The sequence below is a fragment of the Pinus tabuliformis genome, chromosome 2_1 (genome assembly GCF_031772625.1).
Source record: "Pinus tabuliformis cultivar Carrire ecotype Pingquan chromosome 2_1, CPIR1, whole genome shotgun sequence".
In the NCBI taxonomy this organism is placed as follows: domain Eukaryota; kingdom Viridiplantae; phylum Streptophyta; class Pinopsida; order Pinales; family Pinaceae; genus Pinus; species Pinus tabuliformis.
This window is the reverse complement of record NC_142299.1, coordinates 952,348,987-952,493,165: the sequence shown is the minus strand read 5'-3', so window position 1 is coordinate 952,493,165 and position 144,179 is coordinate 952,348,987. Positions and strand designations below refer to the sequence as shown.

Below are 144,179 nucleotides of genomic sequence, written 5' to 3'. Positions count from 1 at the left end.
AAATAATATCATCTTTATACAAACATCTTTGAGAAAAATGGAAGTATCATACGTTTCGCTATGGTTGAGTGCAAACAATGATTTATTAATACCACAGAACCTGAAAATTTATGGGTATTATGATAATGTACCTCTCATTATTTATCAGGATAGGTACAGGAAAAAACAAAATAATCGAATTCAGAAATGGTCCGCAAAACTTCCTCAGTTGATCCGTTGTTAAGTCCATCAGAAGCCCATTGTTTTATTCCGACCTTTACAGAGCTGAACACATAGGTGATCCTTCTAAGGAACGAATTTTGAATTTATCGCGTGATCTTTGACTTCTGAACTAAAAGGGGTTTTACCATATCATCTGGGAACACAGTTTCATGACAAACCTCGATTTTTCAAATAGTTTCCTCGTTTTCATCACAAGAGATTGCCTGCAAAAGAAGTGTCGCATTCAGATTAACGACTTTTTTTAAGGCAGCGGCTAACCAGCTTGCCATAGGGCATTAAATGTCCGGGGAGATGCAGGTTGGATACGCGAATTCGGAAACTGGGCACTAAATAAGAAATGTGAATTCACGTGTTAGCGGGTTATCCAGCGCATCTCCCCAAGCATTTAATGCCCTATGACAAGCTCGTTAGCCGCTGCTTTTTTTTAATAAACCATATTTCCTGAAAATTCCAACCCCGAAAGGCCAAGTTGTGAGTAAATTCTAGAGCCAACTCTTTCCATCAGGTGCTGCTTCAATCCACAATGATGAGAGATTGGGATAAGTCTCTAATTTGAATGAGATTGAAAATGGATGTACGTGCACCTACTCCTTTTGAAGCAAAGTGTAAGTCTATGGTTTTGGAATGTTCAACGAATGTAATCAAAGGCACTGACGATAACATTAAGAAACAGCATCCAGTAGCCGAAACAGCATCCAGTAGCCGGTACCAGATCGGTATAGTGAATCACATTTAAAAAAAAAAAAAAATTTAAGATAGTTTTATATTTAATTTTTTTTTTTTTTTATGGTTTGATTGATGGTCAGCATTAAAAAGATTATTTTGTAGTGTATTTGTTATATATTTTGGATTGTTTTTAATATATTTTTTATCGGAATTTATTGAAACTTTAATAGAGATTTATTAGAATTACAAGTTTGAATTGTAAATCATTTTCAATTAAAGTACTTAAATTTTTTAGGGCGCCAAATTTATATATACAATAAAAAACACATTTTAAATAACAAAAATTCTGAATTTAACTATTATATATCTATATATATGTGAGAGATAAATTTCAAAAAAACCCCAAAACATCACATATAATAGTTAATTGAGCAGATAGACTCATTTTACAGCCCAGTAAAATAGGTAACCTTGTTCTTCATCAAAATTCATATTTTACTTATACAAAAATTTACACATTAAAAAAAATTTCTTTTTAGGCTCATGTTAAATTCATATTTAAAATAAATCTGTACGAGTAATTAAAAGAATCCGGCCAAAAAAGTTCCTATTCCATCCAAAGGTCTTCCGAATAACACTCTCTGTTGTGGGCCAAAATAAAGACATTGTGGATGTACGGAAAATATCTTACGTTGCATTAGAGAGGGGTCCGGCTGGGCCCGGTAGAGCGCTACACCTTTTCCAACGATTGCGAATTTGACTGATTTGTCTGCATTTGGTAATGAGAAAATGGCCAGTGTGTATGTTTTCAAGGAAAATGGATAAAATAGCAGCAACCTTTAAAGAGTTCGAATAGCATCAAGACATTAATGTATTGGGCATTGTTGTTATTGTATTCTGATGAACGTTTAACATTTTCGAACAAGTTAGGAATCATTAATCAAACATTAAATTTCTTCGTGTATTATGGTTTTGTTGACGATCTGTCGTTATGTATATCATGACTTAATAATCGTTTTATTTAATTTTGATTTTCGAGGAAATATTTGTTGTTTAAGTTTTGGGTACTTTGATTTTAGTATAGTTTTGGAGAAAAACATCTTCCAAAAACATTTCTTTTAGCTAGTGGAAAGGTTGAACACTATTCATAATTACAATAATAGAGATTATAAAGTTAATAGGTTTGACCATTTCTATTATAAATTAAATTATATAATTATATAATTTTAAGCAAACATAATAAATATTGAAAAGTTAATAGGTTTGACCATTTCTATTATAAATTAAATTATATAATTATATAATTTTAAACAAACATAATAAATATTGAAGAAGCGTACTTCTATTAACAAATGGAAAGAGAAAAAAAAAAAAAAAGGCTTTTATACGACATTGAGAAGTGGCTAATAAGTTAGTTCTATTTCTCATGAAGGGTTTAGTTGATCTTTTATTCGTTCGTTCTTTTTTTTCTTTAACGTGGTGTAAATGTGGCTCTCATGGTAGTGGCTTTCAAGATTAAATCGTCTAGCCATTTTTCTCATAAGTTTCCACTCTCGTTTGAATGTGATCCATGGTTTTTTTTTTTTTATATGGTGGGGATTTAGTATCAACAATGGTATAGGTTCATATACTAGAGACCTGTTGATTTTGGTAACAAAAGATTGAGTTGGATAGAGCGAACTCATTCTTTTTTGTGATTTTTAGTCTGCTAATATTGTGAATTGATGTTTTTCTTGAACCTCTATTTGCACAATGGTGGATAGTTTTTCTCAAAATAAAAATAGTTTTTTGTTGTGTATTTCTTTTTTTTGGCTTGTGTAACTATATTTTGCACAATTTACATGGGCTCTTTAAAGGAAATTCACACAATTCCACAAAAGCATAGGCTCCACCGTTGTTTGCAATTTTTTTATGGATATATTAATATCAATGTTCATTCCTTATGATGACTTTAGTAATCACGTATATGGTTGTGAACTATTTTTAAATTATCACAACTTCCCTTTGGACGTGTGAGGTTAGCAGCAATTTTATAGCTAAAATACATCATCGTTTTGTCATGGGAATTGATAATTTTTGAACTATTAGTATACATATAGAGAGAGGGGCAAAAGGATCTTAAGGATAGCCCAAGGAAAAAGATAAGAACCTACTTGCACAACAATAATTTCTTCACCAAATATCAATGCCTTTTATACAAATGAGGCGGGCATATCCCATGCTCATGATATTTCCAAAATAGGACTTACAATAGAAGGAAAAATGTGAAAGGACCGCCAATCTACAAATTGTCTCAAAATATGTTTTATGTTTTGATGTCACTAAAAATCCAATCATCTTGATATTTGTATCATCAATCAAGGGTGCTATAGGAAAAAATTTCTTTGAAATGAACAATCCCAAAAATATGTTGCAAGCATAATTGAAAGAGTGTTTAAATAAATAAAAAATGATGGCCTAATAAATCTCATGGGTCTTCCACTAAAACTATGACTACAACTATTTCTAGCTATGACTTAATTTGATCTGAAGCTTATGCTAAAGGCGAATATGCAGTAAGTCAATGGAAGCAAGGAGCAATGTTGACTCTCTATATCCCATTCGAGTTATCATTGTTATGGAAATGATAACCAATATATCACCATATTCTTAGAATGGGTGAGCCAATGTGTACAGGAATGAAGGCATGAATTTCAAGAATAAGAGGTGTTCTTTGAAATCAATAATAACCTAATTAAACAACAACTGTTTTGAGATATGACTATCTTTTCTTTTTTTCTCATCGAGATGGGGTGCATGAGTGGCAGTGATCCAAATTTATGAAGGGAATGAAATGATATACAAATTTATAATCAAAACACAGAGATACAATGAAATTTGACTTATATTAATAAATGGAAAATGTTGAAACTATATAAATGCATATTGAAATGAAACTAGATCGAATGGTGGTCATTTATCTCTGAGAAGAGATGTGACACCTACGTGTCTTCATTGAATTGTCTTAAAATGAGGGTTGGAGGCATTTTTATCATAAAGAAGTAATGAGAAACCATAAAAATCCAAAAACCTAACCCTAGGAGATGAAGCACCAAAGGCTTGTGGGCCCTGATTGAGTAAGTTGGAACGTCAAATTCTCGGGGTCATAACCTTGGTATACAATCTTTGTTTGCTATGCATGATAGAATATTGGAATGGTCTATCCAAGATGTTCAATTTCTTACTTTCGACAAAAGACTATGACCACAATCGACCTGTTTCCCCAAAACCATTCAGAACCTCAAGATGGATCTCGAAGTTCAGTAACTAAAATCTATTAAAAGAAAATGGCCAAAATAGAAAAAAATTTGTGAGTCAATGGAATAGGTGGGTGGCCATCGATATCCACTTGGATCAGAACTCCCCCCTTTAGGAAGCAATGGTATCCATTACATTGAGTTCCTCCATGAGATTATGAAACCTCTATTTAACTTGGCCCTTAGTAAGCCACTTTCCTTGGTGCAGTTGGCCTACTTTGACAACCTAATACAGCTAGATCCTTTGTTAATGAGTGTTATTAATATGTGTGTATAGGATTTGATCAATTGCAGCATGTTCAATGAAATATAGTTTGATTTCTATCAGTGTTAGTTTCTCTATGATTTCTGATGTGTCCAACAATGACGGAAACTATAGTTGAAGGTGTTCCATAATGAACATTGGGTGCAGGCCAAGGAAAGGGGGGATACTTAACTCAAAAGCATTGTCACCCATACCCTTGGTGATGGTGTAAGGTCCATAGTGAACCAAATGAAGCTTCTGATGGGTCCTTGCAAGGAATTTCTTCTAGAAATGCAACCAAACCTTGTCTCCCACTTGAAACTTGTGTGGCACCTCATGTTAATCATGGTGTTGCTTATACATAGTATTTGATTTTTGCAAGATATCATGGAATAATCGGCAGATGTTTTGAATTTGGTCAATAGACTTGGTAGCTTTTTCAGATTCATATTGAACATGTGTATATTCTTCCTATGTAGTTACCAGGGGAAGTGTGACATCTATGAGACCCAATGGTTGAAATCGTAGTCCCACTTAAAAGGAATTATGGTCATTTGACCTATGGAGATCCTTGTTGTAGTTGTGTTGAATATAGGGAATACTCTCATCCCATGTGCATGGATTCTTGGAGTTTCACATGTGGAAAATGTGCCTGAACATCTTGTTGATGACCTCTATTAGGCATCCATTTGGGGGTGGAAGGAAGTTGATTTGGTGAGCTTAGTGTCTAATAATCACTACAAGCTTCACTATAATGCACCGAGGAAACTAATATCCTGATTTGATATGATGTTAAGTGGGTTCCGAAAATGTACCCACACCCATTCAATGAAGAGCTTGGTAGTGGCTTCTATTTTGATACCCTTCTTACACATAGTCATAATGGTCATGTTAGAAAATCTATCAACAATTACAAACACATAGTCATTACCATGCTTAGTACAAACAAGGCAATGGATTCCCAAGGTTGTTTAGGGAAAGGTATAAGGTTCTTTAATTATTTCTTCTTAATGGTTGGTTTGGAAATCGAGCAGGCAGTCAAGACCTAATATACTTAACAACATCATGTACAATTTAAGATAATAAATATAATTATATAATAAGTATTGTCACTCGCTTATCCGTACTAAAGTTCCCTACTAACGAGTTGTATTATTCCTCTTATATCATTTTGGCACGCTTGCTTGAAGGAATACAAGGGTGTCACAGATAGAACAACAGTGCAACCTAGAGGTGGAAGTCTATAATTTTTTGCCATCCATTAAAATGTTGAATGTGGAAATGAATTCCTAATCATTATTGTATAAATGTGGTCACCCATAGGTATCACACCCACAAGAGTTGAGAACTATGGTTAGTTCCACAATCGGGGGCCGACTAAGGAAATTTATGACATGATTGGTGCTACCCTTCTTTTATTTCATGTTCAAAATGAATTTTTGTGGGTATGACAATCATTTTTTATGGTGATTACTCTATAACTTCCCTTGGTTCTGCATAAATTGAAGAGGTCTATGGTAAATGTAGATGATCATTTACTGCCTCATAATATAATGTTTCCATTTCTAGTAGGCTTGCATAATGGAATACATCTAATAAAAGGTGGGGTCTCTTTGTATACTGTCATAGAGCATTTCACTGTGATAGAACATGAAATGTTTGTGCTTAATGAGGACTGCACAAATAACATTGTCAATGGCCTATCTTACTATCAAATGGATTTTTTAGGTATGGTAGGGTGAGGATTAGTACAGAGTAAAGGTTTTGGTTTAGGTCATCAAAAGACTTATGTTGCGACTCATTCCAAAAAAAAAAAACCCTTGGTCACTTAGCTTAAGGGTCAACAAATTTAAGAGAGCTTTAACAAGAATCTCTGTTAGAATTTATCAAGGCCGAAAATGCCACGACTCTCTGTTAGAATTGTCACATTCGACGGATTTTGAATGACTTGGATCTTGGATGAATGTACATGCATATCTTGCTGATCAATAATGTAGCCTAGGTATTGAACCTTATCCACGGTAAAGGAGAATTTTTCCATTTAGCACCTTGTACTTCTGTAGAGTGTGAACGAAATTGAATATGTCGTACATTTTCTTCCCAAATATTTTTGAAGATGAGGATATCATCCAAATATACAACCGCAAAAGAGTTTACCAAAGTTCGCAAGATATCATCCATCAACCTCATGAATTTTTTTGGGGCATTTTTCAAACTAAGTGGCTTGACCAACCATTTAAAAGGACCCTCCTTAGACTTGAAAGTAGTCTTCCGCACATTAGTTAGTTCTATTGGGAATTGGTGGTAGTCAAACTTCAAATAAAAATTACTCAAGCACTTCGCCCCCTTGAGTTGTTCAAGAAGGCAGTCAATATATGGAAATTGGTATGAATTCTCAATTTTGATTGTTTTCATAGCCTGATAATCAATCCATATTCACCATGTCCCATCTTTATTCTTCACGAGTACAACTTGGTTTCCACAAGGTGAGGAGCTCGATTAGAAGTGCCCTTTTTGGAGCATCCCTTAGATTTTTTCTTGATTTCCTCATTTTCCATAAGATATTTTTGGTACATTAGCCCATTAGGTAGAGCTACGACGGGGGTCAAATTGATTGAATGCTTGACCTAATAGTGCAAAGGTAACCTAGTGGGTGAGGAGAATATTTCCTTGTACTCTTCCATGATCTTATCCATTTTCGTTTGTTGCATGGAGGAGCCATCTATAGAGGCCATGGATGTGGCAAAAATCTTCTCCTTACTTTGAGAGTGAATCAGGAAGACAAATTTTCCAATCTAGAAGATGACCTTGCTGCATTTCTCAGTATAGATCAAAGAAATGATATTAGGCATGGCTACCTTTGGAATCTTATATAATTTTCTACTCAAACTAATAATAACACTACAGGGTCTAGAATCGTATACAATATGAATACTCACAAGTATGGTTGGACTAACAAAACATCATAAACTTAAAGGAGAGAAAGATCACACAATACCTCATCCTTGAAAGGATTGAAGTTGTATGGTAGGTAGCACTATTGGCTGATGTGAATATTTCACCCTTGTGGAGCCACTCAATGGTTTATGGTTATAGATTTTGTGTTGTTGGTAGGCCCAAGTTATTAATAACCTCTACTAATATTAGGCTATTTTGACTCCCGCTATTGAAAATTAAACACATTGGAGAACCCTTCACCAACTTTTATGAGTGAAAGATGTGTTCACCTTCCTTTGAATCTTCAAGCTCACTTTGTTGAACCATGGTGGTAGTAACGATGACACTAGGTTCCACATCAATGATATGTCTCACATTGCCTAGGTATGGTTCAAAGTCAATACCTACATTTGACTCTGAGGTTTTTAGGTTAAAAATCAATCATGTCTTTGTATGAGATTCATTGGTGTTATGAGAGGATCTCTTGCGGAACTCGCACCACTTTCCCATGTCTTTCTTCATCTTCACATTATTATTCTTTATTTTTTGCTTAGGCGGGTTGTCTTGGGGAGATACACCTTGTCTTTCTCCTTTGTTCTGTGATTTGGGGATGCCCTTGCACCACTTCTAATATGAAGGATTCACAGATCTAATGTATTGCCTCTTATATTTAAATTCTTTCTTTATCTTTGACAACATATTGGTATATCACGTCAAATGAGGAGATGTCTAGGAACTCCATTTCTATCTATATGCATTTGTGTAGATATCCATGATACTTGATCACCGATTTTCACTCAGAGTCTTTGATACCTAGCTAAGTGCACAAGGTACAAAAGATAGTTGTGAACTCTGACACTACTTGGTCCCTTTCCTTTTGTAATGTAGTCCATCTCATGTACTAGTCTTCATATCTTCAAAGAGGGTAGTATTTTTCCTTAATATCATCCCTATAAGAGTCCTATGTGGGTGCAACTAAAAAAATGTGGATTCCTCCATGGCCCTATGCTCACATTAAGCTTCCCACCAATCCTTGACATGAGACTAGCTCTAAGGAGTGCAAAGATAATATTTTCTCTTTCAGAAAATTATGCATTCAAATCTACCTTTCCTTCATATATAGGAATATAAAAATTAACTTTTACCTTAAAAGGGTTGGTGCCTCTAAAGTAGCCATTTGGATGAAGATCTGTCAAATATTGGAATTCGCCAAAGGATCTAGGAAAAATTATCTAACATCTCATTCATTTGTCACTCAAGGAATTATTTAAGAAACAGTTTAATTAGAACTCCTTCTCCCTCATATTTCTTTTATGTCACCATGGGAGACCATCGACGTCAACAAGGATGGTTCTGCAAGGGATCAGTATATTCAAGTCCCATATTCTTATAGCCAAACCTCATTAGGGACATGCACAAAAAAGGAGATAAAAATCATAGTGCTCTGATACCATTGATCTGAATTTATGAAGGGATTGGAATGATATAGAGAGTTATAATAAAAAACAGAGATATACTGAAACTTAAATTCTATTAATAAATCGAAAAATGTTGAAACTATATAAATACATAATGAAAAGAAACTAGCTCAAATGGTGGTAGCATATCTCTATGAAGAGATGTGACAACTAAGTGTCTTTGTCAAAATATCTTAAAATGTGGTTCAATATAATTTTTATCATAAAGAAGCAATGAGAAACCCTAAACATCCAAAAACCTATCTATGGGAGATGAAGCACGAAAGATTTGTGGGCCTCGATGGGGTAAGATGGAACATCAACTTTCTGTGGTTGTAACTTTTGCATATGATCTCCATTTGGTGCACATGGTAGCCCATTTAAAAGGTATATCCAATATGAACAATTTCTTTTACCACCAAAGTCAACAATTTCCATTGGCATGTTTCCCCAAAAAATGTTGACAACTCCATACGTTTAGGATCTAAAAAATGTAAAAAAACTACCAAAATAGAAAATTGTGTTGTGAGCGAGTGGAATAGGTGAGTGGCCACTTATATCCACTTAGATTATGAATAAATGATGAAAAATGTATTAAATGGAACTTCCCTTAATCAAAGAAACAATTATGGCTTACATATGTGGAAATCAAGAAACCAACTTCATAGGAGATGATTTATATTGTCATAAGAACAAAAGGATGTAGTCACTATAGATGGTATAGGTAATACTGACATTATTGTAAAATATAAAAAGATAATATGGGATGCTTATGATCAGTAAAAACCGTGTAGGCGTGGGTCACTCATTGTAGAGTTCCAAACCAAGGGTGATTGGGATTGCCACCAAGTAAAAGAATGGAAATAAAAAGGGAGATGGTAAATCATGCTTCAAGAATGATGGATTTGTGTTTTTATCAAATAACCAAAGAATAATTGGGTTAAGTGTACAAACACGGAGATGTTCCCCCTGTTATCAAAATGGCTGATTCTTGAGATTAGGGTAATGATAGAAAAAAATTGGGAAGGTTCCTTCACCAACCTTTTAATTTCCTTTATAATTATTAGGATAGGTAATAAAATGGCCTTGTTGTTCTCAAATCTGGCCCTCCTCAAAAAAATGGACCTCCACAAGACTTTTCCTATTTCTCCTAGCCTTATTCAACTTCATAGAATCGTATTTCACTCCTTATGACTTGCTCCTAGTCATACAAAAAAAACAGTAAAATAGATTAAAATGAAATTTAAAGAATGGGGAATGAGGTTAATGAATAATTTACACCATTTAAGGAATGCCACAATCCATATATGTGCATATGTATTATTTTATTATGGTTTTAGTTGTATTAATCTCACATGAATGAAAAAAACAATAATTAAATGTTAACATCACTAGCTAATACATATCACTAAATATGATTAACATTTGTATTCCTAACTAGGAACTCCACAAAAAAATAAAAAAATTGTCAACAAAAAGGAAAAAAGTAAAACATATTTGCAAAAAGTAAATACAACTACAATGTGAGAGTTTATTATCAAGTGTGATTAAAATTATTAATTTAACAAATATTTCATTTAAACCGAATAAAACATTATTACATGGGCAACCTCACTCTTCAGAATGCATGTAAAATCATGTTATGATAATTGAAAACTAAATTTTAAAATATTTAAAAAAATATAAAAAATAAACACAGGTTGAATCCTATTTCTATGAAGAATGAAATATCTGACTCATATTAAAAACCTTTCCTGGAAAATGTGGAGCCTTTCTCCACCAAAAAATTAAAATGTGCTATTATTTTCCCTAAATTTTATTCTCATTTACAACGAATTTATTAAATTATAATGCATTTCCTCCCATGTTTTCACAATAAATGTATTTATTGCTTTTGGCGAGGATTCATTTTTCTTTGTAGAATATTTATTCATCCACATAAGTACATTTGCTCCAGGCTCGTTTATATTATGATCAACTATGGAAAGGATTTAAGGTTTTAGGTGTTTTTGTTTTAACATTTACGAGAGGAAAAAATTATTTGGAAAAAAAACAGTATTAGAATATTATTTCATTTCATCCCATGAAAACCATTTTTATGAACCTCACACGACTCTTATAAGTTTAATGCTTTTGCATAACACAGAGTAAAAAATTTAAAATCACCTATTAAAAAGAGCGTGTAGAAAATATATAAAGACATTTATTCAAAAATTATAGCATTATATTGAATTCATTCACAAATACGCTAAACATATTTAAACGGAGTCGTATATTGAGGTGGAGGAATTGTCTTGACGACCAAAAGTGGCTGGAATTCAGGTAAAAGAAGTAATTTTTTTGTAAAGGCGATATTTGAATCATGTTTTGATGGTGGAAATAGATTCAGCACCATCAAAAACAATTCAAACACCTAAAATTTTGAAATTTAACAATTATAATTTACATCTATAAATATTCTTATAAAATTTTCTCTAAATATAATTGAAATTTCCATAACTTCGGAACAACTCATCCTACCGTTAGACTACCGCTGTCTAAACTGAGCCTAAAAAGGATAAACATTAAGATATCAAACCATATGAAAATAAAATATTATAAGGCCCCAACTCACCTGACATGACACGTGTGCTGGTCGTCGTGTTGGAGGAGGAGGTTTATACACCCTCTAACACTCCACCCGATATCAAACCATAACCGTTCATTAAGAATAATATCAACGGTTTGGATGCATCAAGTCAACAAAGGCTCGTTAAACCGCCTCTAATTTTCCATGTGGTATGACATCACAACTGTCGGTTAAAAGTAACTCCCATATCTAGATTTCATCAAACCTACAACTTAGCTAGAAAATTCAGAGCCTTTATGTTCAACGATTAATATAAATATAATTCATTTAAATTCCATTCAACTTCAGAAAGGTTATAAAATTGTGTAGAACATTTTGGGTTGGTAATTTAAGATATGTTCACCTATGCGAATTCTCCTATGTGATATTTTCATATAGTTTGAAAGTATTTACTTTGGTTTACTGCATAGGTTGAATGCATTCCATAATTTAAAATTTCTATTGAAATTTGGATTTAATAAGGTTTATTACAGAGATGAAATCTAAATCAAATTTAAAATTTCTATTGAAATTTGGATTTAATAAGGTCTATTACAGAGATGAAATCTAAATCAATTCGTGAGAAAAGAAGGTAGGTAAATTTCAGTTTTTGAGAGTGTTTAGAAGAAAAGTTATAACAAAAATGTTAGCTTGACTTATTTGAGGCATGATTTTAGGAGCATTCAGAAGGCTCGACTCTCTTTACTTATATATCCTAAAATATTGCACTCCAATATCTGAAATTTCTACTACATAATCAGTGGTTTGTCCCATGAATGTGGACAATTTTTCTACTTTTGAAAGCCTACAGAAGATGAGTTATTGCAAAAATTCCAACATGACCTGTTTGAAGGTGCATTCAGGAAGGTCATCTTCCGTAGATCATAATTCCTAAAGTATTGTGAACAAATATCTAAAATTTTGACCACATTATCAATGGGATTTACCTTCAATATGGACAATTTTTCAACTTATAATATGCCACAAAAGATAGTAATAACAGATATGAAAGAAAGGTATAAAATTTAAACCTTTATTCTTCATTTCACTTATGATAGATCCCATTCAGTCCAAGTGTTTGAACCATGCTCTGATACCACTCTGTAACACCTTCCAAGGTAAATGTGCATATAAAAAACACAATAGGAACAAAAATACAATAAACATATCATCCATCGAAATCCATATATACATCAAGACATTTGCACATGAAAATCAAGGGAATGAATTTTTTCATTAATAAATGTAATGAACCAATCAGAGATGAGACTACCACGTTCCACTCGACCATAGAATAGATGAGCCAAATCTCTCTTCATCCATTCACCCACGTGCCATATTCCAAGCATGAATGTGGGATCTCACAGAACACATCAATCAAAACTCATCTAAGGCTTCGAGAGGCCACCCACCTCAACCCATTAAACAATGATTCCACCTTATGGTTGGACATCACCAAAAACCATCATCAGATTGGTCTCCATCCAAGCCTTCTAGGGCTTCCAAAGCGTTTTTCGAACTAAGGGTTCCAGAACTAGTAACTCAACCCATAACTTATATAGGACTTCCAGAGCATTTGTCCAACCAAGGCTTCCAGAACTAGTAACTCCACCCACAACTTATACAGGGCTTCCAGAGCTTTTTTCCAACCAAGGTTTCAAGGACTAGTAACTCAACCCGCCAAGGGCTTCCAGAGCATTTTTCCAACCAGGGCTTCCAGTGCTAATAACTCAACCCAAGCTGTTAGAGGGCTTTCAGAGAGTTTGTTTAAACAAGGCTTCCAGAACTAATAACTCAACCCAAGTTGTTACAGGGCTTCTAGAGCATTTGTTCAACTAAGGCTTCCAGGACTAATAACTCAACCCAAGCTAAAGAAACATGAGAACTAACCAAAATAAATAAATGAAAGTAAACCCACAATCACCATGGCTATCTAGGAGATGGCAAGGCTAGGCAATCCACTGTCAATCCGGCCATCCTCCATGCCAATTAAAAATCATAACCAAGAAACCACATGCATGTGCCATGCATGCCAAAACTAGTGAAGAAATCATACATCCAACTCGGTTCCTGCAAGTAATCTAATGTAGTTACTGACATTGATGACCTCTTGTGCTTTCTTGCTCTTCCTTTGCCTTCTTGATCCAAGAATCCAAGTATGGCACACCCTCCAAGAGTGCTCCAAGAAAACTCTAAGTATCCAAGAGTATGAGAGAGAGAGAGAGAAAAATGAGAGAGCTCCAAAACTGAACTAACAAAAGGTTCACTCTGAAAGGAAGAAGCTTGCCAATTGATCCTTAGAAGGATTTTTATGAATGAGACCTCAATTTTCTTCATTTTCCATTATTTTCCTTCAATTTCCTCCTCACATGCAACATGTGACATTTCACCTTCTTTTTCTCCTAATTTCCATTATTTTCCTTCATTTTCCTCCTCACATGCAACTTGTGACCTTTCACCTCCTTTTTCTCCTAATTTCCATTATTTTCGTAAATAAATATGCCAAAATACCTTTTTGCCTCTTTAATTCCTTAGTCATTGCCTTTGCTAATTTCCTTAACCATAAACAACCAAATGAACACCCACTAGGATGTCTTGCCCGCCATTCATCTTGGAATACGTGTCCCATCATCTGTGGTATTTATATATTTTTACATGGAATTTCACAAGGGCTGTTATAACTACTGCTCCCCCTGAACCTGTGCTACCTGATCATATTCAACAACTCATTCATCAAAGAATCTTCATCAACCATAGAAATATTAATGAGAAAAAAATAACTCAATACCATATCCTCATATTGTACCCATCATCATTAGACCAAGAGAAATCAAATCATAGTTGTCAGAAGCATGTCATAGGTTGATTTTGAGTCCGTCCCACTATTTTTCTATTAGAGAAAAACATTAGCGATTTTATGTAAGGAAACGTGTGTATATACGCAACTATACTTCATGAAACTCACGTATATCTAGTAACCTTCTAAATTTTCACCTGTAGACTAAGTAAACTTATTTAGCAACAAAGTGAGACAAAGACATCTCCCAGTTTTTGTCTGAGATATTCAAATTATTCTCTAGGAAGGGGTTTAGTAAATATATCAACAACTTGTTCTTTGGAGGGAACATACTCCAATTTAACCTTTTTCTCAAGCACTTGTTCTCGTAGAAACTGATACTTAATAGGAGTATGCCTAGTCATGGAGTGCATAACAAGATTTTTCAGAATACTAATAGCACTTGTTTTATCACATAGGATGGAGATGGGTGGAAAACATTTGATTTGTATATCCTGTAACGTTTGCATCATCTAGAGAAGTTGTGTGCAACAATATGCAAAAGCTACACATTCTTCTTTTGTTGTAGGTAAGTCAATGAAACTTTGTTTCTTATTGAACCAAAATACCAATCGGGGCCCCATGTAAAATGCACCTCCGCTAATGGTTTTCCAGTCATCAACATTTCCAGCCCAATCTACATCTGTGTATGCATGAAGGATAAGATATGCATCTTTAGGATACCATAGACCAAAATCTTGGGTTCCTTAAAGATATTTTAATATTCTCTTAACTACCTGAAGATGTGATTCCTTTGGGTTGGCTTGGAAATGTCCAACAATCCCAACTACATGCATGATGTCTGGTCTAGTACCTGTTAGATAAAGTAGACTTCTAATCATAGACCTATACACTGATTGGTTTACTGCAAGAGAATCATTATTAGAACTGATGCTACATCCTGGTATCATGGGAGTACATACAGGCTTGCATTCTTCCATCCCATACTTCTTAAAAATTTGATTGAGATATTTTGTTTGTGGGAGAAAGATGCCATCTTTTACTTGTTGTACTTGTAGACCAAGAAAATAGGTTAGTTCCCCAAGTAAAGACATTTCAAATTCTTGCTGCATAACAGAAGCAAAGTTTTTACTCATAGATTCTTCATTACTACCAAAAATGATATCGTCAACATAAACCACAATAATTAGCATTTTATCACCCTTAATTTTTGTGTAAAAGTTGTTTTTTGTGGATACTTTTGTGAAACCTTGTTATTGAAGATATTTGTCAATACGATAATACCATGCCTGTGGAGCTTGTTTTAGGCAATATAAATCCTTTTTGATTTTGCATACAAGGTTTTCATCATTCCCCAAAATGAATCCTTCTGGTTTTTCAATATATACTTCTTCTTCTAGATTTGCATTAAGGAAGGTAGATTTTAGATCGATTTGATAAACTTTGAAATTTCAAAAACTTGAAAATGCAACAAACATTCTTATCACTTCAGGTCTGGCTACTAGTGAAAATGTTGCTTTAAATTATATACCTTCTTGTTGAGCATAACCTTTACAAACAAGTCTATCTCTGTTCCTAATGACTTGTCCATTTTCATTCAACTTATTTTTGAATATCCATTTTCTCCCTATAACATTTTTATCATGATGCCTTGGAACCAATTCCCAAGTATCATTCTTTTCAATTTGATCAAGCTCTTCATTCATGACCTTAACCCAACATTCATCTTTACTAGCTTGATTTAAATTTTGTGGTTCAATGGTGGATAATAAACCTAGATAACTAGAAGATCCTACAAGAGTTCTTCTTCTTTGTACCCCAGATTCCTTTTCTCCCAGAATTTTAGCTTCTTGATGATTCTTTTGAACATACTTGGATGGATCATTTTCTTTGTCTGATGTATCTTCTTTTGTTGTTTCAATTTCTTCTTCTATATAATTGCGACTTGATGTGGGAAATAATTCATCGTCATCATCCTCTTTTGCGGATGTCACCTATTTGGGCCCTGTGTGTGTTTCGTTAATCACAACATCAATGCATTCAACAATTTTCTGAAGTCTCTTATTGTAACATTTGTATCCTTTACTTATAGATGAGTAACCAAGAAGTATTCCTTCATCTTCTCTAGCTTCAAATTTACCAAGTTTTTCATCATTACTTTTTATGAAACATTTGCTTCCAAAAACTCTAAAATGATTTACAGTGGGAGGCTTACCATACCAAATTTCATATGGAGTTCTATCACTATTCACATGAAAATGAGCCTTGTTGAGAATATTTATTGTAGTATGTGCAACTTCACCCCAAAAGGTGTTTGGAGTTCCAGACTCATCAAGCATGGCACAAGCCATTTGTTGAACATTTCTATTCGTTCTTTCTGCCACAATATTTTGTTGAGGAGTTTTAGGTACAGAAAATTGTCTTTTATGCCATGGTGTTCATGGAAATAAAAGAATTCATTTGATACATACTCTACTCCTTGATCAGATCTGAGAGATTTGATTTTTAGATCTACTTCATTTTCAACTAATTCCTTTAAGACTTTAAATTTATGAAATGCTTCATCTTTGTGTTTCAAAAGATCAATCCAGCACATTCTAGAAAAGTAATCAATGAATAATATATAGTATTGTTCTCCATGAGGTGACTTTTTCTTTACTGGTCCACACAAATTAATATGTACAAATTCAAGAGGCTTAATTGTTGATCCTTCTTTGGCATTGAGTTGAACTCTAGTTTTTTTAGCAAATTGGCATGACTTACATATGGAACTTTCTGGTATGGTGATGTAGGGTAGATCATGAATAGCTTTGAGCCTACTTGATTTGCTTAGTTGAGAGAATCTTAGAAGCTTAGATGTCCCAACCTTCTGTGCCATAACTAGTTCTCTTCTGCCTTGCCTAGGTAACATTTTTCTTGGCCACCTTTCAATATATATTATGGTCTTTCTTGTATCAAGTTCATGAACCACACATTCTTGTGATCGAAATAACAACTCATTTCCTTGATCACACATTTGGCTAACACTCAACAAGTTATGCTTTAATCCATCAACATACATAACATTAATAGCTTTAAAATTTTCTTTTAGAAAAATAGAACCTTTACCCTTAATGACAACTGGAGAGTCATTTCGAAAAGTGACATTCTTTTCTTTCTCTAAAGCATTGTATGAAATAAGTTTATCTTTATCACCTATCATGTGTTTTGAGCATTCGCTATCAATGTACCATTGAATTTATTGTCCTTCTGCAAATAATGTTATGCCACAACTTTCAGACTCTACCTCCTTCATTTTCCATACCTTGGAATTTGTTGATAGTTGCTCCTTTTGAGATGTTGGTTGTAATTTGCTCCTACATTCAGATTCTTCATGACCAAATTTATTTCAAACTGAGCATTCAATTTCATCTCTAAGAGGTGAGAGGATATTATAGAAGTTTTTATTAACTGATGTCTCATTCCTTTTTTTCTTTCTTCTCTAGTCATGATAGTTTTGTATGCAACAGATTGAACAACCTTATGAGCAAAATTATGACATGAGAAACATTGTCCATTAAAGAAGAAAAATATTGTGACCATAAACTATTTTGGTGTTGTTTACCTTTTTACTGGAGCTTCTGTTTTTGTTCATCCTTGGATTGGAGTGAACATGATTTGCCTATGGAATTCCTTTATTATTTTGTTGAGGACTGGGTTTTTCTGCATTACTGAAGCTTTGCTCACTGATTTTTGTTGTATTACAAAATATTTTCTAGTTGGTTTTTGCTGCATTTAGATAACTTCTAGTGGTGGCTGAAGACTTTTCTGGTTGAGATGTTTCTCCAGTGTATCCAAGACCTATCTTCATAAGAGGAGAGTGTTGACCTTGATAATTTCATCTAAGGTTTCAAATCCTTTAGCAAATCTAAGATTCAAAGTTTTTATTTTCTCAAGTTCGTTACTTAGAATTACTGCTTCACATTCTAACTTCTCATTATGCTTTTCTTCTTCTATGAGTTGATGCTTTAAAGTATCTATGTCTACTTTGTTTTCTTCCAAGAAAATTTTAAGTTGACTAATTTACTCAAAGAAATCTTTTTCTTCTAATGCATCCACAAATTTATCATTAGACTCATTATCATTTTTCTCAAAGGTCATGAGTAATTTAAGATCTTGATCAGATTCACCTTCTTCACTATTTGACAATCCATTACTATCTTCATGAGTATAATAACTTTTTCTACTGTGAAATCATATCCTATTAATTTTTTAGAATCCTTCCCCTTGTCATGGTTGTCTTTATGAGGACATTTAGCAGCATAATGACAAACTCTACCATAATTAAAACATTTGAAGGGAAGCTTACCTCTTAACCTTTTGGTGCCTAGTTGAAGTTTCTTTACGAAGTTCACCTCATCTTCTTCTGATATGTATCCTGATTACTTACGTTCCTCCTTTTCTTTTCCCTTTGCAGATGCTTTAAATGTGGCTTCTCTAACTTCTAAGGGACCTCCTTTCCTTGTTTCAAAAGTAGTCAGCATCCCATGAAGTTGAACAATCGTAAGGGTCTGAAGATCCTACTTCTCTTCAATGGTAGACACTTTTGATTCAAATTTAGGAGTTAGAGATCTTAATATTTTCTCTACTAAAGTAGTGTCGTTTATTTCTTCACCAAGATTTTTCATGTGATTTACAATCTCATATATATGAATAAAGAAACTAGCAATAATTTCATCATTATGCATTCTAAGAGTTTGAAATGGAATTAGGAGAGTTTGGAGTTTAGCACATTTTACCTTGGTATCGCCTTCATAACTTTGAATGATTATGTCCCATATTTCTTTTGTTGTGTTTAGCTACATAACTTTGGCAAATTTTGATTATGTCAGACTTCCCAATACATCATTGACAACTTTGGCATCGGTTTCATACGTCTTCTTTTCTGTTGCATCTATTGGAATTACAGCTCGTTATCAGTAACCTCCTTCGACAATTGCCCAAACATCTATGCCAAGAGACTGAAGATAGGATCTGGTTCTTTTTTTCCAATATATAAAATTATTTTCGTTGAAAAGTGGTGGTATGATAGATGTCGATCCTTCTTGATTGCTCATCTTGTGGGATCTTCCTTCAAGCGATTAAGCTTCGTTCGAAGGACCTCTCTCTAACACCAATTGTTGGGAGAAAAAATGCGAGGAGGGTGAATTAGTATTTTTCAAAAAGTCACAATAATAATTTTTCTTTTCTGAAATGTATACACGACTTTACTGAACCAAAATAAAATATATACACGCCCGTTGTAACAGAGACTAGCATATTCCAAATAAACTTTGTAAAACATCTAATTCTTTATATTTTAAACTTTGAACCAGGGTCTAAGAGATTTATCAGACATTTGATAATTAGTAAACAAGTGCGGTAATAATAGAATAAAGTATCACACATAAAAGACACATGAACACCGGGATTTAAGGTAGAAACCCAATGTGGGAGAAAACCACCGTTGATGTCATCTCAATCTTCAAAACTTATTAATATAAAAAATTGCTTACATTCTTGTACTGGTGCATATTCATACTAGTACGAAGTCACCCACCTGCTGAAGGGTACAACCTTCACTCGTTCTCCAGTTTCTACTAGAAGGGAGCTCCAACCCCGTAATCTGATCACCAACTACTACTAGCAGGAAGCTTCAACTTCCTCACTAAAGGCTCGAATCCTCAGAAACATCCATCGACCAAGTTTCATCAAATTTTCAGACAAGATCGAATATCAACACTTATGCTCAATCATCACTGTAAAACAATCATTAATCTCTTACACAACTAATCATTGAAACCCAAACAACTGATACATAATCAAAACTTAACCAATCAACTGGAGCAGTTAGATCATTGTGATCAGTACACAGAACTGAACTTAGAATGCTACATCAACACAGAGAAGTAACTGTAACCCTGATCATTCATTTTCAAAAATGTATACGCTACTTCACTTAAGGCAACCCGTGAGCATATGCGCTTTTTGGGAGAGAAACCCACGTATAGATCTTAATATGCTGAAAACTAAAAATTTGGCCACTGCAGTTTTTGAAAAGAACACTGAATCACACTCAGATCTACTACAACACTCTAAACCAATCACAGAACTGTATCTGAACTTTAATCACAATCAGAATGTAATCTTAACCTTCATCAATCAATTAATACCCAAATTCAACTTCATCATTCAATTAGATCTACTTCACACATTATCACTCAACCCAAATCAATATGAGGACATCATTGATAGACAACAGAGAAACAACAACACTGATCAGGTTGATTAGTCATTTATGAACATAAACTCCTTACTTTATAAATGCGAATTTACAGAAGTAAAATCGCGTGTATACACACTTTTCCCAAGACCAACCAGCATATAGATCTCTAAATTTTGGCCTAAATTTGCACAGCTCTTAAGAGCTTCAAAAAGACTCATATCATAATAATCAAAGATAAAAACATGTGTCAATACTTAGATCCAATTAATCCTTGAATAGATCATACAATGAATAGTCATTTTAGGTCTCATGATCTTGATCCATCATTGTATTCATCGATGCATAATTATTTTAGATCAACGTAATAATTATGGCCCTTACAATGCAAATATACTTCAAATTAAAGTATTCATCAAATACTCTTTCTCTTGAACACTTAGCCCTTTGATATTCACTTCTTTATATAGTTTATCCCTCATCCAATACCATGGGTCAAAACAAAATTAGTACCAGTGGTAATCTTTGATAGGATCAATATTCATTGTCGTGCTCATTATTATGTGCCAATACAATGGTAAGGACCCCTGGTATTTAGATTACCATGGTAGAGAAACCATATGCTACTTGTCTTCACTGAACTCATGTGCATACGCGGCTTGAATTAACAGATCCCGCATATAGTTCTTGAACTTCCAACTTTATCATTCTTTTGAACTGATTCCTCTAAATTGTCATGCATTCTGTCACATCTATATTCATTCTGGTATTCTATTGTATTCATTATGTCACCTCTGAACTGACCTGTGAATTCTATTATAAGTGAGTTTCCATCAAGGAAAACACATGTATCATAATTCCAACACCAGAGTCCCAGTAGAAGATTTATTATACACAAAGTTAGCACAAGGAATTGAGAAAATACTTTCACATTTGGTCAAAAATTTCTCTATCAATTAATATGTTCTTGTATTCATGTGTGTCAAGTATTTAGCTCTGAATACAATTGCAAATATACAAGCAAAAGTTATCATATTGTTTTTCTAACAAAGTAGGTCTTTGAAAAACATATGTTATTTCTTCAGCTCGATTAGTGTTCATGAAAATTGTACTTCGAGCAACTGAAAACAAATACAAACACAATGTGCATTTCTTGTCCACTTAACATTTTTTTGTATATTTCGCGATATATTTCCAAGTTTGTCAATAGCTTCAACTTTGTTTTCTCAATAAAGCATACGATTGTTTGCTGAATTTGTTTAAATGCAATTGTAATGGGGCATTCCATTTTTGTCATATAAGACCTATAATATGTTACTACATGATAGAGGTCTAAAATATATTGAGCATATGTGTTTCCTCACTACATTGTGTTCTTGCATTCAATTGCCTCAGGTGTTTTTCTCTGAATATGATTGTAACTAGATATAAATGTAAACACAATCAGACAAGGAATACAGTGTTTCATTAACTGTTACTGAAATTTAAAAAAAAATTGTAGTGTAATATACCATATAGACTTGTGATATCAATAACAAAGCTGAGAGTCCAGAAAAGAATTGCCAATGTGCACACAGTAAACTGTTTTCATAGTTTATTAGATAGAGGCAAATCCAATTTTCTATATTTTTTTGTTCTGTAATTATTTGGTATGAAACTTATAATCTAAATATTCACTAAATAATTTGCATTCTTGTTGTCATTTTTACAACAATTTTATTTTCCCTTTGTGTGTCACAAACACAATAAAAACAAAAGCCTTAAAGAATGTTTTTTTTTTAATACTTAAGTCACAGGTCACATTAAGGAAAAATTTGTAAAAAAAATACAAGCTCTTGAATACCAACCTTCCGACCACATGACTATGAACTTGAACTGACCATATTTTTTTTATAAATAATTAGGCTGACCTACCGACCTCGACATTTCGGGACTTTTGGTCGACCTACCGACCTCGTCATTGCCGGACTGTCAAACTACAAAACCTAGTGAGTTTGTTGGCTTTATGATACAGGTGGTGTCCTTGATGGCAACTAATTCATAGATCAGCTCAGATTTGATAAAAGGAAACTCACATTGTAACAAGTCAATTCAGAGGTAATAGGGCATTGGTACATAAGAACAGGAAGTTGGAACCAAGGTCTACTGATCAGAATCAAGAAGTTGAAGGAAAAGGATGTTGTAAAGTAGTTTAATCTGTATACGCAGGTTCACCTTGACAAAGCAGCGTATTCACGTGGGTTAACAGCACAAAAAGAGTGTATACATATGCACGCACTTTCACAAGAGGAAAAGTGAATATGGGTTGGAAAATGAAGGAAATTCAAGATTAAATAATACCAAGGTTCAATACCATGGTATTAGCCCACAATATTGAGTGGAGTAATGACTATTTGATTTCGTCCAAGAATACCATAGGTTCTAAGTGGTTTTTTGGTTCGAGGTATTCAGAAAGGCCAAAAAATATATAAGAAGGAGAAGATCAAAGGGCCAAGTGTGCAAGTGAAAGGGTTTCTTAGAAATACTTCTATCTGAAGTATATTTTATGTTGCAGGGGCTATGATTATGATATGATTTGAAATATTTTGTGCACCTTGAATTCAATGTTGGATCAGGATCATGAGACCTGAAATGACTTATCATTGAATGATCTGGTATTGGTTGGACTAGATCTTATTGCTTACACATGTTTTATTCTTCAAATGTCATGATCTGGGTATGTCTAAAGTATAGAATAGCAACAAACTTGTAAGTTAATATTTTCAGATCTCTACGTTGGTTTGCCTTGGTAAAGGCACGTATACACGCAAGTTCGACTCTTCCAAGTAGCATATACAAAAGAAAGGCCTATTATTTAGAAATGATTGATCTATCTAATTAGCGTTGCTGCTTTACTACTGTCTGTCAATGGTGTCTTCTTAGATATGAAAGTAGAACTCAATGCATAAGGATTGAGTCTGATTGATTGATTGTTTAAGTGAGAAGGGTGATCTTTACTACTGACTGTCTAGATCTCTGTAATTTGATAGTAGAGGTTCATAATATTACTGGTTGGTATAGTTTTGATTCAAAAATTTTATGTTTTAGTAGTTTTGAAGGTATACGCAGGTTTGGTTAAAGGAAGTAGTGTATATAGGCAGGTTGGGTTCAGTAAAGTAGCATATACATTCTGATGTATGATTTTTGAGGTTGCAGCTAGTTCTGAATGATGAGGTAGGTTTCTGGGTTCAGCACAATGTTCTGGTGACAGTGATCTGACTGTTCAAATTAATTTATTATTGGTTGATGCAGTTTGAGTTTCAAAGTTCGAATGGGTCTAGTGTGAAAATTTGATGAAACGAGGCCTTCATATTGTGTTGTTGTGTACCGGGAGCATCCAGTCTAAAAATTAATGAACCGTGGTCCCTGGAGGGAGAGAGAAGGTCGTAGCCTTCTGTAGATCGTTGCCTACATACTAATAAACGCATTGGCTAGTACAAGAGCTAGGGGGTTGTAGCTTCCTTCTAGTAGAAGTTGGAGAACGAGAGAAGGTTGTAGCCTTCTGCAGGTGGGTGCCTGCGTACTGATATGAGTCTACACCAGTACAAGATTTTAAACATATTTTCTTTATATTAAAAGAAGACAAAAATGACAGTAGTAGGTGGCTTTTCTCCCGCATTAGGTTTCCACCTTAAATCTTGGCGTTCATGTGTGTTGTTTATTTGTGATGGTTTATTATGTTATTACTACATATAGTTACTGTATAATAATATATTGATGCACTGATCAAAGATCAACACATGATAAATTGACTAAATCATTAGTTCTCTGGGTATATGCTGGTTTCTTTAATCACAGTAGCGTACATTCGCAACTTCACTTCATTGAAGTAGCATATATAAATCTGATTGGGAATTGATAAATTATTGAATTGTAAATACTAATTCACTCCCCTTCTCATTATTATTTCCAATAGAGTTCACACGACTATGGTATACTCCAGGTTAGGATAGAATAAACGAATCATAAAACAAAAGTAACACTCGACTGTGTGGCTTCCCGAATGTACGTTCAACTTACAAAAAAAAACGTGGCAATCAAAATAATGATCTTGTACTTTTTGTTGTTTTGGAGTCAGTTACTGAAACTCTAGTTTCATTTATTTGTCTATTTTGCAATTTCTTCTTTTGTTCATCACAAAATGCATAAAAAGAAAGAGCATTATATATATATATATATATATATATATATATATATATATCTATATATATATATATATATATATATATATATATATATATATATATATATATATTAACTTATGTTGCAACTCAAATCCAAAAACATTTTGTAAAAAGAAATACGACCTTCTGACTACCCGACCTTTCAACCACCTGACTACCAACAGGGAGTAGATACGAAATGTTTTATAAATAATCAGCCCGACCTACGACTTCAACATTGCCTACTGTCAAACTACTGACCTACCGAATTCAACAATGCCAGATTATGAAACTACCAAAATATTGAAACCACTCAGTTATCAAACAACTCGACCTTCCATCCACCCGACTTAGAACACTGAGTGACTACGAGTTTTATAAATAATCAAAACGAACTCCTGACCTCAGTTATAACACTCATCCATTGTATGTAACACTCTACTAACCTAAGCTAAGAGAATCTAGGTCCAAGGTGTAACAATGAAAGTAAATACTTTATTTTTAAATAAATAAAGATAATGTAAAATGCTTGGAAAACGAGACACCAAGAAATGAGGTTCTTGCCAAACAAAATCCTATTGGTAAAAGGGAATGGATAATTATTTCATGATAAGACTTCTAGATCTATTTCTAGATAAGATTAATGGATTTGGAGATAAATATCCATTAAGCTACATAGCTGGAAAAAGTGTTAAGTTAAGAAAAATGTAAAAGCCTTGTGAGAGAGAAAGGAAAGATTTTATTAGCAAAATGCTCGCAGGAGAGAAATTAGAGCTTTTCTTGGACAAGCATAGGAAAATGGATAAAAAAGATCCATAAAAGTGGGACACCACTAGTGGAAACCATATCATGAAAGAGGGTATTAAATAATCATTGAAGAGATCAAAATGAGGTAGTTGATGCATGGAAAGAACTCTCAGCTTGGGGGTGAACTGGAGGAAGTCAGTTCTAGGTTGGGTGGTTGTGCTTAGTTTTCCAAGTGACATTCTCTCTTCTACTTTGGTTTGATTTAATTGCTTGGATGTATTGTATGTGACCCCTTACTCTTTATGTTGTCACATCTTTAAACTTATGTGCTATCTCTGTTTTTAAGGTGGTGAATATTTATGCATGAGACAACTATGAGGAATAATTATGTTTTCAAGGTGTGAAATTGTATAGCCTATGGTTCAAGTTGTTTATGCTATGCATTATGCATCATGAGGCTTGTTTTAGCTATTTATTCATATTGCATAAGATATATGTCAGCAATACTTTTGACTATGCCAGTAGGACTATGATCATATGGAAATGCTAGCTACAATGTATTCATGATAACACTCCATTAATGCTTGTGTTGGGTCATCAAAGGAATGAAATCTGAATGCAAGAAATTTTATTATGTTAAATGCACATGATTGATTCTTTTCTCCAAGTTGTAATGTATGCATAAGGGTCGATTTGGAATCTAAGGTTATTAATCATATCATGGATCCAGTAGAGCATAGTAGGGAATTGGTAGTATTGTGTCTAGGGGGAATGTGACAAATGGTATCAAAGCACTAAGTTCAAATATTGTGGCCCAAGGGTCACCCCACATCTGCAAGATATGAAGGAGTTGTAGGGTTCAGTTATAAATAACTATAAGGAAAATATTCCAGAATCCATCAAGGGTGAAATTAAATCTTAAAATGATTTATGGAAGGAGAATTTTGTAGCAAGAACATATATAATATAGTATATATTGTATATATATTAATTTCTTGCAAGAAAAGGTAATTTGATTAAGGTTGTTTGAAATAATGGATATTGAATAAAGAGTGAAGTCTTCCATGTTGCTGGACAATCATGTAACTAGTTGTGTTTCCCAATTGTTTAAAGGGATCACTTAAAACAGAATTAGCCATCAGATCATTAGATAGTGAAGGGAAGGTTTATGAATGATTTGAATAAGGTACACAAGATCATTAGTGTAATGGTATTCTCCTCGATTAAATAGTAAAATTTAAGAGTACCTTTACTCAAATCTTAGTTAAGGTACATGAAAGAGAGGATGAAGGGAGGCACAAGCTTCCTCAGCAATGGTCATCGTTGAATAGTTATTGTCAAGAGTTCTTCGATGAAGGAGGAGTTTCCCTTCCAGGTCATATATTTTCAAAGTCATGCATAATTTTCTATAGTCGTAACCTCATCAACCCAGCTGGACGCTGCATGATCATGACCTTCCTCTCGGTAGCCTCCTGCCAAAGAAAACCATACCCTAACTGATGTTTCTCAAATTAGAAACAATCCGAGCTTTTGAGGTCTTTGGTCGTGAGGCAATCACCAGGGCCAACCCTATTGTTAAGGCTTCCAAGATCACCAAACTTTGACGAGATATTTTTAAATTTTAAACGATTAAATTCTCAATTGGAGTTTGTTGGTCTTTTCTTTTAAGGAATTAGTATCCACAAAAATTAAGAATTAGTATCCACAAAAATTAAAAATTTTGGTTGCCTGTATCATAGACATGGAAAATTTGGCTAATATTCGCAAGTGGGCTAATTTTCCATTATTTTTTCAAAAAAAGGATTCCCCAATTTCCATTTTTCTGAAAATGATTCACCCAAATTTTACAATCTAAAATTATTTACCTTAAAAATCGCCAACATTATATAGACAATATATATAAAATCATTATAAATTTGAATAATTTACAAAAATATCAGTAAACATATTATAGTTCGCATATTAGGGACTAGTGAGATTCGTCATGTTTTTAAACTTTCAAATAATTTTCGGTCCTTAAAATCCCTGTCCTCGAAAAAAAATTTGAAAAATTAAGTGGGTAGTAGTCATGTCATTCACCTACCTAGTTGAAAATGTGCATAGGAATTTTATGATAATAAAGGGAGCCAAGTAAATGTGAAACCGCAGGCATCTGCATGACAAAGTCAGTGATGACTTTTACGATCTATCGCACTCACCGTAGTAATTGTCAGCAGTAATCGTGGCCACTTGACTCCAGCGTTTTATAAAAATATCAGTAAACATATTATAGTTCGCATATTAGGGACTAATAAGATTCGTCATGTTTTTAAACTTTCAAATAATTTTCCGTCTTTAAAATCCCTGTCCTCGGAAAAAAATTTGAAAAATTAAGTGGGTAGTCATGGCATTCACCTTGCCTAGTTGAAAATGTGCATAGGAATTTTATGATAATCAAGGGAGCCAAGTAAATGTGAAACCGCAGGCATCTGCATGGCAAAGTCAGTGATGACTTTTACGATCTATCGCACTCACCGTAATAATTGTCAGCAGTAGTCGTGGCCACTTGACTCCAGCGTTGGGTGCCCTACCAAAGGACGTGAGACAATACCAGATCCCATTTAATTGCTGTGGACAGTGAAGACAAGAGGATTGAATAATGCATGGTGCCATTGTGGATATGGAGAACGGGCCAATCATCAGTAGTTGTGTGCCACAGTTAGTGGAAAGAAAGGGCGCGAGTATGAGAGAGCGAAGAACTCCCCATGAACACCTGCCCACTGGCCAAATAGTGGGCTTGCTACTTTACTCCCCAAAACAACAATTTTAGAAGTTTTTTTGTGTGTTGATAATGACTATTGAAATTCATTGGAAATGAAAAATCTGACGCATGCAAGCAATTGATAAGAAAGGTGTCATGCATATAAACACCAAGGCAGTTGTTTTTTTCTGATATCATTGATATTACGATGTTGTTTCTTCATGCGCTATTTTTTTTTCATTGCTTTATAATTGAATGTATGCCGGTTATGGTAGCCTTAGAAGCCTATTTTATGGGTAGTACATTCCAATTGCAATAACGGAGAACATCTCGTTGAAGATCGATGGGTTTCTTTCTGATCCGCAATATTGATTTTTTCTTTAGCTACTGATCCGGAGAGGTTCGAGTTGCCTTAAAATCACCTTGAGGAGGATTTTTCCTTTTGGTCCAAAGTCGTTTTTCTTGGTTATGTTATCCACTGATGTGGAAATGTTCGGGAGAATTTGTTGATCGAGTTGCCTTAAAGAATTCAGTTGGATAAGGCTTATCCCTATGACAACGCTCGTAACTATATTTTTTCCTTTCTGCTAAAGACTGATGTTTTTTTTCTACTATCACTCAGTCTACTCACCTTATTCACTGAGCTGGAGATGTTTCCATAAGGGACATAACCGTCGGATAATGATTATCCAGTTTCTCAATAAATTTATCACATCTCTGGGGTAGGGACAAAGACAACGCATATTTGAGGGGGTAAAAACATACTAAATAGTGATTGTAGCCATTGCATCAGTGACCTTGGGTGTTACGGGTTGCACCTTCATTGGAATGATATAATGTGGTTTAATATAGCTCGACCACATGTTGAAGCATTCTGGTCAGCCTACAACCAGAGAAAGGGTTGGAAATATGAAGTGAGCGTAGCCACCATAAGGAGAATATGGACGATGTGACCGCATCCTATTCGCAACTGAATAATTATTCTAGCAAGACGTGGATGCCCGTATGCTCAAGTAGCCTCAAGAATTTTCTAACCCTTGTTAAAATTTTTCTAAAAGTTGCACGGTAATATTTCTTCCGGATCGTTCCACATGTTGATGATTAAATAGTCGATTAAATGAGGGGTATAAATGAATTATAAATTTAACTTGTCAGTGTAATGTCAAAACTTGTCGGTGGATTGCATCAATATTAGAGTACAATTACGATGTTTCGATTAATTATGCATAAGTGCAATGTATCATATGAAAGAAGAAGGTTTCTTTCCCATTCGTAACTGGTAATTTTACTAATATAATTTATAATCATAATAAAATATTGGAAATAATTATGTTTTCAACGAGGAGAATACATAAACCTTGATTTTTGTATGCTCGGTAATACATCTTTCTATGTATTGGACAATTGTGGAATAAGTCTGAAATTGGTATGATGTAGGAAGATTAGGAAAATTTCTGAAGATGTCACAGATTAATCACTGTAATATTGATGTTTTACCATTGGTCTCTTTTGAAAGAATTTTGTTTAATTAAGTGAGGGATTTTTAATTCAAATTGATCCCATCCACTTGGCTACACGTATGTTGGTAGACTGTGAAAACATGAAATGAAGAATTATGGTTGTTGTAAAAAAAAATTAAGATGACAAAGCGCTGACGCCCCCATTTATTTGAAAATCCCAATCAGTTGTCTGCATTCTCATTTCAATTTTCTGTTTATGCAAGACTCCAGATGCTTCCCGTGGAGAATATAACTATGGAAAAACTGTGATATCTTTTCGAGGAAGCCAAGAACTGCGCAGTATTGTATGCCATATTCAACATTATATTTCCCAAATTTCTATAGCTGACAAGCAAATTAGTTTTGTTCAACATTCCACTATCGATTCTTACAACTCCAGTCCTCAGATATTTTTCCTTCGAAGTAGAGTTTCAGAGGAGGGTTCCTATTCATCACGAGTCTCCTCTTTCTCATTTTCACCATAGACAAGAATCTCATATTGATCGGATTATTTTTCCTCCACCGATCTCAAAGAAATGGAAGAGGAAGATTGATTCTCCAGTCATTGCAACAACAGTGGAGGAGTTTACAAGGAATATTGTACAAGATTTTATTACATATTTGTGGTATTCGTCAATTACTCCAGATCAAGAATTTCCTAATCATATTTTTTTATTAATCAATTATGTAGTTAAGGAAGTGTCTTAGCCGTTGAAACATATCAATCTCGCCGACTTACTCATCAGAGATATGGTGGATCTTATAGGGAGTCAGATAGAAATTTACAAAAGAAACCAAGCTTGTATAGGGTTTGATGTTATGGCTACCCTCTCTTCTGAAGAAATAGATGGAAGGTTGAAGCACTACATGGCTGCTTCTAAGGAATTTCAGCCTGCCCTTATATCTTCATATGTTGAGTGCAAGGTTTTCCAACAGTTAAGTGGAGGAGTAGTGACAATTGTCTTAAGGCAACAGGATGTTGAATGCCCTATTGCTCGATGCCTTGCTCAAGAGCTTCTAGCATGTGCAGTTATGCGACCAATCATGAACTTTGCAAGTCCAATGTTAGTTGTGATGGAACTTTAAACTCCATCTACTTACCAAGGTAATAATATCACTAGCTTCAATTTCATTAAAGTGCCAATTTGCTGCAATACTTAATTATAATTTCCTTGATGGCAAGAATATTGTTTCAACTTATTCTACATAAAGCATTCATCACGTAAAAATAAGAGTAAATGACGTGTGTGCACATGGAGTATAAACAAACCACATAGAGGTGTGTATAGTTTTCTATGAGCAATTTTTTTTTATGCATCTCATAAGAATATAAATACTTGTTCTTCAAAGTTAAATTACATTATGCTTGAAGGATGTATGTTTAACCTTCTCATTGCATACGTTGAACTCATGTTGTGATTACGTGCCTATATGTATGGCTTGCATGTAGGGCTCATTGTGTGGTTACAATGAGCTACATTTGTATGCTTACATGCATGGATGGATCAAAATTCTCACGAATTAACATGAGTTAAAAACTGAGTTAAGATGCTAGATATTCCTAACCAAGCTTGAGGAATAATCAAAATGGAGATTTTCAATAAATTTAGAGAATCAAAATATGTGATGTATTTGATTCTTGATAGATACCATAAAGGTCAAATATTAAAACTATATCTATCTTATAATTCATTAATTAAATTTTTAAGTAAGTGTTTATATAAATGAACAAGGAATTTTTCAAGTCTTTGGAAAGCTATAGTAGCAATGTGGGGAGGAGAAACCCTGAAAGGCTACACTAGAACTAATAATTCTACAAGGTTGAATTGTGGTGGAGTAAAGAGTAAGGAAAAGAAATAACAAACAACTAACATGTTGATTATTTTTAAGAAGTAGAAATGGTCAACCCTTAAGTGGTTACTTATTATCGCCCCTACTTATTGAATATTAAAATTCTACTTATTATATGTGTGAAAGTTTTTCCAAATTTAAGAATTCTCTTGTGAGGGCACACAGGCTCTATACCATGATACTTGTATAGTTTTAAAGGTTCATGATAGAGCGAGAGAAAGAAACAATTTTGTAATAAGATATAACTAGATTAATGGGATTGATAACCAAAATTACATCTAGTATAAAAACTTAATGGGAGTGTAAAAGCAACTACTAAGGCTCTCGCTTAATAGGAGAGATACAAGCCCCAAGGGTTAGCTGAATTGGTAGAGTCCCTTTTCTTAAGTACCTCACCAATTGGGAGGTCACATGGTCAATTCTCCTTGATGCCCTTGGGGTTAGGCCCTACTAGTCTCGCTGATGTGATTTAAAAGATTCCCTTTGGGGTTGATCTGCCCATATTTTTCCAAGGGAAAAACAAATAGCAGAGAAATAATAATTAATACAAGCTCAAGGACACATTTTCAAATCATTCAATTCCGATGTGTCGAACTCCACAACATGGATGTGCATATGCCCATATTTTTCCAAGGGAAAAACAAATAGCAGAGAAATAATAATTAATACAAGCTCAAGGACACATTTTCAAATCATTCAATTCCGATGTGTCGAACTCCACAACATGGATGTGCATATCAATACAGATATAAATGGGTTCTGTTAATAATATCTCCTAAATAGGGACCTTTCAAATCTGCTGCAAGAAGAAGATGTTTTCAGTAGAAGGATTGTAGATCCTACAAATGTACTTCTTGTGGGAAGTGATAAGATTAAAATGAAACTCTGTGTTTGTACTATACATAAACAAAATATACATGTTTCATGAAATGAAAAACATATTAGATATGGTAGTGTTGGATGCACTTGAAGTAGAAATAGAGAAATTTAGAGCAGCCTAATGAATAACAAGAATTGTACACTAGATTCAGAACATGATTGTCTGAATTAATAAATAAATTCTTGATAAACCCAAGAGGTTTCACTTTAATACAACTTATGATGATCTAAGGATCTTATGCTAGTAATAAAATAATACATGCACCAAAGGAGTGACATATAAAAGGTTCTAGAAGAGAGAATAATAAATCATACAACAGCTCGTTGTTCAGTCAATAGGATGCTTTAACCATATTGGATGGTTAAGTGGGATTGGTAAGAAAGATTATTGCGCACAAATATATTGGGATATATCAATCTAATAAATTAATTCGCAACATACCAGCTGGGATGCATATTTTGTACCTCTAATTCCTACCAAGCAATATCGAGAAGTTTACCTGTTAAATTTCATGGATAGTGTTGTCTTGTTCTGAATAAGGCAACATAACAATTGTTGCATAAACGACGCAGAAATTCATGTTAATAAATTTCATAATTGATAAATGAATTATATTCTCTTGTTTTCCAGGGGTGATTTAATGTTTAAAGTGAGGTGTAAACATGTAAATCACCTAGGTTCACACCTTCGTACACATAGTGCCTAAAAACTTGGAGAGTGTGGAGTTGAAAATATTGTAACCCTCCTTTATAACTCATTTATGGGAAATGTATGTACTTTCATACTGATTGTCCAATTTGTTTTGGACATACACTAAATCATTCATGGCCAACAATGTGTTGGAAGAAGTGTAAAAAGAGCAATGGTAAATCATATGACATGATTTGTTTAAGTGTTGAGTACTTTTTTAGTACCAAACAATTATGTTATTGGCTAAAGACAAGTTAATATTGTTGTTAGACTTCAAATATAACATTGAAGTCCATACTAGACTAACTATCATAATCAATAGTTTTCTTTATGATTAAGCAGGGGCCCTATTTCGTTGTTTTTAAAACCTTGTCTATGGGACAGATTCAATCCTGAAACTCAAAATTATTGGTTTTGTAAATTTGTATTCTCCATCTATGCTGAAAATTTCTTGCAACCACAAGATACATGAAAAGGATTAGCTAAATAAAAGAAATTGAATATTCTCACATCAAAATTCAATTATGCTTTGGTTGCAGAAGTTGAACAGTTCCATGAATTCCTTATTCTCCAATTGACAAACCAAACATGTTCTGATTGGACTTACCTGAAAGTAGTGTGAATGAAAGATTAAATGAATTTTTTGCATAATAGTAACATAGTTAAAAACATGTGAATGAAGTATATGTCAAACAGGTGACGTTATGGACATTTTGTATTGGGTACACATGTACATGTGGTATTGTGTACAAACGATACATATGGTACTGGTACGGATGCATGAATTGCATGAGGATATATGACATGTATATTTGTATGTGTGTAATTCACACTATGTGTAGATGCACATGGTTGAGGAAAAGGCGCTGGGTGATTTCCTAGTGTGGCCACTGATCCAGAATGTGTACAGAGGCAAGACCAAGGTGGAAACTAAGGATTGGTATTGGAAACTAGGGATAAGTATGCGTATTTAGTTTTAATCTTAGTATGCACATGACATATGAGGTTGATTTATGATTTTGATGGTTATGTTTGAGCTAACCTGATATGATATTTTATACATGTTGATTGGTCAAATGTGCTAGTTTGACTTATTGTGAATAATGCAAGGAAACTGTAGGAAGCAAGTGTTTGGCAAGAACACAAAGGCATTGGAAGAATGCCTTGGAAGATAATGAATTTAAATTATGAAATAGAGGAATCATAGTTAAATGCCTTGGAAGAGAATGAATTTAAATTATTGTGCTTAGTCGAGGAGGATATTCACTAAGCACAATAATTAGTATTTTACCATCTTTTTATCTGATGTAGAGGGTGGGTTCTCCCTCCCACTTCTAAAATCCTTTTTCCAGTAGATAGGAATCTATCCTATTGTACCATGCTCTTGGTGCTTGTTTCAGCCCATAAAGAGCTTTCTTCAATCTGCACACTTTGTGCTCTTGGCCTTTCTTTTCATAGCTTAGAGGTTGTTCAATGTAGACCTCTTCCTTTGACACACCATTCAGGAATGTTGACTTCACGTCCATTCGGTAAATTTTCCACTTGTTTTGTGTTGCTATGGACAACACTGCTCTCACGGTTTCCATTCTAGCAACCAGTGCAAAAGTTTCCTCATAGTGTCTCCCATACTGCTGCTTATATCCTTTGACAACAAGTCTTGCCTTGTGTCTTTCTATTTTGCCTTCAGCATTGCTCTTGGTCTTGTAAACCCATTTGACTCCAATGACTTCTTTTCCTTTTGGTAGTTCAACCAAATCCCATGTCTTGTTTCTTTCTATGGCATTAATCTCCTCATCCATAGCTTCTATCCATTTCCTATCCTTAATTGCATCTTCGAAATGAATAGGGTCATCAACATGACAATATAAAGCAAACAAAGAATTCATACCTTCATCATAAATGTCACTTAAATTTCTGAATTTCTTACCTCTTTTATTTGGTGTACAGGTGCTTGAAGAAGTACTTGAATTTCCTCCTTGTGATGTGCTTGGAGAAGCACTTTCATTTCTCCTCAAGGGTGTCTCTTGCTGTCCTTGTGTTGGCGCTGCTGTTTGGGGATGTATTTCAGCCATCTCCTCATCATTTTCATCATGAGACAAACAGTTTTTAACATTCACTGTTTTCTCTATGCTTCCATCCCAAGTTTCCTCCTCAATGAATTGAACATCTCTGCTCACAAAAAACTTCTTGGTAGATGGGATATACAACCTGTAAGCTTTGGATTCCTCACTGTATCCAATGAAAATACATTTCTCCCCTTTGCTGTCCAACTTCTTCCTTAGCTGATCTAGAATGTGTGCATAAGCAACACATCCAAAAACTTTCATGTGGGTGACTCCTTGCCTTCTCCCACTCCATGCTTCTTCCGGCACTCTGTTTATGACTGCTTTTGTTGGGTATCTATTCAAAATATATACTACAAGTGTACAGTTTCAGCCCAATAATCATTTGACAAATGCTTTGCCTTTAGCATACTCCTTGCCATATCGATGATGGTCTTATTCTTCCTTTCAGCTACTCCATTTTGCTGCAAAGTGTACCTAGTGGTAAACTGTTTGTGAATTCCATTTTCTCTACAAAAACGCAGAAATTCTTTGGAGATATACTCACCTCCTCTATCAGTTCTCAAAACTTTGATATGCAGCCCGCTTTGGTTTTCTACAAGTGCCTTGAAATTGTGAAATTTTTCAAACACTTCACTTTTGTTCTTCATGAAATAAACCCAAGTTTTTTTTGTAAAATCATCAATGAATGTTAGAAAATATTGGTTGCCTGCTAGTGATGGAGTTTGCATCGGTCCACATAAGTCTGAGTGGACAATCTCTAAGGGTGCCTTTGCCCTTATGCTTTTCCCTAATGGAAAACTTTCTCTGTGTTGTTTTCCCAAGATACAACCTTCACAAAGGTTGTCTGGTTTCTCTATCAATGGTAATCCTCTTACCATTCCTTTTCTACTCAACAAGTTAAGACCTCCAAAGTTGAGATGTCCAAATCTCAAGTGCCACAACCAATTTTCATCCTTTGGTTCGCTTTGGAAAGCCTCTTGTGTCACTGCTGCTATTATTTTTTTATTTTTCAAATCTGCCTTTATTCTGGGAGGGAACATCCTGTTCCTCGTCATCTTCACTTCAGCAATACATTGTTTGCTGGGTTTTATATCCATGATGGTGCATACATCATTCTCAAAGAAAACATTGTAACCCTTTTGAACAAGATGTCCAATACTTAGTAGGTTACACTTCATTCCAGGAACATAATAGACATATGCTATGGTTTTCTTTTCACCTTTCTTTGTAAATATTTCTACTTCTCCTTTTCCCATAACAAAAATTTTACTATCAATCCCAAGTGTGACTTATGATTTCTCATTTTGATTTAAAGCAGAAAACATGGTTATGTTTCCTGTCATATGGTTACTACAACCGGAATCTAGAAACCATATATCATCACTGTTTGTGTCAGCCATGTTACAAGCTAAAAGCACATTATCTTGGCTGATATTTTCTCTAGTGATATTTGCACTAGATTTATTATTCATATCATGCTGCTTCTTCCTACATTCATTTGCATAATGCCCATATTTTTTACAATAATAACATTGAACATTGAATTTTTCATACCTTTGTCCTTGAGCATGATGTTGTCCACTTTGTTGGCCGCTGCCTTGGTCTTGGTTTTGATTTGGATTGCTGCCTCTTCCTTGAGCATTTGCTAGACTGTTCCTTCCACCTTTGTTTTGGCTTCTGCCTCTTCCTCTCTTATTTCCTCTGCCTTGACCTCTTCCTCTTCCAAAGGACATCTGGGTCTTGAAGGCTTGCTCTAGAGATGAGTTTTCATTTCTACTCAACCTCTGCTCATGTGTTATCAGTGATGCATGATGTTCATCAACTGAAAAGTTTGTGAGATCCTTTGTCTCTTCTATGGTGGTGACAATCACATTGAACTTTGAGGGTAGGACCCTCAACAGTTTCTCCACAATCCTCCTTTTTTCAAGAATCTCTCCATGAGACCTTATTTGTGTGACCAGACCAATCACATGTGTGAAGAATGAGTCAATATTGTCTAACTCCTTCATGCATAGATTCTCAAAATCTCTTCTCAACAACTGTAGTTTTGTTGTCTTCACTTTCTCCATGCCTTGATAGGCTGTTTTGAGAGTTTGCTATGCTTCTTTGGATGTCTTGGCTGCTGCTATCATTGGAAACACACTCTCATGCACTATTTGATACAAAAATACGAGGGTTTTTGAGTCCTTCTTCTTAGAGCTCTTCAACAGTTCTTTCTCTGCCTGTGTCAAGTTATTAAACTCTTCTTCATCTGCTGGTTCTTCAAATCCATCTTCAACTAATTCCCATAAATCTTGAGAAGCAAACAGGGCTCTAATGGTTATTGCCCATTAGTCATAGTTTTTCCCATTAAATTGTGGGAGCTGAGTATTAAAAATACCCATGCTAGTGCTGGTGCTGGAGTCGGCCATTCTTGCACTCTAAACTATCATTGTGTATTTAAAAATCACTGACTGTTTTCAACAGCAACACACAAAAAAAAACCTGAGAAATACTTTGATTGAATCTTCACTCTGCTGGAGAAGCTGTTGCAGCAAGAAATCTTCCTTCAGCTTCTTTGACACCTTCAAAGAGCTTGGACAAGCTCTGATACCATGTTGGAAATTTCTGGTAATTTCAAACAAAACACTGAACAGAGAATGATGCTCTGTTTCTCACGATCTTAACACAGGGAAGTAAAAAAAATTTCTGAGCAGACAGGGTTTTCCACATACAAATAAAACTTGTATTCATTAATAAAATGCCTAATACAAACTTCTTCCTCACACAGAGGGATTACACCAGCTCCAAAAAAAATTTACTCTCTCTGCAACAGAGAATAATACTCTGTTTCTTAAAAATTAACACACTGTTGTAAATAAAATATTTCTTTCATTTACGCTGCTACGCCTCTCAAGCTACCTCTGACGCGTTCTCCTTTTTTTTTTTTGCTTCACATTACATTGCAAATCATATACCATAATAAAAAAACTTACATACATTTACTATGCGTTCTTTTTTTTTTTGCTTCACATTACATTGCAAATCATATGCCATAATAAAAAAACTTACCTACGTTTACTATGCCATACTTCCTTAAGTAAAAGAAATATTAAAATTAGAATCTTTTACCTACAATCTACTAACATAATAAATTCATTAAATTATTTCAGCATGGTGAAAATTAAATTTCTCATCCTTTTGCTGACAAACCTGGCGGTCAACCAAAACATTCACTTCACGCAAGTTCAAATGGTGCAGGCGCCTTGATTTAATCGGACTGATATCGCTTGCCCAAATTAAACGAACAATACGCCCCGATAAAAAGTGGTTTTGCAAAATGCACAGAGGAACGCGTCAGCACTGGTTTTATGGGGGCCGTTTGATAGAATACCACCGCTTGGAGAAAAGCGGTGCGATAAGGCTCAGCGGTTTTCCGGAACGAAAGCCTGTTTGCGGTCGCCGTTGCCATGGTAAATTCCGGCAATGCTCCAGTCGAAATTACATTTCAACAAATTATCTGGTAAAATACCTTGATGTTTTCGTGCTTTCCTTTTTCCTTCACACACAAGTTCAGCCGAGGGATTTACAAAATCGCTTCAGGTGCACGCGTAACCAGCTGGATATTCTGGAATCAGATTTTAAAACAGTTAAATATGGAAGTGACGGAATCTGATGCGGTGGAAACATAGTTTTCTTCTCATTCCCTGATTCTTAGTCAACTGAAGAGCCAATGATCAGAGTATTTTATACAGAATAGCAGAGGAACAATATAGATGCCAGCCTAAAGCAATGTATTTTAATTAAATAACTTACAACTCTCCAAATCCGAAGGACTGTTGCAGAAGCTATTAGAAGAGCACCTTTCCAAATGTGATACTCTTAACAAATTTTTCCTTTTGCAACAGTGCCCTCAGCTGAATGTTGTCATTTTATTTGCAGTCATTCAAAACCCTAAATCAAATTGCTATGTACAGCTCATACCTTCTGCTGTTTAATATTTATACGTTACGTTTTGAAAGACTTTGGTTGTTTATAATTCGTAAAGCTAAATGATATTACTATAGAGATGCCCCAGATTTTATATAAGGAACTACTTGGTTTTTTTTTGGAAGCCACAGTCCACATAAAGCACGCTGAGGTCCGAGGAGCGTAACATAATTCACTCCAAAAGATTCTGACATATGATTCCAAAAATTAAATCCGTTTTTAACTTTTCAGTTTCATGTGGTTTAGTGAATGGTAAATATAATTCACTCCAAATATTAAAATTTAATTATTCTTTTTTATTTTAATTTGATTTGATTCCATAAATAAAATTGTTCATTCCATTTCTCATTCATCAACAATTATCCAGGATCTAATATCAACCTATTTTATAAAATTTGTATCAATTATCCGGGTTCTAATCTCAATTTATTTTAGAAAAATTATATCATTTTGTATTCAGCATTTATAAATATATCATAAATTAAAAAATTAAAATATATTTTAACCATATTATTATTGGTTTGAAAAACATCAATCAAAAATTTCTCTTATATAATTTTTATATATATTTTTTTTAACTTTATAATAAAGTTAAAAAATTAAAAGTATATTTTTATGTAAAAAATCCATTAAAAAAAACTAAAATATAATATACATCTCATTAGATAAGTGTTTCCTCGACCACAGTACCAGATCTACTTTTAATCTGACATCTGAGGAGTGGAACATAACTCACTCGAAAATATTTTGACATATAATTCTAAAAATCAAACCCATTTTTAATTTTCCACTTGCAACTGGATTTATGAATACTCATAAAATTGTTCATTCCACTTCTCACACATCATGATCCATGATCCAATCATAAGTTTTCTTTAGAAAAACTGTTGAGTTCCTTGTAAACATGTGATAAATTTAAAAAATTAAAATAAACTTAAATAATTAAAAAGGTATATTTTAATGTAAAAGTTTTATTCAGCAAAGGAAGTAATGTCGAACCGTGACATCTGTTAAGACCAGGTGTTCTTTCCTGTGCTTAAAAAAAAAATATTTCTCATTAGATAAGTCTTGCTTGACCATACCAGATCTATTTTAATCTGTCATCTGAGAAGCCTAACATAATTCACTCCAAACTATTTTTAAATTTTCAGTTTCATCGGATTTAATGAATGGTCAATCATCCATGATGCAATGGTAAGCCTTAGAAAAACTGTCCCCTCTCTATTAAGCTCCCCCTATAGACATGTGATAAACTTAAAAAATGATAATAAACTTAAAAATAAGAAATATACTTTAATGTAAAAGGTTCATTTGTTATTCCTGGAAAAAAAAGGTTCATTTGTTAAACTTGAAAAGATTAAAATAAACTTAAAGACTTAAAATTACATTTTAATGTAAAAGTTTAATTAAAGCAACTAATGTGGAGACGATGACATCTGTTAAGACCAGTTGTTCTTTCATGTGCCTAAAATAAAATATGCAGATATGTGTTGCTTCGACCACCATACCAGATCTATTTTATTCTGTCATCTAAAATAAAATAAAGTATAATAAGATACGTGTTGCTTCGACCACCGTACCAGATCTATTTTAATCTGTCATTTGAAATAAAAATTTTCATAACATAAAGTGTTGTTTTGATTACCATACCTGATCAAATTTTAATTTGTCATCCAATTCAGACTTTTAATGGAGCTACTCGAATTTTTTTTTGTTTGTTTTAATAGTATGTACTTGGACTTTGAAAGAGATTAAAGCAACTGTGGTATAATTTAACTAGAAAAATAACTAGCATTTGTACCTAGTGTTGCAAAGGAAACGCCGTAAGGCATAGTGTGTGGAAGAATATTGAAACGTGAATAGGCTTTTGCGGGCTTTTTTGGAAGCAAGGGTCGATGAATTCGAGCTTTTATTTGAGGGAGCGATACCGAAAACCGTTGAAATGGAATGCAAGCAGCCATAAATATGCATTGAACTTGTTTAGAGACCTTTGTTTGTTGTTGGAAAAAACTGTGGAGTTAAAGGTGAAGATAAATGAATGAATCCATGTGAACAACAACCGGGCAACCATATTGATTTGGAAAGGGCTATTTAAGAAATCATTATTCAAATGGGAAATTAAATTAATATGCCAACAACAACCGAGCAACCATATTGATTTGGAAAGGGCTATTTAAGAAACCATTACTGAAATTGAAAATTAAATTAATATGAAGATATATTGAAAACATGTATTATAATCATTAAAGTCAATTGATTTTGTAAACAAAATATGTTAAAACCCATTGACAATGAAATGGTTGTGAGGAAATAAACTATCAAAATGGCATTGATGTCGAAACATCCCTTTTTTGAGTTTGAAACGGGAAACACAAATAGTTGGGAGGACATGAACTATCAAAATGGTATTTGATGTTGAAACATCCTTTTTTAAGTGTGAAATGGAAAATACAAATAGTGTATTGTAACATCCTTTTTAAAGTTTGAAATGGAAAATACAAAGTGTGTTGTAACATCCTTTTTAAAGATTGAAATGGAAAACACAAATAGTTGTGAGGAAACAAACAATGAAAACGGTATTCGATCTTGAAACATCTTTTTTCAAGTTTGAAATGGAAAATACAAACAGTGAATTGTAACAAAAGAGGTTCGAGAAGGAATATAATAGTCTAAAGAACATTGTGCTTGTCATTCCATATTTGAAGTTGTATGAAAACATGGTGGAGGCAGCGAAGGCCTGAAGAAGTAGCAATGGACCTGCAAAATTTATATTTTGTTAGAATTAGTAATATGTAAACCAGTTGCAGAAATTTATTAGTAATACTCTGCAGGTGAGTTGTGTTAAAATGAATCTGGAATGAATGGTAATGAAGTTACCTTTGCTATGGGGATCCATATATTGTTAGTGGAAGATGCATGGTGAATAACGGCATATTGAACACCATTGGAGGTCAATGCACAGCTGGAGACGCAGTTTTTTTGCTTGCCAATCTACATGTAGTTGTGTAGGTATGTTATTTCTAAGCGCATGTGGCCTGCTGCAAAGGAAAGAAAAGATAAGAATGAGATGTATAGACAATATAAAGACATTCTAATATTTGCTTATTTACTAATAATGATTAAAGTTTGTTGTTGTTGAAAGATATGAAAAGTATGTTAAGAAATAGAATGAGGTAAATAAATGGAGGAAACCTTTTGGTGATGTCAAAGTACGGGTTGGAGCAGATTATCTGGAGGCGGCATTGAACGAAGAATTTCCTCTGCGTGTTTTCTGCGAGCAATGTTTTTGTTGTCCTTCATTTTACTGTAACGATCGAAACTGAATGCGGGGTTAATCTGGAGATCTTGCAGAGAAGGCACTCTTGAAATAGCTGTGAATGTGAGACCTTGACGTTCTATTTTTCCAATGTCAATTGTTGCTTTTGGAAGGGTCATACCTTGAGATTTATGTATGGTTAAAGCCCAAGCCATCTTCAGTGGAATTTGTGCACGACCATTTCTTTTTACTGCTGGAATAGGCAAGTGAGTGGGGTTTCTTTCATCCCAAGGAGGCCCAATGTACTTGGGGAAATCTACGACAACAAATGTTGGAATTTGTGGTGGTGCAGTTGATTCTTTGTAAAAGATGGTTACAATTTTTCCAAGGGAACCATTAACAAGATCGGCTGAAACCCAAAGGTTGGAAATCAACATAACTTTTTCGCCATTGCATAGCAATACAATTCGCTCAAGTTGCTCATCTTCAGAGGAAAGACTGGAATATGTGTTGTCATCTTCAGCAATGGATCGTGCGATAAGAGTGTTAAGAGATTTCATCATTTGCTTATTATGGACCGTTGTTTGAGCATTTGTTGGAAATAGATGCATGGAATCATGGAATGAACATATTTCTTCTTCTGATAAAAAGGAATCTGTGCGCGACATGAGTACGTTGTAGTCATCGATTGTTGGATTTTCATCTCTAATGTTCTGGAGAATGTTCCTGAAAGTAACCTGTGCGATGTCGTCGCCTTGTTGACGAAATATTGTGTCCAATGTGATGACTGTGTTGAAGGTGTTCCACAGTGCGCTTCCGTGGCTCGTCCCTGCATATAGAGGTATGTCTTTGACGGGTGGTAGCTGACCGAGATCACCAACCAATATTATGGAACAACCACCGAAAGGAGTGTTTCTTTGGTGGGGAAATGCCTCGCGAAGACGTTCATCAATATGGCTGAGAAGCTTTGGCCCAATGAAGCTCATTTCATCGATCAGTATGTATCTTATATGCTTGAGTTCTTCCTGGAATTTTGCAAGAGCACTACCTTCTAACGGCATAAGATCCTTTATAGGAAGGTGCAAAGCAGAATGGATTGTCGATGCTTGTATGTTGAAGGCAGCAACCCATGTAGGGGCGAGGAGCATGATCGGTGAAGGTTCTAGGCTTGCAAGGCTTATGAGCATATCTTTGATGCAATTAATAAGGAGGGATTTTCCCGTACCAGCAGTGCCTTGTATTATCATTCTGAGAGCGGGTAAATAATCCTTCCTAGCAAAATGATTAAAAATAATATTTAGAGCTTTTCTTTGCATTGGAGATAATGTAGTAAGGGTCAGCAGGGTATGTTGATGTGTTTGAAGAATGCGGTGGATGGAGCGGCTATTCTCAATGAATTGTATTGCATTATTTTGTAGATCCAATGGGATAGTGGTATGATTCCAGTTATGGGTGTCATCAAAGCCACGAAGACCAAGCATGTCAAGGTCATTTATGAGAAGCTCATTTGTAGGGTGTAATTGGGAAAGTAATTCCCATTCATTTATTTCCATGGCGTCTGTTGGATTGGCTTCATTCATAGTTGAGGTATCATTTGCGACAGATTCAATATCAGATAGTGTGCGGTGTTGATGCCAAGGATTCTAGAATGGGCGAAATGTTTGCCAATTTGCGATGAATTCTGCAGCAGAATCTCCTATATCTTGTACGATACGGCGAAAAGGTTTGTATAGCATAAGCTCAACCCTGCAAAAGTCAGTGTAGCAAGGTTCTGTTGTGGATGGTATGGAGGAGTAATGTGGTATGACCCGAACAATTGCCTTTGTAGGCCTTTGTTTCCATTTGTTTGTTTTGCGACGAGGATCATATGACCAGGATCTTGCCAACTCTATTAGTGATGTGGACTCTAGGGTAGAAGGGCACTGGATATATGTATCTATGAAGTGCGGGGATGTAGTGGAGGTGGCGTCCGTTTGTGGAAGGCGCATAAGAACTTTTTGGTTTACATTTAAAGAAATGAATGGCCGACTACATAATGTTAACGGTAATTTTTGCAGCATATGGCAGGTTTCTTGGGCTCCAATGTCACGATCAACAAGGGTTTCTGCAAGGAATTTTCGAAATGCGGATGTTGCTGGGTCAGCAATGGGTGAAGCAAGGACAATTCTACGTAGCATGTCGTGGAAGCTTTCGGATTTTTTTTCTGCTTTGGATGCATATTTGGCGATATATTTTTGTACAACGTGTATGGAGAGTACTGGTTGGCAGTCAACATTTGCACGCCAAATAGATAGGATGGTAGGGTTATGGCTATTGAGTTGATCGTCGTTCCGAGCAGGGGTGTATGTTTTTTGGCCATTGGAATCAATGAATAAGGCCGATTTTGGATGTAATTCCCACGGTGCTATATAACGACATTGGAGTGAGGATCCATTTTTTCTTAGGCACGTGCTTTCTGAGCATTTTGTGTGACGTTCAACACAATTGACGAGTTGTTCATAGTCACTGAAAGTATTGGTTCTGAAGATTTGCGGTGTGGACAACAGGCAAGGGTCTTCGGGATTTGTCCAAGCATTTGGTTGGTTTGAATTTGAAGGAGCACGAGGGTTCCAAGCGGAAATATATTTGTCGAAGAACTGCCTTGCAATATCGACTGCTTCTGTGTCTTCCCAGTTGAGATTCTCCATATCAGGTGCATTTTCTATCCAAAGGAAACCATGGATGTGCGCATATCCCCTATGTTTCCATTCATACCTAACAAGAATGTGTTTTTGTAAGATAATTTTGCAATAGGTGAGGAATGTTGTTTAGAGTTCTTGGAGGAAAAAAAATGCGGTAGAATGCGTACCTGTACCAGTAATCTTTTGTATTCAGGTGTTTCTCCAAGATAATCTTACGAAATGCTGTGAATCTATGGTGCATATATAGCGATGTTAAATGTGGGTTAGAGATAATGTTATCATTTCTCCACTTTTGTTGTTTTCCAATATCAGTAGGAAGACATCCGGGCATGACTGCATGAAGATCAGGCCATTTTGTATCAGCTGCACTTAATGTGAAGAAGAACGTCGGGCAACCGAGTTGAGATATCATGTCCATTAGTTCATTTTTAGCTTTGTGCCAAAATGACCTTGTTCCACGTAAAGAGCTACCGAATCGCATGACTTGCTCCGCCAATTGCTCATCTGGAAATTGTTCTAATCGAATGTTCAGATCTTGAATAGATATTGGAAAGTTATCTGTGATGCTTTTTTTCACAAAAATCGACGTTGTTGCTTGACTGCGATGCCGCATCATGAGATTATATATGTAATAACGAAAGCGTGGGTGGCTTCCAAATCTATTATCGTAGTAACGTATGAGATGAAGTGCATATTCATGTAACTGCACTGCTTTCACTCTTGGCTGATTTGGCATTGCAGCGCCTGTCGGGAAAAGGGCGGGGAAAGCCATAGAGAGTAGACCTTCTGTGTTGTATCCTTTGACTGGCGATAAACCAATTGTTGGCCACTCAATTGTAGTATCAGATTGGTGGTTGTAAGCATGCAAATAATGGCGGATTTCTTGGATTTCTGTATTTGTATTGGGTATGATGGGTACGAACGATGATGTTTGGCCAGCGGATGGGTCTGTGAAATCTTCGGTGAGCTCATGGGGTGGTTCAAGTGGAAGGCGAACAGTGGTTTCTGTAGTATTGGAATGGTGAAGGGAGGAGGAGACATCGGTGGGGATTGCTGGTAAGGATGCCAGTGCATTGGAATCAATACGAACATTCTTATAGTATGGGTCATTAGCCAATTTGTATTCCAATGCAGCGAGAACGCGATGTCTACTGACAATGAAATCATAAGCCTTATGGTCATTACTATGACGCGTGACAATTAGGATGTCCAAGTGCTCAACACGTCGTGGCAACATGTTTGCGATTTTTGTTATGTCTTGAGGAAAACAAATTGTGTGGCCACTGTATTTATACTGGCCACCACGTGCATGTGTTACCTGCAGTATAGGGTTAACCCTAGCAATGAGCATTTCTTCTATTTGCGAAAGAGACGTAAGGGCAGCTGGTTGAGGGCCAGGGTCCATGTTGTTTGATAATGAGAAGCGATGACCCTTTGTTTCAGAGGCGCATCTGGAGCAGCAATACATGTGGTTGGAATTGCGGATATGTATTCCAGGATATGATTCAAGACAAATGGAGCATGGGGATTTAGGTGGAAGTTTATCAAGCTTTGAACGGAAATCTCGATGTGCTTGATCAGTATAAACGTTGCTGAAAGCATGTGCAAAGGAGGGGTTAGGGCAATGAGGCATGGATGTATTTGTTTGAGAGGTTTGCTGAGAAGATAAAGAGCCTGATAATTGCAAGGGAAGATTGTTTTCAGGGTGGGCCATTTCAGACGAGGAAGGTTGGTCACCCTTTTGTTTTTTGTGTTTTTGACATTCTATGATGTTTTTTTTTGCTTGGTAAAGCTCACGGCGCCATGCATTTATTCGTTCTTTATTTGTTGCATAGTATCTTTGAGCACGTTCATTATTAGAAGAAGAAGCCATTCGCAAAATTTATGGTACCTATAAGCAAGGGAGGGGAAAACAAGAATGTTATTTAGAGACAACAACCACGTTATTGTATGAAAGCGAAAGAAGGGTAAAAAATGCAAGCGAAAGCGAAAGAAGGGGAAAAAAATTTAAGTTCTGAATAGTGCCATGTGAATTTTTTATTTGAGAAATGTTTTTGAAAGAACGTATTAGTATTTTTTCTGCATACATGTAGGTAGTTTCATGTGTAAAGTTGATAAAAGGAAAAAAAAAATGTGATTTTGTCTACTAACATAATGCTAGATACAATGGAGAACAAATATTTATTTCAATGGTATATAAGAAATTTTCATAAGAAGACATGCAACAATATATCTTGTAAAGTTGTATCTATAAAATTGGACAATAGGAATTGCCAAAAAGCAAGGAACACATTCTGCAATATTTATCTACAATGTCGAGAAGCTCTGAATTTCTCGAAGGATGTTTTTGCATTCTATCGTGAAATGCATTTTTTCTTCTTTTATGATAACGCATTTCAATCGTGGGACTTCTTTAAAAGTTTATGTCTTCACCGATAGTGTGAAGATATGATCTGTCCATAGAGCTCTAGAGACAATTTCCTTGATTAGTTCTGGATCTGAAGATAATAGATAGAAGTCTTTGGCATTATTTCCAAGAATTGTAGAGCCCACGTCTTTGAAAGCAACAGTTGGAGCCAATTCACCAGTGTGATCTTGTATGTCGATTTTCAATAAGTATCTGTAATCACAGTCGCTTACTTCAGCGTTGCATTTTGGACAGAACCACACCCCTGTATTTTGTGGAATAAGTTTTTTCATGCATTTTTTCCCACCAACAATCGACGGGCAAGAAATGTAGTAAAAACTATCCATACCAATTTTTGTTATTGTGCCCTTTAATTGGAAAAATTTTGGTTTCTCTAAGGAATCCATACTGTAAATGTCAGCAATTGTTATTTTTTTTTGTTGGGCGCAAAAAGGAGATCTTGTTGTCAAAGATGTTGAAGCAGCAGTCGAGCCTTCTTTTTTAAACCACGACTTTAGCGTATGGGCCTCTTCAATGTCAGGATCTACAAGAACAATGGATCTCGTTCTAGTGCCGATATTTTTCCTATTAAATTCTCCAACACGTGCAGATTTGATTGCAATGATGGGGTTATTTCCTGTAGCACATAGGGAGGAGATTTCCTGTGAAACGGCATTAAAATTATCTCCCCAAAAGATTGCATCTATGTTATACCCTGACATGTCTTGAAGCTGTACTGTTTGTTTATTGACTTCAGAGCCATCTCTTCTACGTATAGTGAATACACTGGAAATGTCTGTGACAACACCCAAAATATCAACAATGGAGTTGACGTTTGTTGTTCTGATATCATCAATTGATTTTATACTGAATTGCACTGCTGGATTATGTTTTTTTTCACTGGCAACATGTTCTATGGTAGATGTTGCATTCAACAAAATTTCCCAGTCATTGTTCAAGTGGTTGTATTGCTTATTAGCCATTTTCACATTCCCTTTAGAAACAATGTAGACATTTCCATTTTGGATTTTGTCGAAAAAATAATCTGCGACATTGTTGAAACATGTAATATGTATTTCTCCACCCTCTGTATCGAACAGGTCAAAGCCAAACACTTTACCGGGTCCGTATTGATTCTGAAACTGTCGAAGAGCTGTTTTCCTTTGGACGTATCCTTTTATGCACCAGTTTGAGTGGTAAGGGTTTAACGATTTGATGGGAATTTGAACCGGTTGAACGGACGGGGTTGGAGTAGTTGGAAGAGGGCAGTGCCTTTTTCATGGAGGATGTGGATCCGATGAGGATGGAGAGTTTTCATCAGATGTGATGGGGATACTCATAGTTTTTGGATTGCCAATTAAGGGTGCAAATGAAGTAGATATTTCAAAGTCTATTAGCTTTATAGACCTACACGACAAATAAGAGTCAAAGGAATAACTGTTAGAAGCGGTTGTGTTATAAGTAAAAAAATGTTAAATTTGAAATAAGAAATTTATAACAAACTTACGTTGAAGGACCAATAGCTGAGGTAGTCCAACTTTTAACATTTATAATAGAACCCTTTTGTAGCAAGCCTGTTGCTACGAGATCATTGAAATCTTTTGGAAGCATGATGTGTTTCTTATGTGTTCCGTTTGAAATTGCAGTACGATATCGTGGAGTTGATTTTTGCATTGGTTGTATTGGCTCAAGATCAGCAATTTGCAGGTATGGTTGAATATGAGTTGATCCAGATAACATTGAGGAAATTGCATTTTCAGTGAGGTTTGATGTAATTTTCTGGTACAAAACAAAACACAAAAATGTTGAAAGAAGCATGTTTAGTTTTTTTTCTAAATGAGTGGGCATCTAAGCTTATAAACATAATGAAGAAAGATATTTATTACAACATCTTTATACGTTCATTTTTTTTTAAGCATACTTCCACGAAGCGCAGAGGAAGGAGAGGGAGAAACAAATGAAATAGAAGGTTTGGGGGTAACTCTAGTATCATCTGGTTGCTGATTTGATTGCCCAAAAATCATGGTGTTTTGAACGACAGAGGTCGAGAACAGCCATACCAGCAGGCGAAGTGAAAGCCCTGGAAGGGACAATGTAGCCATATGAGGTACACCAACATCTCCCCTAGAGGAAAATGGAGTAGGATTCCCCCAAGGGGAAATCCTTGATTGGTGGACACCATTTTGTCAAACTGAGACCAACGAGGGAGCAGTGATGTTATTCCGATTTGAATAAATTGTATGACACTTTGACACAACTTGATTTTTCAATTTCTAAGAGATGAGAAAAAGCTAAAGACGATTCCAGTCGCCTTCGATTTGGGCAACTCTAGTATCATCTGGTTGCTGAGTTGATTGATCGAGAATCACGGTGTTTTGAACGGCAGAGGTCGAGAAAAAGTATATTGGCAGGGAAATTGCAAGCCCTGGAAGGGTCAATGTAGCCATATGAGGTGCACCAACATCTCCCCTAGAGGAAAAGGCAGCAGGATTCCTCCATGGGGAAATCCTTGAATGGTGGACTCCATTTTCTTACCCTAAGACCAACGAGGGAACAGTGAGGTTATTCCGATTTAAATAAATTTTATGACACTTTGACACAATTTGGTTTTTCATTTTTTAAGAGTCGAGAAAAAGCTAAAGATGACTCTAGTCGCCTTCGATTTTTAACAAGCCTGAAGTGACAAGTGCTCAGATGGTCCTTTTCTTTTAAGGAGTCTGAAAAGGAACGAAAGTGACTACTCTGGATATCTAGACAGGGGGATTACCAAACCAATCGAAAAACTGCAGAATACTTTTTATGGTACGGCAGTCAATCTTCCCGAATGTTGTGTTCAGTGCATTGCGATTGATAGGGCGGCAGACACGGCTTCCTAAGGATAAAGGATATAACCTACTGTGGTCTCCCAATATATACTCGACGGTACGTGGGAGCACAAGTCCGTACTGGCACTTGTCATTTCAAAGAGGAGGAATCACCCAACCTATGATGAAAGTGATAGTTACCAGGCTTTATGACGCCGGAACACGTCTCTAGCCTAGACTTCTAAATGGTGTGCATTAGGTTCCAAAGCATTTTTATGTTTATTGAAATGTATTTTTATAGTTGATCTTTCTTAAGAAGTTTGCCTTTAAGGTTGATCGCGTGATGTACATATACAATTCCTAAATATGCAATCTAAGATGATAAACAATCGTTTACTTTCTTTTTTGCAGTGAAAATCCTAGCTACTAAGGAAAGAGAAGCGAAACTGTTTGAACATAGAGCAGAGAGCACACGCAAAGTCCTAAATCAATTTCTGCATGCATTCTAAATGTAAATGTACATGCATGTATTTGTTTTCCGCTTTCTTAATGTGTGGATGACAAAAAAAATGCCAAGTGGAATATAATATCAATACACACTAAAAAACAAGACAGCCACGATGGCACCACTTTGCATTAGTTAAACACAAAGGAATAAAGTTTAAATTATCAAGAAAGCATATATATAACTGAATCATTTCAATCGGAAAATAATTTTGAATGAAATTTATAAGACTCTTTAGTTGCTCAGTGGCTAATGTACAATTGATGGAAGAGGATTTTGTATCATGGCCCATGGATGAAATAGAAATGAAGCAAAAACTCGGAAAGGAGATTAAGGTTGTTACCGGAGATGAAGCAATATAGAAAACGCCCAGAAATGTCCGTCAACGCTGAAAGTTGGATTGCCCAGTGACAAAACAGAGTAGGCCAAGGCAAAGTATCTGTATTTAACATTGTTGTGTGAGTAACCAACACAAGCTGCACAGTGCTATGCAAATTAATAGTCTTTGCGAGAAGAAAACCCAACATAATCCACACAATCTAATCCTCGCAAGGAAGGTTTTGCAGGGATTTAAAGGTTTTCTTATGTTATAAAATCCTAGGCAAATGTGGGTGCCCCAGCAAATAAAAATGTTTACCATAATACCCACTTACTATTAAGCATTGTCTCCAAAGGAACTTGAACAATATGATAAAAGACTGATCTTTTACTTCTATAATATACATAATGTTAAATATATGAAAAACACTTTCTGCTTTCAAGACTCTATAGTTGCTGAGTGGCTAATGTACAATTGATGGAAGAGGATTTTCTATCATGGTCCATGGATGAAATAGAAATGAAGCAAAAACTCGGAAAGGAGATTAAGGTTGTTACCAGAGTTGAAGCAATACAGAGAACGTCCAGAAATGTCCTTCAACGCTGAAAGTTGAAGCACAACTACAAATTAGTTTGCAACTGCTTCACATATAGTAAAAAATGGATATTGTCAGATAACGGTAGGGAGAAATTCAATAACAAAACAGAGATTAAACTACATGCAAGATGATCCGAGAACAAGTAGTTTAATATCATCTTTTAATATAATTTGATGGTTAAAAAAATATGTTGCATCATTCAAAAGTTATCAATTCAAATTTACAGATAGAATATGCATGACTTTGCACACTAAAAATAGAATATGCATAACTTTGCAAACTTAAATAGTGATTTCAGAAGTAAAATATATAAATACATTTTATGAGTCAAATTACTTCCAAAGTTAACAAGATTGGATCTCGTTACAAGAACTTCCAGCCACCTTGTTGTAAGACCTTCATATTTAAAAACATTTTACCCTACTTATACTCTGTAATTAAGAGTATAGCTAGAATATAAGGTTGTACTTCGTTACATGGGAAATATATATATATGCACATCAAAGCCTGATTGAATAACCTGAGAGCATAGTTCAAAACACCAAGTTGAAGCCTAGATTTATATTTAATGTTGCACAAATTTGGCATAAAGCATAGGATAAACCACTGACAAAGTTAACAAAGCCTGATTGAATAACCTGAGAGCATAGTTCAAAACACCAAGTTGAAGCCTAGATTTATATTTAATGTTGCACAAATTTGGCAGAAAGCATAGGATAAACCACTGACAAAGTCAACAAAGCCTGATTGAATAACCTGAGAGCATAGGTCAAAACACCAACTCAAAAGTCTAATCCACTGCCATGTTGTGTGAAATTCCAAGGCCAATGGGAGAGAATCTCCAAAAGTGGTTTTCTAAGTTTGAGGCAATACCAGTCAAGATGGAACGAGAAGAAAACCCAACATAATCCACACAATCTAATCCTCATGAGGAAGGTTTTGCAGGGATTTAAAGGTTTTCCTATGTTATAAAATCCTAGGCAAACAATAGAATAGTACTCTGTTCTCGACATTCAAGCACACACTTTACAAATTTTGTAATTCAACACCATCATTCAAAAGTCATCAATTCAAATTTAAAGATAGAATATGCATGACTTTGCACACTAACAATAGAATATGTATAACTTTGCAAACTTAAATAGTGATTTCAGAAGTAAAATATATAAATACATTTTATGAGTCAAATTACTTCCAAAGTTAACAAGAATGGATCTCGTTACAAGAACTTCCAGCCACCTTGTTGTAAGACCTTCATATTTAAAAACATTTTACCCTACTTATACTCTGTAATTGAGAGTATAGGTAGAATATAAGGTTGTACTTCGTTACATGGGAAATATATATATATATATATGCACATCAAAGCTTGATTGAATAACCTGAGAGCATAGTTCAAAACACCAAGTTGAAGCCTAGATTTATATTTAATGTTGCACAAATTTGGCATAAAGCATAGGATAAACCACTGACAAAGTTAACAAAACCTGATTGAATAACTTGAGAGCATAGTTCAAAACACCAAGTTGAAGCCTAGATTTATATTTAATGTTGCACAAATTTGGCAGAAAGCATAGGATAAACCACTGACAAAGTCAACAAAGCCTGATTGAATAACCTGAGAGCATAGGTCAAAACACCAACTCAAAAGTCTAATCCACTGCCATGTTGTGTGAAATTCCAAGGCCAATGGGAGAGAATCTCCAAAAGTGGTTTTCTAAGTTTGAGGCAATACCAGTCAAGATGGAACGAGAAGAAAACCCAACATAATCCACACAATCTAATCCTCATGATGAAGGTTTTGCAGGGATTTAAAGGTTTTCCTATGTTATAAAATCCTAGGCAAACAATAGAATAGTACTCTGTTCTCGACATTCAAGCACACACTTTACAAATTTTGTAATTCAACACCATCATTCAAAAGTTATCAATTCAAATTTAAAGATAGAATATGCATGACTTTGCACACTAAAAATAGAATATGTATAACTTTGCAAACTTAAATAGTGATTTCAGAAGTAAAATATATAAATACATTTTATGAGTCAAATTACTTCCAAAGTTAACAAGATTGGATCTCGTTACAAGAACTTCCAACCACCTTGTTGTAAGACCTTCATATTTAAAAACATTTTACCCTACTTATACTCTGTAATTGAGAATATAGGTAGAATATAAGGTTGTACTTCGTTACATGGGAAATATATATATATGCACATCAAAGCCTGATTGAATAACCTGAGAGCATAGTTCAAAACAGAGTCGTCAAAGAGATTCTGTTTAGTAAAAGGATGTATTCGTATGGTTTTGGTAGGGGATGTAATCAAAAGACACATATTTAGGCAATCCTAAAAAGCCTGGGTAATCTAATAAGACAAAACTCCACAGGGAGAATGGCATGGTAAGATTGATGTATTCAAATTGTTTGGTAAGGGATGTATATAAAAAACATATGGGTAGACATAGCCTCAAAAACACTTTTTGCTTTCAAGTAAGACTGTATAGTTGCTGAGTGTCTAATGTAGAATTGATGGAAGAGAATTTTCTATCATGGTCCATGGATGAAATAGAAATGAAGCAAAAACTCGGAAAGGAAATTAAGGCTGTTACCGGAGTTGAAGCAATACAGAGAACGTCCAGAAATGTCCTTCAATGCTGAAAGTTGAACAACAACTACAAATTAGTTTGCAACTGCTTCACATATAGTAAAAAATGGATATTGTCAGATAAAGGTAGGGAGAAATTCAATAACAAAACAGAGATTAAACTACATGCAAGATGATCCGAGAACAAGTAGTTTAATATCATCTTTTAATATAATTTGATGGTTAAAAAAATATCTTGCATCATTCAAAAGTTATCAATTCAAATTTACAATTCAAATTTACAGATAGAATATGCATGACTTTGCACAATAAAAATAGGGTATGTATAACTTTGCAAACTTAAATAGTGATTTCAGAAGTAAAATATATAAATACATTTTATGAGTCAAATTACTTCCAAAGTTAACAAGATTGGATCTCGTTACAAGAACTTCCAGCCACCTTGTTGTAAGACCTTCATATATAAAAACATTTTACCCTACTTTATGAAAAAATTGACTGGGAAGGGGGGGCTCTGTTTTCTACACGATTAGCTTATCCCAGTTTTATATGCTAAACATTCCCCTAAACGTAGTTTTTGTTCATTTGACCCTTTTGACTATTAACATTATGTGCCATGTAACGGGGTATAATTTGATGGCATGTTATTGTTGTTTAATTTGAGGACAATCAAGAATAGGACAATACCTTCTTGAGCATTAAATCTTTGATAACAATTTCTGCATAATTCCAAGGGCAATCTCTATTCTTGTGGTTCAGGTCTACATTTCTTCAATGAACAGTCAATAAGTATTGCCAGTTTGCATTTTATTCTAAAAAAATTCCAAACAATCCCACTCATGTTTGTGACTTGAGGTCCATCGAAGGATTTTATGCTTTCAATGTATGTTTGGTTGCTGACCCTCTACGTGTTGAATTTCAACATTTTTGTGGTTAGTTTTCTTCTTAGAGTTCGGTTAGAGAATGTATATCTTTCCATGCTAATTTGCTTCTCTGCTTACTTGTGGACCTTTTGGTGCACTTGGTTTGTTGTTTAGTTGGCTTTTTCTTAAATTATTTTGTTCTAGTTTCGAGTTTTTAAGGTTGTTGATTTCTGAGTTTTTCAGCATTTCAGGTCCAAATTTATAATTTACTGTTTTTCTGCTATTTTTTTGATATCTCGAAAAAGTTTGGCCATATATTCCCCCAAAGATATTTGTGACATTAATTATAATGCTAGAAGGGCCATTTTGCTTGAGATTGTCACCTTTAGGAAGCATTTTTAAATGCAAACCTATTAAAATCACAACAACATATCCCTAACATGGTTGTACGACTATTACTTCTTAGCAGTGATTTTTATGCTTCCATTTTACATGCAAAAGCAGAAAATAACCATATGCATAGTCTAGCCACTGAAAAGAGAATGCAAAATAAAACACAATATATAAGTAACCCGTAATTCACGAGGAACACTATAATATTTTGTTAACTGTCATAACTCCCAAGGCATAAAAACATAAATTAATGCAGATAACAGGCCAGCTAAGCATAGTAATATGTCATATCAAGAAGTTGCTGGAATCATGCCCACATTGGGAGAGGGCTCTTTATACTCAAGGTTCTATGCCTCCATCCATAACTTGCAGGTTTAGGATCAGTACATTTTATGAGCCAAATTACTTCCAGAGATAACAAGATTGGATCTCGTTACAAGAACTTCCAGCCACCTTGTTGTAAGACCTTCATATTTAAAAACATTTTACCCTACTTATACTCTGTAATTGAGAGTATAGCTAGAATATAAGGTTGTACTTCGTTAGATGGGAAATATATATATATATATATGCACATCAAAGCCTGATTGAATAACCTGAGAGCATAGTTCAAAACATTGTCCTGAGCAACATTGTAGCCTCAGTGCCAAAAGATTCTATACATTAGTTCAAACTAATAGTTCCAGAACAACCCCAAAAAATCTATAAAGACTGTATACCATATGCATAGTCTAGCCACAGAAAAGAGAATGCAAAATAAAACACAATATATAAGTAACCCGTAATTCACGAGGAACACTATAATATTTCTTTAACTGTCATAACTCCCAAGGCATAAAAACATAAATTAATGTAGATAACAGGCCAGCTAACCATAGTAATATGTCATATCAAGAAGTTTCTGGAATCATGCCTACATTGGGAGAGGGCTCTTTATCCTCAAGGTTCTATGCCTCCATCCATAACTTGCAGGTTTAGGATCAGTCACAATGGATTTTCATCCATAGCTTCCTTCTTGGACTCTTCACATCACTCTAGCTCAGAAATGGCTAGAAGGATGGTCAAAATTTATCAAACTGGGGAACTTTTGAGCCCTGGAGTACAAACCAGCAACTTCGCCTCTCTTGATGTTCACAAAAATCTTGGCCTACCCTATGCTGAGGCCAACACAGGGCAATGATTACCAGAAGCTCTAGGATGAGAAGAATGCATCGGCAAGCACTCATCTATGGGGACTATACTCATGGTGCAGGGCACACTGTTCTAGTTAGACATAGCCTCAAAAATCTATAAAGACTGTATACATTAGTTCCGGAACAACCCCAACATAAGCTGCACAGTTGATTGTGTAAATGGACAGCTTCTGTGTGAACAACAGCTATTGTTTGCATCTCATTAGGTTCAGTGATATTAGTGTGTGTAATCACCATCGCTCTGAGAGTTTTTTGGAGAAATCTTGAAGCCTAGTGAACAAATCTTGAACCAGAAGTAGAAGAAGTACATTTTGGGGCAGACCTTGGGTTAACTTTTGGAGCAACATTGTAGCCTCTCTTGAAGCAGGCTTGGAGATGGTAGTATGGTGCCAATAGGTGCCAACAGAAATCATGAAATTGTTAATGCTATTTGATTCAACCTAACAGTGATGTGCTATCAAACTCCTCCAGCTGAAATGCATGCTTGAAGACATCAATTCACAAGTTTTACATGCAATAGCAGAAAATAACCATATGCATAGCCTAGCCATTGAATAGAATTCAATGTAACAATGATGTGCTATCAAACTCTAGCTGAAATGAGTGCTTTGAAAAAATTGACTGGGAAGGGGGGGCTCTGTTTTCTACACGATTATCTTATCCCAGTTTTATATGCTAAACATTCCCCTAAACGCAGTTTTTGTTCATTTGACCCTTTTGACTATTAACATTATGTGCCATGTAACGGGGTATAATTGGATGGCATGTTATTGCTGTTTAATTTGAGGACAATCAAGAATAGGACAATACCTTCTTGAGCATTAAATATTTGATAACAATTTCTGCATAATTCCGAGGCCAATCTCTGTTCTTGTGGTTTAGGTCTACATTTCTTCAATGAACAGTCAATAAGTATTGCCAGTTTGCATTTTATTCTAAAAAAATTCCAAACAATCCCACTCATGTTTGTGACTTGAGGTCCATCGAAGGATTTTATGCTTTCAATGTATGTTTGGTTACTGACCCTCTACGTGTTGAATTTCAACATTTTTGTGGTTAGTTTTCTTCTCAGAGTTCGGTTAGAGAATGTATATCTTTCCATGCTAATTTGCTTCTCTGCTTACTTGTGGACCTTTTGGTGCACTTGGTTTGTTGTTTAGTTGGCTTTTTCTTAAATTATTTTGTTCTAGTTTCGAGTTTTTAAGGTTGTTGATTTCTGATTTTTTCAGCATTTCAGGTCCAAATTTATAATTTGCTGTTTTTCTGCTATTTTTTTTATATTTCGAAAAAGTTTGGCCATATATTCCCCCAAAGATATTTGTGACATTAATTATAATGCTAGAAGGGCCATTTTGCTTGAGATTGTCACCTTTAGGAAGCATTTTTAAATGCAAACCTATTAAAATCACAGCAACATATCCCTAACATGGTTGTACGATTATTACTTCTTAGCAGTGATTTTTATGTTTCCATTTTACATGCAAAAGCAGAAAATAACCATATGCATAGTCTAGCCACTGAAAAGAGAATGCAAAATAAAACACAATATATAAGTAACCCGTAATTCACGAGGAACACTATAATATTTCTTTAACTGTCATAACTCCCAAGGCATAAAAACATAAATTAATGCAGATAACAGGCCAGCTAACCATAGTAATATGTCATATCAAGAAGTTGACAAAGCCTGATTGAATAACCTGAGAGCATAGTTCAAAACACCAAGTTGAAGCCAAGATTTATATTTAATGTTGCACAAATTTGGCAGAAAGCATAGGATAAACCACTGACAAAGTCAACAAAGCCTGATTGAATAACCTAAGAGCATATGTCAAAACACCAACTCAAAAGTCTAATCCACTGCCATGTTGTGTGAAATTCCAAGGCCAATGGGAGAGAATCTCCAAAAGTGGTTTTCTAAGTTTGAGGCAATACCAGTCAAGATGGAACGAGAAGAAAACCCAACATAATCCACACAATCTAATCCTCATGACGAAGGTTTTGCAGGGATTTAAAGGTTTTCCTATGTTATAAAATCCTAGGCAAACAATAGAATAGTACTCTATTCTCGACATTCAAGCACACACTTTACAAATTTTGTAATTCAACACCATCATTCAAAAGTTATCAATTCAAATTTAAAGATAGAATATGCATGACTTTGCACACTAAAAATAGAATATGTATAACTTTGCAAACTTAAATAGTGATTTCAGAAGTAAAATATATAAATACATTTTATGAGTCAAATTACTTCCAAAGTTAACAAGATTGGATCTCGTTACAAGAACTTCCAGCCACCTTGTTGTAAGACCTTCATATTTAAAAACATTTTACCCTACTTATACTCTGTAATTGAGAGTATAGGTAGAATATAAGGTTGTACTTCGTTACATGGGAAATATATATATATGCACATCAAAGCCTGATTGAATAACCTGAGAGCATAGTTCAATACAGAGTCCTCAAAGAGATTCTGTTTAGTAAAAGGATGTATTCGTATGGTTTTGGTAGGGGATGTAATCAAAAGATACATATTTAGGCAATCCTAAAAAGCCTGGGTAATCTAATAAGACAAAAACTCCACAGGGAGAATGGCATGGTAAGATTGATGTATTCAAATTGTTTGGTAAGGGATGTATATAAAAAACATATGGGTAGACATAGCCTCAAAAACACTTTCTGCTTTCAAGTAAGAGTCTATAGTTGCTGAGTGTCTAATGTAGAATTGATGGAAGAGAATTTTCTATCATGGTCCATGGATGAAATAGAAATGAAGCAAAAACTCGGAAAGGAAATTAAGGTTGTTACCGGAGTTGAAGCAATACAGAGAACGTCTAGAAATGTCCTTCAATGCTGAAAGTTGAACAGCAACTACAAATTAGTTTGCAACTGCTTCACATATAGTAAAAAATGGAGGATTTTATGCTTTCAATGTATGTTTGGCTGCTGACCCTCTACGTGTTGAATTTCAACATTTTTGTGGTTAGTTTTCTTCTCAGAGTTCGGTTAGAGAATGTATATCTTTCCATGCTAATTTGCTTCTCTGCTTACTTGTGGACCTTTTGGTGCACTTGGTTTGTTGTTTAGTTGGCTTTTTCTTAAATTATTTTGTTCTAGTTTCGAGTTTTTAAGGTTGTTGATTTCTGAGTTTTTCAGCATTTCAGGTCCAAATTTATAATTTGCTGTTTTTCTGCTATTTTTTTTTATATTTCGAAAAAGTTTGGCCATATATTCCCCCAAAGATATTTGTGACATTAATTATAATGCTAGAAGGGCCATTTTGCTTGAGATTGTCACCTTTAGGAAGCATTTTTAAATGCAAACCTATTAAAATCACAGCAACATATCCCTAACATGGTTGTACGACTATTACTTCTTAGCAGTGATTTTTATGCTTCCATTTTACATGCAAAAGCAGAAAATAACCATATGCATAGTCTAGCCACTGAAAAGAGAATGCAAAATAAAACACAATATATAAGTAACCCGTAATTCACGAGGAACACTATAATATTTCTTTAACTGTCATAACTCCCAAGGCATAAAAACATAAATTAATGCAGATAACAGGCTAGCTAACCATAGTAATATGTCATATCAAGAAGTTGTTGGAATCATGCCCACATTGGCAGAGGGCTCTTTATACTCAAGGTTCTATGCCTCCATCCATAACTTCCAGGTTTAGGATCAGTACATTTTATGAGCCAAATTACTTCCAGAGATAACAAGATTGGATCTCGTTACAAGAACTTCCAGCCACCTTGTTGTAAGACCTTCATATTTAAAAACATTTTACCCTACTTATACTCTGTAATTGAGAGTATAGCTAGAATATAAGGTTGTACTTCGTTAGATGGGAAATATATATATATATATATATATATATATATATATATATATATATATATATATATAGATATATATATATATATATATATAGATATATATATATATATATATATATATATATGCACATCAAAGCCTGATTGAATAACCTGAGAGCATAGTTCAAAACAGAGTCCTGAGCAACATTGTAGCCTCAGTGTCAAAAGATTCTATACATTAGTTCAAACTAATAGTTCCAGAACAACCCCAAAAAATCTATAAAGACTGTATACCATATGCATAGTCTAGCCACAGAAAAGAGAATGCAAAATAAAACACGATATATAAGTAACCCGTAATTCACGAGGAACACTATAATATTTCTTTAACTGTCATAACTCCCAAGGCATAAAAACATAAATTAATGTAGATAACAAGCCAGCTAACCATAGTAATATGTCATATCAAGAAGTTGTTGGAATCATGCCCACATTGGGAGAGGGCTCTTTATCCTCAAGGTTCTATGCCTCCATCCATAACTTGCAGGTTTAGGATTAGTCACAATGGATTTTCATCCATAGCTTCCTTCTTGGACTCTTCACATCACTCTAGCTCAGAAATGGCTAGAAGGATGGTCAAAATTTATCAAACTCGGGAACTTTTGAGCCCTGGAGTACAAGCCAACAACTTCGCCTCTCTTGATGTTCACAAAAATCTTGGCCTACCCTATGCTGAGGCCAACACAGGGCAATGATTACCAGAAGCTCTAGGATGAGAAGAATGCATCGGCAAGCACTCATCTATGGGGACTATACTCATGGTGCAGGGCACACTGTTCTAGTTAGACATAGCCTCAAAAATCTATAAATACTGTATACATTAGTTCCGGAACAACCCCAACATAAGCTGCACAGTTGGTTTTGTAAATGGACAGCTTCTGTGTGAACAACAGCTATTGTTTGCATCTCATTAGGTTCAGTGATATTAGTGTGTGTAATCACCATCGCTCTAAGAGTTTTTTGGAGAAATCTTGAAGCCTAGTGAACAAATCTTGAACCAGAAGTAGAAGAAGTACATTTTGGGGCAGACCTTGGGTTAACTTTTGGAGCAACATTGTAGCCTCTCTTGAAGCAGGCTTGGAGATGGTAGTATGGTGCCAATAGCTGCCAACAGAAATCATGAAATTGTTAATGCTATTTGATTCAACCTAACAGTGATGTGCTATCAAACTCCTCCAGCTGAAATGCATGCTTGAAGACATCAATTCACAAGTTTTGCATGCAATAATAGAAAATAACCATATGCATAGCCTAGCCATTGAATAGAATTCAATGTAACAATGATGTGCTATCAAACTCCAGCTGAAATGAGTGCTTTGAAAAAATTGACCGGGAAGGGGGGGCTCTGTTTTCTACACGATTAGCTTATCCCAGTTTTATATGCTAAACATTCCCCTAAACGCAGTTTTTGTTCATTTGACCCTTTTGACTATTAACATTATGTGCCATGTAACGGGGTATAATTTGATGGCATGTTATTGCTGTTTAATTTGAGGACAATCAAGAATAGGACAATACCTTCTTGAGCATTAAATATTTGATAACAATTTCTGCATAATTCCAAGGCCAATCTCTGTTCTTGTGGTTTAGGTCTACATTTCTTCAATGAATAGTCAATAAGTATTGCCAGTTTGCATTTTATTCTAAAAAAATTCCAAACAATCCCACTCATGTTTGTGACTTGAGGTCCATCGAAGGATTTTATGCTTTCAATGTATGTTTGGCTGCTGACCCTCTGTTGAATTTCAAAATTTTTGTGGTTAGTTTTCCTCAGAGTTCGGTTAGAGAATGTATATCTTTCCATGCTAATTTGCTTCTTTGCTTACTTATGGACCTTTTGGTGCACTTGGTTTGTTGTTTAGTTGGCTTTTTCTTAAATTATTTTGTTCTAGTTTCGAGTTTTTAAGGTTGTTGATTTCTGATTTTTTCAGCATTTCAGGTCCAAATTTATAATTTGCTGTTTTTCTGCTATTTTTTTGATATTTCGAAAAAGTTTGGCCATATATTCCCCCAAAGATATTTGTGAAATTAATTATAATGCTAGAAGGGCCATTTTGCTTGAGATTTTCACCTTTAGGAAGCATTTTTAAATGCAAACCTATTAAAATCATAGCAACATATCCCTAACATGGTTGTACGACTATTACTTCTTAGCAGTGATTTTTATGTTTCCATTTTACATGCAAAAGCAGAAAATAACCATATGCATAGTCTAGCCATTGAAAAGAGAATGCAAAATAAAACACAATATATAAGTAACCCGTAATTCACGAGGAACACTATAATATTTCTTTAACTGTCATAACTCCCAAGGCATAAAAACATAAATTAATGCAGATAACAGGCCAGCTAACCATAGTAATATGTCATATCAAGAAGTTGACAAAGCCTGATTGAATAACCTGAGAGCATAGTTCAAAACACCAAGTTGAAGCCTAAATTTATATTTAATGTTGCACAAATTTGGTAGAAAGCATAGGATAAACCACTGACAAAGTCAACAAAGCCTGATTGAATAACCTGAGAGCATAGGTCAAAACACCAACTCAAAAGTCTAATCCACTGCCATGTTGTGTGAAATTCCAAGGCCAATGGGAGAGAATCTCCAAAAGTGGTTTTCTAAGTTTGAGGCAATACCAGTCAAGATGGAACGAGAAGAAAACCCAACATAATCCACACAATCTAATCCTCGTGACGAAGGTTTTGCAGGGATTTAAAGGTTTTCCTATGTTATAAAATCCTAGGCAAACAATAGAATAGTACTCTGTTCTCGACATTCAAGCACACACTTTATAAATTTTGTAATTCAACACCATCATTCAAAAGTTATCAATTCAAATTTAAAGATAGAATATGCATGACTTTTCACACTAAAAATAGAATATGTATAACTTTGCAAACTTAAGTAGTGATTTCAGAAGTAAAATATATAAATACATTTTATGATTCAAATTACTTCCAAAGTTAACAAGATTGGATCTCGTTACAAGAACTTCCAGCCACCTTGTTGTAAGACCTTCATATTTAAAAACATTTTACCCTACTTATACTCTGTAATTGAGAGTATAGGTAGAATATAAGGTTGTACTTCGTTACATGGGAAATATATATATATGCACATCAAAGCCTGATTGAATAACCTGAGAGCATAGTTCAAAATAGAGTCCTCAAAGAGATTTTGTTTAGTAAAAGGATGTATTCGTATGGTTTTGGTAGGGGATGTAATCAAAAGATACATATTTAGACAATCCTAAAAAGTCTGGGTAATCTAATAAGACAAAAACTCCACAGGGAGAATGGCATGGTAAGATTGATGTATTCAAATTGTTTGCTAACGGATGTATATAAAAAACATATGGGTAGACATAGCCTCAAAAACACTTTCTGCTTTCAAGTAAGACTCTATAGTTGCTGAGTGTCTAATGTAGAATTGATGGAAGAGAATTTTCTATGATGGTCCATGGATGAAATAGAAATGAAGCAAAAACTCGGAAAGGAAATTAAGGTTGTTACCGGAGTTGAAGCAATACAGAGAACGTCTAGAAATGTCCTTCAATGCTGAAAGTTGAACAACAACTACAAATTAGTTTGCAACTGCTTCACATATAGTAAAAAATGGAGGATTTTATGCTTTCAATGTATGTTTGGCTGCTGACCCTCTACGTGTTGAATTTCAACATTTTTGTGGTTAGTTTTCTTCTCAGAGTTCGGTTAGAGAATGTATATCTTTCCATGCTAATTTGCTTCTCTGCTTACTTGTGGACCTTTTGGTGCACTTGGTTTGTTGTTTAGTTGGCTTTTTCTTAAATTATTTTGTTCTAGTTTCGAGTTTTTAAGGTTGTTGATTTCTGAGTTTTTCAACATTTCAGGTCCAAATTTATAATTTGCTATTTTTCTGCTATTTTTTTTTATATTTCGAAAAAGTTTGGCCATATATTCCCCCAAAGCTATTTGTGACATTAATTATAATGCTAGAAGGGCCATTTTGCTTGAGATTGTCACCTTTAGGAAGCATTTTTAAATGCAAACCTATTAAAATCACAGGAACATATCCCTAACATGGTTGTACGACTATTACTTCTTAGCAGTGATTTTTATGCTTCCATTTTACATGCAAAAGCAGAAAATAACCATATGCATAGTCTAGCCACTGAAAAGAGAATGCAAAATAAAACACAATATAAAAGTAACCCGTAATTCACGAGGAACACTATAATATTTCTTTAACTGTCATAACTCCCAAGGCATAAAAACATAAATTAATGCAGATAACAGGCCAGCTAACCATAGTAATATGTCATATCAAGAAGTTGCTGGAATCATGCCCACATTGGGAGAGGGCTCTTTATACTCAAGGTTCTATGCCTCCATCCATAACTTGCAGGTTTAGGATCAGTACATTTTATGAGCCAAATTACTTCTAGAGATAACAAGATTGGATCTCGTTACAAGAACTTCCAGCCACCTTGTTCTAAGACCTTCATATTTAAAAACCTTTTACCCTACTTATACTCTGTAATTGAGAGTATAGCTATAATATAAGGTTGTACTTCGTTAGATGGGAAATATATATATATATATATATATATGCACATCAAAGCCTAATTGAATAACCTGAGAGCATAGTTCAAAACAGAGTCCTGAGCAACATTGTAGCCTCAGTGTCAAAAGATTCTATACATTAGTTCAAACTAATAGTTCCAGAACAACCCCAAAAAATCTATAAAGACTGTATACCATATGCATAGTCTAGCCACAGAAAAGAGAATGCAAAATAAAACACAATATATAAGTAACCCGTAATTCACGAGGAACACTATAATATTTCTTTAACTGTCATAACTCCCAAGGCATAAAAACATAAATTAATGCAGATAACAGGCCAGCTAACCATAGTAATATGTCATATCAAGAAGTTGCTGGAATCATTCCCACATTGGGAGAGGGCTCTTTATCCTCAAGGTTCTATGCCTCCATCCATAACTTGCAGGTTTAGGATCAGTCACAATGGATTTTCATCCATAGCTTCCTTCTTGGACTCTTCACATCACTCTAGCTCAGAAATGGCTAGAAGGATGGTCAAAATTTATCAAACTGGGGAACTTTTGAGCCCTGGAGTACAAACCAGCAACTTCGCCTCTCTTGATGTTCACAAAAATCTTTACCTACCCTATGCTGAGGCCAACATAGGGCAATGATTACCAGAAGCTCTAGGATGAGAAGAATGCATCGGCAAGCACTCATCTATGGGGACTATACTCATGGTGCAGGGCACACTGTTCTAGTTAGACATAGCCTCAAAAATCTATAAAGACTGTATACATTAGTTCCGGAACAACCCCAACATAAGCTGCACAGTTGATTGTGTAAATGGACAGCTTCTGTGTGAACAACAGCTATTGTTTGCATCTCATTAGGTTCAGTGATATTAGTGTGTGTAATCACCATCGCTCTGAGAGTTTTTTGGAGAAATCTTGAAGCCTAGTGAACAAATCTTAAACCAGAAGTAGAAGAAGTACATTTTCGGGCAGACCTTGGGTTAACTTTTGGAGCAACATTGTAGCCTCTCTTGAAGCAGGCTTGGAGATGGTAGTATGGTGCCAATAGGTGCCAACAGAAATCATGAAATTGTTAATGCTATTTGATTCAACCTAACAGTGATGTGCTATCAAACTCCTCCAGCTGAAATGCATGCTTGAAGACATCAATTCACAAGCTTTACATGCAATAGCAGAAAATAACCATATTCATAGCCTAGCCATTGAATAGAATTCAATGTAACAATGATGTGCTATCAAACTCCAGCTGAAATGAGTGCTTTGAAAAAATTGACTGGGAAGGGAGGGCTCTGTTTTCTACACGATTAGCTTATCCCAGTTTTATATGCTAAACATTCCCCTAAACGCAGTTTTTGTTCATTTGACCCTTTTGACTATTAACATTATGTGCCATGTAACGGGGTATAATTTGATGGCATGTTATTGCTGTTTAATTTGAGGACAATCAAGAATAGGACAATACCTTCTTGAGCATTAAATCTTTGATAACAATTTCTGCATAATTCCGAGGCCAATCTCTGTTCTTGTGGTTCAGGTCTACATTTCTTCAATGAGCAATCAATAAGTATTGCCAGTTTGCATTTTATTCTAAAAAAATTCCAAACAATCCCACTCATGTTTGTGACTTGAGGTCCATCGAAGGATTTTATGCTTTCAATGTATGTTTGGCTGCTGACCCTCTACGTGTTGAATTTCAACATTTTTGTGGTTAGTTTTCTTCTCAGAGTTCGGTTAGAGAATGTATATCTTTCCATGCTAATTTGCTTCTCTGCTTACTTATGGACCTTTTGGTGCACTTGGTTTGTTGTTTAGTTGGCTTTTTCTTAAATTATTTTGTTCTAGTTTCGAGTTTTTAAGGTTGTTGATTTCTGAGTTTTTCAGCATTTCAGGTCCAAATTTATAATTTGTTGTTTTTCTGCTATTTTTTTGATATTTCGAAAAAGTTTGGCCATATATTCCCCCAAAGATATTTGTGACATTAATTATAATGCTAGAAGGGCCATTTTGCTTGAGATTGTCACCTTTAGGAAGCATTTTTAAATGCAAACCTATTAAAATCACAGCAACATATCCCTAACATGGTTGTACGACTATTACTTCTTAGCAGTGATTTTTATGTTTCCATTTTACATGCAAAAGCAGAAAATAACCATATGCATAGTCTAGCCATTGAAAAGAGAATGCAAAATAAAACACAATATATAAGTAACCCGTAATTCACGAGGAACACTATAATATTTCTTTAACTGTCATAACTCCCAAGGCATAAAAACATAAATTAATGCAGATAACAGGCCAGCTAACCATAGTAATATGTCATATCAAGAAGTTGACAAAGCCTGATTGAATAACCTGAGAGCATAGTTCAAAACACCAAGTTGAAGCCTAGATTTATATTTAATGTTGCACAAATTTGGCAGAAAGCATAGGATAAACCACTGACAAAGTCAACAAAGCCTGATTGAATAACTTGAGAGCATAGGTCAAAACACCAACTCAAAAGTCTAATCCACTGCCATGTTGTGTGAAATTCCAAGGCCAATGGGAGAGAATCTCCAAAAGTGGTTTTCTAAGTTTGAGGCAATACCAGTCAAGATGGAACGAGAAGAAAACCCAACATAATCCACACAATCTAATCCTCGTGACGAAGGTTTTGCAGGGATTTAAAGGTTTTCCTATGTTATAAAATCCTAGGCAAACAATAGAATAGTACACTATTCTCGACATTCAAGCACACACTTTACAAATTTTGTAATTCAACACCATCATTCAAAAGTTATCAATTCAAATTTAAAGATAGAATATGCATGACTTTGCACACTAAAAATAGAATATGTATAACTTTGCAAACTTAAATAGTGATATCAGAAGTAAAATATATAAATACATTTTATGAGTCAAATTACTTCCAAAGTTAACAAGATTGGATCTCGTTACAAGAACTTCCAGCCACCTTGTTGTAAGACCTTCATATTTAAAACATTTTACCCTACTTATACTCTGTAATTGAGAGTATAGCTAGAATATAAGGTTGTACTTCGTTACATGGGAAATATATATATATGCACATCAAAGCCTGATTGAATAACCTGAGAGCATAGTTCAAAACATAGTCCTCAAAGAGATTTTGTTTAGTAAAAGGATGTATTCGTATGGTTTTGGTAGGGGATGTAATCAAAAGATACATATTTAGGCAATCCTAAAAAGCCTGGGTAATCTAATAAGACAAAAACTCCACAGGGAGAATGGCATGGTAAGATTGATGTATTCAAATTGTTTGGTAAGGGATGTATATAAAAAACATATGGGTAGACATAGCCTCAAAAACACTTTCTGCTTTCAAGTAAGACTCTATAGTTGCTGAGTGTCTAATGTAGAATTGATGGAAGAGAATTTTCTATCATGGTCCATGGATGAAATAGAAATGAAGCAAAAACTCGGAAAGGAAATTAAGGTTGTTACCGGAGTTGAAGCAATACAGAGAACGTCTAGAAATGTCCTTCAATGCTGAAAGTTGAACAACAACTACAAATTAGTTTGCAACTGCTTCACATATAGTAAAAAATGGAGGATTTTATGCTTTCAATGTATGTTTGGCTGCTGACCCTCTACGTGTTGAATTTCAACTTTTTTGTGGTTAGTTTTCTTCTCAGAGTTCGGTTAGAGAATGTATATCTTTCCATGCTAACTTGCTTCTCTGCTTACTTGTGGACCTTTTGGTGCACTTGGTTTGTTGTTTAGTTGGCTTTTTCTTAAATTATTTTGTTCTAGTTTCGAGTTTTTAAGGTTGTTGATTTCTGAGTTTTTCAACATTTCAGGTCCAAATTTATAATTTGCTACTTTTCTGCTATTTTTTTTTATATTTCGAAAAAGTTTGGCCATATATTCCCCCAAAGCTATTTGTGACATTAATTATAATGCTAGAAGGGCCATTTTGCTTGAGATTGTCACCTTTTTTAAATGCAAACCTATTAAAATCACAGCAACATATCCCTAACATGGTTGTACGACTATTACTTCTTAGCAGTGATTTTTATGCTTCCATTTTACATGCAAAAGCAGAAAATAACCATATGCATAGTCTAGCCACTGAAAAGGGAATGCAAAATAAAACACAATATATAAGTAACCCGTAATTCACGAGGAACACTATAATATTTCTTTAACTGTCATAACTCCCAAGGCATAAAAACATAAATTAATGCAGATAACAGGCCAGCTAACCATAGTAATATGTCATATCAAGAAGTTGCTGGAATCATGCCCACATTGGGAGAGGGCTCTTTATACTCAAGGTTCTATGCCTCCATCCATAACTTGCAGGTTTAGGATCAGTACATTTTATGAGCCAAATTACTTCCAGAGATAACAAGATTGGATATCGTTACAAGAACTTCCAGCCACCTTGTTGTAAGACCTTCATATTTAAAAACATTTTACCCTACTTATACTCTGTAATTGAGAGTATAGCTATAATATAAGGTTGTACTTCGTTAGATGGGAAATATATATATATATATATATATATATATATGCACATCAAAGCCTAATTGAATAACCTGAGAGCATAGTTCAAAACAGAGTCCTGAGCAACATTGTAGCCTCAGTGTCAAAAGATTCTATACATTATTTCAAACTAATAGTTCCAGAACAACCCCAAAAAATCTATAAAGACTGTATACCATATGCATAGTCTAGCCACAGAAAAGAGAATGCAAAATAAAACACAATATATAAGTAACCCGTAATTCACGAGGAACACTATAATATTTCTTTAACTGTCATAACTCCCAAGGCATAAAAACATAAATTAATGCAGATAACAGGCCAGCTAACCATAGTAATATGTCATATCAAGAAGTTGCTGGAATCATGCCCACATTGGGAGAGGGCTCTTTATCCTCAAGGTTCTATGCCTCCATCCATAACTTGCAGGTTTAGGATCAGTCACAATGGATTTTCATCCATAGCTTCCTTCTTGGACTCTTCACATCACTCTAGCTCAGAAATGGCTAGAAGGATGGTCAAAATTTATCAAACTGGGGAACTTTTGAGCCCTGGAGTACAAACCAGCAACTTCGCCTCTCTTGATGTTCACAAAAATCTTGGCCTACCCTATGTTGAGGCCAACACAGGGCAATGATTACCAGAAGCTCTAGGATGAGAAGAATGCATCGGCAAGCACTCATCTATGGGGACTATACTCATGGTGCAGGGCACACTGTTCTAGTTAACATAGCCTCAAAAATCTATAAAGACTGTATACATTAGTTCCAGAACAACCCCAACATAAGCTGCACAGTTGATTGTGTAAATGGACAGCTTCTATGTGAACAACAGCTATTGTTTGCATCTCATTAGGTTCAGTGATATTAGTGTGTGTAATTACCATCGCTCTGAGAGTTTTTTGGAGAAATCTTGAAGCCTAGTGAACAAATCTTAAACCAGAAGTAGAAGAAGTACATTTTCGGGCAGACCTTGGGTTAACTTTTGGAGCAACATTGTAGCCTCTCTTGAAGCAGGCTTGGAGATGGTAGTATGGTGCCAATAGGTTCCAACAGAAATCATGAAATTGTTAATGCTATTTGATTCAACCTAACAGTGATGTGCTATCAAACACCTCCAGCTGAAATGCATGCTTGAAGACATCAATTCACAAGTTTTACATGCAATAGCAGAAAATAACCATATGCATAGCCTAGCCATTGAATAGAATTCAATGTAACAATGATGTGCTATCAAACTCCAGCTGAAATGAGTGCTTTGAAAAAATTGACTGGGAAGGGGGGGCTCTGTTTTCTACACGATTAGCTTATCCCAGTTTTATATGCTAAACATTCCCCTAAACGCAGTTTTTGTTGACCCTTTTGACTATTAACATTATGTGCCATGTAACGGGGTATAATTTGATGGCATGTTATTGCTGTTTAATTTGAGGACAATCAAGAATAGGACAATACCTTCTTGAGCATTAAATCTTTGATAACAATTTCTGCATAATTCCGAGGCCAATCTCTGTTCTTGTGGTTCAGGTCTACATTTCTTCAATGAGCAATCAATAAGTATTGCCAGTTTGCATTTTATTCTAAAAAAATTCCAAACAATCCCACTCATGTTTGTGACTTGAGGTCCATCGAAGGATTTTATGCTTTCAATGTATGTTTGGCTGCTGACCCTCTACGTGTTGAATTTCAACATTTTTGTGGTTAGTTTTCTTCTGAGAGTTTGGTTAGAGAATGTATATCTTTCCATGCTAATTTGCTTCTCTGCTTACTTGTGGACCTTTTGGTGCACTTGGCTTGTTGTTTAGTTGGCTTTTTCTTAAATTATTTTGTTCTAGTTTTGAGTTTTTAAGGTTGTTGATTTCTGATTTTTTCAGCATTTCAGGTCCAAATTTATAATTTGCTATTTTTCTGCTATTTTTTTGATATTTCGAAAAAGTTTGGCCATATATTCCCCCAAAGATATTTGTGACATTAATTATAATGCTAGAAGGGCCATTTTGCTTGAGATTGTCACCTTTAGGAAGCATTTTTAAATGCAAACCTATTAAAATCACAGCAACATATCCCTAACATGGTTGTACGACTATTACTTCTTAGCAGTGATTTTTATGTTTCCATTTTACATGCAAAAGCAGAAAATAACCATATGCATAGTCTAGCCACTGAAAAGAGAATGCAAAATAAAACACAATATATAAGTAACCCGTAATTCACGAGGAACACTATAATATTTCTTTAACTGTCATAACTCCCAAGGCATAAAAACATAAATTAATGCAGATAACAGGCCAGCTAACCATAGTAATATGTCATATCAAGAAGTTGACAGAGCCTGATTGAATAACCTGAGAGCATAGTTCAAAACACCAAGTTGAAGCCTAGATTTATATTTAATGTTGCACAAATTTGGCAGAAAGCATAGGATAAACCACTGACAAAGTCAACAAAGCCTGATTGAATAACCTGAGAGCATAGGTCAAAACACCAACTCAAAAGTCTAATCCACTGCCATGTTGTGTGAAATTCCAAGGCCAATGGGAGAGAATCTCCAAAAGTGGTTTTCTAAGTTTGAGGCAATACCAGTCAAGATGGAACGAGAAGAAAACCCAACATAATCCACACAATCTAATCCTCGTGACGAAGGTTTTGCAGGGATTTAAAGGTTTTCCTATGTTATAAAATCCTAGGCAAACAATAGAATAGTACACTGTTCTCGACATTCAAGCACACACTTTACAAATTTTGTAATTCAACACCATCATTCAAAAGTTATCAATTCAAATTTAAAGATAGAATATGCATGACTTTGCACACTAAAAATAGAATATGTATAACTTTGCAAACTTAAATAGTGATTTCAGAAGTAAAATATATAAATACATTTTATGAGTCAAATTACTTCCAAAGTTAACAAGATTGGATCTCGTTACAAGAACTTCCAGCCACCTTGTTGTAAGACCTTCATATTTAAAAACATTTTACCCTACTTATACTCTGTAATTGAGAGTATAGGTAGAATATAAGGTTGTACTTCGTTACATGGGAAATATATATATATGCACATCAAAGCCTGATTGAATAACCTGAGAGCATAGTTCAAAACAGAGTCCTCAAAGAGATTTTGTTTAGTAAAAGGATGTATTCGTATGGTTTTGGTAGGGGATGTAATCAAAAGATACATATTTAGGCAATCCTAAAAAGCCTGGGTAATCTAATAAGACAAAAACTCCACAGGGAGAATGGCATGGTAAGATTGATGTATTCAAATTGTTTGGTAAGGGATGTATATAAAAAACATATGGGTAGACATAGCCTCAAAAACACTTTCTGCTTTCAAGTAAGACTCTATAGTTGCTGAGTGTCTAATGTAGAATTGATGGAAGAGAATTTTCTATCATGGTCCATGGATGAAATTGAAATGAAGCAAAAACTCGGAAAGGAAATTAAGGTTGTTACCGGAGTTGAAGCAATACAGAGAACGTCTAGAAATGTCCTTCAATGCTGAAAGTTGAACAGCAACTACAAATTAGTTTGCAACTGCTTCACATATAGTAAAAAATGGAGGATTTTATGCTTTCAATGTATGTTTGGCTGCTGACCCTCTACGTGTTGAATTTCAACATTTTTGTGGTTAGTTTTCTTCTCAGAGTTCGGTTAGAGAATGTATATCTTTCCATGCTAATTTGCTTCTCTGCTTACTTGTGGACCTTTTGGTGCACTTGGTTTGTTGTTTAGTTGGCTTTTTCTTAAATTATTTTGTTCTAGTTTCGAGTTTTTAAGGTTGTTGATTTCTGAGTTTTTCAACATTTCAGGTCCAAATTTATAATTTGCTGTTTTTCTGCTATTTTTTTTTATATTTCGAAAACGTTTGGCCATATATTCCCCCAAAGCTATTTGTGACATTAATTATAATGCTAGAAGGGCCATTTTGCTTGAGATTGTCACCTTTAGGAAGCATTTTTAAATGCAAACCTATTAAAATCACAGCAACATATCCCTAACATGGTTGTACGACTATTACTTCTTAGCAGTGATTTTTATGCTTCCATTTTACATGCAAAAGCAGAAAATAACCATATGCATAGTCTAGCCACTGAAAAGGGAATGCAAAATAAAACACAATATATAAGTAACCCGTAATTCACGAGGAACACTATAATATTTCTTTAACTCTCATAACTCCCAAGGCATAAAAACATAAATTAATGCAGATAACAGGCCAGCTAACCATAGTAATATGTCATATCAAGAAGTTGCTGGAATCATGCCCACATTGGGAGAGGGCTCTTTATACTCAAGGTTCTATGCCTCCATCCATAACTTGCAGGTTTAGGATCAGTACATTTTATGAGCCAAATTACTTCCAGAGATAACAAGATTGGATATCGTTACAAGAACTTCCAGCCACCTTGTTGTAAGACCATCATATTTAAAAACATTTTACCCTACTTATACTCTGTAATTGAGAGTATAGCTATAATATAAGGTTGTACTTCGTTAGATGGGAAATATATATATATATATATATATATATATATATATATATATATATGCACATCAAAGCCTAATTGAATAACCTGAGAGCATAGTTCAAAACAGAGTCCTGAGCAACATTGTAGCCTCAGTGTCAAAAGATTCTATACATTATTTCAAACTAATAGTTCCAGAACAACCCCAAAAAATCTATAAAGACTGTATACCATATGCATAGTCTAGCCACAGAAAAGAGAATGCAAAATAAAACACAATATATAAGTAACCCGTAATTCACGAGGAACACTATAATATTTCTTTAACTGTCATAACTCCCAAGGCATAAAAACATAAATTAATGCAGATAACAGGCCAGCTAACCATAGTAATATGTCATATCAAGAAGTTGTTGGAATCATGCCCACATTGGGAGAGGGCTCTTTATCCTCAAGGTTCTATGCCTCCATCCATAACTTGCAGGTTTAGGATCAGTCACAATGGATTTTCATCCATAGCTTCCTTCTTGGACTCTTCACATCACTCTAGCTCAGAAATGGCTAGAAGGATGGTCAAAATTTATCAAACTGGGGAACTTTTGAGCCCTGGAGTACAAACCAGCAACTTCGCCTCTCTTGATGTTCACAAAAAGCTTGGCCTACCCTATGCTGAGGCCAACACAGGGCAATGATTACCAGAAGCTCTAGGATGAGAAGAATGCATCGGCAAGCACTCATCTATGGGGACTATACTCATGGTGCAGGGCACACTGTTCTAGTTAGACATAGCCTCAAAAATCTATAAAGACTGTATACATTAGTTCCAGAACAACCCCAACATAAGCTGCACAGTTGATTGTGTAAATGGACAGCTTCTATGTGAACAACAGCTATTGTTTGCATCTCATTAGGTTCAGTGATATTAGTGTGTGTAATCACCATCGCTCTGAGAGTTTTTTGGAGAAATCTTGAAGCCTAGTGAACAAATCTTAAACCAGAAGTAGAAGAAGTACATTTTCGGGCAGACCTTGGGTTAACTTTTGGAGCAACATTGTAGCCTCTCTTGAAGCAGGCTTGGAGATGGTAGTATGGTGCCAATAGGTTCCAACAGAAATCATGAAATTGTTAATGCTATTTGATTCAACCTAACAGTGATGTGCTATCAAACACCTCCAGCTGAAATGCATGCTTGAAGACATCAATTCACAAGTTTTACATGCAATAGCAGAAAATAACCATATGCATAGCCTAGCCATTGAATAGAATTCAATGTAACAATGATGTGCTATCAAACTCCAGCTGAAATGAGTGCTTTGAAAAAATTGACTGGGAAGGGGGGGCTCTGTTTTCTACACGATTAGCTTATCCCAGTTTTATATGCTAAACATTCCCCTAAACGCAGTTTTTGTTGACCCTTTTGACTATTAACATTATGTGCCATGTAACGGGGTATAATTTGATGGCATGTTATTGCTGTTTAATTTGAGGACAATCAAGAATAGGACAATACCTTCTTGAGCATTAAATCTTTGATAACAATTTCTGCATAATTCCGAGGCCAATCTCTGTTCTTGTGGTTCAGGTCTACATTTCTTCAATGAGCAATCAATAAGTATTGCCAGTTTGCATTTTATTCTAAAAAAATTCCAAACAATCCCACTCATGTTTGTGACTTGAGGTCCATCGAAGGATTTTATGCTTTCAATGTATGTTTGGCTGCTGACCCTCTACGTGTTGAATTTCAACATTTTTGTGGTTAGTTTTCTTCTGAGAGTTTGGTTAGAGAATGTATATCTTTCCATGCTAATTTGCTTCTCTGCTTACTTGTGGACCTTTTGGTGCACTTGGCTTGTTGTTTAGTTGGCTTTTTCTTAAATTATTTTGTTCTAGTTTTGAGTTTTTAAGGTTGTTGATTTCTGATTTTTTCAGCATTTCAGGTCCAAATTTATAATTTGCTATTTTTCTGCTATTTTTTTTATATTTGGAAAAAGTTTGGCCATATATTCCCCCAAAGATATTTGTGACATTAATTATAATGCTAGAAGGGCCATTTTGCTTGAGATTGTCACCTTTAGGAAGCATTTTTAAATGCAAACCTATTAAAATCACAGCAACATATCCCTAACATGGTTGTACGACTATTACTTCTTAGGAGTGATTTTTATGTTTCCATTTTACATGCAAAAGCAGAAAATTACCATATGCATAGTCTAGCCACTGAAAAGAGAATGCAAAATAAAACACAATATATAAGTAACCCGTAATTCACGAGGAACACTATAATATTTCTTTAACTGTCATAACTCCCAAGGCATAAAAACATAAATTAGTGCAGATAACAGGCCAGCTAACCATAGTAATATGTCATATCAAGAAGTTGACAGAGCCTGATTGAATAACCTGAGAGCATAGTTCAAAACACCAAGTTGAAGCCTAGATTTATATTTAATGTTGCACAAATTTGCCAGAAAGCATAGGATAAACCACTGACAAAGTCAACAAAGCCTGATTGAATAACCTGAGAGCATAGGTCAAAACACCAACTCAAAAGTCTAATCCACTGCCATGTTGTGTGAAATTCCAAGGCCAATGGGAGAGAATCTCCAAAAGTGGTTTTCTAAGTTTGAGGCAATACCAGTCAAGATGGAACGAGAAGAAAACCCAACATAATCCACACAATCTAATCCTCATGACGAAGGTTTTGCAGGGATTTAAAGGTTTTCCTATGTTATAAAATCCTAGGCAAACAATAGAATAGTACACTGTTCTCGACATTCAAGCACACACTTTACAAATTTTGTAATTCAACACCATCATTCAAAAGTTATCAATTCAAATTTAAAGATAGAATATGCATGACTTTGCACACTAAAAATAGAATATGTATAACTTTGCAAACTTAAATAGTGATTTCAAAAGTAAAATATATAAATACATTTTATGAGTCAAATTACTTCCAAAGTTAACAAGATTGGATCTCGTTACAAGTACTTCCAGCCACCTTGTTGTAAGACCTTCATATTTAAAAACATTTTACCCTACTTATACTCTGTAATTGAGAGTATAGGTAGAATATAAGGTTGTACTTCGTTACATGGGAAATATATATATATGCACATCAAAGCCTGATTGAATAACCTGAGAGCATAGTTCAAAACAGAGTCCTCAAAGAGATTTTGTTTAGTAAAAGGATGTATTCGTATGGTTTTGGTAGGGGATGTAATTAAAAGATACATATTTAGGCAATCCTAAAAAGCCTGGGTAATCTAATAAGACAAAAACTCCACAGGGAGAATGGCATGGTAAGATTGATGTATTCAAATTGTTTGGTAAGGGATGTATATAAAAAACATATGGGTAGACATAGCCTCAAAAACACTTTCTGCTTTCAAGTAAGACTCTATAGTTGCTGAGTGTCTAATGTAGAATTGATGGAAGAGAATTTTCTATCATGGTCCATGGATGAAATAGAAATGAAGCAAAAACTCGGAAAGGAAATTAAGGTTGTTACCGGAGTTGAAGCAATACAGAGAACGTCTAGAAATGTCCTTCAATGCTGAAAGTTGAACAACAACTACAAATTAGTTTGCAACTGCTTCACATATAGTAAAAAATGGAGGATTTTATGCTTTCAATGTATGTTTGGCTGCTGACCCTCTACGTGTTGAATTTCAACATTTTTGTGGTTAGTTTTCTTCTCAGAGTTCGGTTAGAGAATGTATATCTTTCCATGCTAATTTGCTTCTCTGCTTACTTGTGGACCTTTTGGTGCACTTGGTTTGTTGTTTAGTTGGCTTTTTCTTAAATTATTTTGTTCTAGTTTCGAGTTTTTAAGGTTGTTGATTTCTGAGTTTTTCAACATTTCAGGTCCAAATTTATAATTTGCTGTTTTTCTGCTATTTTTTTTTATATTTCGAAAAAGTTTGGCCATATATTCCCCCAAAGCTATTTGTGTCATTAATTATAATGCTAGAAGGGCCATTTTGCTTGAGATTGTCACCTTTAGGAAGAATTTTTAAATGCAAACCTATTAAAATCACAACAACATATCCCTAACATGGTTGTACGACTATTACTTCTTAGCAGTGATTTTTATGCTTCCATTTTACATGCAAAAGCAGAAAATAACCATATGCATAGTCTAGCCACTGAAAAGAGAATGCAAAATAAAACATAATATATAAGTAACCCGTAATTCACGAGGAACACTATAATATTTCTTTAACTGTCATAACTCCCAAGGCATAAAAACATAAATTAATGCAGATAACAGGCCAGCTAACCATAGTAATATGTCATATCAAGAAGTTGCTGGAATCATGCCCACATTGGGAGAGGGCTCTTTATACTCAAGGTTCTATGCCTCCATCCATAACTTGCAGGTTTAGGATCAGTACATTTTATGAGCCAAATTACTTCCAGAGATAACAAGATTGGATCTCGTTACAAGAACTTCCAGCCACCTTGTTGTAAGACCTTCATATTTAAAAACATTTTACCCTACTTATACTCTGTAATTGAGAGTATAGCTAGAATATAAGGTTGTACTTCGTTAGATGGGAAATATATATATATATATATATATATATATATATATATATATATATATATATATATATATATATATATATATATATATATATATATATATATATATATATATATATATATATATATATACGCACATCAAAGCCTGATTGAATAACCTGAGAGCATAGTTCAAAACAGAGTCCTGAGCAACATTGTAGCCTCAGTGTCAAAAGATTCTATACATTAGTTCAAACTAATAGTTCCAGAACAACCCCAAAAAATCTATAAAGACTGTATACCATATGCATAGTCTAGCCACAGAAAAGAGAATGCAAAATAAAACACGATATATAAGTAACCCGTAATTCACGAGGAACACTATAATATTTCTTTAACTGTCACAACTCCCAAGGCATAAAAACATAAATTAATGCAGATAACAGGCCAGCTAACCATAGTAATATGTCATATCAAGAAGTTGTTGGAATCATGCCCACATTGGGAGAGGGCTCTTTATCCTCAGGGTTCTATGCCTCCATCCATAACTTGCAGGTTTAGGATCAGTCACAATCGATTTTCATCCATAGCTTCCTTCTTGGACTCTTCACATCACTCTAGCTCAGAAATGGCTAGAAGGATGGTCATAATTTATCAAATTGGGGAACTTTTGAGCCCTGGAGTACAAACCAGCAACTTCTCCTCTCTTGATGTTCACAAAAATCTTGGCCTACCCTATGCTGAGGCCAACACAGGGCAATGATTACCAGAAGCTCTAGGATGAGAAGAATGCATCGGCAAGCACTCATCTATGGGGACTATACTCATGGTGCAGGGCACACTGTTCTAGTTAGACATAGCCTCAAAAATCTATAAAGACTGTATACATTAGTTCCGGAACAACCCCAACATAAGCTGCACAGTTGATTGTGTAAATGGACAGCTTCTGTGTGAACAACAACTATTGTTTGCATCTCATTAGGTTCAGTGATATTAGTGTGTGTAATCACCATTGCTCTGAGAGTTTTTTGGAGAAATCTTGAAGCCTAGTGAACAAATCTTGAACCAGAAGTAGAAGAAGTACATTTTCGGGCAGACCTTGGGTTAACTTTTGGAGCAACATTGTAGCCTCTCTTGAAGTAGGCTTGCAGATAGTAGTATGGTGCCAATAGGTGCCAACAGAAATCATGAAATTGTTAATGCTATTTGATTCAACCTAACAGTGATGTGCTATCAAACTCCTCCAGCTGAAATGCATGCTTGAAGACATCAATTCACAAGTTTTACATGCAATAGCAGAAAATAACCATATGCATAGCCTAGCCATTGAATAGAATTCAATGTAACAATGATGTGCTATCAAATTCCAGCTGAAATGAGTGCTTTGAAAAAATTGACTGGGAAGGGGGGGCTCTGTTTTCTACACGATTAGCTTATCCCAGTTTTATATGTTAAACATTCCCCTAAACGCAGTTTTTGTTCATTTGACACTTTTGACTATTAACATTTTGTGCCATGTAACGGGGTATAATTTGATGGCATGTTATTGCTGTTTAATTTGAGGACAATCAAGAATAGGACAATACCTTCTTGAGCATTAAATCTTTGATAACAATTTCTGCATAATTCCGAGGCCAATCTCTGTTCTTGTGGTTCAGGTCTACATTTCTTCATTGAGCAATCAATAAGAATTGCCAGTTTGCATTTTATTCTAAAAAAATTCCAAACAATCCCACTCATGTTTGTGACTTGAGGTCCATCGAAGGATTTTATGCTTTCAATGTATGTTTGGCTGCTGACCCTCTACGTGTTGAATTTCAACATTTTTGTGGTTAGTTTTCTTCTCAGAGTTCGGTTAGAGAATGTATATCTTTCCATGCTAATTTGCTTCTCTGCTTACTTGTGGACCTTTTGGTGCACTTGGCTTGTTGTTTAGTTGGCTTTTTCTTAAATTATTTTGTTCTAGTTTTGAGTTTTTAAGGTTGTTGATTTCTGATTTTTTCAGCATTTCAGGTCCAAATTTATAATTTGCTGTTTTTCTGCTATTTTTTTGATATTTCGAATAAGTTTGGCCATATATTCCCCCAAAGATATTTGTGACATTAATTATAATGCTAGAAGGGCCATTTTGCTTGAGATTGTCACCTTTAGGAAGCATTTTTAAATGCAAACCTATTAAAATCATAGCAACATATCCCTAACATGGTTGTACGACTATTACTTCTTAGCAGTGATTTTTATGTTTCCATTTTACATGCAAAAGCAGAAAATAACCATATGCATAGTCTAGCCACTGAAAAGAGAATGCAAAATAAAACACAATATATAAGTAACCCGTAATTCACGAGGAACACTATAATATTTCTTTAACTTTCATAACTCCCAAGGCATAAAAACATAAACTAATGCAGATAACAGGCCAGCTAACCATAGTAATATTCATATCAAGAAGTTGACAAAGCCTGAGTGAATAACCTGAGAGCATAGTTCAAAACACCAAGTTGAAGCCTAGATTTATATCTAATGTTGCACAAAATTGCCAGAAAGCATAGGATAAACCACTGACAAAGTCAACAAAGCCTGATTGAATAACCTGAGAGCATAGGTCAAAACACCAACTCAAAAGTCTAATCCACTGCCATGTTGTGTGAAATTCCAAGGCCAATGGGAGAGAATCTCCAAAAGTGGTTTTCTAAGTTTGAGGCAATACCAGTCAAGATGGAACGAGAAGAAAACCCAACATAATCCACACAATCTAATCCTCAAGAGGAAGGTTTTGCAGGGATTTAAAGGTTTTCCTATGTTATAAAATCCTAGGCAAACAATAGAATAGTACTCTGTTCTCGACATTCAAGCACACACTTTACAAATTTTGTAATTCAACACCATCATTCAAAAGTTATCAATTCAAATTTAAATATAGAATATGCATGACTTTGCACACTAAAAATAGAATATGTATAACTTTGCAAACTTAAATAGTGATTTCAGAAGTAAAATATATAAATACATTTTATGAGTCAAATTACTTCCAAAGTTAACAAGATTGGATCTCGTTACAAGTACTTCCAGCCACCTTGTTGTAAGACGTTCATATTTAAAAACATTTTACCCTACTTATACTCTGTAATTGAGAGTATAGGTAGAATATAAGGTTGTACTTCGTTACATGGGAAATATATATATATATGCACATCAAAGCCTGATTGAATAACCTGAGAGCATAGTTCAAAACAGAGTCCTCAAAGAGATTTTGTTTAGTAAAAGGATGTATTCGTATGGTTTTGGTAGGGGATGTAATCAAAAGATACATATTTAGGCAATCCTAAAAAGCCTGGGTAATCTAATAAGACAAAAACTCCACAGGGAGAATGGCATGGTAAGATTGATGTATTCAAATTGTTTGGTAAGGGATGTATATAAAAGACATATGGGTAGACATAGCCTCAAAAACACTTTCTGCTTTCAAGTAAGACTCTATAGTTGCTGAGTGTCTAATGTAGAATTGATGGAAGAGAATTTTCTACCATGGTCCATGCATGAAATAGAAATGAAGCAAAAACTCGGAAAGGAAATTAAGGTTGTTACCGGAGTTGAAGCAATACAGAGAACGTCCAGAAATGTCCTTCAATGCTGAAAGTTGAACGTCAACTACAAATTAGTTTGCAACTGCTTCAAATATAGTAAAAAATGGATATTGTGAGATAAAGGTAGGGAGAAATTCAATAACAAAACAGAGATTAAACTACATGCAAGATGATTCGAGAACAAGTAGTTTAATATCATCTTTTAATATAATTTGATGGTTAAAAAAATATCTTGCATCATTCAAAAGTTATCAATTCAAATTTACAATTCAAATTTACAGATAGAATATGCATGACTTTGCACACTAAAAATAGGATATGTATAACTTTGCAAACTTAAATAGTGATTTCAGAAGTAAAATATATAAATACATTTTATGAGTCAAATTACTTCCAAAGTTAACAAGATTGGATCTCGTTACAAGAACTTCCAGCCACCTTGTTGTAAGACCTTCATATATAAAAACATTTTACCCTACTTTATGAAAAAATTAACTGGGAAGGGGGGGCTCTGTTTTCTACACGATTAGCTTATCCCAGTTTTATATGCTAAAAATTCCCCTAAACGTAGTTTTTGTTTATTTGACCCTTTTTACTATTAACATTATGTGCCATGTAACGGGGTATAATTTGATGGCATGTTATTGCTGTTTAATTTGAGGACAATCAAGAATAGGACAATACCTTCTTGAGCATTAAATCTTTGATAACAATTTCTGCATAATTCCGAGGGCAATCTCTGTTCTTGTGGTTCAGGTCTACATTTCTTCAATGAACAGTCAATAAGTATTGCCAGTTTGCATTTTATTCTAAAAAAATTCCAAACAATCCCACTCATGTTTGTGACTTGAGGTCCATCGAAGGATTTTATGCTTTCAATGTATGTTTGGCTGCTGACCCTCTACGTGTTGAATTTCAACATTTTTGTGGTTAGTTTTCTTCTCAGAGTTCGGTTAGAGAATGTATATCTTTCCATGCTAATTTGCTTCTCTGCTTACTTGTGGACCTTTTGGTGCACTTGGTTCGTTGTTTAGTTGGCTTTTTCTTAAATTATTTTGTTCTAGTTTCGAGTTTTTAAGGTTGTTGATTTCTGAGTTCTTCAGCATTTCAGGTCCAAATTTATAATTTGCTGTTTTTCTGCTATTTTTTTTTATATTTCGAAAACGTTTGGCCATATATTCCCCCAAAGATATTTGTGACATTAATTATAATGCTAGAAGGGCCATTTTGCTTAGGATTGTCACCTTTAGGAAGCATTTTTAAATGCAAACCTATTAAAATCACAGCAACATATCCCTAACATGGTTGTACGACTATTACTTCTTAGCAGTGATTTTTATGCTTCCATTTTACATGCAAAAGAAGAAAATAACCATATGCATAGTCTAGCCACTGAAAAGAGAATGCAAAATAAAACACAATATATAAGTAACCCGTAATTCACGAGGAACACTATAATATTTCTTTAACTGTCATAACTCCCAAGGCATAAAAACATAAATTAATGCAGATAACAGGCCAGCTAACCATAGTAATATGTCATATCAAGAAGTTGCTGGAATCATGCCCACATTGGGAGAGGGCTCTTTATACTCAAGGTTCTATGCCTCCATCCATAACTTGCAGGTTTAGGATCAGTACATTTTATGAGCCAAATTACTTCCAGATATAACAAGATTGGATCTCGTTACAAGAACTTCCAACCATCTTGTTGTAAGACCTTCATATTTAAAAACATTTTACCCTACTTATACTCTGTAATTGAGAGTATAGCTAGAATATAAGGTTGTACTTCGTTAGATGGGAAATATATATATATGCACATCAAAGCCTGATTGAATAACCTGAGAGCATAGTTCAAAACAGAGTCCTGAGCAACATTGTAGCCTCAGTGTCAAAAGATTCTATACATTAGTTCAAACTAATAGTTCCAGAACAACCCCAAAAAATCTATAAAGACTGTATACCATATGCATAGTCTAGCCACAGAAAAGAGAATGCAAAATAAAACACAATATATAAGTAACCCGTAATTCACGAGGAACACTATAATATTTCTTTAACTGTCATAACTCCCAAGGCATAAAAACATAAATTAATGCAGATAACAGGCCAGCTAACCATAGTAATATGTCATATCAAGAAGTTGTTGGAATCATGCCCACATTGGGAGAGGGCTCTTTATCCTCAAGGTTCTATGCCTCCATCCATAACTTGTAGGTTTAGTATCAGTCACAATGGATTTTCATCCATAGCTTCCTTCTTAGACTCTTCACATCACTCTAGCTCAGAAATAGCTAGAAGGATGGTCAAAATTTATCAAACTGGGGAACTTTTGAGCCCTGGAGTACAAACCAGGAACTTCGCCTCTCTTGATGTTCACAAAAATCTTGGCCTACCCTATGCTGAGGCCAACACAGGGCAATGATTACCAGAAGCTCTAGGATGAGAAGAATGCATCGGCAAGGACTCATCTATGGGGACTATACTCATGGTGCAGGGCACACTGTTCTAGTTAGACATAGCGTCAAAAATCTATAAAGACTGTATACATTAGTTCCGGAACAACCCCAACATAAGCTGCACAGTTGATTGTGTAAATGGACAGCTTCTGTGTGAACAACAGCTATTGTTTGCATCTCATTAGGTTCAGTGATATTAGTGTGTGTAATCACCATCGCTCTGAGAGTTTTTTGGAGAAATCTTGAAGCCTAGTGAACAAATCTTGAACCAGAAGTAGAAGAAGTACATTTTGGGGCAGACCTTGGGTTAACTTTTGGAGCAACATTGTGGCCTCTCTTGAAGCGGGCTTGGAGATGGTAGTATGGTGCCAATATGTGCCAACAGAAATCATGAAATTGTTAATGCTATTTGATTCAACCTAACAGTGATGTGCTATCAAACTCCTCCAGCTGAAATGCATGCTTGAAGACATCAATTCACAAGTTTTACATGCAATAGCAGAAAATAACCATATGCATAGCCTAGCCATTGAATAGAATTCAATGTAACAATGATGTGCTATCAAACTCCAGCTGAAATGAGTGCTTTGAAAAAATTGACTGGGAAGGGGGGGCTCTGTTTTCTACACGATTAGCTTATCCCAGTTTTATATGCTAAACATTCCCCTAAACGCAGTTTTTGTTCATTTGACCCTTTTGACTATTAACATTATGTGCCATGTAACGGGGTATAATTTGATGGCATGTTATTGCTGTTTAATTTGAGGACAATCAAGAATAGGACAATACCTTCTTGAGCATTAAATCTTTGATAACAATTTCTGCATAATTCTGAGGCCAATCTCTGTTCTTGTGGTTCAGGTCTACATTTCTTCAATGAACAGTCAATAAGTATTGCCAGTTTGCATTTTATTCTAAAAAAATTCCAAACAATCCCACTCATGTTTGTGACTTGAGGTCCATCGAAGGATTTTATGCTTTCAATGTATGTTTGGCTGCTGACCCTCTACGTGTTGAATTTCAACATTTTTGTGGTTAGTTTTCTTCTCAGAGTTCGGTTAGAGAATGTATATCTTTCCATGCTAATTTGCTTCTCTGCTTACTTGTGGACCTTTTGGTGCACTTGGTTTTTTGTTTAGTTGGCTTTTTCTTAAATTATTTTGTTCTAGTTTCGAGTTTTTAAGGTTGTTGATTTCTAATTTTTTCAGCATTTCAGGTCCAAATTTATAATTTGCTGCTTTTCTACTATTTTTTTGATATTTCGAAAAAGTTTGGCCATATATTCCCCCAAAGATATTTGTGACATTAATTATAATGCTAGAAGGGCCATTTTGCTTGAGATTGTCACCTTTAGGAAGCATTTTTAAATGCAAACCTATTAAAATCACAGCAACATATCCCTAACATGGTTGTACGACTATTACTTCTTAGCAGTGATTTTTATGTTTCCATTTTACATGCAAAAGCAAAGAATAACCATATGCATAGTCTAGCCACTGAAAAGAGAATGCAAAATAAAACACAATATATAAGTAACTCGTAATTCACGAGGAACACTATAATATTTCTTTAACTGTCATAACTCCCAAGGCATAAAAACATAAATTAATGCAGATAACAGGCCAGCTAACCATAGTAATATGTCATATCAAGAAGTTGCTGGAATCATGCCCACATTGGGAGAGGGCTCTTTATACTCAAGGTTCTATGCCTCCATCCATAACTTGCAGGTTTAGGATCAGTACATTTTATGAGTCAAATTACTTCCAAAGATAACAAGATTGGATCTCGTTACAAGAACTTCCAGCCACCTTGTTGTAAGACCTTCATATTTAAAAACATTTTACCCTACTTATACTCTGTAATTGAGAGTATAGCTAGAATATAAGGTTGTACTTCGTTAGATGGGAAATATATATATATGCACATCAAAGCCTGATTGAATAACCTGAGAGCATAGTTCAAAACAGAGTACTTGGAGATGGTAGTATGGTGCCAATAGGTGCCAACAGAAATCATGAAATTGTTAATGCTATTTGATTCAACCTAACAGTGATGTGCTATCAAACTCCTCCAGCTGAAATGCATGCTTGAAGACATCAATTCACAAGTTTTACATGCAATAGCAGAAAATAACCATATGCATAGCCTAGCCATTGAATAGAATTCAATGTAACAATGATGTGCTATCAAACTCCAGCTGAAGTCAGATAAGGTTTGCTTTGATAGCCATTTTCAAAACTCAAGACTCATAGCTGTAGCCTAACCATGTTGCCCTCATTAGGGGTTTTTCTCAGTAAGTGAATCATGGAAAGGTTTCAATATCATGTTTTTTTGAGGCATCTCTATTAGAGATCTTAGTTCCTGGTCGGAAGCTACAAAACAGAGCTTTGCATGGAGATCTTGTTTTGTTTAGAATCTAGTTTCATGGTTTCAATTTGCATTGATAAGGAAAATTAATTGTTGGTACCATCTTGATGAAGATCCCAAGTGTTTGAAGTAGTTACCAATACCTTTGTAACATGAAAAGGGGTTAGTTCTGCATTATGACCAGATGACTCTCTCACTAGATGATTGGGTCATTACAGTAGCATTTAATTTTATGTTACAATGGTTAAGTTTTGAGACTGGAGAAATTCTTGATACAACAGATAAAGCTCATGATGGGGATATCACTGATACGGTTTAGGCACCTGCCTCTTGCAACACAAAGTGGTCTCACAACTATTTCAGCTACGACCAGCAATGACAAAAAGGTGAAATTTTGGAGTTGTCTCTGTTTAATTGAATGGATTGTGTGCCTTGACAAAAGAGTAAGTGACCTGTTGAGGTAACATATGAACAACTCAATTACGAACACCTAGCAGAAATATCTTCTCATTATTAATTATGGATATTCTACATGGAAAATGAAGTAGATAATGTAGCTCTGAGATGATGAGAAAATTATTTGTTGAATATAGAATGTTAAGGTAAAGAATTTAGTTAAGAGGTGAAAAATATATTCCTCCACTACAACAAAACCAACGATTAGCGTCCATTTTTACTTCTTTTTTTGCATCTAGAGCCCATTTTTGGTGCTATTTGCATCCATTTATCAAATTTGGTGCAAAACTTGACACAAAATTTGCATCAAGTTTTGCACCAAATCTTACACCAAGTTTAGCACCAGGTATTGCAATAGGTTTTGCACCACGTTTTGCACCAAATTTTATGCCAAGTTTTGTGTCATCCTTTACACCAGGTTTTGTTCCAAGTTTTGCATCAAGTTTGGCACCTAATTTTGTTTGACATACTTTTGCATCCTCATTTGCATCCACTTTTTGCACCTACACTTGCATCAACTTTTGCATCGACTTTTGCATCCTTTTTTGCGTCTAGGTTTTCATCAACTACTACATCTATTTTTGCATCCCTTTTTGTATCCAATTTTGGACCAGGATTTGCATCGGGTTTTGTGTCTCGTTTTGCATCTACTTTTGCATCGAATTCTATTGCATCCAGTTTTGCAGACAATTTTGCATCCACTATTGCACCCATTTTAAATTTCACTTTTTGCATCCCTTTTTACATCTTCATTTGCATCATACTTTGATTCTTTTTTTGCATCTATCATTACATCCACTTTTGTTATGCCACAATTTGCACCATGTTTTGCACTCACTGTTGTATCCACGTTTGCTTCCAATTTTGCATCCATGTTCACATCCTCTTTTGCATCAAATATTGCATCTATTTTTGCATCCACTTTTGTGTCAGGTTTATGCATTGGGTTTTGCATCTCGTTTTGTATCTACTTTTGCATCTATTTACATTGTATCCATTTTTTGCATCCAATTTTGTTTTGCCTATTGCATCAATGTTTGCTTCCACTTTTACATCCATTTTTGCATCTTATTTTGCATATTTTTTGTCTATTGTTACATCCACTTTTGTTGCACCATATCTTGCGCCTACCATTGCAACCACATTTGCTTCCACATTTGCATCCCCTATTGCATCCACTTTTGTTTCATCCATTTTTGCATCTGCTTTTGTGTCCGTTGTTGCATCCACATTTGTTTCACCACAATTTGTGCCAAGTTTTACACCTACCATTGGACCCATGTTTGCTTCCACTTTTGCCTTCATGTTTGCATCCAAGTTTGCATTGAAAACTGCATCTACTTTTGCATACACTTTTGTGTCAGGTTTTTCATGTTGTTGTGCATCTACTTATGTTGTATCCACTTTTCATCCAATTTTACTTCTATTGTTGCCCCCATTTCTATGTTCGCTTTTGCATCCCTTTTCCAACACTCATCATATTTTCTGCATTGATGATATTCCTTATGGCATTGACAATTATGAACAATTGATGACAATGTCAATAATATTGACAATGATGAAAATGAAGATGATGGCGATGACATGAATTGTGATTATGATGATAAAGATGATAGTGGTTACAATGACAATGATGATGATGGCAACGATTATGATGATGACGATGCTAATGACGTTGGCGAATCTTCCCAATTTTAGATGTTGTCATTGTCATAATCATAAGCATTATCTTTGGTGTCATCATCATCATTTTCATCTAGGTCATCATCAAAAACTATAATGGCATGAATGATGATGATGATTACAACAATGTCGATAGAAATTACATTAATGATGATGATGGGGATGATAAAAATGACAATGACGATGATAATGGTGGTGATGATGATCATCATCGATCATCTCTCAAAAATATAGTTGTTATTTCTCTTACGTATATCAATGTGTCCTAAACAACCCTTTTCTAGCACTGATCACATTTTTTGGGTTGATGATATTTCTTACAACATTTACAATTATGAACAATTGCAAACAATGTCCATAATGATGATGATGATGGCATGAATGGTGATTATTATGATAATGTAATGATGGCAATAACAATGACAAGGATGTGATGATGATGACAATGATTATGATAATGAGAATGACCTTACAATCTTATGGATTCGTGAACAATTACTAGTTTCAATACCATCTTCTGGATACGTATTACTATCATACTTTTTAGATTTTATGTCTCTCTTGAGGTATCTTACTATAATGGTGTTGTCAACACTAGAAAGATATCTTGTTGTAATGGTGGTTCTAATGTTAGCACTAGCAAAGTTTTTGTTAAATTTTGGTTAAAAAAAACCGATTTATGCAATTATTTTGACAATCTATGTAAAAAAGTAAATAACATCCAATTATTTTGACTGTAGTCCCATTGATTATCATGAATTCACCAGTCTGAAGACCATCTTCTACATACATATTATTATTAAACTTTTTGCATTATATCCCTCTTATATCTTGTTGTAATGGCAGTATTAGCACTAGAAAAATATCTTGTTGTAATGGTGATGTTAGTATTAGCACCAAAAAAATCACTAAATTTTGGTAAAAAAAAAAGTTTATCATTTATTTATTTTTAATTTGGGAAATTTTTGTTTTTATATTTTTTGTTTTTAATTCTATTTTTATGTAGTAATATTTTTTTTGGTTGAATTTTGGTAGTAACTAGTTTTTGGTCTAATCATATGTATTAACCATGTTCTTTATGATACAAGTCTAATTGTTGGGACAAAATTGCTCTTTCAAATAAGTTGCAAAAAGCATATAAATGGAAGAATAGCGATGACAACTATTTTCATTGTCCAACTGTTCAGTATATCATGTATGAAAATATTCAACATTTTTATAAACAATGGATTAGAGGTGAGTCTGTAATTGTACATAATGTATGGATGATACATAAAAACAAAGTTTGTTTCATTGATGTGGTTAGGATCTACTTTGGATACGAAACCCTAGGTTTGGAAGTATGCAAATAATGAATTTGGTTTACCTTTGATAACAAATGAAATTTTATTTCTTTTTCCTCGTAAAACCAAGGAAGATATGGCAATAATTCTCGTTAGAAAACTACTTCTTGTTGAAGGTTTATAATTGGTTGCAAAAGTTCAACAACTGGGTATAGAAGTTTTTAGTTGCTATTATGGAAACAATGTGATTATAGGTTTTAGCAGACATAGATCATTTTTGGTATTTGATTCACTTTGAGAATATAAGTACACCAAAGTGGATTAGGTTATGAGTGGATTGGCAAAGCAACCCTTATTTGTTCCTTTTAGTTTTTGAGATATCTCAAGTTCAACTAGTGCTAGTAAATGGTTTCAAAGATGTTTGCTAGGGTTTTTCCACAAGGTCACTAGGTCCCAATGTAACATAGATACTTCATATTTGTTGAAAAGTAAAACCCCCACATAGCACTGAATAGATCATTAATGACTACCTAGAGAACTTAGACTAAATTAATCGTGGAAGTAAAAATTACAACCAAATTAATCATGAAAGTAAGAACTACAATTGAAAAAAACACACTTGGTAATATACTAGAATTCATCCTCGCCAAATCCAAAGTTGATGAATAATATGTTAAATCTTTAATGAAACTCATGAAAAATAATAAGCATGTTATCGATATAAGAGTGCATGAACTTGATTAATGTATATTTCTTAATTGGAGATGATGAATATCTAAATAAATTTGATGAATAATATGTTAAATATTTGATGAAACTCATGAAAGATAATAAGCATGTTTATCCATATAGGAGTGCACAAACTTTCTTAATGTGTAGTTTACGAGAAATTTTTCCAGCGTAAATCACAAGATATATCATTTGTTTAGGCATTTCAAACCAACCAGTGTGGTTCATCGTCAGGACAAGTTGAAGAATCAGATCCAACTTTGCATGTTAAATAGTTTGAGCAGAGGGGATATTTGCACCTTAGCCTTAACAACCCTTGCCCAAGATGAATCTATTTAATGGACTAGCTTGGATATGTTAGGTCTTGGATTTCCAGAGTACCCAATCAATGCTTAACTCCCTAGTCCTAGCCAAAATTCACTCCTATTGAAGAGACAACTTGAACAATCTTGCTAATAAGATTAACAAGTTCGTTCCTTTTGATTGATTTACAACAAACCTTAATGCCTCTCTTTTCTTATCCTCCTCTTCCATTCTCCAACAAAAACTTATTAATCTTATATCATAAACACTTTATATAGGTAAGCATTGTAATCATTTTCCTCAACTCACACGGTACCTTTACACCTCAACCCATATAAGTGGACCCAAGTCCATGGCACAACCCATCACACTCTAAGATGGTTCTAATTGTCTCCTCAAAACTAGGACATAACACACCTTAAATGCCAAATGGTTAAGTCATCCCAAATTTGTGGGATTTTTTCCTTCATGGAACACATTCTAGCTAGTGTTGATCAAACACAATGCACTAACACCACTAACACACACTAAAAGTCCTAGATACCCTTACGCTGTGGCACGCACCCAAGCACTTCGACTGCACCTCCATAAAATGCACCTTCAACTTTGGATGTCCCAAAATAGTAATATCCTAACCCAATATGGCCTACTTGTTAGATTTGTGTAGTTCCCTCCTTATCAGATCCTTGCACCTCCTTGCACTCCATGGTAAATCTACTCTAATGGTCACCTTCCAAGTTCCAACACTTCCTTTCACATCATGATATAACCACCGATATACATTACAACAACCTTCAACTTCTTTAGTGGGTTGCACATCTATTTCACATTTCTTCTCCATCTTACAAAGTGGTAGTGCCAAGGAGAGAGTATCAAGTTGAATCAAGGATTGCTCACTTAGTACCACTACTAAGTTGCCTTCGTGCAACTTGTCAAATCCCTTAATTTTGTTTCACAACTTCTCATAGGGCTTAACTTGCTTGTATACACTTCTAAGTGAGACTACAATCCCCCAACCTCTCCTCTGCAACCCTTGTTAGAGTCTTCTTAGACGTGCAATCATGCCTCAAGCTGAATATAACACTAGCATCCCAAATGTGCATGCTCATTCCATCTTTTAATGCTTCGCTGAAACCACATTATGACACTGCTTAAAATGAAATGTTTACATCTTAAGACAATGTACCTACTTTGCTTATGACAATCTAAACTATGCAAGTGGCTAAGAGAGGACTATATTTTCCCAGGATGAAAATATAGGGTCTTACAACCCCATTCACACAATAATTTTAATATATTTCACCCGAAAAAAGATACATACCCTACTCCTTTCAAATTTATCATATAATTTTAAGAAATTAACACTTGTTATTAACTATTAAATAGACTTACTATATATTCTCCTTTGTTTGCACCCACCTTATATGTAAAAACATATAAATATTTTCAATACAACCAAATTAAAATCATATTTTTCCATTTAAAAATTATTAAATTGAAATTAAAAAAAATTACACCTAATAAACTTAAACAACAACCATAAAATTATATTATTATTATTATAAATATTTTCTAACCTAACCAATAACCAAAAACATTATATAGTTACTTCTTTAGTGATGTGAAAATAAAAAAAATGTATTTATTGTTTTAATAACACCTAATAAACTTAAACAACAACCATAAAATTATATTATTATAAATATTTTCCAACCTAACCAAGAACCAAAAACATCATATAGCTACTTAACTAGTGATGTGAAAATAAAAAGAATGTATTTACTGTTTTTCACTATGAAATTAGCATTTTTGAAAAAAGATAAAGCTTTACTTTTCTTTACAAAACCCCTCCCAACCCAAACTTCGTTTACGTTCTAGAACAAGAAGGAGGATCTGTTCGCTTTTCGCAGGGCGGGAGCGAAAACGAGATTGCAGAGATTTGCGAATTAGGGTTTCACCAGTAGCAGACACTCGAACCCCACGATCGGTTCTTCAGTCCATTGACGGCGCCAAGGTATGTTCCATTTTTAACTTCAATGGATTTCCACCCGCACATTCAATCTTCCACACAGAGAGGAGTACACGCATTTCAGGTTTCTGGTTCAAAATCCAGTGTGTTTTTAGCAGCCACTCTTGTATGTTTAGGTTTTAATCTTTGTGCTGCAATCTGTTACTGTTTGCAGGGATGGCGCTGGCATTTGATGAGTACGGGAGGCCATTTATCATAATAAAGGAGCAGGAGCAGAAGACCCGAATCAGAGGCTTAGATGCTCATTATATTTACAGTGGCTCTCCGGAAGAAATAAAAAGGCTCTATCTGAAGCGCTTGAAAAATTGAAAGCAGGTAACGGATACTCGAAACCACTCATATCCACCATGTTGCTTCTTGTAGTCTATCCCCCAAATACTCTGAAACTAATTTGAACAACAAATTTATGCTGTTTTAGATAGAACCTCCTTGTAAAATCGTTACATGGGTTGAACTTGACAATATCTGTTTTATGTATTTCACTGATCTGCTAAGATTGCATTGGTAATTTTGCATATTCAATGTTCATAAAGCAGTTTTCGCTTTTGTTCAATTAATATTTTCTTTGGCCTTGGGTTTTCACCTTTAAGAGGAATTTCAGTTTACACTTTGAGAGAGTGAGACTGAGATGACATCATGTTGAGCTAGACTCCATATTGGATTGAAAACAGATTTAATTTAAGTCAAGAAGGTTGAAAGCAAGTTTTGTAATCTATAAATTTCATGTCATATAATTCATTTACGTAATAAAAAAACAGAAAAAAATAAATAAGCCTTGAGGATTATTGCAACACCCCATCTTTCTGGCGCCATATCTTGATATTTAGTGCACAAATTCAAGCCCAGTAGGAATAGTTCCAAAGCTTATTCAGAGGAGAACAATCCAGAAAAACTATTTCGCTAAAACTACAATTTATAATAACAGAGATGGCCTTAGAAATTCAAGAGAGGCATGTTGTAGTTCAAGGAACTCCCATAGTGCAGCCAACAGATGAACTTTTTTGGTTCAGTCGTCCTAAACTTGTTCTTTTCTTGATCCATTTCACTCTGTTCCAGGTATCAAAATGCTTTTCACACCAATGCCTCATTGACAAATTCTATTTTTGAATCCTGTTTACTGAATATTCATGGAAATGACAATGCTTTGATGGTTAGCAAACTTACCTTATGTTCTGCAGAGTGCTTTCCAGCTTGTTTTCTTCTTGTGGATATGGGTAAGCACTATGTTCATTTAGTAAAGAATGAACTTTTGCATGTAGAATCATTGGATTTACTATTATAACAATGGTAACATATTGCAGTGCTAGGTGTTTTAAATCAATTTTAGTTTACACAGCTAAAAAGTTTCAATTCTGATCCCTCTATGCACCTTATTTAAATTTGACTTCATTCTTGCAGTACGAATTTGGCATTAGTACTGTAATTTTATTTATTTATTGGAACTGTATAGGCTCACTTGACCCCAAATAGCAATTTTGATTTTCGTAAATATATCAAGAGGTCATTCGATGATGACTTCAAGAGGGTGGTTGGAATCAGGTTAGTAAAGATTTCACTGTTCACAAAATCTTTGGTCTTCAGAAATAATATTAGGTTTCCTTCTTGGGCCTTGCTATGTCAACTTCTTGGAATGTTTTGAAAATCCCCTTGAATTTTACCTAAACAGAGGCCTTTTGATGCATTATCTGCAGTCCTTCCTTGTGGCCTTTTGCTATAATTTTTTTGCTTCTTAATGTGTATGGTAAGTCTTCAAGACTCATCTCTCCCGCCAAAGACATAATTTTGCATATTCATAAAGCATTTTTCGCTTTTGTTGAATTAATATATCCTTTTGCCTTGGGGGTTTTCACCTTTAAGGGGAATTTCAGTTTACACTTTGAGAGAGTGAGACTGAGATGACATCATGTTGAGCTAGACTCCATATTGGATTGAAAACAGATTTAATTTAAGTCAAGAAGGTTGAAAGCAAGTTTTGTAATCTATAAATTTCATATCATATAATTCATTTACGTAATAAAAAAACAGAAAAATAAATAAGCCTGGAGGATTATTGCAACACCCCATATTTCTGGCGCCATATCTTGATATTTAGTGCACAAATTCAAGCCCAGTAGGAATAGTTCCAAATCTTATTCAGAGGAGAACAATCCAGAAAACTATTTCGCTAAATATGTACATTAAACACTCGAAACGTACAACATAAAATAGGGCTGCAGATTTGCAACAATCTGAATTTCTAAGTGAGTTTTTGGAAAATTTAACTCCCATAACATTTCGTCCTTGGAATATTGTCTCTGCTTTCTCTATTTGTTATTAATATAATAATAGAAAACAATGGGGTGATCATATTTATTTTTATTAACTATTTGATTTCGATTTTTCTGAGAATGTTTTAATTTGAATGTTTTTAATTTGGAATTTGTTTGCAATTCTAGTAGGTATTTAATTATAATTTTGTTACCATTGAAGAATTCATTGAGGAAAATAAAAAATTGAAATTCCAAAATTCACTATTGGAGATACAAGGTAAAAAGACAAATTTTCCACATCTCAAAATCAGCACCCACATCATTTGTATAAGGAATCTGATTAGTACTATAATTTTATTTATTTATTGGAACTGTATAGGCTCACTTGACCCCAAATAGCAAGTTTGATTTTCATAAATATATCAAGAGGTCATTGGATGATGAATTCAAGAGGGTGGTTGGAATCAGGTTAGTAAAGATTTCCCTGTTCACAAAAGCTTTGATCTTCAGAAATAATATTAGGTTTCCTTCTTGGGCCTTGCTATGTCAACTTCTTCGAATGTTTTGAAAATCCCCTTGAATTTTACCTAAACAGAGGCCTTTTGATGCATTATCTGCAGTCCTTCCTTGTGGGCTTTTGCTGTAATTTTTTTGCTTCTTAATGTGTATGGTAAGTCTTCAAGACTCATCTCTCCCGCCAAAGACATAATTTTGCATATTCATAAAGCAGTTTTCACTTTTGTTCAATTAATATTTTCTTTTGGATTGGATGTGTTTCTCTGAGCAGGATGGTATGCGTACTTTTGGCTCTCTTTTGTTCCCTTAGCTGTAAGTAAATAGAAGCCTTAGACTAATAGGATTGTCTTATTGATGATGTGAGTTAATGGCCTGGAAAGTTTGTTTATTGATTGAATTCTTCGGGATTATTGCCATTCGATTTTGAAAATGCACAGACGGTTTTGTTGGTCAGCACAAAACTACAATTTATAATAACAGAGATGGCCTTAGAAATTCAAGAGAGGCATGCTGTAGGTCAAGGAACTCCCATAGTGCAGCCAACAGATGAACTTTTTTTGGTTCAGTAGTCCTAAACTTGTTCTTTTCTTGATCCATTTCACTCTGTTCCAGGTATCAAAATGCTTTTCACGCCAATGCCTCATTGCCAAATTTGATTTCTGAATCCTGTTTACTGAATATTCATGGAAATGACAATGCTTTGATGGTTAGCAAACTTATCTTATGTTCTGCAGAGTGCTTTCTAGCTTGCTTTCTTCTTGTGGATATGGGTAAGCACTATGTTCATTTAGTAAAGAATGAACTTTTGCATGTAGAATCATTGGATTTACTATATAACAGTGGTAACATATTGCAGTGCTAGGTGTTTTAAATCAATTTTAGTTTACACAGCTAAAAAGTTTCAATTCTGATCCCTATGTGCACCTTATTTAAATTTGACTTCATTCTTGCAGTATGAATTTGGCCTGAGATCTTGTTTTCATGAGAGGTTTACTTTCATCATAGTAAGAATTATCACAGGGTAAGTATGCAACAATAGACTAGTGTGCTAATTTATATTTTTTTGGGTACATGTAAAGGACATTCTAACTTCCGAGCAAACTTCATCATTTTAACTGTTTGTTTTTTATTTATTTAATATCATTATCTCTTCTTTTACTTAGCACTAGTTGATTGTTTTGCAGCTTTAATATGTGTAAGGAGAATATTGAGAGTGACCTAATTACACATCTGATAAGGATTACCTTGGGTTGCTTGTGTTTGTGTCTAGGGTTGCTGTGCAGTTTCTATGTAGTTACATCACACTTCCACTTTATGCCCTTGTGACACAGATCAGTCTACTCCATGTTCATTGAAAATACAATCAGTTTAGGTGTCTGACAGGATCGATTGAACTTGAGAAAATGCTGGCTTATATAATTACAAAAAATGAGAGTTACATCGTCCAAGTATCCACTTAGTATATTCACCTGCTTTTTTGGTGCAGAAATAGATTAATCAAACCCTACATTGTGATATTAAATATCTTACTTGTACTGATAAAATTAGAGATAAGGTGTCACCTGATAATGCATTAACAAAGTTGTTTAATGACACCACTTTTGATTTTTTTTGGTTGATTTTGCCCAAAATATGAGTAGAAATTGTTAAAGCCAAAAGCCTTTTGATTAAAACTCTGAAATATCAAGCTTTTTAGAGAGTACAAGTCTTTTTGTTACCCCAAAAGCGAGCCCCTATTCCATTACAAAGGAAAGAATGTATAAACCAACATATTTCTCAAGCTGTTACAAGTGTTTAGAAAATAAATCTAACAATAAACTAAGAATGAGTAAAATGTCTGATCAGTGACAAGAGATCTAGAAAATCCTTCCTTGATTACTAAATGGTTTCCTTTATTCCTGTGATGGGTTGCTCAAATATTGTCTCAAAATCTCCCTTTAAATCTTAAGTAATCTTCTGCCTACTGATCCTCTGCCACCTATCTTCACTAGCTGTCCTTTATCATATTTTGGAGGAATATATATTTCACCTCTTAACTAAATTCTTTACCTTAACATTCTATATTCAACAAATAATTTTCTCATCATCTCAGAGCTACATTATCTACTTCATTTTCCATGTAGAATATCCATAATTAATAATGAGAAGATATTTCTGCTAGGTTTTCGTAATTGAGTTGTTCATATGTTACCTCAACAGGTCACTTACTTTTTTGTCAAGGCACATAGTCCATTCAATTAAACAGAGACAACTCCAAAATTTCACCTTTTTCTCATTGCTGGTCGTTTCTGAAATAGTTGTGAGACCACTTTATGTTGCAAGAGGCTGAGGTGCCTAAACCATATCAGTGATATCCCCATCATGAGCTTTATCTGCTGTATCAAGAATTTCTCCAGTCTCAAAACTTAACCATTGTAACATAAAATTAAATGCTACTGTAATGACCCAATCATCTAGTGAGAGAGTCATCCGGGCATAATGCAGAACTAACCCCTTTTCATGTTACAAAGGTATTGGTAACTACTTCAAACACTTGGGATCTTCATCAAGATGGTACCAGCAATTAATTTTCCATATCAATGCAAATTGAAACCATGAAACTAGATTCTAAACGAAACAAGATGTCCATGCAAAGCTCTGTTTTGTAGCTTCCGACCAGGAACTAAGATCTCTAATAGAGATGCCTCAAAAAAACATGATATTGAAACCTTTCCATGATTCACTTACTGATGAAGAGCTCATATGGTTTCACCATTTTGTGTAGAATCTACTGTTATACCAGATCCTCAGAATTTAGCATCAGATTTTGATTTAGGTGCGGTTTCTTTTTATGCAACAATTTTGTCAACATTAGGAAGAAGGCTATGTTATTCAAACATTTTCTTCAATTCACTGCTTTTCATTCCCTTGTGCACTTCTTCATCGCTCAGAATGTGAAAGTTACCAAATTGCGAGCCCAAACCTTTCAAAATATTCATAACTTTTCTACTAAGTCCACAACCTAGTTGATCTGGGGTGCCTAATCAATGAGAGAAAGCATGAGATTTTTTCCAATTCCCGACCAGCCTCCGAGTGATTAAACTCATCTGAATAATGTGCAAGTAGAAAGTGCAAATCATCATTAGTGATATTTGAAACAAGATGCACAAGAGCACTATAATTGTGTAGTAGAAAGGAAATTGGTATTCTTCAACTTTCACAAGCTGAAAAGTCATTCATATATCCCTGGTACCTGCTTTTGATTTCTTTGCTTGCATAATGACCTTTAAAACAGATCCCTAAACTTCTCGTTTCTCTTAACTCAGGTTCCTGGATTCTTAGATACATGTGCTGCTTAAAACTCTGAACAATACAGATATATGAATTTCCACCATATCTGTCATTTGCAAAATATGCAGTGTTTAAGGATTCTGCCATGCAAAATTTGAGTAGGAATTATGATGTTAATATCCTGGTCAACCAAAGAATCGAATCTATGCATTAGTGACGTATCCAACAGAAGTGCAATATGTTCATGGCTGAGGATTTTCATTCTCTCCCAAAGTCTTGTAGGTGATTTGTTTACCTAGAGAAAAATACGTTCTTTAGAACCGACCCTACTTTTCTATCTGCTCCGATAATTGGGATATCTTAACATTTGCAAATCTCTTGCCCTCCTTGAGTAAATTTTTCCAATCCCTTGGTAGCATTGCTTTTTGTTTTGAAATGGCACATCCATTATAGGGATTTGACAGATTGTTTCCTTTTGAAGTCAATGCTACCCTCTTATTTTTGTAAGAAGTCTTGAGAACACACATACCTTCGAACCACTTCCAAACTTGCTCCATTGCTGAGGTGGTGTCAGAATTGTCGATACAAGCCGCGCCATGGCTTGAGCAGAACACAGAAGTGCCAATAGGTCTGTATGGGCTTCTCTTTGTGACACTGTCGAAGTATACTACAGGGCATTATTAAGAAGAATCCTAGAAGCCTCTTGAATAGAAAAATATGGGAATTTTCCATGCCAATATGGCAAAATAACAGTCAAAGGCTCAACAATTCCCTCAAGCGTTGCAAGAAGCATCCAAGGAACAATATCATGCTTGGAAACTACATGCAAAAGGTTTCTTGCCCAATTCTCACGATCAACTGCTTCAACAAGACTTACATCTCCCATGAGAAGGAAATCAAATGTGATACATAAGGGAGAGCTTAGCCTTACGCTCATTTCCAATATCCATAGAATCGGCCGTGACTGTAAAATGCATGATATATCCCTGGCAGGTAGAATCTGCCATGTATAGCTTCTCTTCAAATCTTCTACACATAACCTTAAATAACTATGCTCGAAATACCGTCTATATCAATGAAATATGATCACATGATGTGTCACCATTGGCATACCACCCAACAACACTGCATTATGCAAATTGCTAGCAATACTATACTCAATATAACTAGCAATAATATACTCAATGTAACCCCTATTCAACATTTTTTGTAAAATTATGGCCGATATGAAGAAATGAATCAAGTAGAAATTCAATTTGTCTTATGAAAATGTCACTAACTATCTAGGTATGTTTTTGCTATGTATGCACCCTAGATTACACCGAACAGAAACTGATACACATCAAATATTTTACTAATCCCCTCTGCTTTTGCATTTGTCCATTTTTCTCTATCAAACATATGCTTGTCACAAAAGGCAAGTAATTGCTTATGCTTGCAGTCACACTATTTTGTATGAGACGATTTGCAATTAGCGTTACAATAATTAGTGCAAGAACAAAGTCCATTCAATAAACAATGGAAACAATTTGCATCTCTCACAACAATTCCCTTCTCAGTGATCATCGAAATGAGCTTTGTGGGATTGTGGCAACGCCTTCAAACGCGAGGTTCTTGGTAATCTGGATAGCTGATCTAGGCATTTGTTGATGATAAAAAATAAACACCAATAAAGAAACAAAATTGCATAAAATTTGGACTTCTTTCTTCTATGCTATTGTTTCTTATGTCATTTGCATAAAATTTTGACTTCTTTCTTCTATGCTATTGTTTCTTATATCATTGCCTTACGGCGTTTCCTTTGCAACATGTGGTGCAAATGCTAGTTATAAATATTTTCCAACCTAACCAAGAACCAAAAACATCATATAGCTACTTAACTAGTGATGTGAAAATAAAAAGAATGTATTTACTGTTTTTCACTATGAAATTAACATTTTTGAAAAATGGTAAAGCTTTACTTTTCTTTACAAAACCCCTCCCAACCCAAACTTCGTTTACGTTCTAGAACAAGAAGGAGGATCTGTTCGCTTTTCGCAGGGCGGGAGCGAAAACGAGATTGCAGAGATTTGCGAATTAGGGTTTCACCAGTAGCAGACACTCGAACCCCACGATCGGTTCTTCAGTCCATTGATGGCGCCAAGGTATGTTCCATTTTTAACTTCAATGGATTTCCACCCGCACATTCAGTCTTCCACACAGAGAGGAGTACATGCATTTCAGGTTTCTGGTTCAAAATCCAGTGTGTTTTTAGCAGCCACTCTTGTATGTTTAGGTTTTAATCTTTGTGCTGCAATCTGTTATTGTTTGCAGGGATGGCGCTGGCATTTGATGAGTACGGGAGGCCATTTATCATAATAAAGGAGCAGGAGCAGAAGACCCGAGTCAGAGGCTTAGATGCTCAGAAGGCCAACATTGCGGCCGCCAGGTCCGTTGCGAGAATCCTCCGCACCTCACTCGGCCCCAAGGGAATGGACAAGATGCTCCAGAGCCCCGACGGCGATGTCACCATCAGTAAGCTTCTCTTCCATTTATTTAATCTCTATTTCTGGGTCGGTAAAACCCCTTAAAAATCTAAAAATCTGAAACTAAGTAGAATTTATTTTAAAAAACTTATGATTCATAAGTAGCAGTTACTTTAAAAAATTTATAGGTTTTCCGAAAGGAGTGAAATAAGCAAATACTCTGCGATCTGCTTACTCTTCCTCTAGATTGAAGAGAGTTTATCACTGCTTCTGGCAGCTTGTACTCAGCTCCACTGCTTATCCATGGGTCTATACTGATCTTCGCCTTAGCCTCATTGCAAACCTTCCATGCCAGCAATCTGCCTATTAAAGGGAATGTTATAGTCAGTACTTTCAATAATATGGATGCATTGTTGATTGACTTGTTTGGGTTTCCAATCCAGTCTTCTGCTGAATTGGGCTCAATATATCTCTGAATGTGAATCTGATTCCAGAGGTCCTCTTTTGATATTAGTCTCCACATACACTTGGCTTTTAGGGCTTTCCCGAAGGAATGATATTCGATATGTAATGCATGTGGGCTTTTTTGTATACCTTTGTTTTCTTAGCAAAATATAGTCTTATATTATAAAAAACAGATCAAGTACTGTAATTGCTTTCTCTTTGCATCCATGCTAGAAGAGCCAACATATCAGATTGGGCATCATATTTGGAATGTCTCATGTCATTTTAAGGACAAAATCCACAACAGTGATAAGATTCAATGTTTGCTTTTATTTTTATTGTGCTCTTTCCAGCTTTGTGGCTGGAATGTGTTGTAGGTCCAATTGAATCTGTATTGAGTTCAACCTGATTGTACAATGTATTTTTCTAACTTTCTACAAACATGTTGTTTATATCTAGTATAAGCAGATGGGGGATAGACTCATGGAGTACTAGGCTTGTGCATTTACATCCTGTAATTAATCTATTAAGATTGGTTCTGGTCTCCTTAAGTCCATATCCAGATGGGTCATGAGGGGAATGCAGAAGTTGATTTTGTATTCTTATCGGCACTGGGTCATAGATCCCACGATCCTTCATTTAATGTCTAGTTTTTGTCAATAATTAGGTTCTGTTCTTTAGATACTCCAATCTTTAGTTTTAACTTTTAATGTTTAGTGTTCTTTTATGGTGATTATTTTTTAGTATTTAGATCCTGTAATGATCCTTCTACTATGATTGGTTCTTTTTAAATTCTTTTCTAAATCCTTTTCTAAATCCTTGATGTCAAAGGAACACAATTTCGTTATCGAGTCAGGCAAGTCTTTGTTCATTGGAATTAAAAACATTTTACGGAAATGAGAGTGCTACCAGGAAAAAATTTAGATAATACAGTTCTGTAGTTTGATGCTACAACAAATTTTGTTTGTGCTGTCACTGCCTTGTTTGGTTATTGGTATCAATTCTACTTTGGTACTGCATTTATATACTTCAAGCTACATCATTTCGACATAAGATTGATAGGAATTCGACTATGTAGTGATTATAAAAAACACTGCTGTTTATCTATCCTATTTTAGTACTACCACACGACTTGCAGTTGTGCTAAACATAAAATACGAAATAGTTAAAATTTTGATCCATTTTTTGCTTTTGTAAGAAAACAATAGTTTATTTTAACCAGTGTTCCATGAGGATGTGTCCCCTATGGTGGGGTGCACGTATCCACGCTTCCCACACACCTAGGATGGGAAGATGCTCAGGGACACGTTTCCCCACGCCCCCTTTTAGGGAGACACAGGGAGACGCAGGGGGAAACGTTTCCCTACTGTGGGGATGTGTCTCCCCAAAAGGGGTGCTTTTGGGCAGCTCCCCTAAAAAGGGCTAGGTGCTCCCCCTTAATTTTGCTTGAAACAATAATTTATGAGTGGGAAAGCTCAACATTCAACCCTAGGGCCCTATTAATTGACTTAGGATGTTTGAGAGTGGTTCTGACCTCATTTTATTTCATATGGAGAAAGTAAATTTCAGATTCCACTCAAAATGCATCAGACATAACAATTTTTAGGATTTCAGGAATGAGCGAATTGCGATGTTTCCATTGGGCTCTATTATATATAAGGGTTTGGAACTACCATTTAATCAAGAGCACCAAGCCCAAAAGCACCCCTTTTGAGGGGGGCCATGTTCTGCTTAATTTTTTTTCTAGTAACTGTTGTAATATAGAAATTAAAAAAAATTATAAAACAACCATAAAAAAAAATTAAAATTAAAAAGAACAACACATAACAAATATCAAAACCTAAACTAATTTGCAATCTCTAACTCACTCATTCGAGTTACCAAGCTTATGTCTACTCAGCTTGCTGCGCAACACTATTTGACTTACCAGTTAATTGTTGCACCTCCTCCTCCATGGCACTCCTAAAATGCTCATTGGCCATTTTTAATCGTCAGTTTTAACTTTCGAGTCTTGACTTTAGATATGGATGACCTTAGACTGATTCTTTGACTTTCACTCTTTACTTTTTTTGAGTTTGAGTTATATCAATTTACTATTCCAATCTTCAGGCTTAAGTATCTACTATAGTCTATTTTGGTTAGTACTAATTAGATTCTAGAATCACGAATTTAAATTTTAAATCAATTTAGAATCTAGAATGATGAATGATGAATTTAATTTTTAAATCAATTTAGATTCTAGAATGTTGAATAATGAATGATGAATATGGATCAATCTAGTTCATTATTGAATCTCGTGGTGTATGAATGAATGATGTATGTATTAGTATGAATGATGAGTATGGATCAGTGTATTTCATTATTTAATTCAATCATGTACGGATCAATGTATTTATCCTTTCATTATTGAATATATATATATATATATATATATATATATATATATAAAATTATATACCCCCATATCCCCCTGCCCCCTAATTTTACCTAAAATTTGAGGGTACTCTCACACGCCCCCCCTGTGCATCACCCGAGACATGCATCTCCCTATCCCGGAGTCTTGGTGGAACATTAGTTTTAACTTGCCAACATAGAAGGGTTGAAAATATAGTATGACTTCATATTAAAATATGACCATGCCCTTCAAATTTGATGCCAGGTTGAAGAAGTATTTTAGGAAAAGTATTTTGAAGTGTGTTCTAGTGTTTGCCTTTTAGAAAATGTTAATCTTTTTTCAAGCTTTCTTTTCAGTTCTTATAAATGATTTGTTTGTTTTACTTTAGTGGTTTATTTATAATAGTTAAAAAGGCTTACGAGATTTAATGGAAACCTTTTATACCCACACCAGATATGCCAAAAAGACCTTAGACGTGTGAATGCCAATTTTGATGCACCGTTCATATTGTGCAGTTGTGATGTTTTTTGTTAATGATTGTGCTGAATAGCTTTGTGTCGAATGATGCAGGTACCTTCAAGACAATTTATACCACATACGGGAATCACATGAGATGGATCTAGATTTGAAGATAGAATTCTTCAAACATGTTAACTAATGCATTCAACTGTCCAATGTTCTTAGGTAGCGGTCTTGTAAGATTTCTTCTGACAATATCTGGTAACAAGAGTATTATTGTAATCATTAAAATGTTATAAATAAGATATATGAAATAAAAATTCAGGTATTGAATTTTTCATTAAACATTATTTAGAATGTATTAATACTTATAAGTATCTTAGACATGTATTTGTGTGAAAATAAATTGAATTGGTTTATGTTTAAGGACAAGGCATCCAAGGCGAGGTTAACCAAGACAAAAGTCACTCATCGTAGTGGCCATAAAGGTTTAAAAGCACTGATAACAACCTTTGTAAGTATATTAAACATGTGATATTTTTTTAATAAATTTTGTACTAGAAGAAAGTCATTGTTATCTAATTTCTCCCTATTTACTGATTGATAGGAACTAAAATATGGAAGACCTCCAAATCATTTGGAAAAGGAGGTGTTGCAGCAAAAGAGATGGGTTGAATTTGTTGTTTGGATGGACTCTATGGTATGTAATCTTAGTTGGATTTCCAATATACTTTTAAACCATATTTTCATTTTATTTTTTAGTACTATTAGATATTATATCTTACCTCATTTTATGGTTAACATTGTATAACAAAAACATGTGTTGTGTTATGTAATTAATACTAACATGTAATATTGATTTTTTTGTCAGAATGCTATACGTAATGATTGCCAAGACGATGATCCAAATTATGTTCAACATATATCAAGAGATGATGAGGATGAGGATGAGGATGATGGTGGTGAAGGAGGAGATGATGATGATAGTTGCGGTGTTGGTGATGATGTGGATCAGAGTAATGAGGATGGTCAAGATGATCATGAGGATGATCTTGGTGGTGGTAGCTAGGCATGCACATGCATTGTTTTTTATGAAGAAATTATTGTGTAGAATGACATTGTTATGTTTAGATGGGTGTTGTGAATTTACCCTATATCAATGAGACATTTTGATTTTGTAATCATACAATGAGTTTGATTTATGTATATGTATGTTGTTAATTTATCGTAGAATAACGATATTCATGAAATATTTTGATTTGTTAATCATATTTGAATTTTACTTGTTTTGATTAAAAATAATACTGATTTTATTAGTATTATGTTGCTATTTTATACATGTTTTGAAAATTGTTAATGACACATTGTTATTTTTTTGGATGGCTGTTGTCAATTTCTCTTAAATTTCTTTACAAATGATTTTGAATTGTGATATCTGATTTAATGATATTTAGAAACTATCATATATTTCACTATGAATCTATAAAGGGGGTCATATATGTAAAGAAAAATATACTCTATATAAGAAGTCAAATGCGGATGTAACCATGGATGCAAAATTGAAAGTAAAATTGGATGTTAAACTAGGAATTAATACAAAATGCAAACAATTGACATACAAAGTGTTTTAAATTAGAAGTGAAAAATTGTGCAATAGTTGACACAAAGAAGGGAACAAAACATGGCATACAAAAGGATATCAAATTGGGCAAAAACAAGGACACATAAATGAGCACCAAATTAGATGCAAAAAAAGACGACGACTACATGTAAAATAAGATGCAAAGTTGAGCGTTAAAAAGAAGCAAAAAACGTTACAAATTAATATGCCAAATGATGATGCAAATAATGGTGTAAATTTGGGATGCAAACTTGGGTGCAAAAAAGGAAAAAAAAAAGATGTAAGAAAAGACATAAAACAAGATGCAAAATGGGACTGAAAAAAGGTGAAACCAAGGATGCCATATTGGATGTAAAAAATGATTCCTAATCACATGCAAATTTAGGTTCGAACTCAGACACAAAATTATATGCAAATGTGGACACAAAATGAGGCAAAAAAAGATGCAAATTTGGATGGTGAAAACGATGTAAAACTAGACACCAAAAAAATGCAAAATTGGATGAAAAAGTTGGTGTAAATAATGGTGCAACATTGGAAACAAGTAGACACAAAAAAATGCTGCAAAAAGGGGCATAAAATAGCTTAAAATTGGATGCAAAACTTGGTGCAAAAACAAATACAAAAGTAGACGTAAAAAATGGCTCTAAATTGAATGTACCATTAGACACAAAATAAGATGCAAAGTTGGACACAACACATGACTCAACATAAGATGCAAATATAAATGCGAATTTGGATGCTCAAAATGATGTAACATTAGATGCAAGAGATGGTGTTAAAAATGATGCAAAATTGGATGAAACAAATGACGCAAAATATGGTGCAAAATGACATGAGAAAAATGGAGACAAATCAAACGTAAATGTGGATGTAAAAAATGGTCCAAAAAAAGATGCAAAAATGGGCACAAAAATGGATGCAAAATTTGGTGCTAAATCAAATTCAACACATGGTGCAAAGATAGGCACCAAAGCTGGTGCAAAAATAGAAGCAAAAACTAGTGTAAGACTAGATACAAAACCTGGCGTAAGAATAGATGCAAAAACGGACACAAAATGGATGCATAAAAAGACGTTAAATTGGATTCAAAATATAGTGTAAGCTTGATGCAAATGATGGTGCAAAAATGGAAGCAAAGAATGACACAAAATAGGAAGCAAAAGAGAATGAAAAATAGATGCAAAAAATGACACAAAACTAGAAGCAAAACCTGTCATAAAATAAGATGCAAATCTTGGTTCAAAATTTGACGCAAAAAATGTTGCATAGTTTGGTGTAAAAAATGATGCAAAATCTAGCGTGAAAAAGGATGCAAAATCAGGTGCAAAAAAGGACGCTTTAAGAATTGTACAATAGAGCCAGATTTAGCGCCAGGTTGCTCATCACAATTACAAAAAAAATGCACTAAAATCTGGCGCTAAATCTGGCGCAAATCGCTGGTTTTGTTGTAGTGCTCCAAAATAGGATAAAGGACAGCTGGTGAAGATAGGTGGCAGAGGATCAGTAGGCAGAAGATTACATAAGATTTAAGTTGATTGTGTAAATGGACAGCTTCTGTGTGAACAATAGCTATTGTTTTCATCTCATTAGGTTCAGTGATATTACTATGTGTAATCACCATCGCTCTGAGAGTTTTTTGGAGAAATCTTGAAGCCTAGTGAACAAATCTTGAACCAGAAGTAGAAGAAGTACCTTTTGGGGCAGACCTTGGGTTAACTTTTGGAGCAACATTGTAGCCTCTCTTGAAGCAGACTTGGAGATGGTAGTATGGTGCCAATAGGTGCCAAAAGAAATCATGAAATTGTTAATGCTATTTGATTCAACCTAACAATGATGTGCTATCATTCACAGAAAATAAACAGTGATATGAAAGAAAGATCCACAACAACCCCAAATCAGTGTCAAGTCAAGTCAGATAAGGTTTTCTTTGATAGCCATTTCATTGACTTCAAAAGGAAACAATCTGTCAAATCCCTATAATGGATGTGCCATTTCAAAACAAAAAGCAATGCTACCAAGGGATTGGAAAAATTTACTCAAGGAGGGCAAGAGATTTGCAAATGTTAAGATATCCCAATTATCGGAGCAGATAGAAAAGTAGGGTCAGTTCTAAAGAACGTATTTTTCTCTAGGTAAACAAATCACCTACAAGACTTTGGGAGAGAATGAAAATCCCCAGCCATGAACATATTGCACTTCTGTTGGATACGTCACTAATGCATAGATTCGATTCTTTGGTTGACCAGGATATTAACATCATAATTCCTACTCAAATTTTGCATGGCAGAATCCTTAAACACTGCATATTTTGCAAATGACAGATATGGTGGAAATTCATATATCTGTATTGTTCAGAGTTTTAAGAAGCACATGTATCTGAGAATCCAGGAACCTGAGTTAAGAGAAACGAGAAGTTTAGGGATCTGTTTTAAAGGACATTATGCAAGCAAAGAAATCAAAAGCAGGTACCAGGGATATATGAATGACTTTTCAGCTTGTGAAAGTTGAAGAATACCAATTTAATCACTCGGAGGCTAGTCGGGAATTGGCAAAAATCTCATGCTTTCTCTCATTGATTAGGCACCCCAGATCAACTAGGTTGTGGACTTAGTAGAAAAGTTATGAATATTTTGAAAGGTTTGGGCTCGCAATTTGGTAACTTTCACATTCTGAGCGATGAAGAAGTGCACAAGGGAATGAAAAGCAGTGAATTGAATAAAATGTTTGAATAACATAGCTTTCTTCCTAATGTTGACAAAATTGTTGCATAAAAAGAAACCGCACCTGAATCAAAATCTGATGCTAAATTCTGAGGATCTGGTATAACAGTAGATTCTACACAAAATGGTGAAACCATCTGAGCTCTTCATCAGTAAGTGAATCATGGAAAGGTTTCAATATCATGTTTTTTTGACGCATCTCTATTAGAGATCTTAGTTCCTGGTCGGAAGCTACAAAACAGAGCTTTGCATGGAGATCTTGTTTTGTTTAGAATCTAGTTTCATGGTTTCAATTTGCATTGATATGGAAAATTAATTGTTGGTACCATCTTGATGAAGATCCCAAGTGTTTGAAGTAGTTACCAATACCTTTATAACATGAAAAGGGGTTAGTTCTGCATTATGACCGGATGACTCTCTCACTAGATGATTGGGTCATTATAGTAGCATTTAATTTTATGTTACAATGGTTAAGTTTTGAGACTGGAGAAAATCTTGATACAGCAGATAAAGCTCATGATGGGGATATCATTGATATGGTTTAGGCACCTTAGCCTCTTGCAACATAAAGTGGTCTCACAACTATTTCAGCTACGACCAGCAATGACAAAAAGGTGAAATTTTGGAGTTGTCTCTGTTTAATTGAATGGACTGTGTGCCTTGACAAAAAAGTAAGTGACCTGTTGAGGTAACATCTGAACAACTCATTTACGAACACCTAGCAGAAATATCTTCTCATTATTAATTATGGATATTCTACTTGGAAAATGAAGTAGATAATGTAGCTCTGAGATGATGAGAAAATTCAACCTAACAGTGATGTGCTATCATTCACAGAAAATAAACAGTGATATGAAAGCAAGATCCACAACAACCCCAAATCAGTGTCAAGTCAAGTCAGATAAGGTTTGCTTTGATAGCCATTTCATTGACTTCAAAAGGAAACAATCTGTCAAATCCCTATAATGGATGTGCCATTTCAAAACAAAAAGCAATGCTACCAAGGGATTGGAAAAATTTTCTCAAGGAGGGCAAGAGATTTGCAAATGTTAAGATATCCCAATTATCGGAGCAGATAGAAAAGTAGGGTCGGTTCTAAAGAACGCATTTTTCTCTAGGTAAACAAATCACCTACAAGACTTTGGGAGAGAATGAAAATCCTCAGCCATGAACATATTGCACTTCTGTTGGATACGTCACTAATGCATAGATTCGATTCTTTGGTTGACCAGGATATTAACATCATAATTCCTACTCAAATTTTGCATGGCAGAATCCTTAAACACTGCATATTTTGCAAATGACAGATATGGTGGAAATTCATATATCTGTATTGTTTAGAGTTTTAAGAAGCACATGTATCTAAGAATCCAGGAACCTGAGTTAAGAGAAACGAGAAGTTTAGGGATCTGTTTTAAAGGTCATTATGCAAGCAAAGAAATCAAAAGCAGGTACCAGGGATATATGAAAGACTTTTCAGCTTGTGAAAGTTGAAGAATACCAATTTAATCACTCGGAGGCTGGTCGGGAATTGGCAAAAATCTCATGCTTTCTCTCATTGATTAGGCACCCCAGATCAACTAGGTTGTGGACTTAGTAGAAAAGTTATGAATATTTTGAAAGGTTTGGGCTCGCAATTTGGTAACTTTCACATTCTGAGCGATGAAGAAGTGCACAAGGGAATGAAAAGCAGTGAATTGAAGAAAATGTTTGAATAACATAGCTTTCTTCCTAATGTTGACAAAATTGTTGCATAAAAAGAAACCGCACCTGAATCAAAATCTGATGCTAAATTCTGAGGATCTGGTATAACAATAGATTCTACACAAAATGGTGAAACCATCTGAGCTCTTCATCAGTAAGTGAATCATGGAAAGGTTTCAATATCATGTTTTTTTGACGCATCTCTATTAGAGATCTTAGTTCCTGGTCGGAAGCTACAAAACAGAGCTTTGCATGGAGATCTTGTTTTGTTTAGAATCTAGTTTCATGGTTTCAATTTGCATTGATATGGAAAATTAATTGTTGGTACCATCTTGATGAAGATCCCAAGTGTTTGAAGTAGTTACCAATACCTTTGTAACATGAAAAGGGGTTAGTTCTGCATTATGACCGGATGACTCTCTCACTAGATGATTGGGTCATTACAGTAGCATTTAATTTTATGTTACAATGGTTAAGTTTTGAGACTGGAGAAATTCTTGATACAGCAGATAAAGCTCATGATGGGGATATCACTGATATGGTTTAGGCACCTCAGCCTCTTGCAACATAAAGTGGTCTCACAACTATTTCAGCTACGACCAACAATGACAAAAAGGTGAAATTTTGGAGTTGTCTCTGTTTAATTGAATGGACTGTGTGCCTTGACAAAAAAGTAAGTGACCTTTTGAGGTAACATATGAACAACTCAATTACGAACACCTAGCAGAAATATCTTCTCATTATTAATTATGGATATTCTACATGGAAAATGAAGTAGATAATGTAGCTCTGAGATGATGAGAAAATTCAACCTAACAGTGATGTGCTATCATTCACAGAAAATAAACAGTGATATGAAAGCAAGATCCACAACAACCCCAAATCAGTGTCAAGTCAAGTCAGATAAGGTTTGCTTTGATAGCCATTTCATTGACTTCAAAAGGAAACAATCTGTCAAAGCCCTATAATGGATGTGCCATTTCAAAACAAAAAGCAATGCTACCAAGGGATTGGAAAAATTTTCTCAAGGAGGGCAAGAGATTTGCAAATGTTAAGATATCCCAATTATCGGAGCAGATAGAAAAGTAGGGTCGGTTCTAAAGAACGTATTTTTCTCTAGGTAAACAAATCACCTACAAGACTTTGGGAGAGAATGAAAATCCTCAACCATGAACATATTGCACTTCTGTTGGATACGTCACTAATGCATAGATTCGATTCTTTGGTTGACCAGGATATTAACATCATAATTCCTACTCAAATTTTGCATGGCAGAATCCTTAAACACTGCATATTTTGCAAATGACAGATATGGTGGAAATTCATATATCTGTATTGTTTAGAGTTTTAAGAAGCACATGTATCTAAGAATCCAGGAACCTGAGTTAAGAGAAACGAGAAGTTTAGGGATCTGTTTTAAAGGTCATTATGCAAGCAAAGAAATCAAAAGCAGGTACCAGGGATATATGAATGACTTTTCAGCTTGTGAAAGTTGAAGAATACCAATTTAATCACTCGGAGGCTGGTCGGGAATTGGCAAAAATCTCATGCTTTCTCTCATTGATTAGGCACCCCAGATCAACTAGGTTGTGGACTTAGTAGAAAAGTTATGAATATTTTGAAAGGTTTGGTCTCGCAATTTGGTAACTTTCACATTCTGAGCGATGAAGAAGTGCACAAGGGAATGAAAAGCAGTGAATTGAAGAAAATGTTTGAATAACATAGCTTTCTTCCTAATGTTGACAAAATTGTTGCATAAAAAGAAACTGCACCTGAATCAAAATCTGATGCTAAATTCTGAGGATCTGGTATAACAGTAGATTCTACACAAAATGGTGAAACCATCTGAGCTCTTCATCAGTAAATGAATCATGGAAAGGTTTCAATATCATGTTTTTTTTACGCATCTCTATTAGAGATCTTAGTTCCTGGTCGGAAGCTACAAAACAGAGCTTTGCATGGAGATCTTGTTTTGTTTAGAATCTAGTTTCATGGTTTCAATTTGCATTGATATGGAAAATTAATTGTTGGTACCATCTTGATGAAGATCCCAAGTGTTTGAAGTAGTTACCAATACCTTTGTAACATGAAAAGGGGTTAGTTCTGCATTATGACCTGATGACTCTCTCACTAGATGATTGGGTCATTACAGTAGCATTTAATTTTATGTTACAATGGTTAAGTTTTGAGACTGGAGAAATTCTTGATACAGCAGATAAAGCTCATGATGGGGATATCACTGATATGGTTTAGGCACCTCAGCCTCTTGCAACATAAAGTGGTCTCACAACTATTTCAGCTACAACCAACAATGACAAAAAGGTGAAATTTTGGAGTTGTCTCTGTTTAATTGAATGGACTGTGTGCCTTGACAAAAAAGTAAGTGACCTTTTGAGGTAACATATGAACAACTCAATTACGAACACCTAGCAGAAATATCTTCTCATTATTAATTATGGATATTCTACATGGAAAATGAAGTAGATAATGTAGCTCTGAGATGATGAGAAAATTCAACCTAACAGTGATGTGCTATCATTCACAGAAAATAAACAGTGATATGAAAGCAAGATCCACAACAACCCCAAATCAGTGTCAAGTCAAGTCAAATAAGGTTTGCTTTGATAGCCATTTCATTGACTTCAAAAGGAAACAATCTGTCAAATCCCTATAATGGATGTGCCATTTCAAAACAAAAAGCAATGCTACCAAGGGATTGGAAAAATTTACTCAAGGAGGGCAAGAGATTTGCAAATGTTAAGATATCCCAATTATCGGAGCAGATAGAAAAGTAGGGTCGGTTCTAAAGAACGTATTTTTCTCTAGGTAAACAAATCACCTACAAGACTTTGGGAGAGAATGAAAATCCTCAGCCATGAACATATTGCACTTCTGTTGGATACGTCACTAATGCATAGATTCGATTCTTTGGTTGACCAGGATATTAACATCATAATTCCTACTCAAATTTTGCATGGCAGAATCCTTAAACACTGCATATTTTGCAAATGACAGATATGGTGGAAATTCATATATCTGTATTGTTCAGAGTTTTAAGAAGCACATGTATCTAAGAATCCAGGAACCTGAGTTAAGAGAAACGAGAAGTTTAGGGATCTGTTTTAAAGGTCATTATGCAAGCAAAGAAATCAAAAGCAGGTACCAGGGATATATGAATGACTTTTCAGCTTGTGAAAGTTGAAGAATACCAATTTAATCACTTGGAGGCTGGTCGACAATTGGCAAAAATCTCATGCTTTCTCTCATTGATTAGGAACCCCAGATCAACTAGGTTGTGGACTTAGTAGAAAAGTTATGAATATTTTGAAAGGTTTGGGCTCGCAATTTGGTAACTTTCACATTCTGAGCGATGAAGAAGTGCACAAGGGAATGAAAAGCAGTGAATTGAAGAAAATGTTTGAATAACATAGCTTTCTTCCTAATGTTGACAAAATTGTTGCATAAAAAGAAACCGCACCTGAATCAAAATCTGATGCTAAATTCTAAGGATCTGGTATAACAGTAGATTCTACACAAAATGGTGAAACCATCTGAGCTCTTCATCAGTAAGTGAATCATGGAAAGGTTTCAATATCATGTTTTTTGAGGCATCTCTATTAGAGTTATTAGTTCCTAGTCGGAAGCTACAAAACAGAGCTTTGCATGGAGATCTTGTTTTGTTTAGAATCTAGTTTCATGGTTTCAATTTGCATTGATATGGAAAATTAATTGTTGGTACCATCTTGATGAAGATCCCAAGTGTTTGAAGTAGTTACCAATACTTTTGTAACATGAAAAGGGGTTAGTTCTGCATTATGACCAGATGACTCTCTCACTAGATGATTGGGTCATTACAGTAGCATTTAATTTTATGTTACAATGGTTAAGTTTTGAGACTGGAGAAATTCTTGATACAGCAGATAAAGCTCATGATGGGGATATCACTGATATGGTTTAGGCACCTCAGCCTCTTGCAACATAAAGTGGTCTCACAACTATTTCAGCTACGACCAGCAATGACAAAAAAGTAAATATCATTCACAGAAAATAAACAGTGATATGACAAAATACCGTCCTGGAGGGCTTGAGAAAACAGGAACACATTACTCCTCATACATGATCAAGTGTAGTTCCGGACATCAAAAAGCAAGATCCCAAAAATAAAAATCGGCAGCAATTAGAATAGTACTCTGTTCTCGACATTCAAGCACACACTTTACAAATTTTGTAATTCAAACAGCGAAAGTATTTCAGCATCAGGAATTTCAGCACAGAAATTTGTCCTAAGTATCTAGGACTAACCATTCAGGTGACCAACCTTGAAAACCATCGAAATCATAGAGATGAAGGTGAGAAGCGCCAATGTAGTTAGAAAGAGCCGAGGCTCATGCCATGAACCAAAGTGTACTGCATACCTGGAAAAACATTGAACAGGAAAAAAAAAATAAGTTGGGAAGGCTACCTTCCCATCTGAAGCGATTTAAGTAAAATAAAAAAATGATTTATCAAAGGATTATGTGTGCAGAAGAAGAGCATCCCTCTATCTCGTGTTGGAAAATTGATTAATCAATGCATGATACCCTTGACCGGATAGAGAGTTCATACCTTGGAGGACTTGGATCATAACTGGATACTTGACAAACCCAGAAAGCATGTAAGCTTATAGAAGAGACAGCTATGTAGTATGAACAGTAGGAAAACGTAAACGATGAGGGTTTGATAGCTGTGGGTCGAACCTTAAATAGCTACTAATCCACTGAATCATGGAGGCCAAATAACTGTCGACAAAGAATCTCTGCGAAGAGTCTCATCGCCAGCAGGCAGTCTATGCGAAGGCAGCAGAAGAGTCTTATCGCAGAGTCTCTTTGCCAGCATGCGAAGGCAGCAGAAGAGTCTTATCGCAGAGTCTCTTTGCCAGCAGGCAGTCTATGCGAAGGCAGCAGAAGAGTCTCATCGCCAGCAGGCGAGGTCTGGCTTTTCATGGCCCATTACCATGGGAAAATACCATTTTTTTTATAAATAAAACAGATTAAACGAACGGCCGAAAACACTCCAATCATCTAACACACAAAATCAATGGCTCACGATCGCACACGTCACATTTTAGGGATGTCTTTCTCAGAGAGAACGCCTTACGGCATAATCACATTTTAGGGATGTCTTTCTCATAGGGAACGCCTTACGGCGTAATAAAAGTTTGGATAAAATTTTAGGTATCTCAAAAGTTATTAAATTTATTTTTACTATAAAAAATACTCAAAAAATAAAATAAAAATGGTATCATCAGTAAACAATGCCGAAATTAAAAAGCGATAGGTGCATGCATTCGAAAATAAATAAATATCTGTAACATACTCAATCAGCTGAGGATAACCATCCCAATCATGAGTATTCTCCGTAATCACAGTACTTGAGGTCAGGCTGCAATTATACAATGTACGGTTAGGGTATTTTATTATATTAATTTGCCGCCCAATCACGAGTATTCTTTGTAATCACGGTGCTCGAGGCCAATCGGCATGATACAATTTATGTTGAAGGCATTCTATTATATTAACATGCTGGTTAAACCCCCATGAGCAGAGTTCTGTAGACTTGTGTATTCTATTATATTATGATAAATAACAGAATAAACAAAATTATGATAAATAACAAGTTTTAACGATTCTATGTGATAACGACATCCGATTTGCAAAGGCATCGAGCTATTATTTTTGAAAGTTTTTAAAGCAAAAATTAAAATTAAAATGGCAATATTATTAATTATTAATCTCGTGTAAAGTCCAATAGTCAGAATTATAGCGATTGCATGTGCTAACTAAATTCGCTTAACAAAGGCGTCGAGATATTATTGTCGAAAGTTTTCAAAGAAAAAATTAAATAAAATTAATGTTTGTTTTTTTAATGGTGGTTTATGGACATTTTGGGTAAGGGAATTATATCTGACCTAATCACAAAGGTATTGAGAAGAATTGATCTATAATCTTCGAATTGGCAAGATACTTAGCAATTAGAATTCAACCAATTAAGTTAAACTAAACTTTGCGACAATCTATTTATTAATATTAAATATATAATAATTTTGATTTTTTTGATAAATGATTTTATCATTTATAAGTAAATAATATATATTTCTTATTTATCTATTTATAAATAATATTAAACGTTTTAATTAATTATATTAAATTTAACCATTTATTATATATTCTCTCATTTTTATTTAAAAAAATCATATAATATTTATTTAAATTTTATTCTGTTATAATTAAAATTTTTATATAAAATTAGTATAAATCAATTTTAACCCTGAATTTAGTTGTAATACCCTTTGGTAAATGTGTAAATGTTTGAGTTAACACCATGTTTAAAGATCTGGTGTGAATAAATTATGAACATGAAAGTTTTAGTCCTATTAATAAATAAAATTTATATAAGAAGTCATAAAATTAAGTGGAAAGTAATGATGCAGTGAGTTTCATATTCCATAAACGTTGAAGAAGATTCAAACTCCTCTCCCTGGAAATAAAGCATCTATGAGGGGAAAATGAAGCCAAAAGGTAGAGAGAGAGAGTTATTTGAGGCAACCTTGAGGAGAAGAGATTGTAAGACAAAACATCTTACACAACATTGCAAAGGGAGGCAGGATGTTGTTAGACATAGTGTTTTTGAGTTAGTTAAGTGTTTAGATAAAAAGCCCTAAACTGAAGCTGGTCAGGATCAAGTGGTCTTGGGTGAATCCATGATGGTTCTGAATCTGAAATTGTTCTATATATATGAAGCTGGCTCAAAGGGATTTTTACTAGAGATATTGATTTTGACAAGGTGGGAGGAGCATTCTACACCCTATGATTTTGTGACCAACAAAATCATTCAAGAGGAACAAAACAGATAAGTATTATGGAAGCTTACTATTTTGTTGGTTTCAAGAACTGTGAAACGTTGTTTTAAACTGTGAAAATGTCTTAGTAAATTGTGCAGAATGTAGCATGGACTATAAATGTTATAGCCGAAACTGTTGTACAACACTGAGAAAAAAAATCAGGACGGAAATTATTTTTCATTTATATGGAATCCATATCTGAGAAGAAAAGTTGAAAAAGTAGTAACAGAGACATTATGGCATCAAGCTATGTGAGAATTGGGTTAGTTCCTCAGCCAAGTTGACCTAGGATTAGTCCCTAACTCGCTAAATTGTTGTTTCTTTAAAAAATAGTTATGAGGAAGTCTTCATGTAAAGAATTACAAAAAATAATAATGATAACTAGAGCACCACGGGTAGACATATATTGTGACTTCTAGACCTGGTATTATTTGTCTTTGAAAAATATATAGAAGGATGTGAATGAAGATATTACCCATAAAACCCAGAAGTGGGTTAATATTAGGTGTCGACAAAGTAACAAGTTTCTGAATGAAAATCTTATATACAAAATACCATATACATATATATATATATGTATATATATATATATATATATATATATATATATTATCAATTTAAGAGTGGGTGTCAAATAACAAAGAGATATACCACTATGAGTACTCAGAACTGAAATGAAATTTCAAAAACAACTATCTGTGAAGTATATATATATCAGTCACACTGAACGTAAATATATATGCAGGATGTAACAAGAAATTTTGCAAGAAATCTCATAACCGAGAAGGTTGCTAATAACTGAACCCGCACCCAATTATAACATTGCTACAACTATATCATTTAAGAACGAACAAAAAAAGGGAATTTTACATTAATAAACAAGGTTTTCTTCAAAGTCCCGGACTATTAAATAAATCACGCCAAATTTCATCTATAATTAGCAAATACAAATTGCAGACATTATAAGTAACGATGTATGGAAAATTAACTTTGTATCTAATTCCTCAGAGGAGTAATGACCGCGGACCTTTCTAATTGAGAACAACAATATGTGTGTGTGTTATATTTGTAATAACCCTTGAAACGCTATAACTCTAGCAAAGTCAAAAATGGAAAAATAAACTTTGATGGATGGAAAACAATTATGAAATCCTAGGCGAACAAGTCTTTGGCACCTATAAAATAATAAGGGTAAAGTCATTTAAAGAGGAACCTCGGTATAAAGATATTAAACTCCCAAACGAGTTATTAAATGCCATAATTGAAAACCTCACTTGTAGTGAGCAAACATCAAAAGAGGGAAAATGTCATGGCCGACTCATAACGATCGAATTTGGAAGGAAATAACTCAAGCCATTAATAGGAAAGGAGCTTACGTGAAACAGTGGCCTCTTCCCTCGACAATAACCTGTTGTGATCTTAACATCCCAAGATGTTAGGTTTGTTTATGCAAACTTAACAAAAATACCCTGTAAATGAATGAAAACAACGGGAAAACTACAAGTACCAGTTGCAAAATGGACCCTTTGTTGGGTTTCACAACTACTTTGGCTAGTTTCCATGGCCAAAGTTGCTTGTAACCCTGGCACCAAGATCAAAGTCACAACTAAATTTGAGAGTTCAAAATGAACAATTAATCAAAAGGAAAATGAAATATGTAGAAGAAATCTTTTGTAAAAGAAATTCATCAGGTTACTTGTCGGAGCACAAGGGTGATTCTTGATAAACAAAACTTGAAATTTCCCTGAGTTTACAGACCCATTTTCGGGAATGGAGAGCAAGAAAATGGGATTTCTTGCGGTGCCAAGATGGGAGGGTGGTTACTCTCTAGCCACCTCTTGCACATCTCAGCATTAAAAAACCCTATTGACTGAGGACCGTAGATCTAATCCATCACAATTATCAATGTTATTCAAATCATCAGGTTCCGTGTGACTTCTCAGCTTTGCGAGAGTTTGGAAATTCTCTAAACATTATTTTTCTATGTATTTTGTCTCCAACTATGAACTCTCTAAGCGGTAACTTTTGAATAAATAAAACATTGACATAGTCTTGGAGTATTATTAATTAAATAAGTTTTGTGTCGTGTATTAGACATAGGTCAGACCACCATGATATGTAAACCAGTTATGATTCCCCATATTCACATACAAGAAATATAAATAAAAAATCTATGTAAAATGAAAATAATTGGTAAATGTACATGTTATTTGGATAAATAAATAAAAAATTATTGGGGTATGTTACAGGTGGTATCAGAGCCATAGTATCTGCATTGTGGCCTAAATAGGGAAACCACATTGATGACAAAATTGTGTTTCTTGTTTCACTAAAATGAGAAGAGGTAGTGGCAGAATGACTATGCCACCTGCGAGACCACCAACAAGGCCTAATTCAATACCATTTCAAGGACCCAACCTAGAAATGTGGGTCTAAATAGGAGATGAATCTAGACCTCTACATCCATGTTAATGGAAACAACGCAACAACTAAGGGCAGAAATGGCTAAATTAAGAGTTGATAATGAACAATTAGAGTGAGCCAAAGAGTTCAACATTGTGGCATTTTTAAGGAAAAATAATAACAAACTGTGTTGTGTTTCATAGAAAGGAAAATTTTGAAATATGTCAACCCCACCTACATGACCAATTTTGTACCTTTAACTAAATCAAATCTTGAGTTATGGGTCCAGTTAGGTGAAAAGCCCCGGTCCATATCCACTAAGTTGTTTTAAAATAGTGTAGAATTGAGGGAAGAAATCACCAATTAAGAGTTGGAAATAAACAATAAATGATAAATCATGTAAATTTCTATGTTATAAAGCAAAGGCAAATAGAAGTGAAGACTCTGGTCATGAGCACATTGAAATAAATTCCCTTACATAAGTTTAGTTATCAAAATACCAATTGAATTATTGTTGGGCACCCTTCCTTACAAGAATTGATATGTTGGGCACCTAGGAGAGCAAACAGTTGTTTGGACGACTTAAGTATTAACATATGTTAATTAGTAAATCATATCTCGTAGTTGTGGGATATCAATAAAGAAAATTCTATGATTTATAACAATTGGGAAGTATATATGTAGACAATTAGAAGACATAAATGTGTGTAAATGAAGTAAAGTATCAAGTTCCATAATGTTAAACAACTGTAAAATATTATATGGGTATGTTAAAAGAGAAGGTGGGGTGTTTCATACAAAATCACCCTAAAAGGTTTAGGATTATTTGCGTGATTATTACTTGTTTCTAGTTGCAAGTCCCTTTTGTTAGTTTTCACTATGTGTGTGTGTGTGTGTGTATATACGTAATTTCTACGATTAATAATCATAAAGATCTAGTATACATTGTTGATGATGGAGACAGGTATAAAAGGAGGTTAAATATATTATTAGTGCCAAAGTAGGTAATACTTAATTGTTACACTAAATACAGTCAGAAAGATAATCACTCGATTGGTATAAACTACCTCCTTTCACGTATATTGGATGTTGGCCACGAACCTAGCTGAGAAAGTGAATAAAGGAAATATTTGGTAGTAAAAATAAACTTTTGAATCCTAATAGAAGAGTAATCTTACTTGTATGGAAGCAAGCCAGAAAGAGGCTATAGAAATATGGTGAAACACTCACAATAATAAGTGCATTGTATGTGTGCAGTAAACAACAAATAAAGAAAAAAAGAATGTACTTAGAATAAAGTATATATAGAATTAAGAAATGGAGTAAAGGATATCGAGAACCATGTAGTACATAAAACCAAATATATGGTCTGTTGGTATATCAGAGAAGTCGTCTGGACATACTTAATGATAAATTTTGTTAAATTTGAATGGGAATATAGAATGCTCATGATTAAAAAATGTATAAATATGAGTTAATTGGAGTTATCTTGGGTGTTTGGTAGGAATGGTTGGAATTTTTTTGCACCATATCAAGCATTAACAAATGATATGGTAGACATAGACATTGATGACAATAAAATATAATAAAAAAACCCTATATGTGAAAAGTGTAACTCATGTATAAATAAGTCTAATACAGTAATAACCAGATGGTACAAATAAGTTGAATTTCATGAATTATGAAAACGAAAGTAGTAAGAGAATTAAAAGACATTCTCACTAAAAAAGTATCTTCGTGAAGTGAACTACAAAAAGAATGCTTATAACAATGGAATAAATGGTACAAACCATCACCATGGAGGTCCGCAAAGGTCAAGCAATTGAGAATTGTTTCTTCTTTAAATAACGAATGAAATGGAGGTAAGATATAATAAACTATCATAATAACTTGTGATGGAAAGGAGATTAGTCTTGGAATAGTGAAGTGAGAAGAATATTTGAGATTTTAAGTTGAAAGTGACATTATCTAAGTTACTTCAAGGCACTAAATAAGAATAGAATCACTTCAGAAATAGTATTGTTGATACTCATAAAGATATGAGCTTCACACCATATTCAGTAAGTATAAAGTGAACAAGAATAGAGTCATTTTCAAGAATATGGAACCTACTACGAAGGAAATACAATGCCCCCAAATATAGAGAAGGAATCTACAAAGATTTTAAATTTCATGTACCTTATGGATGTAGGGAGCTAGATATTGTTGTTACATATTCATAATATCTATTCACGGAATGATTAAATTCTAATTCGTTTATTTTATAATCGACTCACGATTGGAAAGTTTAAGTCTAATTGAAATCGAGATAATAATTTTTTTTTATTGATTGAGATTATTATTAATAGTAACCCCGATATCTAAATATTTTATCTAAATTGGTACAATAAGACGAACATGTCGAACTGTAGAAAATAAATAAATAAATAAATAAATATATATATATATATATATATATATATATATATATATATATATATATATATATATATATATATATAATAACACCAAATGATACAATCGTAAACTATAAGGGGAAACTTTTAACCTAGTTGTTTCTCGTTTTATATTTTTTCTTAAATTTTTGGAAAATATCATAAGCTAGAAAAGGATAGCATAAGAAATATGTTTTTATAAAAAAAAAATACATACAATAATAAATGTTTATATTAAATACTTCAAAGAGTTTGTTGTGTTAACATGGCTTGAAGAATGGATAATGGGTACAAGTAGAATGTGATCAGAAATCGACGGGTAGCTGAGTATGATAATCAAAGAAGATGTGGCACATAATCTTATGAAAATTAAATTTGTACTAAAGTGAATGTTGGTAGCATATTGGCACAAGCATTACCTATGCTTGTTGTTGGGTGATGTGAAAACTTGGAAAGTGCAGCGTGCCACCAGCTCCAGATAAGTAGATGTTGACGGTGTTGGATGTCGCTAACTGCTAGAGGGTCTCCCTTGTGTGAAGTCCCAATTAGACCTCACACCATTTGGGATAGGAGCCACATTTAGTATTGGGTCTAGCCGCCACCATGAATGTTTTTGCTCTTGTTTGTGAAATGAAAAGGTGTCAAAGTGAGGACAAGAATGAAATGCCTAGGCAATGAAACAAGGTCATCCCAAGGTTGACAAACGGCAGAAAGAGATACAAGAAAGTTACATCAACAATAAAGAGAAGTATGCCATGAGGACCAGTGAGCCAAAACCACCTTAGACATACATGAACAAGAACATTCCAGAGGTTAATTGTAAATTAGTTCAAAATAGGTCATTGGCATGGCATGGAATAAGTAAGCAAAGATTCAAAATAAAACATGCATGCAATAGCTAAAAACTAGCCCCTAACATATTTCCTATATGAAAGCACACATACAAATATAGTGAAAATATTAGATAACCAATATAACCAATATGAGTAAACATGGGAATCAATGCCCGACATGAAGAACATCTTATTAATGCTTCTACAAATTCAAGTACATGTTCTGCAATTCATAAAACCCCAACATTGGAACACGGGCTTCTCATACCAACATCTAATGCGAAACCTTATCCTCACTACAACTCACCCACCTAGATGTCAATAGTTGAGTGCCTCTAGCTCTTTAAGCACAGATTAACTATGTATTAACTATGTACTCCTCTTCTAAGCTTAAGTGGTAAAATCCCCCCTATACAATGAGGCATGAGGGAACCTCTACAAAGGTGAGGTGATTGTTCACCTACCATTCCCTTTAACCTAGCCTCGTGACTCTTGAACTTCCGCACTTCTCTCTCATGCATACTACCTAGTACATGCTCAATTGATCACAGCACAATTGTTGACACCATGATTTGAACATTGCATATCAATAAAAGAGGGATTGTGAGAACAATAAGGAAGGTTGTTGAAATCCTAATGATTGCCACTAGTGTTGAAGTGATGTGGAAACTTTTACGAACTGATGAATGACGCGGCGATGTTCACTAGTTGTGTTAAATGTTTGTAACTTGTATAATTCTTCATCGTGACATTTCTAGGTCTATTCTTCAAGACTTCAACCTTGGAATTAAGTTGTATGTTCCATGATCACCACTCATTTGGTTCAAGCACCCTCAAAGTGCTAGACATAAATGATCACTAAGCTTATCTGCAAAACACATGAAAATTAATTACAACTTAATAATCTTTCCACATTTTAACCAAATAAGAAACACTTATTGAAAATAAGATTGATTCATGAAACCCAATAACAATCTTCAAATTTCTTAATCTAGTTGGTGGTGTGATCTTCCTCATTTATTTAACATTGTTGCATGATTAATATCATTTTTCCAGTCATGGATACACTTGCTGCACATTATATCGTTGGATTGGCGTGATCTATCACAACTTTATGTGTGTTATTTGCGATTCTACGTTTTGTAACACTTTGTTTGACCATGTTGGTATTTCAACAAATATTTAATGACATCCTCATTGTCTTGTACCCTCAACATTGTGCTTATGGTAATGTGTCATCTAATGCAGCTTCCTCATATATGTGACAACACAACTTGCACCGCATTTCTCCCATCACTACATTATGTTTATGTGCCAAACTCAACCTCCTTATTCAGTGCAATTTCAATGTTGTGGCAGCAACCCATAGTAGTTAGTGGCATGACTGTTGGCTACACATAATACACATAATATTTCAGAATGAACTTTATTGACTTGCATTCATCCTACCACATCACACATCTCTTTCAATACTCAATCATTAGGAAATAATTTTAGCATTATGAACCCATGCAAGTGGTGGCACAATTACCAAAGGGAAAGTTGGGGCACCCCTTCTCATCATGTTGTACTCCCATAAGGAATTTTTAGGTCCCTTGTATATTCACATTATTGCAACCCCATTGAGCCCCTGGAGTACAACCTAAGTATCACTTTTATTTTGTTTAATATTGTTGGCATTGAAAAAGAGAAGTAAGTTGAGGGGAAAGATTTTGTCAATATGATTGATACTTAAAATAACCCTTAGCACTATCACCATGCGCTTTGTAAGGGCACTTGAGGTTCAATTTGGTATGATTGTGATGTGTTGAGACCATTCAACAGGTCCTTTCCTACACATCCTCATGATATTTCTATGACATGGCCTGAAATATTCACCATCGCTCATCTTGTATATAATAGATCTTTTATGTGTTTCAATGCCTATTCGATTAATAGATTACTAGAATTTACCAAGTGCCTATAGCTTTGCATCATGGTATTTTGACAAAATCGTGTTTAACATCAGTCAACTCTATGTGATTCTGAAGTGTATTCATGTATAAACTCATGCACTTGTGAAGGAAGCCTCCCTTTTATATTGAATTCATATGACCCACATCAAGAATAACATCCACATCCATATCATGAGAGGTCATATAGTTGCCAAAGAGGGTCGGTTATATAGTTGCCAAAGAGGGTAGGTCACACTTGCCATCAACTTTTCCAAGTGTGATTCTATGACTTAAAAACCTTGGGAAAGGTCGCACAATCACATTATAAAAGATATCAAATTTTCATACTGCACATGGGCATCCAAGTGTCACTTTGCAGCTTGTGGAGGGCTCATGAGGTCGCAACGCAAGTAGGGTCACATTTCTGGTTATATGCTGAAGTCCTCAGACGCAACCTAGCAACCTCAGGTCATTAGCGATCATGCCATTTAGGTTTGGAGATGTACTTGGAGTGAACATGCATCATTAAACTTAATCTATTGCATTGGTAAGGATGAAGAGCATATGAGGAATTTTGATTAAAGCATGTCTGTCTTCATTTTTGGACTGGGGTAGCTACCTTCACCTCTTCAACTATTATTGTTCTCGTCATGAACCCAGACAATGACTAAGAAAGTTGCAAATGCATATTTGACTAAGCCTGCCATTCTTGTTTACTCAGAAGGAACCTAGTGCTATGGGATGTATATGTGATTTTACAAGGGTATTTAATACTCTCTCAACTACACTTTCAACATGGCCCTCGAGACATTGCATATGCAAAATATTCTGAGGAGAAATTTCTTTAATGTGTTTGACACGTGCCTACATTACTTTCAGCACAACATTTCCATAATGCTTTTAACATTTCTTCAATCAAAGCTTTATTGCGTGATGTGAATTGCATACGCTAACATTGCTGAACAATTTGTTTTCTTTATTGCACATGCTGAACTAATAGAGAACCATTGATAATAACAATGTGTTCACCGAGGGTGTGTAGCATTTTGGTTGAAGGCATTGTAGTAGTGTTTTATATATTTTGATCAAGGTTTTCACTACGTTATATTGGCTTAATGCAACTATTTCTTTGTGGTGTCATGACCCTTGTGATGTGCATTATCCATCTGGCTCATCACACCCTTGGGGTTATCACTTCATGAGTTTCCAATGCCTTTATCAATGTGTATGCTGATGGACTTATGTTCCTTGTGTGCTAGCATAGTTATAAATCCACCCCATGGGCATGCGTTGGCATAAGGCATGATTTCATGGAATTTTTAATGGGCCCAAGTGATGCGTTGTTCGCACCCCATCCTTCTTAAGATTCCTAAACTCAACAATGATGCCAACGCCATTAGTAGGCGGAGTCTAGTTGTAGCAATTATCTAGTAGTGTAATGTGGTTGCTTTGATTTGTATTTCTTTGAAGTGCTTTCAATATTCATACTTAGTGAGTTATTCTCATCGACTGCCTCCAAATTGCGACTACCAATTAGAGGTTCCATTGTCCAACCAATCTAGAAGGTAACATTTTGCAAAGGGGCCAAACTTCTTTGATACTTGTTTACGCATATATTTAAATAAACCCCCCTTTCGCTCATGTCAGTTTGAGGTCCTCAAAGCATAGAATCATGTTGGAATTGGTATCTGTTATTAAAAGGCCTTTTGTTAAACACAACATTAGCACATATGGGAATAGGACCTATTTACTACGCCTTGAAGAAAATTATAACTGCATTTCCTTACTTTCCTTGCATATCACAATGATAATAACATGTGTTAGTTAGATCAATTTATATATATAATAATAATGTAAAGCATGCATAAGTGCTCAATTTTCCATGCCTTGGGTTCACGTATACAAGATTGTTTAGTTGTGAACACATGCATTAACCTAGTGGTCAAGGTAATGTTGATATTACCAGGGGTTCTTGTAATGATGCAACATAAGTGCAATGTGATGTTGATGAGAGTGCACAGGTGGAGGCATATGGGTGAGGTTAAAACATGAAGGAGACATTCATTCTGGCAACCTAGGGCTTCAAGGATGCATGGGGGAGAAAACGGTTTCATAAACCTTAATGCAACTGGGGTGATTCCATGGCCATTAGTAAAAAAATTCCTTACCATGTTACAATGCATGTTATAGAAAAATGAAGGACTAGGGGATGCATAATACTCATAATCCAATAAATCCCTTAAAACACTAATGAAATCACAAGATCCATATATGTGATGAGACAAGGTAAATGAATGAACTATGCATCACATGGGCATGTAGATTGATAGGGTTTGATTAACATGAATAATAGATATCTTGTCAAATCAAAAACTTGATCATAATCCTAATGGCCTGACGTGAGTAGGAGAGGACCTAAAATTTTGAATATGACCAACATTTTGGGTGTTGTTGTAGCAGCTACAACAATTGGCGAACCACTAGTAGAATCCATCATATTTGGTTATTTCCCTATAATAGATTGAGTCTGAATGATAATGCAAGGAAGCATTGAAAAATCACTATGGGTACCTCTTGTGTTACCTTGACCTTTACAAATATGCCCTTCCTTTACGTCTTAGCTGGGTCATGCTAGTCATTAAACACCAATTAGAAGTGCATGCATGCCATTAGTTAATGATGATGCATCGAATAAGGTAGAGAAATTATTGTATTTATATTTTAAAATAGGTTTCTGTGGATTCTCCGCTACCAGTTGGCTTGCAAAGTACCCCGACAGAGTCACTTCAAGAAATCACAAACATTGCTATGTTGCCAGCGAGCTTTGTCAGTACCTTGGTAGAGTCATTGCATCACCTCTTTGCACAGGAATCCTTTCTCAATCCTTTACCCTTTATTTAATTTTATTTTCTTTCATGTACACATTGGCAATTATTATTGGTCATTTATTACACCAGGGTGGATGAGGGATCTTGACTTATTTTACAAGCAAGAGAGGTTGTTTCTAGTTTGAAATAAACTAAAAGATCTTTTGATTTAGGTTTTCTCTCATGCCCTACTTCCACATCACACCTCTAATTGGTAGGTGAATAATGAAGACATACTAGGAAATATCTAGGACCAAGCTAGAAAGAAGGTCCAGGTTATAGATGTAAGTCATTCGAACTAATTAGAGTTCCCCACAGGTACCTACTCATATTTTCCTTGTTAATGAGATAGACATCTAGGAGACATATTCAGGATGCAGTTTTGATTACTATTTCTATAATAGGTTGCCTCTCGGAGTGATCATTACAACCATACAGAATTGATAGTGTTAGGCTCCCAACATTAGGTAAAGGTGACTAGGGTAGCTCATTCTAGGGATTCAACACATGCAAAGAGGTCAAAGATATGTTTAGGATTTGAGAACGTACAAACAAGCATAATAAATCTTATCATGACATTATTGATGGCCCAAAATGACCATGTCAGCATTATAAGGGAAGCAGTTCCTTTTTTGTTTGGAATGGTGGTTCTGATAGGTTAAATTAGGTCCAGTCACCCTCTCTCTATCTCTACTAGCTTAAAGCATGTTTGTTATTTACCAATAGAGAAGAGACATCAGATCAACCCTCTTGTTGAGCTCATGCAAGAAAGTGATACTTAAGCTTAATTAATGGCTTACCCAAGCCACTCTAAATTTTGTCTCTATATAAGAGGAATTTAGAATTCAATAATTAAAACTAAATGCAAATCTACTCTAAGTAACAAAAAGTAAATCCTAAATCTATCTGGATTGAAAGAATGATCATCCCCCTCTCAACCAAGGGTAAGGTAAAAGGGAATTTGAACCAACTTTGGATTTGGAAAAAAAATGAAGTCAATAAGCGAAGGAAATAGTTCCAATATTTATTACTAGTTCAAGCAAGTATATGTATTCATCTATATAATGAATAGTTGTGAGATCTTTGGTACACATACATCCAAATTCAACTAAATTGAATTCAAACTAAAACATATATATGACTTCATTAATGAAATAGTTCTCATAAAACAATCATTATTAAAACCAAGATAAACATGTCATGAATTTGCTAAATAGTTAACAAGTATGCGTTGTTTATCTATTTGAATTCATAATTTAACATGGCTACAATTACATCTGTCATTAAACGATAGCCTTCAAATCATTAAAACAAGCATGTATTTAAATGAGTTCACAACAGTGAAAAGCTCAAAAACACAAATTCTATTAAATGCAAACCACCAATCAACCTCTATAGTTGATAATAGTATACAAGAATTAAAGATTTAATTACATCCTTTGAATACATGAAATTCTCATAAAATTCCATGATAGCATGGAATTTTCAGAGTTGAAATATATCTCTTTTAATCTCCATAAGTCTGGCCCAAACTTAGCTAATTCTCTACAAAAATATTGCTTCCTACAGTAGTGCAAAAATCCCTCTCTTTGCAGAGAATTTTCTCTCTAAGTTTCCGATCTAGAACCACCTACTCCATTCAACAAAAGCCCAATTTATATTACAAAAGAGGATTAAAAGAGAGAATTGTTGGAGAATAAATTTGCTCCAATAAATTGATTGGCCAAAATTTCATTTTATTTTCTTGGTGGAGTAATTCTTTTGATCAAAATATTTTCTTCCTCAACTGCGCTCCTCCCACAATCAATTCAAATTTAGAAATTAAAACATATTTGATGAACAAAATAGGAAACAAAAACCATTCTCAACAAATTGTTAAAAATAAAACAATAAATTAAAATCCATAAAAAAATCAAGTTGTGATTGCTTCTCTTGAGTCTGATTTTCTCTTGAGTAATGCTGGAGGAGGAATTAGTAACAATAGTTTTCCAAAACCTATAACATTTCCCCAAATCAACATAAAAAATATTTTTTTATTCAAATTCGTCATTTTTCCTTCCGATGGATTTATGGGTAATCAAATAATAAGATTTTCTAAAATTAACCTTCCCATATTATCCTCCTCTATATTATCTTTCCAACGAGCTATTGTGGGCTTGATTTGGTTGAGTAAATCTCCACATATATCTCTCCAAAGGTGATGTGCCAAAATAATCTGAATTCTAGAAAAATATCTCCCTCGATTAAAATTCAGAAAACTTAATTAAAAATCTAATTCTAATTAAATGTACAACTAAAACTAATTAATTTCTAATTAATTACAAATATTAAATTAATTATATATACAAATTTAATTAAAATTATTAAATTAATTAATTATATACAAATTAATAAAAAAATTAATTAGTTACAAATATTTTAATTATACATTAATTAAAAATTATTTATTAATTAAATAATTACAAATTATATATAAAAACAAAATAATGAAAATTTTGAATTAATTTAAATTATATTAAAATAATAAAAAGAAAAATGACACATGTCATTACCTTAGTGGTTGTTGGTACAATACGGATGGGCCAAAGTGGCATTTGGGCTCAACGTATGAGCCATACATAAATGAGGAGGGGTTTTATTATGAAGTAGGAGTAAGGGTGAAGCGAGGAGGGAGGCATAAGGATATCAGACAAGATTAGAATATCGGAGGTTTTACAGCCAACGAATATCCGATATTATAATGATATTAGTACATTTGAGCTGTTAATGAAATTGCAGGTCAATGTAAAAAAGTTTTGATATTGATATGTGCGAAAACCAAACCTTTCCCCTATGACATAACGTCATGTAATAATTCTAATATGACAAACTTTCAGTAAACCCATCGGATCTTTTTGATCGTAAGTCTCTAAGAAAAGGCCTTGATGCCATAAGTCTGGCGGTTTCGACATGGAATCAGGCATTGAAGGTGTTAAAAATCGTAAGTTATACGAAAAATTTTCAAGGACAATGAAGTTTCGAGGTACATCGGGCATCAGAGGTTTGATTGGCATTAGAGGTCAGAGGTTTGATGGGCAAGAAAAATATATATTAGAGAACCTTATAAAATGATGTTACAATATTAAAAGTTCTAACGCAATGCGAAGGGAAGATTGGAGGAGAGAGAATATTATGTGGAGTGGGTCCTTTTCATAATAAAATACAATCATTTGGTAATTAAAAATCCAACAAAATGTACTATAGCCATTTTTATAAATTCAAGATTTCAGATCCCCATAATTTCAGATCCCCATAATTTTTGAAATTGGTAATTGGAATATATTTTCGAGATTCTGATAACACATATAATTTCAATTTCTCTACAATTTGGCTGTGGTAATGTTGTAGGACCTTTAGTGAAAAAATGAATTAGTTAGTAGAAATTATCTAAAAATCAATATTTACAAATAATTTACAAAAATAAAATATTGTACGTTTTGTACATTTTTCAGCCCTCGTGCTAAAAAATATTAAACTTTAGAGAAGCGTCATTTGCAAACTGTGCATCCAAATGAGTTAAATTAAATCCAATAGAAACCAAGTAGAAAATCAAATGCAATGAAGCAATCAAAAGAAAAATTTGAATAAAAATAAAAATTTGGCAAAATTGTAGGACACTTATCCAAATAAAAATTATATTAAAAGGTGTTTTGGCAAAAATTTTACGGAAAGGGTCCCCATTATTGAAATAAATAAGTCAAAAATGGGGGGTTGAGTTTTCACCTCAACAATGGTGACATACAAGGAAGAACCAATTATCTTTGGTTAAAAGTGATGAACTTCACTTTACCCAAAAGTGATGTTGACGATGCTAGACCTGTGAACAAATCTCCCTGATGTGGAGTCCCAACTAGACCTCACACCATGTGGTGTAGGATTCCCATCAGGTATGAAGGCATGGTTGTCGTATACTTAGAGATCTTCCTTGGCTCTTATTGTGAGCACATGAGAGTGTTACGCTAGTATCTTCAAACAGAAAGGTATGTGTGACTGGTGAGTGCGTAATGTAATTGTGTCAAGGCTCTCTTACTACAAAGGGGGAGAGGAAAGTGAGCCTCTAAATGAGAGGTAGTAGTACCACCTAGGGAGAGACACAAACGAACTAAAATGGGTCTATCCAGCATCCATCGGAATATTCCACAACTGAGGTGCCAGTCATTAAAACCGAGGTGAAGGGGACAACATGTACACCACCCAGCAGAGTAGTCCACATGGATGTGACAGTCATTATAACCAGAAAACAAAGATGGTCTATCTACTATCCCGTGGAGTAGTACACAAGGATGTGAAAGCGGTGATAGCCAATACACAAAGGTGGTCGGTCTAGTATCCCGCGGAGTAGTCCACAGGGATGAGACAATGGTGATAAGAAATACAACACATGTTCAGCAATGTAAGTACTAAAACAACCAAAATAGTTCAACTATCTTAGTATAGGTTAAGCAAACATGCATTACAAACGTTTAAAGAGTAGTCTTACAAACATCTATAAAACATGCGTGAAAATATGTTAGCCTTAACAGGATTCTGAATTAAGCAAAAGTACCAAGACACATTTGTACAGCATACATAACTAGTCCCAGTAGTGGGACATTGGAGCCACTCCTCGCTCCTCAAAGAAAATATTACAAATTCTCAAGGCTATGTGGGAGGAGCCAAGGTGAAAAGTCTTTACTCATACAATGCGAAGGGTATATATAGCCAAGGGTGATGCTTGACCCTTGTGACTCTTGGACTACTCTCATCATTGTTCAACTTCCAATGACTCTTCAACTGACATGACTCTTCAACTTGTTATGTGTATCCATTGCACTTCACTTTACATTACATTGAGTTACAAAAGATATGGCCGATAGTGGTGATGTGGCCAAGATAGCTCATGACACAAGTCAACATGACACTACTGACATGTACTAGTTGACTGTGGTGTCTATGTCAAGCTATTGTGCTGCTAAGTGATGGATGTACTCTTGGTGTGCTTTGTCTTCTCCTCCTTATGCCATAGTGTTGTGAGATCTTTGATGGTCTTACTCTTGCATGATGCTTCAATTCATATGTTCCTTTCACTTTTTTCTTGATGTGTTTGGTACGTTCCTCTAGCTGCAAGCAAGTCTTCTAGCATGTGTAGTCCTTATTCATCCGCTTATTCATCTCGCCATGATCTATCAATGTACCTTTTCCTACAATTCACTCATGACGAGACGAAATCAAATCCAAAACCTCCTACTCTAGTGTGATGCATTGTAATCCTATTCTGGGTGACAGGGAGGGAGGAAAACTAATTGAGACAGTGCAAAGCACAACTCAAGCTAGAATGAGGAACTCTGGGAGGACATCCTACATTATCGAGAAAAACTATGTAGTGACCACTAGGAGGTAGAATTGAGCAGTGAAGGACAACCATAGTAGCTCCAAGGTAGGAACCTGAGGGGCACTTCTGTGTAGTCCCTAGAGGGAAGGTAAGACAAGCCTACAGGGGACCTGTTGGGAAGTTTTTCACAATTTTCAAGAGGAAGTCATGATAGGGCTGCAAGGGACCTATTGAGCATGATTTCCTAATTTTGGAGAATAGTGCAGGACAAGCAGTAGAGGGACTGCTAGACATGATTGTGCAATTTTGGAGAACAGTGTAGGACAGGAAGCAGAGGGCCTACTAGACATGTCTTCATAGTTTCTGAAGGCAGTGTGGAGCAAGGCAATAGAGGACCAGATGGGCATGTTTGTGTAGGTTTGGAGATTAGTGTAGAACAAGTAGTAGGAGGCCTGCTAGACATGTTTGTGAAGTTTCTGGAGGAAGTGCAGAGCAAGGTAGCAGAGGACTAGCTGGACATGTCTATGTAGTTTTGGAGATCAGTGTGGGACAGGCAGTAGGAGGCCTGCTGGACATGTCTGCATAGTTTCTGAAGGTAGTTTAAATTATGGAAGCAACGGACTAGCAAGGCATGTTTGCGTAGTTTTGGAGATCAGTGTAGACCCAGGTCTTGGTGTAGTACATGGTTTCGGCAGACTAGAAGGAGGCTTGATGATTGTGCTTGAGAAATGTGTAGTTCAATTTAGACATGGAGGCATTTCATGCGCAGTTCTGTGAGGAAGATAAGTTTCTCACCTTCGGGATTGTGCAATGAAACTCACATGTAGAACAACCTCAAGCACTGCGCAATTCTAGGTAGTAGAGCAAGGTTACTGAGGGACGAGACCATAGAGTGTAGCTCAGTCAGGATCCAGTGGAAGAGGTTTGTCGTGTCGAATAGATTTTTAGGAAAATGTCCAAGTGTCGAAAGTAAGGGAACTTGTGCAGACTTGAGATTGTGATCATACACTTAGCTTACTTTGACAACAAGACAACACAGACCACCAGTACAACAAGAAAAAACATTCCCTCGGTGAGAATGTCTTAGAGTTGAAAGCGATTTGTGCAACACTTGAGATAAACCTTTGGAGATAGATCTCTAGTGTTTCTCCACTGCCAGCAGGCCTTGACAACACCTCGACAGAGTTATGTAGGAACAAAAAAATTCCTCCATTGCCAGTGAGCTTGGACAATACCCTGGTGGACATTCCTGCTTCACCTCTCTCAGAAGGAAGCCTTTCTCTTCTTTCACCTTTGTTATTTTTTTGAAAGAGAAATGTGCATAGGCACTTATCTATTTTTCGGGCAGAAGAGGGATCTCAACTTATTGAGAGCAAGAGAGGTTGTTCATTCAGAGAAGCATGTAAAGTCCTCTAATTCAGGTTTGCTTGTTTAGATTTCCCCTTCTCCATTTCTACTAGTTTTATAAGCTTGAACACACCAGAGTAGAAAACTGAGTATAGGCATGAGGTTTCCCATACTAAACACGAGTTCATGGTTCAACCAAAACTTTCCTTACAGACAGATCATATTTTCTTTCAAGACTTCATCAGCTAGAAGTTATAACCAAGCACAAAGAAGATGGACAAAGGGCTAGCCAAGCACTGCAGTGTCACAAGACTCTTTGAATATTAGCCACATAACCATTCAGAAGCAAGAACACAGGTCTAGGCACAACACTTATTTAGGTAGTACACACAAGTGAACAACTCAACATGAAAGGAAAAACAATATGAGAGTAAAGGTGTACCAACAAGAAAAAAAACCAGAAGACAAGAAAGAAAAATGGCTAAAGAAAACAAGGATGTAAAATGAGAATAAGAAAACCATGACAGACTAAGAGTGCAAGATGAGTGCAAGCAAGGGAAAACTAAGATGCAACTAATCCTACTCCTATCCTAACAGCTAAATAGTGGGGGTTACGTGAAGTGAAATTTCTAGCGAAGCTACCATAGTCACTCCCGACTTGCATCCACAAAGATACAAATGATTAAAACAGATAAAAAGTAGTGTCTAATAGTAAATACAAAAACTTGAGTGAACTGCACACAGAAAGGAATGTCTTGCATGTGGGAAAAATATGTGTCAGAACCACCCAATACATGTTCTTACCTTTTTGATGGATACCCTTTCTAAACAAACCTTTGAAGCTTCTTGCAGATGCATCCTTGTATGCACCAAGCTTCTTAGAAAACACAAGGAAAGATTGAAATTTGTTCCCTACAACAAGGCTTGCCAAGTAATATTTTTTCTATCCATTCAGTGACTGGATCATAAAATTTGTGATGGTTGTTTGGAAAGCCTCGTGATATTTGAAAAGACAGATTTTTGATTCGAGAGATGGGATCATGATGGGAATTTGGGGAGGAAAGATAGATATAATCATTCTCAACAGTCATGCCAATACAGTGGAGACCTGACATAATCATCAGCGAAGGCTAAAGCACCTCACCTACATGATAGAAGTTTGGAGAGAAAGATAGTAAACAATGAAGATCAGAGTGCAAGAAGCAGTTTTCATTTGGTGTGCTCATGGGAAAATGATAAGCCGAATAATAGTAACCGAAGATAGAGGAATGATCAAATGAGTTATTTGAAATGTTGTTTCCAGTTTGAAATGAACAAAGAAAAATTCATTTGACCAATCTTGTGAATGCTATGAACAATAGAATCAAGTTCGTTGTGAGCTAGACATGATAGACCACCTTCTTGCAACTAGTGAAAAATTGCACAGGCATCATGGTCCTCATAGGAATTTAAAAAGGATGCCAGCACTATGAATGCGTGAAACCAGTTGGGGCATGGTGAATGGATAGGAACTTGATTCATGTGATAGCTTGTGCACTCATCATCACCCATGAAGATTTTTGGTGTGATGAGAAGATAGATTTGTAGTGCAAGGATCACAAGAAGACTGAGGAGCTGGTCATGAGAGGGAAAATTAAATAAGTATGATTGTGGGCAAAGAGATACTTTGAGATGATCAACTTCACAATTTCATGATTCCATGAGGGACGAACACTTCCAACTTGAGTTTGATGTAAAAAATGTGCATGAAGATGGGTGCGCTGTAATAGATTTGTGGATTTCGTCATAAGGGAAAATTTGAAAATTTGAAAGATCACACCAAGAATGCCAAACACTTTTTACACAGGGATCCACACTAAATGAAACCATGCAGATAGAAGAATTGTGTGTGAGAAACTAGATTTGATTAGGTTCGGGTGGCTTACCAGAGTTGCGAGGTCCTAAGATAATCTTCAACGGATGTTGAAGTGCCTTGACCCCCTGGCACGTCCAAGGACTTTCCATAATTCAAGAATCATATTTTGAAGCTTGAACTAGATCATGCATAGGTTGAGGATGGTTGTTGTTGCTGATTTCAAAACATCTCTCAGAATGGCATCCATCTCTGTCACAGGTTGCACCATATTTTTTAGCTTCAACAAGATGATTTGAAGAGTCATCATCATGCACATGAAGAGATGACAAGGAATGGGAACTACGCCATATGATTAGACTATTTTCAACTTCATCATGGACAACCTCACTACCTTGTGTCAATTGAGGAGATAACTCATTAGATGAAGAAACAAGAGAACGTGGAGTATCTACGATGCATGTGGATGTGTTGTGAATTGTAGGACACATGGGAAAGTGAGGTGAAGAGGAAGTTTCGATATGGACGTCTTCTTTGGCTGAAGCACATTCTAGATTTGAGTTAGAGTCTTCATGAGAAAATGGAAGATCACATGATGTGCTTAGGCGTTTATCATGACATATGGAAGCATAGGAGTGATGACTTCCCAAGGTTGTGGTTTGATCGAAAGAATTAATTTTACAGGATGTTCCACTAAGATTAGCAGATTGAGAATCGTTAAAGAATGGAAGTTCATTGTCTTGATGTGGATAATTTTGAAACAGAGAGGGAAGATTGATAGTGTCCTCACCTTTCTGCTCCTCTTCCTATGTAATATGACTGCCTTGTGCTTGATCACAATTTGAGCCAACAACTTGAGAATCAAGAGGATGTGAACAACTAGCTATTGGAGTAGATTGATCAAACAAGTCATGGTACAAGGAGTCATGACTTGTAGATGATGGAATATGGTAGAGATGCAGATTAGATTCGAGACTTGAGTTATGAACACTGACTTCCTCTTGTAGACTGGAGGGGTGAGTCTTCGCTATAGGTTTCCTAAGCCATTATGGAACTTCCTCCATTGTAGCGGGAGATAGATGAGAAGATGGGTTTGGTACATGTTGCACATATTTCTCAGCTTTGCAATCACTGCAAGGGGGCACCCACATCCGGACCATAAAGGGAGGAGGACAAGGAACAAATGGGGTGTTGGGATCCTCCTATGCAATCTGAGGTGCCTCATGATCTACAAGAGTTGGGGAGAAAGGGAAATCAGTAGGTTCACCATATCAAGAACAATGAACCAAGCATTTAAACTCTTCTCTCAAGAATTCAAATTTCACAAGTTGTTCAGGAATTTTGTAATAGAGGTGAAGGAAGCGATTAGAAAAGTCCTCAAATTATTCACAAAGCTCCATACTTAAATGACATATTTTTTCATGGAAGTCTCGGTGGCTATACTCATCGAATGGTTTAATCATCATTTCAGCAAGATGATCAAATGAATTGATAAAGGTAAATGGTAAGTGTAACACTAGCATTGAGCACGACCTTCGAATGTGAGGGTGAGTAATACAGTCTAGACATATTCATACTTTATCTTGTGGTGTGGAAATTTCTTTATAACTTGGCGCATATGTGCATCAAAAGATCGTTCACCCTCAGCACTAAACTTTAACTTGGATAGGTCATGGATAACTTTCACAGGGATGGTACATTCAAACTTTGTATAAAGATGTCCCAGGATTATGATGTTCGGCAGATCCATTTTTAAATTAGAGATTCAAACTAGACTCTACGGGTACAGTTTGTGATCTGGCCCTCCTTCTAGGGACATTTTGTTGACAGTGTTAGACTCGCCAACAAGGGGATCTCTCCAATGAGAAGTCCCAACTATACCTCACACCATTTATTGTAGGAGTCTCATTCAATATGAAGGCCCGGTTTCCATATACTTAGAGATTTGCCTTGGCTCTAGCTATCATCCCATGAGAGTTTTAAGATGGTATCTTCAAACAACAAGGTACATGTGCATGATAGTACAATGCATATGTTCTTTTTTCCTGTTGGTTGATGTGCTTGGTACATTCATCCAGCTGCAAGCAAGTCTTCTAGCATGTGCGCTCCTTCTTAATCTCATTCTTCATCTTGCCATGATCTATCATTGTACTTGCTCCTACAATTCACTCATGGGAGGACGACATTAAATCAAAAACCTCCTATTCTAGCATGATGCATTTTTATCATGTCCTGGGTGACAGGAAGGGAGGAAAACTCACTGAGACAACGCAGATTGCAACTCAAGATGGAATGAGGAACTTTGGGAGGATAGCTTACACTGTCAAGAAAAACTATGCAGTGACCACTAGGAGGTAGAATTACAAAGTGAAGGACACCATGGCAGTTGTAAGGTAGGACCCTAAGGGGAACTTCTGTACATTTCCTGGAGGGAAGACAAGACAAAATTGTAGGGGACATGTTGGGAATTTATACGTAGTTTTCAGGAGCAAGGCATGATAGGGCTACAAGGGACTTGCTAAGCATGACTGCGTAGTTTTTGATAATAGTGCAGGACAGACAGCAGAGGAATTGTTAGACATGACTGCACAGTTTTGGAGAATAGTGCAGGACATGAAACAGAGGGCATGCTAGACATGTCAGCACAGTTTATGAAGGTAGTGTAGAGCAAGGCAGGAGAGAACCGGCTGGACATGTCTGCGCTGTTTTGGAGATCAATGTAGGAAAGGCAGTAGGAGGCCTGCTAAACATGTCTATGCAATTTCTGAAGGTAATACAAAGCAAGGCAGCAGAGGACCATTTGGACTTGTCTGCGTAGGTTTTGAGATTAGTGCAGGACAGGTAGTACGAGATCTGCTAGACATGTCTGCGCAGTTTTTTAAGGTAGTACAGAGAAAAGAAGTAGAGGACTAGCAGGAAATGTCTGCGTATTTTTGGAGATCAGTGCATACCCAATTCTTGGTGCAGTGTGGGGTTCCAGCATACCAAAAGGAGGCTTAATGATCGTGCTTGAGAAATGTGTAGTTTAGTTAGACATGGAGGTAGTTTTTGCGTAGTTCTGGGAGGTAGACAAGCTGCTCACCTCTGGGATTGCGCAGTGCAATTGACCTGGAGGACAACCTCAAGCACTGCATAGTTTTGGGTAGTAGAGCAAGGCCACTGAGGGATGAGACTATGTAGTGCAGCTCAGTTGGGATTTGGTGCAAGAATGTTTTCTGATCGGATAGATTTTTCAAGAAAATGGCTAAGTTTCGAAAGCAAGTGAACTTGTCTAGACTTGACATTGTGATCATACACTTAGCATACTTCGATGATGAGACAACATAGACCACCAGTAAAACAAGAAAAAACATGCCCTCGATGAAATGGTCGTAGAGCTTAAAGCGACAAGCTCGACACTTGAGATAGACCTTCGGACGACCGTGATGACACTTGTGCGATAGTGCTTACAACTTTGTGTGTGAGTACGATGGATGTTTACATAGCGAAGATAGCCCAAAAACACAAATACAAACCTTCAAACTCACCAGAACAAGATCTTAAGCATGACAAAGCAATCAATATGCCAAAAGATGACCATTGGTCAAACAAGAAAAATGGTGAAAAGACTTCACAAGAGCTCATGGGGTGAGCTCGAGTGTTTTCAACCATCAAAGGAATAACCAAGGAAGGCTCTCAAATTTGGATGTAAGCCAAAATTTTGGAGGGTGTTGCAACTGCTACAACAGGCTAAAGGTTAGGGATTCTATTAAACCGTCAAACAATAAAACATTTCCAAGGGTCCCACGTTAATGAATTAAGCAATATAAGTTTAAAAATATAAGTACTCAAAATAAACTAAGGCTAGAATCACAAATCTAAATTTTGGGAAAAAAATATTTTAAGATTACCTCTTATGAAAAATAGAATAAGGTACATATAGGATTATTTTGATAAAGCATATATCCATTGATATGAATAGTCTCTGACATCGCTTCACTTCTAGCGAGCCTGAACAATACCTTGACAAAGTTGTATTTTATGCCATACAAGCATGGCCCCATTTCCAGCGAGCACCCATAGCCCCAACAGGTTTACTTGTATTTCCCATTCCTCCCCTTTTGATCACCCATTTGATAAGCACATATGCGAGTTTAGTTTATTATGTACCTGAGTGAAAGAGGTGGGATGGTAATAGAGACTTAAGAAAATGGATATAATACTTCCATAATATTGACTCCAAAAATCTTTCCCCACAACTATCAATCAAACATTTTATAAAGTGGACACTAGAGGGATGGGAGGGATCCATTGAATTAGACTCAAGTTAGTTCTTTCCTTGAAAAGGTGAACTATATCATTTAGAAAGGATATATGTTCCTCCATGGAAAATATTTAAAAAAGGAGGGCTTTAGGATTCCATAAAGATATACAGTTAATGATAAATGAAATTCATTGAAAGGAAAAAGAAAATATTTCCCATGTCTTCCAACTATTGTTGGGTGAGAATAAGTCCTTTCAGATATATCTTAGTGGAGTCACCAAAATCAAACTATAACGAATCATGAAAGTGAAAAAGAAATCGAAACTAAAGTGAAAGACGAAAGAAACAACTCCATACATGTCAAAATGAGACAGGAAAATCTGAAAGAAAAGCCCAAATTAAAGACAAAACCAAGAAGACTAATTATACAAATGTCTCAACAAAAGAGTAAAAGAAGATAAGAAAGTGGGTGTTCATTTTATGTTGAGAATCTAACGATTCCTATCTTGCAGTGTTACAAGAAATTAGGCTCTGAAATTAAAAAGGTGAAAAGAAATCATGAGGTAAAATTCAGCCCAAATGAGAAGTCTCTGCCTACTACAAATTTCTCATTTCAAAGAAAATTCTGCATAAAAGCATCTTAACAATTTTTCTAAATAAAAATAATGCTTAAGAAATGGATTAAAAAGTTCAAGGACTCCCCTATTTAGCTGATTTGATGAGGATCATTACTGCTTTTCCAAAAACGTGAAAGCAAACAACAAAGAGAATGAACTCCAAATATGAGTTGATAGAAGTGTAAGATAATTCTAGAGGTCTTGTAAAACAAAGATATATATTAGAAAAAATAAAAATAAAATTGAAACAAAAATGTAAAGAAATATAAAAGGATGAAAGTGGACATATGAAACTTACCATTGGAGAATTTAGTTAAAATATTACCTGAGAAATATCGTTTTCTCCAACAAAAATAAGCTCTTCTTTTAATTGTAAGTAAAAGCATGAAGAAGTGGTTTTCAATGTAGTTTTTAATTGGCCCATAATCATAACTCATTAAATCTAAACAAAAGCAAGAAGTAAACTAGAAGAAAACAATGTTACATTTTCAAGGAATCTGAAGTAGATGAAATCTATCATAAATTAAAATGATGATGTACTTCTCTATGAATTTCAGTGCCAAATGTTCTCTTTATATTTCAGATTTCATACTTCAGAAATGTGCTCCATGATTTTCATAAAATGTCAAGAAATAAGATTAAGACCCTAACAATGCAACAATGGTTTGTGAAGACAAGGAGAGGACTTGAATCTTCACTTGATAAATATGGAGTGATACATCAGGAATAGGAAAACTACAAGAGAATTTTAAAAAATATAGATTTCCCATGGTCTATTACCTTTACATGTTCCAAATCCCTTATCAATTGCTGCAATATTATAGTTTCTACTCGAAAATTTCTTTGAAAAGAAAATGAAAGGATGCATATTAAAATATGAACATATCATGAAATGGGCATCCAATAGTGGGACAAGGACAAAAGGTAAATGAGTCGGAGATGATGAATTTTCTAAGGAAGATTGTTGAGAAGAGTAAAAAGAGGCCCATGTGCACACATCATGAAGAATATATATCCCAAAAGACACAAATTCATCCCGAGAAATGAATTCTTCGATGTTGGATTAAATTATAATTAAAAATACATCCAAGTTCTCGAATACAAGGGTAACATGAAATTCAACACAAATATATAGAGATAAGAAAAGAGGACTCCATTTGAATATAATTATAAGTCAGACGATATAGTAATGGCTGAATTGACAAGAGTTCAACGAGATTATATAATTCGGTATCTCATTAATTTGAGAAATTAAAAGGCTCAGAGAAAAATGGAATCCTTGGAAGAATGAATAGCAGAGGATAGAGATTCTAAGATTTACCATTTCAAGGCTCTGAGTCATTTCGATAGAAAGGAATGTGACTGAAGTGGATGCAAGATGAACGAGTGAAATGCAAAGGCTCAAATCAAATTGGCAAATGTAAGATTCAGAATAGGAAGAGATGAAATCATGGATAAGATCATTTTATAACTTGTTGCAAGAATCAATTTGTGTGATTTTCCTTTGCTTATGACAAATCTAAATAAGAAAGAGTCAAGAATTTAATTTTAAATGCATCAACGAGAGGCATAGTTATGATTATTGACTCATATCACTAATTTTCAAATAAAGGAAGTATGCAGAGAAGCATTAATACAAAGCACAAAGAAGAAGTATTTTCGATGAGAAATAAGATACTTCCCTGAGCATGTTAATGGTCTCGAAAGAGTTGGCTCCTCTCTTTATTATAAAGCTAATCAAGCTTCCAAATCAAATCAATGAATACTTGCAAAAGAAGAAAAACATAAATAAGAAATAAGCTAATGAAAAAGATAAATTGACAATAGGTGAAGGTGAACATGTCAATGCATACGTCGAAGAATTTTGATTGTAAATTTACCTTATAGATCTCAACATTCTCCCATGTATTATCTTCAATTTGGCATATGTTCACAATTATCTCCTTATTCAATCTAAATTAAAATTCTTAGGGGGCTTTTAATTTT

General features: G+C 34.9%; 1 protein-coding gene and 2 long non-coding RNA genes across 23 annotated transcripts; 1 reads left to right on the top strand and 2 right to left on the bottom strand.

Moving 5' to 3' along the window:
- Positions 1–50,851: 50,851 nt before the first annotated feature.
- On the bottom strand, positions 50,852–54,379 carry LOC149203808 (uncharacterized). The gene is made up of 3 exons (XR_016253642.1): positions 54,293–54,379; positions 51,642–51,686; positions 50,852–51,204 (listed from the first exon to the last, which is right to left on the bottom strand). It is a non-coding gene; the product is annotated as an uncharacterized LOC149203808 (long non-coding RNA).
- A 31,979-nt stretch (positions 54,380–86,358) lies between these two features.
- On the bottom strand, positions 86,359–116,379 carry LOC149203806 (uncharacterized). Its single transcript, XR_016253641.1, has 3 exons — positions 116,038–116,379; positions 115,751–115,847; positions 86,359–86,681 (listed from the first exon to the last, which is right to left on the bottom strand). It is a non-coding gene; the product is annotated as an uncharacterized LOC149203806 (long non-coding RNA).
- LOC149203807 (uncharacterized) lies at positions 93,288–106,579 on the top strand. 21 transcript variants are annotated; one of them, XM_089403564.1, is made up of 14 exons: positions 93,290–93,571; positions 93,741–93,901; positions 96,215–96,303; positions 96,456–96,505; positions 96,623–96,663; positions 96,789–96,963; positions 97,086–97,121; positions 97,305–97,372; positions 101,630–101,765; positions 101,935–102,135; positions 105,496–105,620; positions 105,812–105,898; positions 105,992–106,084; positions 106,256–106,579. In XM_089403564.1, the coding sequence occupies exons 11-14, from the start codon at positions 105,573–105,575 to the stop codon at positions 106,451–106,453; spliced, it is 426 nt and encodes a 141-aa protein (XP_089259690.1). In that variant the 5' UTR covers positions 93,290–93,571; positions 93,741–93,901; positions 96,215–96,303; positions 96,456–96,505; positions 96,623–96,663; positions 96,789–96,963; positions 97,086–97,121; positions 97,305–97,372; positions 101,630–101,765; positions 101,935–102,135; positions 105,496–105,572; the 3' UTR covers positions 106,454–106,579. The 21 variants fall into 21 exon arrangements, 16 of the variants coding, with proteins under 16 accessions (XP_089259691.1, XP_089259692.1, XP_089259690.1 ...); XM_089403558.1 differs by lacking the exon at positions 105,496–105,620 and having other exon boundaries at positions 101,662–101,765; XM_089403554.1 differs by lacking the exon at positions 105,496–105,620 and having other exon boundaries at positions 93,291–93,571.
- Positions 116,380–144,179: the final 27,800 nt, after the last annotated feature.

What these genes read in the sequence shown, in the direction of transcription:
- LOC149203807 (XM_089403558.1), top strand. Translation starts at nt 102,019, where the DNA reads ATGCTCAGAAGGCCAACATTGCGGCCGCCAGGTCCGTTGCGAGAATCC. An exon ending in AAGCACTGATAACAACCTTT is followed by an intron (nt 105,899 to 105,991) that starts GTAAGTATATTA and finishes ACTGATTGATAG; the next exon opens with GAACTAAAATATGGAAGACC. An exon ending in TTGTTTGGATGGACTCTATG is followed by an intron (nt 106,085 to 106,255) that starts GTATGTAATCTT and finishes TTTTTTTGTCAG; the next exon opens with AATGCTATACGTAATGATTG.